The sequence below is a fragment of the Eretmochelys imbricata genome, chromosome 1 (assembly GCF_965152235.1).
Source record: "Eretmochelys imbricata isolate rEreImb1 chromosome 1, rEreImb1.hap1, whole genome shotgun sequence".
Lineage (NCBI taxonomy): Eukaryota > Metazoa > Chordata > Testudines > Cheloniidae > Eretmochelys > Eretmochelys imbricata.
The window spans coordinates 12,504,751-12,648,929 of NC_135572.1; the positions used below are offsets into that span (position 1 = coordinate 12,504,751).

General features: G+C 47.5%; 1 protein-coding gene across 1 annotated transcript; it reads right to left on the minus strand.

Annotated features, from left to right (window-relative positions):
* Nucleotides 1-70,689: 70,689 nt before the first annotated feature.
* On the minus strand, nucleotides 70,690-111,153 carry CHRDL2 (chordin like 2). Its single transcript, XM_077808013.1, has 11 exons — nucleotides 111,084-111,153; nucleotides 105,399-105,511; nucleotides 104,005-104,098; nucleotides 102,414-102,556; nucleotides 94,917-95,010; nucleotides 92,815-92,870; nucleotides 90,647-90,818; nucleotides 89,120-89,314; nucleotides 83,505-83,687; nucleotides 78,005-78,097; nucleotides 70,690-70,769 (listed from the first exon to the last, which is right to left on the minus strand). The coding sequence occupies exons 1-11, from the start codon at nucleotides 111,151-111,153 to the stop codon at nucleotides 70,690-70,692; spliced, it is 1,293 nt and encodes a 430-aa protein (XP_077664139.1).
* Nucleotides 111,154-144,179: the final 33,026 nt, after the last annotated feature.

The following is a 144,179-nucleotide window of genomic DNA, read 5'->3' on the forward strand; positions in this document are numbered from 1 at the left end:
TCTGTTAGAAAGAGGAGGGTTGATCATTTTAGGAAGATCTGTACAACCTGCTCAGAGTTCGTCCCATTTTGGCAAGTATCAGCAGGGTCTCTTCTACTTCAAATGCAAACCACTGTATGAACACAATGTTAAAACTACACAGGACAGAGTCCAGGTTGTTAGGAAGCGCAAAAGAAACAGGGCTCGATTCTCCAGTGTGTTTCCCCACTCTGTGTTACTGACATACTCTGGGTGATGAGGATCGAGCTGGGTTTTTCCCATGTCAAGAGGAATAAATATTCTCCAGGTCAAAGTTTGCCCACAGCGATGCCAGTGACACTGCATTGTCTTCAGATTCTGCCCCCAGTAGCACCTTCATGGGGTTTGCCCAGGGAATTGGAACTTAATAAATTGTTCTGTCACTGTGGACCAGGCTGGAGGAGCTGCCCCAGCTCCAGCCCCTGGGCTGGCTCTGCAGGACTGACAGGAGTGAAAACTTAGTCACCATCTCTGACTCTGACACACACACACGCACACCCCCAAAGAGTGGAAGAACATAAGAACATAAAAACGGCCATACTGGGTCAGACCAAGGGTCCATCTAGCCCAGTATCCTGTCTTCCGACAGTGGCCAGTGCCAGGTACCCCAGAGGGAATGAACAGAACAGGTCATCATCAAGTGATCCATCCCCTGTTGCCCATTCCCTGCTTCTGGCAAACGGAGGCTAGGACACCATTCCTGCCCATCCTGGTCAATATCCATTGATAGACCTATCCTCCATGAATTTATCTAGTTCTTTTTTGAACCTTGTTATAGTCTTGGCCTTCACAACATCCTCTGGGAAGGAGTTCCACAGGTTGACTGTGCCTTGTGTGAAGAAATACTTCCTTTTATTTGTTTTAAACCTGCTGGCTATTAATTTCATTTGGTGACCCCTGGTTCTTGTGTTACGAGAAGTAGTAAATAACACTTCCTTATCTACTTTCTCTATGCCAGTCATGACTTTATAGACCTCAATCATATCTCCCCTTAGCCGTCTCTTTTCCAAGCTGAAAAGTCCCAGTCTTATTAATCTCTCCTCATATGGAAGCCGTTCTATACCCCTAATCATTTTTGTTGCCCCTTTCTGAACCTTTTCCAATTCCAATATATCTTTTTTGAGATGAGACTACCACATCTGCACACAGTATTCAAGATGTGGGTATACCATGGATTTATATAGAGGCAATATGATATTTTCTGTCCTATTTCTATCCCTTTCTTAATTATTCCCAACATTCTGTTTGCTTTTTTGACTGCCACTGCACGCTGAGTGGATGTTTTCAGAGAACTGTCCACAATGACTCCAAGATCTCCTTCTTGAGTGGTAACAGCTAATTTAGACCCCATCATTTTATATGTATAGTTGGGATTATGCTTTTCCATGTGCATTACTTTGCATTTATCAACATTAAATTTCATCTGCCATTTTGTTGTCCAGTCACCCAGTTTTGAGAGATCCTTTTGTAGCTCTTCACAGTCTGCCTGGGTCTTAACTATCTTTAGTAATTTTGTATCATCTGCAAATTTTGCCACCTCACTGTTTACCCCTTTTTCCAGATCATTTATGAATATGTTGAATAGCACTGGTCCCAGAACAGATCCCTGGGGAGACACCACTATTTACTTCTCTCCACTCTGAAAACTGACCATTTATACCTACCCTTTGTTTCCTATCATTAAACCAGTTACTAATCCATGAGAGCACCTTCCCTCTTATCCCGTGGCTGCTTACTTTGTGTAAGAGCCTATGGTGAGGGACCTTGTCAAAGGCTTTCTGAAAATCTAAGTACACTATGTCCACTGGATCCCCCTTGTCCACATGCTTGTTGACCCCCTCAAAGAATTCTAGTAGATTGGTGAGGCATGATTTCCCTTTACAAAACCACGTTGACTCTTCCTCAACAAATTATGTTCATCTATGTGTCTGACAATATTGTTCTTTAGTATAGTTTCAACCAGTTTGCCTGGTACTGAAGTCAGTCTTACCGGCCTGTAATTGCCGGGATCACCTCTGGAGCCCTTTTTAAAAATCGGCGTCACATTAGCTATCCTCCAGTCATCAGGTACAGAAACTGATTTAAATGATAGGTTACAGATGACAGTTAGTAGTTCTGCAATTTCACATTTGTGTTCCTTCAGAACTCTTGGGGGAATCCCATCTGGTCCTGGTGACTTATTGCTGTTTAATTGATCAATTTGTTCCAAAACCTCCTCTAATGACCCCTCAATCTGGGACAGTTCCTCAGATCTGTCACCTAAACAGAATGGCTCAGGTTTGGGAATCTCCCTCACATCCTCAGCCATGAAGACCGATGCAAAGAATTCATTCCGTTTCTCCGCAGTGGCCTTTCTCCAAGTGCCCCTTTAGCATCGCGATCGTCTGGTTGTTTAGCTTAGGGTTGCTGCTCCGGATGTGTTTTAAAAAAGGGTGGATGGTCCCGTGGCTTGAGCCCCAGCCTAAGTTTCAGGAGACCAGCCTTCAATTCCCTTCCCTGCTAGCAGCAGCCTCATGCCCCTGTGCAAATCATTTAGGCCCAGTCCTCAGAGGTACTGAGGATCCTGACTTCCATTGAAGGATCTAGGCCCTAGCCTCTCTGTGACTCATTTTCCCCTCTGTAACATGGGGAGAACAGCACTGCCCTGCCTCCCAGGGGCATGAGATTAAATGCATTAAAGATTCAGAGACACTCAGATACTCTGGTGATGGGGCCAGATGAGTACCCTAGATAGATAAGGGGATTTGCTGGTTGCTTAGCTAGTACACATCATGCTAATGGCCTCCCTCAGATTAAGCCCGTGCAAGTGTGAGAAGAAGGAAGCTCCAGGAGTGGGTTTATTGAGTAGGAAGGTGATGTTTGTACACGGACACATTCAGAGGAGACGTGTGTTAACAGCTGGAGGCAGTGGGCATGTTCTCAGTCCCCCTTGACTGTGGACCTTGATGCAAGTGGTCATCTGACGGGGCCGGAGTTCAAGAGCAGGTTAAAGACCCACACTCTCTGTGCTCAGCCTCTGAGCTTTCCCTGGGCACTGCACCAAGACTGCTCCGCAGTGCGGAGGGCAGAGCAGCCGAGCCATTGCCAGGCTATTCGGGTGAGCCAACCTTGCCTGTTACAACTTCTTCCCCGTGCCACAGCATTGCTCGCACATTAATGGATCCCATCCCCGGTCAGACCACTGGCAGGCAGCCTGCCGTGCAGATGGCTCAGAAGCAAGAGCCTTCCAGCTGTGCATATCTGGCACACAGGTGTCCGGCTCTGTGTTTGCCAGCTAGCCAGCAGAGGAGAGATTGGTTGGAGGGGAGGGGGGCTAGTTGGCAGCCCCAGTCGCTGCACACAGACGGTCGTCCATGGGCACTAATCCACCTCCACAGCTGGCTTAGCACTAGATCCCAAGCCATTGCTCTCCCCCACCTCTGACTCATCATCAGATGCTTGGCCCGTCTCCTCGGCTGGCCAGGAGTTTGTTTGGGCTGGAATCAGGCAGGCCCAGGTGGCAGCTGAGTGTTTCATGCCGAACACCTGCTGCGCTTTTGTTTTGTTCGATCTCGGCAATCGCTCCTGGGTTTTGCTGATGCGTCAGTCCCCAGGGCTGGGCGAGGGGTCGGTGTAGGTGACTGGGAATCAGGAGAGCGGGGCTCTATTTCTCGCTTCACCATTCACCTCCTTGGGCCTCGCTGTCCCCGCCCCAGTCCTGGACTCACCTTATCGCCCGCCAGCAAAATGTCCTGCTCACTGCTGCCCCCTCTGCTCAAGTGGCAACGCACAGAAACGGGAGCGATTTGCCCTGGCCCAGTGGACAAGGTTTGCACAGGGACCCTGCAAGTGGTAATGGGGGGGTGACAAGTACATGAGACGGGATAACGCTTGGCTTCGAGAAGGGCGTCTGGGCAGGAGCAGGCCCTGAGAGGAAGGCTGGTGCAGGGGGCGGGTCTGGGACTTGGCAGACCTGTGTGACCCCGCGTTGGCTCCAAGGGTATCATAGACAGGCAGCATTCTCCCCTCGCCTCTCCTATGACTTGCACTGCAGCCTCGGCTAAGTTGCTTTCTCTGCCGCAGTGTCCCCATCTGACAAATGAGGCGAATAATACTCACCCCCGACCCCTGCAGGGGCCATGTGAAATCCGTTCATGTCTGCCAGGGGCTCTGAACACACAGGGCCAGGCCCTCCGCTGCCATCGGTGGACCTCCGTCAACTTACCCCAGCTGAGAATCCAAGCTACAGATGCTACCACTGATCCCTCCTGACAGTCGCACGTGTCACAGCTTTGTGGTAGGGAAGCTGCTCAGTCACTGTTCACACGGGTTCCAGTGAGGGTGAGGTATCGATCAAATACGTTCGGTTATCTGGGAAAGGTCACAATGTTCCCGCATAACCCAGCTGCCTACAAATCCAGCCTGAAGCAGCTCCCATTTCCCAGCTATCGATTTGTTTCCCAACGGATGGCGATTATCACAGAGCTCTTGGGTTTTTGGGGACATGCAATTTCCTCCCATCCTGCGTGTGAGTCATTATGATACACAACAAGTTCCTTTCAGTGCCGGGGGACTGCTACCAGCTCACTCGTTTGCGGGGCATTCCTTGTGCCCAGCTGGCAGTGGGCTGGCAAGGTGGTGATGGTCAAGACAGCTATGGTGGAAGGAACTGGCGCATTGTTTATGTTCCTCTGCAGCAGCATCTTCTTTGGTCCACAGGGGATGAATGTTGCTGTCAGGTTTTTTCTCCCATCTTTTTATCTGATGTAACTTCATAAGTGGGGGGGAAGGGGGGCGGACAGAAAGCAAAAGCAGAGTAATGTCTCCTTTGCCAGCCTGTATTTATATCGCACCTTTCAAATCTTGCCATCCATCTCTAACAGCAGAGTATTGTTATAGATAGATGGCAAGATATCACTGCAAAGCCCCCTAGGAAAATACTGAAAGCACGTGGGACGTGTTTACAATGGAGCATTTCCCATGCAGAAATGCATACACAGAGACACAAGAGGCAGAAGCTGGTCCTCGGGGCAGATCTGAGATATATTGCAAGCAGAGGGGAAAGCACAGAACTTCTTGACAGTGAGCTCACCTAGACCTTGGAAGAGTCTTCCAAGGAAAGTGATGGGAGCATCGTTGTTCGCGACCACTTGAAAATATCCAAGATGGAGTAGGGGTTAGATGGGATCTAATGGGCCTTCCCAGTCTCCTTCCAGGAGATAGTACGTGAAAGATTGTGGCACTTGCTACAAACAATCTGTCTACACCAGGGGTCTCAAACTCAAATGACCACGAGGGCCACATGAGGATTAGTACATTGGCCTGAGGGCCGCAACACTGGCACCCTGCCCCCCATTGCCCCGCCCCCACTCCACCCCTTCCATAAGGCCCTGCCCCTGCCCCGCCTCTTCCCACCCCTTCCCTGCCTCCATTCCCAGGAGGGGTTCGGGGTGTGGCAAGGGGCTCAGGGCAAGGGGTTGGGGTGCAAGAAGGGTGCAGGGGGCTCAGGGCAGGGGGTTCAGATGCAGGAGGGGTGCGGCAGGGGGCTCAGGACAGGGGGTTCGGGTGCAGGAGGGGTGCAGGGTGTGGCAGAGGGCTCAGGGCAGGGGGTTCAAGTGCAGGAGGGGCTTGGGTGCAGCAGGGGGTTCAGCTGCAGGAGGGGTTCGGGGGGCAGGCTCCGGCCCGGGGCGCACCAGGGGAGGGCAGGCGAACCGGGGAACTGCAGCCAATGGGAGCTTCGGGAGAGGTACCTGGAGGAGCAGCCAGGGCAACACAGACCCCTGGGCCCCCCCTTCCCCCAGGTCCCAGCCACTTCCTGGAGCAGCATGGGAGCAGGGCAGGCAGGCAGGGAGCAAGCCTGCCCTGCCTCCAGTGCACGCCGGGCCAGAGCCACTCTAGGTAAACGTAGGGGGCGGGGGGACCGCAGGGAGCTGGCGGGCTGCAGGAAATAGCCCCATGGGCCGCGTGTTTGAGACCCCTGGTCGACACAGTCATGAGTTCTACAACTCAGAGGTGCAAACATTGGGAGCACTGGACCAACTTTGGCAGGCAGCAAGTTACAGAGACAAAGAGTACATATGACAGACTTGTGTCATGTTGCCTTCCAGTGGCTTGGCCAAAGAGAGGGTAACAGCCTACTACTGTTGCCACCTAACAAAGTTATTCCTTTGTCTGAAGCAGCCAAGAGGAGTTCTTTGGTGTTGAAGATGTGGCATTAAAACCCTGATGATGATTTGTGGTACGGGTCATAACAATGGGAATTAGGTCAGTCCAGGCTCTGAGGCCTTGATCCAAAGCCCACTGATCTCAGTTAAATGATTCCCCCCAAATGTAGGACACAGGACTGGAAGGGGCCTCCTGGGTCATTGAATCCAGTCCCTGCTATCGCGAGCTAACCCCTCATAGAATCCCAGACATACATTTATCAAGCTCCATCTTAAAACCAGTTTGCTCATTTGCCCCCCACTGCTCCTATGGGGAGGCAGTTCCAGACCCTCACTCCTCTGATGGTGAGACACCATCCATGTCAGAGTGTTTTGGATCAAGCCCTTGGTGGACATATTCAGCATAGCAAAACCTGGCGTTACAATCGGCAGCTTGAACTGTTTGAAAATTTTCCATTGAAAGCAGGTTCTGATGGAAAAATGGCCTTTTTCATGGAAAATTGTTTCTTTCATTTTTGGGGCGGGGGGGTCTAAAAAAGCCCCATAAAACTGGAAATGTTTCTGATTTGGGTTCCCCGCACCCCCCATTTCTCTTCCTTTTTTCCACCCAGCCCATCTTCCCCTTCCCCAGTTGCAGAGTGGGAAAAGAATGGGGTGGGAAGAAAAAAATGGAGATAAAACGGGGATGGGACCCTGTAATTTTTTTAGGTATGGGTGTTTTTCATCAAAGAAACTTTCAATGGGAAATTTTGAAACAAATGAACAGTTTCAAAGTTTCCCCCGAAAAATGATTTTTGAGCAGCTGGTCCTGTAGCCCTGACCGAAAGGCCCCTGTGTAAACGGGGGCTCGGCCCAGCCTGTGGAGGAGGGGGCTGTGTGGGAAAAGGGCAGTGCTGCGGTACAGGCTCTCCGGGGCTTAGAGGTGGAAGCTGATTTCCGTGCCGATGAATGAAGGATTTCATCCTGTCGGGCTGTCGGTTCACCTCCATCCACTCCGGGGAGAGTCATGCTCCTGTAAGCGATTTCTGTAAAACGGCCACATGCCGGCAGGATGTTGGGTGCCAGCAAACCGACCACCTGACGACATGCCGCCACGTGGAGGAGCTGCTGGCTCAGCAGACCCAAGCACACAACAATTGATTGTCAGGAAGGACCCCTCGCCCTGTCTATGCCCTGTGTTGCACAATCTGCGGGTGCATTAGTATCTGTGTGAGGGTGGGGCATGCACATGTAGGAGGTCAGATTTCCGCAAGCTCCCAGGCTGAGAGCATTGCCAGGGGCAGGAGACCACTCCTGATGGACCCTTGGACCAAGGGCTGCAGTGGAGACACAACGTCACACTGCATTTACAACGTGAGCTCGTTTGGTGCCGTTTCTGCGATGGACCAAAGCAGATGAAAGCTGCGCTTGACCTCGAAGTGCAAAAGGAAGAAGCAGCCCAGCTCCTTTTTTCTCCCCAAAGAAAATCCAAGGTTCACTAAGCCCAGAGAAACAGAACATCAGATCAGGGCCAAACTGTTGCCAACTCTCACAATTTTATCAAGAGTCTTGTGACATTTGGTGTTTTCATTTAAAGCTCCAGCTCCAGGAGTCAGGTGATGAGGTGAGAATTTCAGCTCTTGTTTTAAAAACAGACTAAGGGCTTGTCTACACTTAAAACGCGGCAGCAGCACAGCTGTAGCACTTCAGTGATGACACAAGGGGTTTTCCTATCAGCGTAGGTCTCCTCCTCCCTGAGAGATGGTAGAAATCTCCCAAACCTAGCACTGTCTACACTAGGGCTAGGTTGGTTGAACTGCATCGCTAAGGGTGGAGCGTGTGAATTTTTCACACCCCTGAGTGACATAGTTATACCAACCTAATTTCCTAGTGTGGACCAGGCCTAAGCTTCTAGCCCTCCTGGTTGCAGGGAAAAACTTGAAAACATGACCTGAGAGCACCCTAAAGGTGCAACAACGAGAAAGCAAAGAACAAGAAACCAGAATTTATTTTTTTTTAAACCTACAGTTTTTTAGGGCAGACTCAAGATTTTTGGGGCCCTGGCTCATGATATTTTTAACCCTTGGGGTTGGCGATGCTGCTTACACTGCTGGTCAGCTCCACCTTTGGGCTAGACTGTGGTAGGCCCTTCTGCAGGGGCATAAGGGATGGCAGAGGAAGGGCCCAAGGCACCTTCCCCCAAGTCCTGTGTGCCCACGCGCCAGCCACCAACCATCACTACAGCCCTTGTGCTCCCCTCACTCAGAGCTGGGCCGTAGTGGGACAATGTGGCCCTCGCCCTTGAACGCTAAGGCTCCAAAGGCACGGCCTTGTCCCCTGCGTTGTACAGCGACAAGCTGGGGCGCCCAGGCCACGAGCCAGGCCCAGTCCGCCCAGATGAGGGGCTGCTGCCTTCCAGAAGGACCGTACCAGTGTTTACTAAAGAGGAGGGAAGAGAATCCAGCCCCTTTGCCACCAGTGCACGTACAGGCCATTCCTGCCAAGCCCTAGTGGGGCACTGTGCCAGAGCCAGGCCTGGCCTTCCCACTGCTCTGCCTCCCATGCTTCAGCTCCCTGGAGCAACCGCCCCCCTATGGGACGAGCTGTAGGGACGAGCCTCAAGGCTGCATGGTCCAGGGGTGGACAGGACTGGGACTAGGGAGAGCTGGGATGCAATCCCAGCCCCATTGATCTCACACCGATTTTACCCCAGAGTTTGACACCTCGCTCTGCCACTGTGTGAACAGGGCAATTCCCTTCACCGCCCCTTTGCTCCCTGCCCTGGATCTTTACACTGTAAGCTCCTTGGGTCAGAGATTAGCTCTCACCATGTGTATGTGTCATGGCGTGTAGGGGAGTCAGGGCCCTGCACTCCCCACTTCCTGCGATTCACTGTGACACTCAGCCAGCCGGTAAAACAGAAGGCTTATTAGACGACAGGAACACAGTCCAAAACAGAGCTTGTAGATACAGAAAACAGGACCCCTCAGTCAGGTCCACCTTGGGCGGTAGGGAGCCCAGACCCCGGTTCTGGGCCTCCCTCCGTTTCCCCAGCCAGCTCCCAACTGAAACCCCCTCCAGCTGTCTCCCCCCAGCCGCACACCCCGTTTCCTCCCCCAGCTTTTGTCCAGTTTCCCAGGCAGAAGGTGTCACTTGGCCCCAACCCCCTCCTGGGCTCAGGTTATGTGCTCAAGTATCATCCCTCAAGTGAAGTCACCCCCTGATACCCCACCACCATCTGGTATCAATGCAGACGTAAACTAGTAAAACTCCCATGCAACATTACCAGGGTAATACTCCCTACTCCATCACAGTATGTCCAGCACCTAGTACAAGGGGACCCCAGGCCCAGTTGGGGCATGCAGGTGCTACTGGGATCTGCCTGGCTCATTAGCAGGATTTGAAGCCATGATCTCCAGCACTGACAGCACAAGCCTCTGTCCCCATCGCCCGGAGCACCTCCACGCAGAATGCAGCCGCTCGAGGGGCAGCAGATGGGGAGGCGGGCTCAAGCTACATGCTCTCACCCATTCAGGAATCTGGCTCGCATGCTCTAGGTCCTCCTCTGAGCAGGACAGGGAGCTGAAGATGGGAGAAGGCCGCTCTGGCTGTCTGAGTACTCCAGCTAGAGCCGCACGCTCTGCAGCCCATGGCTCCTGGCTCCAAAGGAGAGTGAAAGCTGGGCTGAGCAACTGGTTCCCTGGTCGGGGCAGATGTCACTGGGCTCTGTCAGCAGAGAAGGAGGTTCCTTTACCTTGTTTCACAGGCACGACCTCTGTTTGCAGGAAAAGTGGACTCCTGCTGGGGCAGGCTCTTTGACCTGTGCTGTACAGGAGGTCAGACCAGATGATCACAACGGTCCCTTCTGGCCTCCGAATTGCTGACTGAATCTATGTAGGAAGCTCTTGTGCTGTTGGTGATCAGACTTGCGGGAGGCTTTTGCTCTGCCACCACCCTGGGTCTTCTGCCTTCATCTAAAATAGTGCCTGGCAGTGCCGAGCAGTGGGATCTGTGGGGGCTAGGCCGGATAGGGAGCATTTGGGGGCCAGAGCACTGACAGCAGAGGAAAGTAGAGGGCTGTCTTGTTCCACCATCTCGGTGCTGCTGGTTCTCCCTGTCACACCTCGATTCTCCCCCAGGGAGGGTCTCTACTTTCTGGATCAAACTGTCCTCTAGGTAACCTTAGACACGCTCTGGTGGTGCCTGGTTTGCTCTGGTTGTTACCCAGCTGAGATCTGGGTAGCTCGAGTCTCTCTGGTTTGTAATTCTCCGAGAACTGCTCCAGGAACATGTTTTTGCCTTGCTCCCTGCCAGTCTGGGGGGGTCTGTTACTGCTTTGTTTTTCAGGCTTTGTACCTTACCCAGAATTTCACCTTGACCCTCAGCAGTACCAAATCACATTTCACTGGCCCCGTAAAGCCTTTTGACACATGGGAGGCCAGAATGTTACTGTTAAAATGACTGTGCAAACTGAACACCATCTATACAAGGCCAAAACAGCATCAAAAACAACCACACACCTCGTGTGCTATGCCAAGGGCGAGAACAGCACATGGAAGGCCAATTAAACAGCTTCACTCCAGCATCATGAGCATATTCCTTTCCTCTCGCCTCCAGAATTCACATGGTCCATTCCTCTCAGTTACTATGCAATTACAGCAGGTGTCATGTGTGTCACTGCCTCATAGGGGGATTACGACTCTGCAGGGAGAGAAACCTTGAATTCCTGCAGAACGGACACATTCTCCATACAGGGCAGTATCACAGAGATTCACAGATTTTAAAGCTAGAAGGTACCATTAGGATCATCTGGTCTGACCTGGAAAACAGAGGCCAAAGAACCTCACCCAGTCAGTCCTGCATCAAGCCCGTATCTTCTGGATGAGCTAGAGTAGATCTTTTAGAAAGAGCCAGTCTTGACGTAGTGGCTTCAAGTGATGGAGAATCCACCTGTCCCTGGGTAAGTTGTTCCAATGGTTGACTACCTTCACTGCTAAAATATTGCTCCATATTTCTTGTCTGAATTTGTCTAGCTTCAGCGGCCAGCCAGTCGATCTTGTTCTGTCTTTTCCTGCTGCATTAAAGAGCTCTCTCAGAAATCTCCTCCCCATGTAGGTACATCTAGACCATGATCAACTCCCCTCTTACCTTGCAGGTGATCCCCCATTGCACCTTGTCATCATGCAACATTGATAGGCACCTATTGTGTCTAATACTAAGGCCAGGTCTACGCTGTAGGCCTATATCGGTCTAACTACCTCGCTCAGGGGTGTGAAAAATCCAGCCCCCCCTGGAGTGACATACTTATACCAACCTCACCCCCGGTGTAGACAGTGCTGTGTTGACGGGAGGGCACTACTGGAAGATGCTCAGATACTACAGAGATGAGCATGATATTAGAACTAGACAGAATGGAGGTTTGATTCAAGCTGCCCGGGTATTAGCAAGAACCACATGAGATCAGGGGTGTTTTATCTGCTGTCATCCCACTCCCATAACTCAGGGCAGGTTCAGAGTTCTCTATAAACCTGGCTTGTGTTTCAGGTATGGTAGCAAAGCCTGAAAGCCATTTCCCCCTCCTGTGGGGTTTTGGCACATAAACGCCTTACCAGGAAGCTCAGGAGAACTGCATCTGAACCAGCCTCCACTTTCAGTGGCTTCGGGGCTAGTAACTCAAAGCAGACGCACATCATGGTACCAACAGCATGGCAACGGCATGTTTCACTGACGAGAGGGCAAGATCCATGCCCCAGAGAGTTTACAGTCTGACCAGGCAGCACAAACGCTGCTAGAGCGAGACTCTCCTTGCTCAGCTGTGATTTGCTTTCCCGGATACGTGCAGGTGGCCCACGCTGCCCCTCCGCTCTGCCTGTTTTCTCCATGCCTGTGCAGGCAGAGTGTTGAAATTGACCAGAATCCAAGAATAATACCCTGGCTTCTGACACAGAGCAGAGCAGGCTGCCCGAGGGGAGACGTGATGGAATATGGCACCTGCGAGTGAAAACGCACACGGGTTTGTGGCTGGTGAGCCCGTGACGGGCTTGATCTCAGCGTCTGCTTCCAATGCATGGAGGCAAAAATGCCACTTCCTCTTTCTTCCTACAGGGGTTCCCCAAGTGATGCATCACCCCAAGTCTCAAATAGCCTCATTGGGATCCAGGTTCATTTCCAGAGCCAGAGCAAAATTGCCTTATTTGTAAGCCCTTCCATAGAGCTGCTCCTGGCTACAACAGGAACATTATCTCCAGGTGTTGGCTGCCCCCACCCTCTAGAGAGGCCAGCATTTGCTTGGAAACCATGAGTGGTGGATTCAATGCCCAGCCTGCAACACACTCCCTCAGAGACTGTGGGCAAGTTTCTCTGTGCCTTAGTTCATCACCTGTTTGAATCACAGAATATCCAGGCTGGCAGGGACCGCAGGAGGTCATCTAGTCCAACGCCCTCAATCCCCAATTTTTGCCCCAGATCCCAAATGGCCCCCTCAGGGATTGAACTCACAACCCTGGGTTTAGCAGGCCAATGCTCAAACCACTGAGCTATCCCTCCCCCCAGGATTCAATGGGATCATAATGCTCTATTTGTCTATTTAGACTGTAAACGCTTTGGAGCAGGGAGAATCTCTTAATCTGAGAAAATAAGAACATAAGAACAGCCAGACTGAGTCAGACCAATGGCCCATCTATCCTAGCATCTTGTCATCAACAGTGGCCAATGCCAGATGCTTCAGAGGGAATGAATAGAACAGAGCAATTTATCAAATGACCCATTCCCTGTCACGCAGTCTCAGCCGCTTGCAGTCGGAAGCTTAGGGACACCCAGAGCATGGGGTTGTGTCCCCGACCGTCTTGACTAATAGCCATTGATGGACCTGTCCTCCAGCAACTATCTAATTCTTTTTTGAACCCAGTTATACTTTTAGCCGTCACAAAATCCCCTGCCAACAAGTTCCACAGGTTGACTGTGCATTGTGTGAAGAAGTACTGCCTTGTTTGTTTTAAAGCTGCTACCTATTAATTTCATTGGGTGACCCCGGTTCTTGTGTGATGCGAAAGGGTAACTAACACTTCCCTATTCACTTTCTCCACATCATTCATGGTTTTATCATATCCCCCCTTACTCATCTCTTTTCCAAGCTGGACAGTCCCAGTCTTTTCAATCGCTCCTCATACGGAAGCTGTTCCCTACCCCTCATCATTTTTGTTGCCCTTTTCTGTATCTTTTCCAATTCCAATATATCTTTTTTGAGATGGGGCAACCAGATCTGCATGCAGTATTCAAGATGTGGGCGCACCATAGATATATATAGAGGCAATATGATATTTTCTGTCTTATTATTTATCCCTTTCTTAATGATTCCCAATATTCTGTTAATTTTTTTGACTGCTGCTGTGCATTGAGTGGATGTTTTCAGAGAACTCTCCACAATGATTCCAAGATCTCTTTCTGGAGTGGTAACAGCTAATTTAGACCCCATCATTTTGTACGTATAGTTGGGATTATGTTTTCCAATGTGCATTACTTTGCATTTATCAGCATTGAATTTCATCTGCCGCTTTGTTGGCTAGTCACCTAGTTTTGTGAGATCCCTTTGTAACCCTTCACAGTCAGCTTTGACTTAACTATCTTGAGTAACTTTGTATTGTCTGAAACCTTTGCCATATCACTGTCTACCCACTTTTCTACATCACTTATGAACGTGTTGAACAGCCATGGTCCTCGTACAGATCCCTGAGGGACACTGCTATTCACCTCTCTTCATTCTGAAAATTAACCTTTTGCCAGAAGCTAGGACTGGGTGACAGGACATGGGTCTCTTGCTGATAACCTGTCTGTTCATTCCCTTTGGGGCACCTGCCATTGGCCACTGTCAGAGGACAGGATACTGAGCTTGATGGACCTTTGGTCTGACCCAATATGATTGTTCTTACATTCTTATGTTTCCTGTCTTTAACCAGTCACTGAACCATAACAGGACGTTCCCTCTTATCCCGTGACTCCTTAATTTTCTTAAGAGACATTGATGTGGATCTTGTCAAAGACTTTATGAAAGTCCAAGTACACTATATCCATCGGATCACCCTTGTCCACATGTTTGTTAACCCACTCAAAGAATTTTAGTAGATTGGAGAGGCATGATTTCCCTTTACAAAGGCCATGTTGACTTTCCCCCCCAACATATTGTGTTCATCTATGTGTCTGACAATTCTGTTCTTTACTATAGTTTCAAACAGTTTGCCAGATACTGACATTAGGCTTACTGACCAGGATCTCCTCTAAAGCCTTTTTTCAATGTGGCATCACGTTAGCTATTCTCATCTGATACAGAAGCTGACTTAAGTAATAGGTTACATAAGACACTTAGCTGTTCTACAGTCTGATAGTTGAGTTTCTTCAGAACTGTTGGGTGAATACCATCTGGTCCTGGTGACTTACTGCTGTTTAATTTAACAATTTGTTCCAAAACCTCCTCTACTGACACTTCAGTCTGGGACAGTTCCTCAGATCTATCATCTATCACCTCAGGTGTGGGAATCTCCCTCACCTCCTCTGCAGTGAAGACCGATGCAAAGAATTCATTTAGCTTCTCCGCAATGGCCTTGTCTTTCTTGAGTGTTCCTTTAGCACCTTGATTGTCCAGTGGCCCCACTGATTGTTCAGCAGGCTTCCTGCTTCTGATGTACCTAAAAAATTTTTTGCTGTTAGTTTTTGTGTCTTTTGCTAGTTGCTCTTCAAATTCCTTTTTGGCCTGTCTAATTATACTTTTACACTTGACTTGCCAAAGTTCATGTGCCTTTCTCTTTTCCTTGGTAAGATCTGACTTCCAATTTTTAAAGGATGCCTTTTTACATCTAACTGTCTCTTTTACTCTGTTGTTTAGCCATTTTTTTAATTTGGGGTATACATTTAATTTGTTCCTCTATTATGGTGTTTTTAAAAAATTTCCATGCATTTCACTCTTGTGTATATCTGTGTATGTACAGTCCTAATGTCCCAATCTCAGCTAGATCCATTAGGTACTACACCAGGGGAGGGCAAACTACGGCCCGTGGGCCAGATCCAGCCCATCAGGGCTTTCAAGCCGGGCCACGGAATTGCCAGCCCAGTGGTGCTGCGGGGCTAAGGCAAGCTCTCTGCCTGCCCTGGCCCTGCGCCGCTCCCAGAAGCGGCTGGCACCACATCCCTGTGGCCCCTGGGGGAGAAGGGGGCAGAGGGCTCCATACACTGCCCTTGCCTGCAGGCACTGCCCACTGCTGCTCCCATTGGCCAGGAACGGGGAACCACAGCCATTGGGAGCTTCGGGGGTGGTACCCGCAGGCGAGGGCAGCGCACAGCAGAGCCGCCTGCCCCACCTCACTCACAGGAGTCACTGCTGAACATGCTGGCCACTTCCAGGAGTGGCGCAGGACCAGGGCAGGCAGAGAGCCTGCCTTAGCCCTGCTACATGCCACTGCCACCCCGGAGCCGCTCGAGGATCCTACACCCCAACCCCCTGCCCTGAGCCCCCTAACCCTCTGCCACACCCCTCCTGCACCCCAACCCCCTGCCCCAACCCCCTACCACACCCCGCACCCCTCCTGCCCCCCAACCCCTGCCCGTAGCCCCTTCCTGCACACCACACCCCCTCTCACATGGCCCTGCATACAATTTCCCCACCCAGATGTGGCCCTTGGGCCAAAAAGTTTGCCTACCCCTGTACTATGCTGTGTGTGTGTGTGTGTGTGTGTGTGTGTGTGCGTGTGGAGGTGTGTAAAGCAGCAACAAAAATAATGGTCAAAGAGTGGGAAAATAATCCACAAATATTACTGTAAATTTCAATCCCTGTTCAATTTGGCCTCGTTTGCAAACTTTTCATGAACATTTGCACCAGCCACGTTTGGCTCCTGTGAATTTTGGGCCTCTAGCTGAGATCTGTTTAAAGAAGAAACCAGATCTGTTTTGTGACAAAACTCAATTCATTCTGTGACTAAGAGAAATTCGTTTTAAGCAGAAGCGGTGGGAGGTAGTTCATTCAATCAGGATGCGGTGGTGCGACTTAGGTGACCAGCCAAACGATACAAATAATGAATTATGAATAGAAAATACCCACAGCGACCATTTTGTGAGTGATTCACAGGCTCCAATGAATTCACACAGATGATCTTTGAAATAACAACAAATTTAAAAAAAATCAAGCCGTGTTCGCAAATCACCTGCAACAGACCAGGGGCTAAATTCTTTGAATAATCCTTGCACAGTGACCTGCATGCCCAGTTCCAGGCCATACTAAAATGGTTAGTTTCATATGACCATCTTGGACGCATTTGCCAATGGAACCTTCTTCTGTCTCGTCATGGTCACTCGGAACTGGATGGTGACTACCAATGCTTTCCTTGTAGGCCCTCTGGATGAGGAGGATTTGCAGGGCCTACAAATCTGGGTTAGCAGCAAACTGGAAAACTAGAGGTGAAAGGCTCTGGTCTGTATTTTTACACGTGGTCTGTGGTTCTTTATCTATGGCTACTGGACAAGGTTTACTTTGTAACCTGCGTTTCACCCCTCCCCCCACGTTAACTCCCCCACCTCACCAGCCTCCCAAACAGCTCTCGTTGTCACCTGATAGCCCAGCTTTGCTATCCCTGCTGTCTTTCATCTGAGCACTGCATCATAGATGGCATCTCTCCAATCCGCCAAGTAATCAATTTGCCAGTGTCAGCCTTGCAGATTGCACCAGCATGATGTCATCTCCTTGGAACGCGGAATCCAAACACGCTTTAATCAATGACACGGGGGCGGCTCAGCGGAATATTTCAACTGTAATTTCAAGTATTTCAGCACCAGGAGCAAAAGACAGAGACGGGGTGGGGTGCGTATGTGCATAGACAGGCAGGCAGCCGGCTAGTCAGAACTTTCGAAAGTCACCCTTTGCCACAGATTTAGAGCAACTCCCATAGAGTAAATAACTAGAGTCCCCCCAGCTTAGTGCTTTGTCTTCTCCCTACTTCACTCAAAGCAGTGGGTATTCTTTTCCTCCAATATATTTCCTTGTTCTCCCTCTCCTACACGCCTTCTCCTCGGTGTCTCTTCTTTCTTGCCTTTGCTTCTTGTCCACCTCTCCTCTGCTCGCCTGCGTTTTAGTTGCATCTCTGGGAAAGCCAAGTTGAAGCAGTAAGTTCTGGGAGCTGCCAGGTGGGGCAGCCGTTCCGATCTCCTCCTTACCCCACCCCATGCTTTCCCCATGTTGCACTGAGAACCTGGACCTTGCTTTCATGAGCATGCCCTCGGGAGGTTGACAGCTTCGTAGTTCCTGAAGAAGGTAGAAGGCCGGTGGTAGTCCTGGCCACTCCTCCACGGTCCGCGTACGACTCTGGCAGCTCTGGCTAGTCCTCAGCTCCGCAGGGGCCTGCAGCGGTCTCCCAGCTCGGGAGCAAGCAGGAGGCGTCTGGCTTTTCCAGTAGCTTCAGCCCAACTGAGAGCTCCCAGACCCGCCTTTTATACTTCCTGTCCTGCCCACTGATTTCCGGCAGGAGGGGTGAGCCTGGCCTGGCTCCACCCACCAGGGCTCCATGAGGGGTTCCTCCCCGTCCAGGTCTGTTGGAGGCCACTCCACCTCCCCGTAAGCTCAAAGCACTTTACAGAGAAGGGAAGTATCATTGTTCCCATTTTACAGAGAGACAAAATGATTGAGTGGATTCAATGAAGGATTCGAAGTATGGGGCCAAATTCATCTCTGGTGTCACTCTGTAGGGCAGTGTGTCTGTAACCAGTGCTAACAGTGGGGGTCTTTGTCCCCCCTCTAGTGTCAAAGCCATGTGTAGATGTTTGTGAGTCTGCTACTGTGCCTAGGCCAGCGGTTTTCAACCTCTTTTCATTTGTGGATCCTTAAAAATTTTTGAAAGGCGGTGCGGACCCCTTTGGAAATCTCAGACATAGTCTGTGGACCCCCAGGGGTCTGTGGACCACAGATGGAAAACCACTGGCCTAGGCTGATGGAGCTGCTCCCTTTGCTGAAGCAGTAGAAGTTCCTACGTGCAGTGATCCTGAGTTCAGGTTCTACAGGTGGCATCATTACACAAAGGCCTTGGCCTGGCTTATTGGACAGGGTTGAATCTCACGCTGTGTAATTTTGGCACAGCCCACTGCATCAGCCCACAGTGCCATTGTTTATTTGGAAGGCGGTGGACTTGGAAGTGACAGCTTCATCGGCTGGCAAGGACGCAGGCGAGTTGCCTCTCAAGAGTGCATTAAAATAACGTGTCGCACAGCACACAAGGACTTCTCCAGTAGATTCCGTGTGCCAAGATCCAGAATTCCAAGAATTCAGTTTAAATGATGTTGTCTTAATTCAAGCAATAAAACAATTTCACAATATTCACGGCATCTCCTTTCCGTGGAACGCGTCCATGCTCATGCTAAAAATTCCTCCATTTGATGCTAGTTCCATCACGGGGCTTGGGTTTTAGCTTAAACCTATTCTCAGCTCTGAGGCAACTCACTGGGGAAGCTGTCGCTGTTGATTGACCAATTTCAACCTGGGTTCAAAACCCAGTGTATTTATTTGAATACTCAAATGCAAATGGGAGAGCCCACTGCAAAATGCCTTGTTCCATCAGCAATATCTCACTCTAATTCATTGTTAGAGGCAGTGGCTGGGTAACTCTATGTCCAATACCAGCAACTGTCATTATGGAAGATCCCATCAAATAATCAGGGCCGGATTAAGGCAGGGGCTTTAGGGACTGCAGCCCAGGACCCTGGCTCAAGGGGGGCCCTACAGAAATAAATCACAAGCAACAATCTCCAGGCTGCTAAAAGGGGCGCTCAGGCAGGCTGCCTGCATGCCGTGGCCCCAGGCCGCTCCCAGAAGCGGCCGGCTGCCGGCAGGTCACTATGGCCCCTGACGGGAGGAAGGGGGGTGGCTCCGTGCGCTGTCCCCACCCCCAGCATCGTCCCTGCAGCTCCCATTGGCTGGGAACCAGCCAATGGGAGCTACAGGGCGGTGCTTGCGGCCGTGGGTGGTGCACGGAGGCCCGCTGCTTTCCTCCCCCCAGGGGCCACAGTGATGTGCTAGGAGCCAGCTGCTTCCGGGAGCAGCGTGGGGCTGTGGCAGGCAGGCAGGCAGCCTGAGCCCTGCTGCACTGCCAGCCAGGAGCCACCAGTGGTAAGCGCTTCCCAGCCAGAGCCTGCATCTTGCACCCCCTCCCACACCCCAACACCCTGCCCCAGCCCAGAGTCCCCTCCTGCACACAAGCTTCCTCCCAGACCCCGCACCCCCTCCTGCACCCCAATCCCCTGCCCCAGATCCCTCCTGCACCAAACTCCCTCCCAGGCAAAAGACTTGTATACACAGGCCCCACAACATCTAATAGCCCTGGGCTCATAGGAGAGTTAATCTGGCCCTGCAGGTAATGAAAGTCCCTGTGGCTTGAACCCCTACAGAGTAGGGAGCTCGCTATTGACCCTTTTGGTGAACAGGGAGAAGAGCAGCCCAGAGCTGCCTGAGAGCTCTAGATGGACTGAAGTGCCATATCACTAGACCATCTAGTCTGATCTCCAGTGTATCCCAGGCCACCAGCACCAGCCAGCACCCACACACTAAACCCAGCAACCAGAAAGAGACCAAAGTATTCCAGCCCACAGGAGACCAGACTGTTCTGTGCCACAGGCAGAGAATAGGAGGCACCAGGGTGCCCCAGTTCCCGAGGCCCCTGCAGTGGCAGGGAACTGATTAAGTGAGATAATCCCAGCAAGTGACCCTCATTCCACACTGCAGAGGAAGGCAAAAAAACCTCCAATGACCCTGCCAATCTGACCTGGGGGGAAATTCCTTCCTGCCCTCACATACTGGAAGCAGTGAGACCCTGAGCATGTGAGCAAGAACCAGCCAGCCAAGCCCCTGAAAGAGAGAGAATGGTCAGTGCCGCCTCAGGGCCCTGGCCCATCCCGCCCAGTGTCCCATCTCCAGCCGGGGCCATCTCTGATGCCTCAGAAGAAGGAGGTTGGGTTTTTTACAGAATACACTGGCAGGGTGGGGGCAGGGGAGAATCCCTTCCTGACCTCTGTAGGTGACGGGCTGAAAACTTAAGGCATGATATTTAGGACCATAAGACATAAACCGGAAGGATCCCAAAGGTTGCCAGGACCTGCCCCCCACCATCATAAGCAACCCTGTTGTCCCCCTCAAACTTGTCCAGCTCTCTCATGACACTAATTAAGTTGTTTGCCCCCTATTGGGAGGCTGTTCTAGAAGAACCTCACTCCTCAGATGGTTAGCCACCTTCTTCTAATTTCCAACCTGAGCATATAGGCGACCACGTTATACCGATTTGTTCTTGTGCCAATGTTGTCCTTTGGCTCTTCCAGCTGTCAGGTGTCTCCCCCTTCCTCCCCCCCGCAATCAGATCCCCTCTCAGCTTCTTTTGGTCAGGCGGAACAAACCCAGCGCTTCCAGTCTCCTCTCACAAGCTAGGCCCTCCGTTCCCCTGATCATCCCAGTAGCTCTTCTCTGCATCTGCTCCAGCTTGAAGTCACCCACTTATGTGACAGCTTCGGACATGGTGGTCAAAATGCAGTGAAGTGTTGAGTCTGGGGGAGGGGAATAAAACGCTATTATCCCTGACTGGAAACAAAAAAGGGAAGAGAACTGGGCCAACTGTGGCTGGGGCAAGGGGTCACCCTGAGCGAATCCTCTGGGCCACGTGCCAGAAAGAAAGGGGACAAAGGGCTCTTCCTTTGCAGTGAGAGTGTATCCCCGGTGACCAGGACTCTGCTTAGGGTCTTACATGCACTGACTTTTCTCTGCAGCCTTTGCGAGGGGCAGCTTTAAGGCGGGAAACAGTTCACAGGTGGCTTTTGCTGATGACTCAAAGGCCAGCAGCCCAGCTGAGGCACCTCCGTGAGGGCCTCTCACCCAGCAATCAGTGAAGCTGCAATCCCTTGGCACAGTGAGGCGGGGGGCGGTGGGGGAAGAACTTGGCTTATCTGGACACTTGCACTGCGAGCCCAGGACGGAGTCTAGGACTACTGACAAGAGACCCTGGGTGGTGGGAGTCTTGCCCAATGCACATATACAGAGACTGGACTATCATTGTTGGTTTTCCCAGGTGTATTCTGTGTCTCCTTCTTCCCCGTCCTCGCCACTCCCCAGCTGTCCTTGCTTTGTACATGGTCTCAGTGCTGGGAGTGGGGAAGTGCAGCCTATTAAGCGCACCCAGAGGATGTATTTAGTTTTCCCAGGTTTCAGGACGGAGGACGCTTGAGCTGGCGTTGTTCACGTTTTCAGAAAGAATCACTAGAGAACTGAACCCAACCTTTTTGCTCCAGACAACATGAGGGTTACGAAGGGAAGCAAAGCTCCTGCTTCAAGGCATCTGCTGATGGCCTGCTGGAGTCAGGAAGAAACTACATTTCTCTCCCCGCTACGTCAGGAGGGCATCGCCTTTCTCAGAAGCATTAGGATCAGGGGGGTTTGTGGTATTTGTATCAGAGGAACACCAACTGGGCCCAGCTGAGACTGGGGTCTCACCGCAGTAGGTGCTGTGCAGACCGATAGACAGACCGGGCTTGCCCCAAGAGTTTATAATCTAAAAAGAGAGGACAAAGGAGAAGTTGCTGTCTGCTGTTGATTTAAGTGTGTGCCTCATAGCTGGCCCAGAAGCCGTGTTGTCTCAGAGACCAAGAGCGCTGAAGGACTTCGCGCGCCAGGCTCCTAGGCACAGAACGGACTCTCGGAGAGAATGCGATGACACGTTTGATAAATGGAACGTCGACCAAATAACGAGTCATCGCTCAAACAGACAAGCTGGGCCTTGGCAGGGGGAGTGCCTCTATTTTTAATCAAGTAATCCCTTAGGAGGCCTTATTTTGTAAATAATGACTCGAAAGGATAGTTCCCGCCCTCCACCCCTGGCACTGACCTCAGTGAAGAATAAACCCAGTTTAAAGCTAACGGGGACAGAGGCGTGTGCATAGATGAGTGTCCCAAAGCCCTTGAGGGGCAACGGAAAGACCCGCATTGACTTTAGCAGGTGCTGGGTTGGGGGAGAAAAGCTGCAGACTCTCTCAGTCAGATAAAGACAGCTTGGATCCTGCTCCAAGCTTGCCCAAAGTTGGCTGGGGGTTGGGCTCTTATGTTCTGCTCAGTCCTGTGGCAGACTTTGGATCACACCTGAACTTCCCCAAAGGGTGAGCCTGGTCAGACCTGGGGCCCTGCAATAGCCTCTTTGGGGGGGCTCTGTCTTCTCTCTTTTCCTGCGCGAGGGGAAGAGGGAGCATGGCAGGGAATCTGAGGGACACACTCCTCAACTCTCCTTAGCCAGCCAAGCATCGTAATGTTTGGCTTGAGCGGTGAGAGAGGGGCAGGTCCCTGGAAGTAGGGAAAAGGGGCTAAAAGCCAGGAGGCAAGAGCATTGGTGAGGAATCTCACACCACGTGACCCATCCAGTCGGGGAGGTGCCATGCAGCCAGCCAGCTGGGTGTTTGTTAGTTTAACTACTTCCTGCCACATGATTTGAGTCTGTGAATATATAAGAAATTGTACAGGAGCAGTCATAATTACACATCACATCAGAACAGACCTTGCACGGGACACACAGACAGTAATAGAGTTTACACATCAATCTCTTTAACACTTTCTGTAAATTATTCACATCTACAGTATTAAACTACATTTTTTCAAAAGACAACGCCTCTGGTCTCATGGATAAGGCAACAGACCTTGGTTCTGTTCCCAGTCTACCACTGGCCTGCTGTGTGACTTCAGACAATTGTCTGTCCTGTGTACTTAGAGTGTAAGCTCTTTGGGGCAGAGAGTCTCGCTTACTGTGTGTCTGTACATCACCTACCACAATGGGGCCCTGATTCTCCTTGAGGCCTCCAGTTGTTTCTGTCACATACATCGTTAATAATAACCATCTCTTTTAACTTGTGAATCACTTGAACTGGGGTTCTCAACACTGGGGGTACACACAGGTCTTCCAGGGGGTACGTCAACTCATCTAGATATTTACCTAGTTTTACAACAGGCTCCATAAACAGCCCCAGCAAAGTCAGTACAAACTAAAATTTCGTACAGACAATGACTTGTTTATACTGCTGTATCTGCTATAATCAGCGGTTTTCAAACTGTGGGTTGCGACTCACAACTCAGTGGGTCATGAGTTCATTTTAATGGGGACGCCAGGGCTGGCATTAGACTTGCTGAGGTCCGGGGCAGAAAGCTGAAGCCCAAGCCCCGCCATGAGGGACTGAAGCCAAAGCCTGAGCAACTTACCTTTGCAGGGCCCCTCGTGGTGTGGGGCCCCGGGCAATTGCCCTGCTTGCAACCCCCTACTGCTGGCCCTGAGAACAGAGAGAGTACACTGACTTCGGGAACCATGCTTGGACATTCTATTACCTTTTGATTCAACATATCTTTGTGAAGTCCCATTTTCTGCTGTGGCTGCCATCAAGACAAAGAGTAGGAATAGCCTCAATGTGGAGAAAACCTTAATAGTTGCGGTTGCTCCCAGAATGACAAGGCTTAAGTATCACCCTGAAATGTAGGTACACTATTTATATTCCAGTCCATTTAGTTTATCATGGTAAAAATGAGAAAGTTAGCAATTTTTCGGCAATAGCAAGCTGTGAGACTTCTGTATTTTCTATTGTACTTTCTATTGTTTGGTTACAGTAGGTTTTGCCATCTTTGACGCACCAAATGTACTCATGACTGAATAAATAAGTCTTGAGACTTATTCCAGTTTAACTGAGAGCAGAAGTTGGCTTGTAATTGGCAAAAGAAGAGTTGGTCTCTCCTGGGCCTGAATGGAAACAGGCCATTTAGAAAATAAATTGATTTCAAAAGACCTAACTGTTTCTGTGCCGGTTTCTAGTGAGCCAGGTTTCTGAAGAAGCCAGACCTCTAAGCAATTTCATAAGAGCTACTCCGGATTTCAACTGGTGCAGCAGAGCAGAATTTGTGTGTAATCTTCTCGTGGTGTTTTGCAATGAATCACATTAGGTCAACACATAAGGAGCAATGAATTGTCTTGCATTCAACAAGCCAATGTCAGCAGCCAATGGGGTCAACACATCCAGAATTTCTGTAAACTATGGAATATTTCATTCACATAAATGCAAAGGGTCAATTTCTGTCCTGAATTCCACACCATGCAACCCCATTGAGGACAACAGCAGCTAATATAGTTACCAAGCTATTGGCTTTTAGAAAGCCTACTAATCTACGAGCCCTCCACGACCTTTCTTAGGAAGACTTGAAAAGATTTAAAGACAAACTATCACACTCTGATTTTGAGGGGAAACGTAATATCCCCCGGGGTTTGCTGGAGAATGCTGACAGGATAGATACTAATCTGTGTCTATACCAGACGTAGCACAAGGGGTGCTACCATCATAAACATAATACATAATATTAGTCGATTGCATATAGAAATATTACGCTAGAAGAACATTGTTTAGGTTGCAAAGCCAAGCAGTCAAAAGTGAGGAAATGCCAGAATTAAAATTGCCTGAGCCATACTGATCCCCCTGCTAAATTTAAAATTCCTGCTTCAAACCAGCTCTGCAAAAAAATGGTCTGAATCATTTTTAGAATGGGAATTGTTAGAGAACCTACATAGAGGGGTTGGGCCTGTTCCCCAAAACATTGTGCCGGAGCCCACACCGATTTCAATGCAATGGTTTGTCGAGTAAGACCCTTGAGCAGTATGACAGAATTAGGCCCATAGCATGTACTTGAGTCATGAACCTCAAGATTAGATATATGAAACATCACACATAATGGGTGAAATCCGGCCCTAATGAAGTCAGTGGGAGTTTTTCCATCATCTGCAATGTGTATTTAGTGGATCACAGCTGCAGTAATTTGGATATTAAATATGAGCCAGCTTCAGTTATTGAAAACAGCTTGCAGGTGACTGGATATTTGCTTCCACCACGACTAGAAACCTGCCACGAGGGACAGAGAAGATGACACTTTGAGCACAACATTTGCTTCTATTCAGGAGAAAGGTTGGCAAACATGCAAACCGTGGTCCATCCAGGAGAATGAGTTGGATCTTTACAGGATCCCAGCCAGGCTCTGCCTCATAGACATCACACATGAATTTGGAATGAGAACGTCAGAGGTTATTTCCCCCATCACTAAACTCCATGCGCTGACATCAGGAATTGCATTCATAGACTTAGATGGGGCTCCGTGTTCTTATGGGGACTTGGTTCAAATGTGTTTGTTGAGGGTGTTTGAATTTGAACATTTCCAAGTTGATACATGGCTGCTTTTCCTCGTTACTCTCTCCCCTGACCCCCGTGTTCCCAATCCTAGCATTATCAGAGTAACTGTACTTGTAGAAATGTGTCACCTCGGAGTTAGCTGTATGGCTCACAGCACAGAGTAGTAATGGCAGGTTTATAAAAGGGACCGCTCAGTGCAACAAAAATAAATCTATTCCCAGGACTGCAGGCTGGGAACTTGCTGCTTTATTTAACAGCATTACGGCAGAGTAGGGGCGGGGGAAATCCCGCTGACGAAACAGGAAGAAAGGGTGGGATGGAGCATGGCTCCATCCCATAATACCCTGGCTAACCCAGTTGACCCTATCATGACTGTTTTACTACAAACAGTTTTCCTGTCTTTGTATAATCCATTCTTTTTCATTGTAGATCTGTAATTATTAGAGATGGCTCACCCAAATCGCCATCTTGTTGGTCTGAGCTGAAGATTTCATAGGCCTCGTGTCTACATTTTATTTTGTGGTCATAATTTTGTGGACTTTAAAAAAAAATTGCCCTTTTTTGTACTGGCTACTTTGCTTATAATCACATTTTACCCATATAATAATCTTAATCACTTATCTGTTATTCTTAATCACTTAATCACTTATCCGTTATTAGTTTTTAAATGATAATTAAACAGTTCTATTATAGCAGTGCTCAGAGGCCTCCAACGGGTGAGGTCCCCATTGTGCTAGGCATTATGGCCCAGATCCTCAAAGATAATGGAAGTTAGGCACCTGAATACCTTTGAGGACTTGGGCCTATATTATTAGCCTCCATTTATAAAATAATCAAATGTGCCTTGGGCTTCATCGGACAAATTAAAAAGACAAGAACCCTGCCCAGAAATGCCACAGTCTCATTTAGAGGTGGCCCAGTGGTTAAGCGTAGCAATGATGGTGAATGAGGAGAAGAATACAGGTTAGTGTGAAAGGATCATGTGGTTCCACTGATTTAGAACTGCCTTCCCGGCTTCACCCCTGCCAGCTTAACATACAACTTGCCTTGTCTCCATTAGGGTTAGTTACCCTGTTTTAAGGTTTATGTTGCAAGATAAAGCCACAGTGAGTCAGTGGGAGAGCTGAGACGGGAAATCAAAACACTGGAATGTGAGGCCTGTGTGGTAGCTACCAGTCTAGCCACTTTCTGTGACTTTCTTTAACTCTGACGACTACGTGATTCTTCACTTGGTGGTGGTAGCATGCCACTTGGCTCCCAAATGCCCAGTCACCAGGGTTACTGGGCCTCTGCCTGCATTTATGGAGGCTAACCAAGGTTCGAAAGCTCCAGTTCTTGCACAGCACTGTTCTGCGTTCCAAAGAATCTGCTCCCAGCAGGCCAGAGAGCTTGCAGTTAAACAGTACGAGTTTATTTAAACACATTGTTCAACCCACAAGGTGCCAAGCTGGAGAACTGGTGTCCGTGGGCAGTTATTACAATATGTTCCTTGGCTGGGGGTCGGCGTTACCTTGAGTGCTGAGTGACAAAAGACAGAACCAAACGGGTGAGCCAAAACCTCTTGGCTTTCTGCAAGTTCACACTCTTACTAGCAGAAGGTTCCGCAGCAGCCATCCAGAGACACTCATCAATCAGGCTGGGAATTTGGGTAATGACTTGGCTTGGCTGGTTTTGTTTCCTTGTACCTGTGCAGACACCTTCAGGCATTAGGAGCTTGAGCAGGTTAAAGCCCACAAATTGCTAATTAACTAAAGAAAATATCTTTGCACAGAGAAGGCAGCACAATATGCAACAGCAAAGTCAATGCTTACATTACTGCAGTGATGAGCAATTTGTAAATCCCTGTTGATAGGCTAGTAGTAGCAGGAGCTCTGGTAGAACTGTGGGTTAGGGACCGAGTCTGCAACTCAGGACACCTAGCTTTATTCCTAGCTCGGTTCCTGACCTGTTGTGTGGTTTGGGCGAGTCTGTGCATCTCTTTCCTTTCCCACCCTTGGAATTCTCTATTTAGATTGTAAGCTCTTTGGGGTAGGAACTGTCTCTTGCTCTTTAGAGACTATCAAATTTATTTTAGCATAAGCTTTCGTGAGCTACAGCTCACTTCAGCGCACAAAAGCTTATGCTCAAATAAATTGGTTAGTCTCTAAGGTGCCACCAGTCCTCCTTTTCTTTTTGCGGATACAGACTAACACGGCTGCTACTCTGAAGCCTCTCTTGCTCTGTGTCTGTACTGTGCCTAAGCACAATGGGTCCCTGATCTTGGTTGGTGCAGCTGTAATATAAATCACATGCAAAAAATACATGAAAAGAACATTAAAGTAACAAAACTGAAGCACTCAGAAGTTAGGAAATGCTAGACTGAAGGTTGCTGTGTGTTATGCCAGTCTTTCATTAACATGATCACTTCCTGTTTTTTCTCCATTCAGGAAATTCCACCCCATTGAATGCCACCCTACAGAACTGGATTCTATGCCTGCCTCTGCTACAGAATTCCTATGTGATGCTGAGAAAGTCACTTAAACGAACTCTCTCTCTCACAGATGGCCACTTGTTACGTGTTTCTTCTTTCCTGTGCTTCTGACCTGAGACATGGGGGGCCAGATTTACAAAAACGCTGCGCGCTCACAGTGGCAACGGAAGTAAATAGGAGCAGTGCTTGGAACAAAAGAAGTGCTACAAATTCCAGACCCTGGGCACCTCAAGTTGGGATGGAAATTAACAACTTTGGCTTTAATTTTTCCACAGCTCTGTTCCCCATTTTGGAAATGGGGAGAATAATACCTCCCTCCTTCGGAGGCTCATTAAGGTTTGTGAAACTCTCGTTTACTACAACCAGAGCTTGGGTTCCCAACCTTCTATTCTGAACACTCCCCAGGTGTCCCCACGCCACAGTCATGCAGCAGGGCCAAATTTGAGCATCACTGTGACCCCCTGCAACAGGTCGCAACCCCATTCAAAGTTAGCCCTGGGCACTCCTCTGTCAACAGATTGGGTAAGCCTATCGAGCGATGCTTATTTACACCAGCTGAGGATCCAGCCCTGGGATTTTTGTCCCAACAAGGCCACAGATCTACAGGGCCTAATTCTGATCTTATGTGTAAATGAGGAATAACTCCGCTGAAGCCAAAGGAGTTACTCTTGGTTTACACCACTGTAACAGATCAGAATCCTGCTCTAGATAACGCTTACCTGCCTGGTGCCTTAATTAGCTAGTGTTTAAAAAGCACTTCGAGCTGCTCAGATGAAACGTCCCTGAGACACACGCCTGTTTCCTTCCGTGGGAGTTCTGACTGAGTAAGGATGTCAGGATTTGGCCCCTTTTTATTCCACTGGATATTCAGGCTCAGTCCCAGGAGTAAGCGCTCTGCACAGTCGCGTAGGAGACCGGGTTCTTCTCTCTGGCCTGATCTCTGGCTTCCTCTGGCCAAGCTTGTGAGGCATACTTGGCTTTGGCAGAGATGCTGCAGACCTTTCGACAGAGACCCCTCTGGCAGATTGAGTGACTCTCACACATGGGTGGAGTGCAATGGAGGCTGGGGGAGGCTAAGCCTCCCTAAACCTCACGCCGCCATGGGGGGTTGGGAAAGGCGAATTTCGGCACGGGCACATGGGGCCCATGCCCAGGGGCTCTGGCCAATTTGGGACCCCCAGAAAAATCTCCCCCCACTACAGCCCTGAGAGCGTTTCCCTCAGAGGAAGAGGCAGAGTGGGGGTGGAATGGGGGTGGGGCCACGGGGGAAGGGAGAGAATGGGGTGGTGGCCATGGGGTGGCGCCACCGTGCTGGCCAGGACTGAGAGCTAGACCCCAGCCAGGGCCCCAGTTGAGCTCTCAGCTCCCGCACTCCACCCCAGCCAGGGCCAGAGGGGTGAGATTAAGAGCAGCGAGCGGGGCATGGCCTCAGCCGGAAGAGGCAGGGCAGGGGGCGAGCCTCCCCAAGCGGAAGCTTTACCCACTGCCCGTGTCTCATACAGTACTCCCAGCCAGAGAGAAGGTGGCTGGCTCACATGACCTCGGGGAGGGGCAGGCTGGTGGGTGTAACTGACCTGGGCTGTGGCAGGAGACGTGACGGGGCCATCTGCCCACACAGAAAATTATAACCCCGGGGGGAGAACCAGTGTTGATTTTTTTTATTCAATATTTACATTCCAGAAATGCCTGCAAGTGCAGGGAAGTTACACCTGGGGAAGCACCTGGGCGTCTAAGTCAGGGGGTCTGCCTGGTGACACGTTGGGAAGTGGGTGTGCGTCTCAGTGAGGAGGGCGCCGGGGTTAGAGAAACAGTCTCAGTGGGTGGAACGAACACACTGCCGGGAAGGCGCAGAAGAAAGTGCAAGGTATAGACGAGACTGATTTAGGTTACTGAGCCACCCTTCTGAATTTGCCCGTTTGAGTACGATGTGCACCTCGTCAAACCAAATTCTGCTCCAGTGTATGGAATAGCAGTTAACTAGCCAGTCTCCTCCCCACCCGTGGCCTGGAATGGCCTCAGCCATTTGAAACTCGGCTAAACATCTGAACGATGTTTATGTCTTTTTAAAATTCCTATTTGTTTCTTTTTCTTTCATGGAAAAAAATTGATGGGGGTTTGGTTACAATGGGGGCTGTCTCACTGCTTAATATTATATAAACTAAATAAAACTCTGGATTCTGTGTATATAAAATGGGATGAGAATCCACAAAGGGCCAACTCCAAGCTGAGAGACTTGGGTTCTGGCCCACAGAGTAACTTTTTGTTCTCTGACTTGTTCCTTTCCCCTTCCCATAGCTGCTTTTCTGCAGAGACGTCAAGCAAGGGTCCAGTCAGCTTGTACGACTGATGGCAAGTTTAATGCGTGTCAGAAGAGATGAAGATTGAGCTTGGATTGTGCAGACTCACCAGGATGTAGCAGGCCACCACAAGCCTGGGGGTGAACTATGAACTCCGGTGATGAGAGTTGGGGAGACAAAGATTGCTCAACCTATATATCTTTTGTCATTAAAGAAGACCCTAGGGAGGTTTCTTCAGCCCGTACAGGTTCCCAAGGCCAGAGAAAGGAGAGACACATGCCTCATTTGAAGTCACGCTTCTGCCGTTTGTAAGTGAGGTCATCATGCAAGGGTTCATTTGAGAGCCATGTTTAGTCATGTAATCATGCACCTCTTGCTTAGTGGGCCCCGTGGCAGCTCTGGAAACTAGTCTGGCAGGCAACTAGCCTGATACTTTTCTATTGATTCAGTAGGAATTGCGCCCCCGTCATTTCTTGGTGTGTCTTGTAGGTCTGCCATCCAACTACTACCAGCCCCAATGCTGCCTAGCTTGTGAAAGCTGGTAAAACTCCAGCTCAGGATGATCTGGCTATGACCCCACAACATGCTCTTGGAGAATCCTTGTCATAATAATGCAATAAGCTAAGAAAAGAATAGATATTTGTGAAAAGACAAAACCTATCTAAGTAATCCTTTTATACACTAAGGGTGAAATCCTGGGCCCATTAAGGTCAATGGCAAAATTCCCATTGACCTCAGTGGGGCAAGGATTTCACCTTTAGCTTGTGTATTCAACCCTTCAGTACAGTACAATGATGTACAATGTAAAAGGTTGTCAAAGGTTATTGTAAAGAGGAAGGTGATCGCTTGTTCTCCATGTCCACTGAGGGTAAGACAAAAAGGAATTGATCTAATTTTCAGCAAGGGAGATTTAGGTTAGATATTAGGAAAAGGTTTCTAAGTATAAAGATGGTTAGGCACTGGAACAGGTTACCTAGGGAGGCTGATGAATCCCCATCCTTGGTAGTTTTTAAGAGCAGGTTAGACAAACACCTGTGAGGGCTGGTCTAGGTATACTTGGTCCTGCCTTAGCACAAGGGGATGGACTAGATGGTGTGCTGCCTTCCTGGACCCAAGACATGAGATATCACTCTAAGACTGGATAGACTTTAGAAGTTGATGGGAAAGGATCCATTGGTGATGGTTCAGATAAGCACTAATGACACTGTGGTCACGGGATAGCTCACTAATTGTCGATGACTTCAGGGAACTCGGAAGCACACTGAAGAAGAAGAATGTTCAAGTGATCCTCTCTGAGATCCTTCCTGTTCCACAAGCAAAGGGGACAAAAGGCAGAAGATTCTTGAAGTGAACTGCTATGGGTACCCGCGCAGCCCCACAGTATGCGAACATTTTTATGGCTGACTTAGAACAACGCTTCCTCAGCTCTCGTCCCCTAACACCCCTACTCTACTTGCACTATATTGATGACATCTTCATCATGTGGACCCATGGAAAAGAAGCCCTTGAGGAATTCCACCATGATTTCAACAATTTCCATCCCACCATCAACCTCAGCCTGGACCAGTCCACACAAGCGGTCCATTTCCTGGACACTACTGTGCTAATAAGTGATGGTCACAAAAACACCACCCGTTACCGGAAACCTACTTACTGCTGTACTTACCTACGTGCCTCCAGCTTTCACGCAGCCCACACCACACGATCCATTGTCTACGGCCAAGCTCTAAGATACAACCGCATTTGCTCCAACCCCTCAGACAGAGACAAACACCTACAAGATCTCTATCAAGCATTCTTACAACTACAATACCCACCTGCTTAAGTGACAAAACAGATTGACAGAGCCGAAAGAGTACCCAGAAGTCACCTACTACAGGACAGGCCCAACAAAGAAAATAACAGAACGCCACTAGCTGTCACCTTCAGCCCCCAACTAAAACCTCTCCAGCGCATCATCAAAGATTTACAACCTATCCTGAAAAAATGATCCCTCACTCTCACAGATCTTGGGAGACAGACCAGTCCTCGCTTACAGACAGCCCCCCAACCTGAAGCAAATACTCACCAGCAACCACACACCACACAACAAAAACACTAACCCAGGAACCTGTCCTTGCAACAAAGCCCAATGCCAACTCTGTCCACATATTTATTCAAGTGACACCATCATGGGACCTAATTACATTAGCCACGACATCAGGGGCTCGTTCACCTGCACATCTACCAATGTGATATATGCCATCATGTGCCAGCAATGCCCCTCTGCCATGCACATTGGCCAAACCAGACAGTCTCTACGTAAAAGAATAAATGGACACAAATCTGACATCAGGAATCATAACGTTCAAAAACCGGCAGGAGAACACTTCAACCTCTCTGGCCACTCAGTAAAAGATTTATGGGTGGCAATTTTGCAACAGAAAAGCTTCAGAAACAGACTCCAACAAGAAACTGCTGAGCTTGAATTAATATGCAAACTAGATACCATTAACTTGGGTTTGAATAGAGACTGGGAGTGTCTGGGTCATTACACATACTGAATCTATTTCCCTAAGTTAAGTGTCCTCACACCTTCTTGTCAACTGTCTAAATGAGCCATCTTGATTATCACTACGAAAGTTTTTTTCTCCTGCTGATAATAGCTCATCTTAATTAGCCTCTAACAGTTTGTATGGCAACTTCCAACTTCTCTGTATGTATATATATATATATATATATATCTTACTATATGTTCCATTCTATGCATCCGATGAAGTGGGCTGTAGCCCACGAAAGTTTATGCTCTAATAAATTTGTTAGTCTCTAAGGTGCCACAAGTACTCCTGTTCTTTTTGCTGGCTAGATGATTGGTGGAGGGGTTTGGAACATTGGTTCACCTTCGGTGGGGGGAAGGGGCCGTACAGTTTGGATAGCCTCCACCTCGGCAGAAAGAGGATCAGTATTTTCAGGGACCAGAGTAGTCAGGAGGGCGTTAAAGTAATAACAAAAAGGGAGATTAATAAAAGGGAAGATATGAGCACTCCACTGTTGAAATGTTGAGAACAAAATGAATCAAGGCACCAAAGGACATGAAGAGAAGAAATTATTTAATTGCCTATACACCAATGCTAGGAGCCTGGGTAACAAACAAGAGGAATTGGAATTGCTCATTGATGAGCATACATTTGTTCTAGTTGGTATTACTGAAACCTGGTGGGTTGATTTCCATTATGAGAATGTTAAAAAGCAACCTATTTAGGAAGGATCATGTGGGCAAAAGGGAAGAAGAAAAGTGCTCCGGACTGCTTATGGATCAATGTCCTTACAGATAAAGCACAAGGTGGGGATATTAGTTGGTGTCTGCTACAGACCATCAGATCACACTAGGGATCAGGGTGACTGCCTCCTTATGCACCTATCTATAATTCACAGGAAAAAAAGCTGTGTGATCATTGGGTACTTCAGTTTGAGTGACATATGCTGGAGGTCTCATGCTGCCAGGACTGAAACATCCTTGGAATTTCTAAATATTATAGATGACAATTTCCTAACTCAAAAAGTGTTGAAATTCTATAGTTGACCTCATCTTGACAGATAAAGAGGAACTGATCACAGAACTAAAAATTAATGATAACTTAGGCACAAGGGCTCATGACTTGTTCACATTTAGAATGTGAAAACAGAATAAAGTCCATACCCATGATATATATGATACTTTAAAAGAGTCAGATTCACAAAGCTGAAAACAAATTATGATCCACATCATCTGGGAGGAAGAATTTAATTGGAAAAATGTGAACGTTAATTGGGAATTGTTTAAGAACACTTTACTAGAGGCCCACAATCAAGGTAGAAGGCTGTATTGGTTAAAAAACACCATCCGGTTTAGAGGGAAGTGAAAACAAAATAATATGTAATTAATGGAAGAAAGGGGCCATTGGTAGTAATGAATGTAAATCAGAAGCTAGGAATTGTTAAGAATTGATAAGGGAAGCAAAGGGAAACAAGGAGAAATCTATGGCCAACAGAGTTAAGGACAATAAGAAAGCGGGTTTTAAGTATATGAGGAATAAAAAGAATACTAACAATGGTATTGGTCCATTACTTGATAGAAATGTTAGAATTATCAATAATAATTCAGGCAAGGCAGAAGTATTCAATAAATATTTCTGTTCTGTTTGTGAAAAAAACAGAAGATGTAGTCATATCATATGATAACATTCTTTCCATTTCACTAGTATCTCAGGAGGATGTTAAACAGCAGCTACTAAAGTTAGACATTTTTAAATTAGGAGATCCAGAAAACATGCATCGAAGAGTTTTAAAACAGCTGGCTGGGGAGCTTGCTGGAGTATTAATGTTGATTTTCAATAAGTCTTGAAAACCAGGGAAATTCTAGAAGATTGGAAGAAAGCTAATGTTATACCAATATTTTAAAAGGAGGAGTAGAATGGCTATTTTACCTCTACATTTGGCACTGGTGTGACCACTGCTGGAATACTGTGTCCATTTCTGGTATCCCCCATTCAAGAAGGATGTTGATAAATTGGAGAGGGTTCAGAGAAGAGCCACTGTTTTCAGGGATTAGAAAACATGCCATATAATGACAGAATCAAGGAGCTGAATCTGTTTAGTTTAACAAAGAGAAAGTTAACAGGTGACTTGCTTACAGGCTATAGGTATCCACATGGGGAACAAATATTTAATAAAGGGCTCTTCCATCTACCGATCCAATGGCTGGAAGTTGAAGCTAGACAAATTCAGACTGGGAATCAGACATAATTTTTTAACAGTGAGAGTAATTAATCATTGGAACAACTTACCAAGGGCCATGGTGGATTCTCCATCACTGGCAATTTCTAAACCAGAATTGGATATTTTTCTAAAAGATCTACTCTAGGAATTATTTTGGAGACATTCTATGGCCCATGTTATACAGGAGGTCAAACTAGATGATCAAATGGTCCCTTCTGACCTGGGAATCTATAAACCTCTCAAGTTCCCTTCCAGCCTTACATTTCTATGACTCTATGATTTTGGGTGGTGTGTTGAATGGAATATATACCAGATTTACCTTTATCTGACGGTAGTACCAACTGACATCCAACTCCATGGTCTTTTGTTAGTTTGATGGTCTGGGCTCAGTTTCAGGGTACAAAGAAGTCAACACTAAGCTAAGTAAATAGTTTATTATGATTTTCCCCCAAAACAACAGCCTTTGCTCAGGCCATGACCACAGATAAGTGCCAGCCAATTGTATGGTTTGGGATCTTTTGCTGAAAGCGTTTATCCATTGTGTAACTTCACATTGCCCTGACAGGTCCATCTGAGTTATGGTGAAGGTCACCTGGAAGAATAAAGTGCAATTTTGGCTTGTGCCACATCTGGGCTATTGATTCATAAATTCCAGTTTTCTGACCTGACAGAACTATTTTCAGCTGCAGAAAACGAGAAAAGTCAATGCAGACCCTGTGTTTAACTTAGAATTTGTTAAAATCATCTGGAGCCAGATGAACAGCTCTGTCCGTGATTTACAGTTCTACTGCCATGGAACAGGAGCCAGGTGCCTGACCAGATTCACGGGAACCTCTGTGAGCTCCTCCGTAATCCTAAATTGAAATGCTACTTGGTAGATTTTTAAAGCATGCTAAGCAAAGCTCTGCCTGATACTGTGGCCTGGTGAGCATGGGATTATTTTACCACTTTCTCCAGCAGTGGAAGCAGATCTCTGTCACTAAGGGCTGTGCCATGATACTGATCCAATGCCTGCTGAAGTCAATGGAAAGGCTCCCATCGATGGAGACTGGATCAGGTCCTGTGGCTGCTATCCTGCAAAGCGCTGAGTTCCATCCACTCCTACCCAAGTGACTGGAATTGAGAGTGCACAGCCCCTCACAAAAGCTGGTCCTGTGTGAGGAAAATACTAAGATCCTGACCCAGCAAAGTGCATGAGTGCCTGCATAATTTTAAGCAAGTGAGTTGTCCCATTGCACGGGGTGGGTATTTCGCTAGATCAGGGCCCAAGCCAGTCTCTGTTAATACTGTGAGGTCCTAGTCTTTGTTACCAGGGAGTTTCATCCTCCTCTAAACCAGACAATCAGACTTATTCAGGAGGACAGGGCCAAATTCCACTTGCACAGCCAGGTTATACATTCAAGGCTACATATTCCCCACAATGCACAGTATATGGTTACTGATTTTTAAGGACACAAATATCAGAAGAAGGTCAGGGCTACTAATAATGGTAGGCCCCAGATATTCCTGGATATGGTAGCTGAAAGATATCTAATAGTCACCGAACTAACAAGAGGTGATGTCATTTTTAGATTTAGTATTGGTAAGTAGTGAGGACTTTACAGAAGAACCGATTGTAGAGGACAACCTTGGTTCAAGTGATCATGAGCTAGTTAAGTTTAAATTAAATGGAAGGATAAACAAAAATAGGTCTGCAATTAGGGGCCTTGATTTCAAAAGGGCACACTTTAAAAAATTAAGGGAACTAATAAGGGAAGTGGACCAGACTGAAGAACTCACAAATCTGAATGTGGAGGAGGCTTGGAATTACTTTAAATCAAAGTTGCAGAAGCTATCTGAAGCCAGCATCCCAAACAAGGGGGAAAAAACAAAGGGAAGTGTTGCGGACCAAACTGGATGAACAAGTATCTCAATCAGGTTATTTAGAGAAAGCAGAAAGCCTACAAGGAATGAAAGGAGGGATGGATCAGCAAGGAAAGCTACCTCCTGGAGGCCAGAAAGTGTCGGGAAAAAGTGAGAACTGCCAAAAGCCAAGTGCAGTTGGACCTTGCAAAGGAAATTAAAACCAACAGTAAAAGGTTCTTTAGCCATATTAAAAAAACACACAAAGAAAGAAGAAGTGGGAGCACTGAGGATGGGGTGGAGATTAAAGACAATCTAGGCTTGGCCAAACACCAAAACGAATACTTTGCCTCAGTTTTTAATACGGGTAATGAGGAGCTTAGGGCTAGTGGCAGGGTAGCTAATGGAATGAAGATATGGAAGCAGAAATGACCACATCTGAGGTGAAAGTCAAACTCAAACAGCTTAATGGAACCAAATCGGGGATCCAGATAATCTCCATCCAAGAATATTAAAGGAACTGGCACATGAAATTACAAGACCAATAGCAAAGATTTTTAATAAATCCATAAACTTGCGGGTCATACGTTATGACTGGAGAATTGCTAATCTAATACCTATTTTTAAGAAAGGAAAAAAAACATGATCCAGGCCCATTAATTTGACCTCAGTTGTATGCAAGGTCTTGGAACAAATTCTGAAAAAGAAAGTAGTTAAGGACATAGAGGTAAATGGTAATTGGGATGAAATAAAACATGGTTTTACAAAAGGTAGATCATGCCAGACCAACCTGATCTCCTTCTTTGAGAAGAATACCAATTTTCTAGACAAAGGAAATGCAGTAGATTGAATCTACCTGGATTTCAGTAAGGCATTTGATACAGTTCCACATGGGAAATTATTAGTTAAATTTGAGAAGATGGGGATTAATATAAGATCTGAAAGGTGGATGAGAAACAGGTTAAACGGGAGATTACAACAGGTCACGCTGGAGTAATAGAAATGGAATGAAATTTAGTAGTGCAAAGTGCAAAGTGACTCACTTAGGGACTAACAACAAGAATTTGTGCCATAAACTGGGGACATATCAGTTGGAAGTGACAGAGGAGGAGAAAGTCTTGGGTGTATTGGTCGATCACAGGATGACTATGAGCCACCAATGTGATGCAGCCATGAAAAAGGCTAACGTAGTCCTAGAATGCCTCAGGCAAGGTATATCCAGTAGAGACAGGGAAGTGTTAGCACCATTATACAATGCAGTGGTGAGATCTCATCTGGAACACTGTGTGCAATTCTGGTTTCCACTGTTTAAAAAAGATTAATTCATATTGGAACAGGTGCAAAGAAGGGCTACTAGGACAATCAGAGGAACGTGACCCTTATGAGAGGAGACTTAAGGAACTTGGCTTGTTTAACATGACCAAACAAAGGTGGAGGGGAGATATAATCCCTCTTTATAAATACATCAGAGGGATAAACAAGGAGGAGAGAGAAGTTATTTAGGTTAAGGGCCAATGTTGGCACAAGAACAAATGGATATAACTAGCCATCAATAAATGTAGGCTTGAAATTAGATGGTGGCTTCTAAACATCAGAGGAGGTGAAGTTATGGAACAGCCTTCTAAGGGGAGCAGTGCAGGCAAAAAACCTAACTTGGTTTAAGGCTGAGGGCTGGTCTTCACTACCAGGAGATCAATGCAGCAGGGATCAATTTAGCGGATCTAGCGAAGACCTGCTAAATCGACAGCAGAGCGCTCTCCGGTCGACCCTGGTAGTCCAGTTCTCCGAGAGGAGTAAGGGAAGTCGACCAGAGAGCGTCTCCCACCGATGGAGCACAGTGAAGACACCAGGGTAAGTCGACCTAAGCTATATCGACTCCAGCTATGTTATTCACGTAGCTGGAGTAGCGTAACTTAGGTCAACTTACCCCCATAGTGAAGACAAGCCCTGAGCTTGGTAAATGTATGGAGGGAATGGTATGATGAGATTACTTTCAACAGCATGTGGCCCATCTGTGACCCCTAGTACCAGATATCTCCAATGGCCGGAGATGAGATACAAGAGGGGGAGGGCTCTGAGTTACTACAGAGAATTCTTTCCCATGTGTCTGGCTGGTGGGTCTCTCTGACCTGCTCAGGCTTTAATTGATCACCATATTTGGGGACGGGAAGGAATTTTCCCCCAAGGTCAGATTGGTAGCAACTTTGAGCGTTTTTCACAGCACGGGGCCTGGGTCACTTCCAGGTTTGAACGAGAGTAAACGGCGGATTCTCTGTAACTTGAAGCCTTTAAATCATGATTTGAGGATTTCAGTAACTCAGCCAGAGATTATGGATCTATTACAGGGGTGGGTGGGTGAGGTTCTGTGGCCTGCGATGTGCAGGAGGTCAGACTAGATGATCACGATGGGCCGTTCTGGTCTTAAAGTCTACAAGTCTATGAGAAGAAGTCTAAATACCTCCAGTGCAAAGAGATATTTAACTACTACTATTTGCATTAAGAATTCATTGTGGGCACAAGGTACAGGTGAAACTATTTGTGCCTATAAAAATGGAGGCCACATCTGGAGAAAAAAAATCTGGCATATGAAAAAGCACTTCCCATAAGCCCCTTCCAGCATCAAAACCCATTGGCCCCTTGGCATGGCTGGCAGGGTGTGGTGAGTTCCACACCCATAGTTGCAAAGTGGAAGCATTTGGAACACTTGCTATCATGGGTGTTGACTTGACCAAACCTGGCCTCCCCAGTGGCACAAGCATTCTTGACAGTGTTTTAGTGCAGGAATCAGGGGTAGCCATTCCTAACAGCCGGTGTCAAGAGCATCTCTACCTAATTCAGAGATGGCCACAGTGACTGTTTCGAAACAGATCCACCCACATCATGAACCATGCAAACCGCACCTGCATAAACTGATCATACACATATTTTCCTAGCATGGGCTATTTTTTGTAATGTAGGCTTTTTAAATCTTCCCCTTCTCCTCGATGAACACAAAATATGCAGCCTCCATGCTGTGCAGGCCCCGATCTCTGCTCCAGCTGGCAGAATGAGAGCTAAAGTAGTGGAGTTGGTGCAAAGAAACTTTGCTGAACTCTGTCCTCCCTGGCAAATCTCTAGGAGAGCCAGTAAGGTGTGAAGCACAAGATGTTTTTGCCAGTTCTCCCATTGTTGCCAGACAAAATACTTCAGCTTATAAAAGGAATAATAGCTTTCAAACACCTGATGTTTCATCCAGGACTTTTTTTTCCCTAGGGCTGGAGAAGAATTGTTTTATTTCCCACATTTTCTCAGTGGCAAAAGAAAAGTCCATTTCAATGTGCTTCATCTCTGTTCTGCAGGGACCAGCTCTGGAAGATGAGGTGAGGTCAGGTTCCATGTTCTTTCAGGGACTGATCCAAACACCACTGAAATCAATGCTTTGGAGCAGGCTGTTAATTGTTGGCCTCTCTGCTGGAACTGTAATTAATGCCAATGACCATAGAGGTGAGTATTTTTTTTATGTTGCCGCTTAGCCATTAAGAAATGGCCATCAAAGTCACTCCACTTCAGCCATTGGATAACAGCTGGGGTAGTTGGCTATGGCTTTGTTTTGTTGTTGAGTAGCTTTGTTTTCCCATCAATTTCTGTGCCCCATTGCAAGTTACATTATTACTATTTCAGAGTAGCAGCCGTGTTCGTCTGTATTCGCAAAAAGAAAAGGAGGACTTGTGGCACCTGAGAGACGAACAAATTTATTTGAGCATAAGCTTTCGTGAGCTACAGTTCACTTCATCAGATGCGTTCAGTGGAAAATACAGTGGGGAGATTTATATACACAGAGAACATGAAACAATGGGTGTTACGATACACACTGTAAGGAGAGTGATCACTTAAGGTGAGCTATTACCAGCAGGAGAGCTGGGGGGGGGGGGGGACCTTTTGTAGTGATAATCAAGGTGGGCCATTTCCAGCAGTTGACAAGAACGTCTGAGGAACAGTGGGGGGTGTGAGGGGGAATAAACATGGGGAAATACTTTTACTTTGTGTAATGACCCATCTACCCCCAGTCTTTATTCAGGTCTTGCAACAAAGCCCGTTGCCAACTGTGCCCACATATCTATTCAGGGGACACCATCATAGGGCCTAATCACATCAGCCACACTATCAGAGGCTCGTTCACCTGCACATCCACCAATGTGATATATGCCATCATGTGCCAGCAATGCCCCTCTGCCATGTACATTGGTCAAACTGGACAGTCTCTACATAAAAGAATAAATGGACACAAATCAGACATCAAGAATTATAACATTCATAAACCAGTCAGAGAACACTTCAGTCTCTTTGGTCACTCGATTACAGACCTAAAAGTGGCAATTCTTCAACAAAAAAACTTCAAAAACAGACTCCAAAGAGAGACTGCTGAATTGGAATTAATTTGCAAAGTGGATACAATTAACTTAGGCTTGAATAAAGACTGGGAGTGGATGGGTCATGGGGAAATAGTTTTACTTTGGGTAAAAGTAGAGGAGCAGGGAGCTCCAGGGTACCCTGGCTGCCTCTGGTGGCCCCTGGAGCTCCAAGCTGCCACGGGCAGTTGCGGGACTGCCGAGCTCCCGGCTGCCACTGGGGAACCCCTGAGCTCCCGGCTGCTGCGGGCCCCAAGCTGCAGGCAGCAGGGGTACCCCGCAGTTCCCAGCTGACACGGGCAGCCAGGGGACCCCCAGAGCTGCAGATAGCAGGGGGACCCCGCAGCCCCCAGCTGCTGCAGGCAGCTCCCAGCCCCTACACAGCTGCCCCGCTTCAGGCGGCGTGGGGACCTGCAGCTCCCCATTTTGTCCTGGATATTTTTAGTAAAAGTCAAGGACAGGTCATGGCTTCCGTGAATTTTGGGTCTTTGCCCGTGATCTGTCCGTGACTTTTACTGAAAACATCCAAGACAAAATCTGAGCCTTAACAATTACTTATTGCTCTGCCCCGCCCCGGGGTTGGAGCCCCAGACTGTTAACTGCTGTTTTCCCAGCGAGGAGGGTGTGAGCCATAGATTGCTGATCACTCAGCCCCGACCAGCAGGGCACGAGTCCCACTACCATTGCTTGACGCAGTGGCCTCCCTCCCCACTGGATAGTGAGCGACCACTACAATGACCTTGGGCAAGTCACTTAACCTCCAAGTCTCATTTCCCTGTATGCAGATCAGGGACAATAATGTTCCTTTCCTCTCACCCTTTGTTTGTCTTGTCTATTTATCTGGGATCAGGGCCTGTCTCTTGCTATGTGAGTATTCAGTGCCTGACACAATGGGGCCTGTGGATGGGGCCTCAAGGATCCATCCTCGTATAGGCACACACTGCCAGTCCATTCTCAAAGCTCATGTACTTGGCCCCCAGTGAGCTCCTATCCTGACTCCATTCCCCTGGGTAACCTCAACTTCCATTACGCAGGCAGCTTTGTTTTAAAAATGTTTTAAAATGTCCTTCTGACGACACTGACCAGTTGTGCTTTTGGGGCTGTACGCATGTGGCAGCCACCGCTTGTTATGGGGCAGCTCTGGGGTGGTTGTTGTGGTCTGACTTGTCTTGGTGTGACAAAGAATTATTTTGACTTTTATAAAACAGCATCCAAAGCGCTCACAGCTCTTTAAAAACAGAGTTATACCAGGGTAACCCCTGCTGGCTGGGCGTGGCACTCTGTCTCCCTCTAGTGGTGGCTTGGCCCCCTACAGAGCCATGAGCCTGCTGCAGTTTTGGTGAAGCGAGAGGTGTCTCTTTGCTCATTCACTAGCAGCTCATGCATTTAGCTCCAGAGGTCCCAGGTTTGATCCCTGCTGCCAACACCCCTGTGTGGGCTGGCGTTACACCAGGGCGGAATTTGGGCCGGCACTTTCAAGCTTGGATGTCTCAGTTTAGGGCCTGATGACAGGTTATTCTGCAGTACCAGGGCTAAATGTAGCGGTGCTGCTCCCAGGTTTCCCAGTTATAACTACTAGTGGAAATTCCCCTTCTTCACCACCTCCAGCCCAGTCCTCAAAGAGCTGAAAGTAAGACATGCCTGAGTTTGGGAACTTAGCAGGAAGAGGCCTTTGCTGCTTCTCTGCCTCCCTCTTCATTCCCAGACCATCCCATTGCCCTCCTGACACTGCTCCTCAGGGGTTTGTCTACACTGCAGTGACATGGTGTGACTACCGCTTCGGCCGATGCACTCCAGCCAGCTTTAATCTAGCTAGCTCACGTCCCAGAACAGTGCGGCCATGGCCGCAGGTGCGTCAGCTCAATTTGCCTGGCACCCTGGGTAATTACTTGCGGGGCTAGCCCCGGCTGACACTTGACTGCTGCGGCGTGCTCCAGAACCCCAGGTAGCTAGATTAAAGCAATCACACCCTCGCTTGCCATTCCCTCAGAGGCACAAGTTTATCCCTTCCTGCTCTGCCCTGCCTGGGCTTGGCATTAGGATTCTGAAGAGGTTCCCAACCTAAAGCTCTGGGGCGGGGTGGGGCGTGGCGGGGTGGGGGGTGGTGTAGAAGACGCCCTGAAATTTTGCACAAATAAATAATTCTCAGGGTTCTTTTTGGTTCCTTTGTTTTGTTGTTTTGTTTGGGGGAGGGGGAAACTATTGTCTCAGTTTTTATGAAATTTTCATGTAAAGCTGACCAAGATCTTTTCATCTAAACATTGTGACTGAAATGAAAGTTTGTTTGGCTGAAAACTCTCCAGGGTTTGATGATTTGAAATTCGGTGGTTTAATGCTTGCAACCTGAAGTCAGGGGACACTCTGTGGTTTTGGCTGAATAGCGCTTTGGGGGTTCACTGGCAGAGCTCAGGGAAGTGGCTGATGTGAAGCCAAAGCTAAAATAAAAAAAAGAAATTTGCACATGCTCCTGCAAACTGAAACGGATGGGTCACGTCCCGTCATCCCCGCTCCTAAAGGCTTGCAAGACGCAGAGCCCTCTCAGCAAATCCCACGGAAAGCTTAAGGACATGCTGAACTTTAAGCCTGTGAGTCATCCCATTGACTTCAGGACTGCACACAGCTCCGCCAAAGCAGTCCTGATCCCCTCAAGGGAAAGAAGAGAAGAAGAACGAAGACATTTCTGTTGCAGTTGTTCTGCAAGTTGGGCCCGAGGGGATCACTGGCCTGAATTGTATTACCTTACGAAAACATTAGAAGGTTTAAGGCTGATAAAATCCTCGGGAAGTAGAGAGATTGACATCAGTTGCTGATTTAATGGAAGCAAAGTCCAGTGATTAAAGCACAAGCATAAACGCCCAGATTATCTTTCCTACCAAAAAAAAATCTTCCTTAGTAATGCAGAGGCTAGTGTACATGTTCAGCACCTGCCTTTCACTGGATGGAATATGTCCGACCAACTCACGGGACACAGTTGTCCTCCACTGGGTGAAGCTGGAAGAGACCTATTAAGATCTGCCCCTCTCAAGGCAGGACTGTTTCCACTTCATTGCCAAGTTAACTTGAATTATAACTTGAGATTTGCTGCTAACTTGAGTCCTATCCACACACAGACCCGTAACTCGAGTGCAGAGGTGCTTTGAACTCAAGCTGGCTGGCCCAAGAGGGGGATCTAGGCTACAGTTCAAATGAGCCTAACTCATCTAACACAACCAATCTGTAGCGTGGACACTGGCTAGTGCCACTCGAGTTCTGCTAATCCCCCAATTCCTTCCCGCAGACAGACAAGGTCTCCCACAGTGCACACACAGTGTCTCAGCTAAGAACCGTGGGATGGGCCCCCAGAATTCTTAGCGTAACAGACGAGTGAATGAAGTGCCAGCATGGACCTCACACCTGCAGTGCTATTTTGCAGTGTCTGCTCTCATCTGAGAGGAGTAACTCAAGCATTGATAACGCGAGTGAACTCTGCAGGGCAGGCTGACCCTGAGTCCCAAATGCTTTGTCCAGGTTAAGTTTAAGTGACTCAAGCAACTGCTTCTCTGGGGAAACTATTCCGCCTCTCAGCACGGTAGCTCTCACTGTCTGGAAATCACTTCCGAGACCCAGGGCTTGTCTACATGGCACCTCACTGCGGACTACAAGAGTGTGATCTGCAGCGCACACCAGAATGTGGCACTGTACTATGTGGACCCTGCTGGCAAGGAACAAAGAGGTACCTAGTTCACATGAATGTCGTCCTATTTCAAACAGGATGACGTTCACATGAATTAAGTGCCTCGTAGCTCCCGCCAGCAGTGTCCACACGGGGCAGTTACAGTGCACCACTGTGGTGCGCTCATTAATTCACACCCTCACAGTCACAGTGCAGAGCAGTGTAGACATTGCCCCAGGCCTAAAACTTTCCTTTGCCTGATTCACAGACCGTTGTTCAGTGCTTTGGATCAAAGCTGCTATTCAGAGAAATACAAGGCCAATATGAAAGCAGCTCTATCCCCTGAGCTCCCTTCTAACTTACGCCCTTTGGATGTGTGCAGAGAGGCTTAGCACTCTGAGGCTTTGTCTAGCCAGGCTTACTGGGCTGGATCCTTAGATCCAAATGAGTTACACTGGTTTACACTAGCTGAGGATCTAGTGCATTTAAGTATTAAATGTTTCCACATCCAGTCAGTCCCTCTGACCCCCTTCAGTATTGCTCTGTCCTGAAGCTCCTGCAGGCTGTCAACTCCTCTCTGGCTATTGTGGTGTCTAGAGCTGACTACAATAATCACTCACCAAATCACTCTTTTTAAAAAACGTTGTTCTCTCCTCCCTCGTTTTCCTAGTCGTTCCATTACCCTCACGTTCCAGGTTAGGCTATTTTAATTGGGAAGCTTTTCAGGGCAACACTTTCAAACCCAGGTGCCAGAAGTTAGACTCTACGATCTACATTTAGGCACGTAAATAGAAAGGGCCGGTTTCCAAAGGAGCTGAGGCCCAGATCCACAAAGATATTTAGGCACCTAACTTCCACTGTAATAAATGGTAGTTAGGAGCCTAAATACCTCTGTGGATCTGGGCCTAAGCATCTCCAGGTCATGTAACTTCAATGGAAGCATGCACGCTGCTCAGTGCCTCTGAGATAACAGGCCACTTTTAACAAGAGCCTAACTTTAGGCATCCAAGTTATGTTGACCTAAGTCATTTTTTTCATCTCTGTAAAGCACGAGGCCAAGTGATGGGACTAGAAAAAATGTTTAATACAAACAATAAGAACGTTAGGTCTTGCTTATACCACACAGTGGTCTGCCCCATGTATCTGCAGCTCTTTCCGCAGCCATGACTGCACTTCAGTGTGTCCCTTAGAAAGCAGTAACACTGAGAAACCCCTCAGTATCATTCTCCTGTTGAACATCGGTTTGGGTTCACACCAGGCTATGATTAGTGCGACGGTGTTTGCATTTGGGGTCAGAACACTGGGCTGTCTGCAATCTGGACCTGAAGTTTTCTGCTTGAGCCCACCTCTAGTTCTGATTATTTTTTCTATCATTCAGCCAAAGCTGTTCCCTACCCCTGTGAGGTTTGCTTTGAAAGGTGTGCTTGCTCCGAGGCAGTGTGAGCCCAACAACTTTTCATTGCAACTCGACGCATTGCCTATGGAGTCGTGAGCTCTTCCAAGCATTTCAGTCCATTTTCACAAGGGGTCACCTGTCGTCTTTGATCAGCCCCTGGCTCCGGATTTAGTGTGACCAAAGGGAAGAGGGGAAAGCAACTGGGAAAATTTACTCAGCTGGTTTCCTAATTAAAGCAAAATGCTTTGTAATAAAAAAATAAGCATGGAGGGAGGTAGCTTCAGCTACCAAACAGACCATTCCCTGGAAAGGGTTATACCTTGTTCTGGAAAAAATGTAGCATATACTGATGGTTATTTATTGGTCGTATTGTACTTAACTGTCCCGATCAAGAATCAGAGCCCCTTTATACTAGGTGCTGTAACAAAGAGAGAGTCCATGTCCCAATGAGCTTACAATCTAAGTGTAACCCACACACCACCTGGGTGTGGTGTTCTGTCCCATGTAGTGGCCCCGAGACCCCTTAGAGAGAGAGATTAATGAGTCTGCTCTCCAGCCTTAGCTCACAGCCAGCTGGCTTTTAGCTCATGCAATAGAGGCTCATGCACTTAGCTCCAGAGGTCCCCGGTTTGATCCTGCCTGCCAGTGACTGGGCTCTGTCGGCGTTACAAATGTGGGCTCATCCAGGATTTCAAGTGGGAAGTCTCTGAAGCTCAGGATGCACTTCCTCAGCTTGGGGAAGCATGTAACCCACACACCTCCTGGGTGTGGGGTTCTGTCCCATCTAGTGGCCCCAAGACCCCTTAGAGAGTGAGAGAAAATGAGTCTGCTCTACAGCCTTAGCTAAGAGGGAGTTGGCTTTTAGCTCATGTGGTAGAGGCTCATGCACTAAGCTCCAGAGGTCCCTGGTTCGATGCTGCCCGCCGACGAGCATTACATAAGTATAAGATGGGGCAACAGATGGATACAACTGACAGATGGTGCACAAGGAAAGAGTAAGAGCGTTATGATGCGTATGCTAAGAAATGGTTGCAGCCCATCAACTGCCTGATCAGTGTCAAGTGGTAATCTAAACACAACCATCAGCATACACAGAGTGCCTAGCACAAAGAGACCCAGAGCTTGATGGAGCCCCCTAGGCACTATTCTATATGAAAAGAAATCGCTTTCTCTCTGGCTGGCCTATTTCATCTTCAGAGGACGTGAGCTACACTTTTAGCCTGCACAGCACTCATCTAGAATCATAAAATCAGAGGGCTAGAAGGGATTGCAAGGGTCAGCTAGTCTAACCCCCTGTCCAGATGCAGGATTTGTTGTGTCTAAACCCTACAAGACAGGTGGCTCCAACCTCCTTTTGAAAACCTCCAGTGAAGAAGCTTTCACAACCTCCCAGGGCATCTGTTCCATTGTCCTGCTGTTCTTACAGCTAGAAAGTTTTCCCTGAGATTTAATCTAAAACTGCTCTGCTGTAGTTGGACCCTATGGCCTCTTGTCCCGCCCTCTGTGGCAAAAGAGAACAACTTTTCTCCATCTTTTTTGTAGCAGCCTCTCAAGTATTTGAAGACCACTATCATGTCCCCCCTTAATCTCCTCTTTTCCAAACTAAACATACCCAGTTCCTTCCGCCTTTGCTCCTATGGGCTTGCATTCCATCCCTTTGATCATCTTTGTCGCTCACCTCTGGATCCGTTCCAGTTTCTCTACATCCTTGGTGACCAAAACTGGACATGGAACTCCAGCTGAGGCCTAACCAGTGCCAAGTAGAGCAGTAACTGTGCCTCTGTTCATGCAACCTAAAATTGCATTTTCTTCTTTTGCAACAGCATTGCGTTGCTGACTCAGGTTGAGAGTGTGATCCACGACAACTCTCAGACCCTTCTCAGCAGTGCTGCTGCCAAGCCAGTTCTCCCCCATTCTGTATTTGTGCATTTGGTTTTTCTCTCCTAAATGCAGCACGTCACCTTTGTCTTTGTTGAATTTCATTTTGGTGTCTACAGCCCAGTTCTCCATTTTATCAATTCTCTGAATTTTAGCTCTAACCTCCGAAGTGTGGGCAATGGCCCCTAGCTTTGTGTCACCAGCAGGCTGGATCAGTGTGTGCTCTATGCCTACATCCCGGTCGTAAATAAAGATGTTAAACAACACTGGATCCAGAACAGATTCCCTGTGGAACCTCACTTGAGACCCCCCTCCAAGCTGACATGACATCATTCCATTAATAGGTACTCTTCGTTGGCGGTTATTTAAACAATTAATGGTAGTTCTCTCCAGTCCACATTTCTCCAGCTGACTTATCAGAACGTCATGGGGGACAGGTATATTATATCCACCACATTCCCCCTAGCCACCAAACCAGTTACCTTGTCAGGCTGGCTAGGCAGGATTTGTTCTTGGTAAATCCATGCTGGCTGCTAGTGATCACCCCGTCGTCCTCCAGGTATTCACACATGGAATGTTTTATACTTTGCTCTAGTAGCTTCCCAGGTATTGAAGTCAGGCTGACAGGTCTACAATTTCCCGGCTCCTCCTTTCCCCCCTTTTTAAAGATGGGCCCCATGTTAGCCCTTCCCCAGTTTTCTAGAACCTCTCTTTTCATCCATTAATTTGCAAATATTATTGCCCGGGGCTCCGAAATTTCGTCAGCTAATTCCTTCAGTACCCTCAGCTGAATAGCATCCAGCCCCGGTGATTGAATTCATTCAAATTGGTCAGAAGATCTCCGCCGTGATCTTTACTTATCCCAATCAGCATCCCTTCCCCTTTATTGTCTATGGTAACTGCGCTCGTCATCTAGTCACATGTTATTTTTTGTGAGAAGACTGAAGCAAAGTAGGCATTGAGCATCTCTGCCTCCCTACCATCTTCTATTACCAGCTCATGTCATCAAGAAATGATCACAAAAGGTTCCCCAAGATCGGGGTGTCACTGCAGAAAAATTTGGGGGGGGAGGGGCAAAGTTGTGTCAACATACTGCTTCCACCTCTCTGCTACTTGTGAGGGGTTAGCAGGCTGGGTCCCATCCTAGATGGGGCAGGGAGGTGGCAGGACAGCCTTATCCCAGGGAGTGGTGCGGGGAGCGGGGGGGCAGTGAAGAGGGCGTATGTGTCACCGATGGCCACCCTGGGGCAGGGACTGGAGCCCAGCTGATTCCATGCTCAGTTTCAACCCCTGCCACCTCTACTGCTTCCCATCCAGACGGCGGAGAAGGGGACAGTGCTGACAACATAGTAATTACAAGCTCCGGCCTGGCACACCTCACAGCAGTGCCAGCGGACAAGGAGCTTTGAAAAGTCTGGGGGTGGGGATGAGGGGGAACTGCCCGCACCCCATGCCGAGCATTTTGGTGTTGGGACTGTTCTTAGTGCCAACATTTTGCCCAGAGTCCAGCTTGGGTAACATACAACTTGTCACATGGAACAGGATGATGGTCCATCTAGTCTGGTGTCTGACAGTACCTGGTGACGGATGCTCTAGAGGAAGAGGGATGCTCCTCAAAATATTCAGTGCTAGTTCCTTGGGAGGAATTCCTCAGGACCTCACTTTAGGCCCCCGATAGCCTTTATCGGAGTAGCTGAACCTGTCCTCCTGCACGTAAGTGTCACCCACACAGCTAGGATTTAGTTGCAAGTCAGATTGGATGGGTCCAGTTCTGCAACGTGTCTCTCATTTTCAGCTTCCAGTGGGAGTTGGGCATATTCAGCAGCGTAGGCCTCTTTGCCTCCTGCAGAACATATTCCTCCTCTCTGTGTCTAATGTGCCTATTCGAATGACTTCTGGTATCTGTGCAGCTGGGAGGTAGGAAGGGGAGTACAGGCCAAACAATCTCTATTGCTTCATTTTCAAATGTTTCAAAGCCACTGATCAGATGACCCAGATGGCACTAAATGACCATGAACGACTATTAAACAGTGGGCTATTGTTGTGCTCATTGAGTTAGATAATTGTGATGGCCCTGAACTAATTCATTTCTGCAAAAAGCACTGAATCGTGTTCTTTTGGCAAGGCCGGTGAGAAGGACTTGCATACAGCCTCTTTTGGATTTATCCAGGGCGCGCACACAGCGTTCTCGTCACTGGGGCAGTCTTATTTTGTACCAGCTCCCAGGCCTGCAAGGTGACCGACCCAAAAGCACAAGAACAAGAGGGAAACCTGTTGTGTGCCACTCTTAACAATTCCGGAGCGTTTCATCCTCTGAGGCCGCCTCATCCAAAAAATACCCCAAGCTTGTTCTAAAACCCTTCACTTGTATAGAATACACACGTGGGTTGGGTCACATCCTCAGCTGGTGCAAATCTACATAGCTGCATTGATTCCATTAATGTAAAGCCACAGAGGAGCTGACCTCACATGTATAATACCATGCTGTATGTATAAAAATATACAGAGCAAATTCAAAGGAAGAGGCATCCATATGGGTAATATCCAAGCTACAGTACCACGTGATGCTTTTCTAATTATTTTTTATATAATCTATTTATGGTATATACAGGGCACCAGTCTCCATTCTGTCATGAAACAGACCCGCATCGAATCTCAGCTGGCCCATGATTCACCCCACAGAAACAATAACCCAGTTTCAAGCCCACTGAGACTAGCAGATGTGCAGTGGCAGTAGGTCAAGAGTAGCATATCCAGGGCTTTTAAAGAGTTTTTGGGGGTTAGATATGATCACACAGTGCAGCAGAACCACCCCCTACCCTCTGCAACTCCCTTTTAACAGCGGGAGATGCCATTAGCTGACATGGTGCAGCCCATATTATGTTTTGATATTAAGGCTGGTGAGAAGTTTTCCATCAAACCTTTTTTCAAATAGAAAATTAGGTTTTCAAATAAAAGAGTTTTTTTCCTGGAAAGTATCTGCTATCTTTCAATTAATTTTTTTTAAAGCTGAAAACCAAAATTATTTTGTTTTTTGACAGTTTTTCAGCTGACATGATTTGGGGTTTTCAGGGTTTTTGTGGGGGGGGGAAGGTGGGGGAAGGTTTGGCAAAAAGTTGAAATTTTCGCCAGGAAAAAATAAAATCAAAAATTCCAAAACAGATCTACTAGATAGTATGATGATGAGCACACTAGATTAGATACAATTTGCAACTCATCTAAAGATATGGGAGAAACAGAAAAGGTCCAGCAACAGGTAACAGAGATGATTAAAGATATAGAAAGTTTTCCATATGAGGAGAAGCTGAAAAAGATTAGAACTGTTTCGTTTAGAGAGGAGGCAAATAACAGGAGACATGGGCAAAGACTCCCCGGGATATACTGCGAGTGGCAATCCCAGCAGCTCCTCAGCGTCGGCCAGGTCTGGCAACTCTGGTAGCTCAGGAGAGTCCTCAGGGCAGCAGAAGTCTTCTGCAGGCTCCTGTGCCAGCAGTGGGGAGAACACATCCATCTACCTTGACAGCTCCAGCCCAACTGAGCTACAGGGTCTGCCTTTTATACTCCCCGTTCCTGTCCCGCCCCTCTGTTTCCAGCATAGTGAGCGTGTCCTTCCCGGTTCCACCCACCAGGGGGTGTCTAGACATCCCTCACTGTCAATCTCCAAGGGCGGCCACGCCTCTCTGCTACAGGACTCCAGAGCTCAGGGGAGAGTGGCTTTTTCTTTGTCTCTTTCTCTCCTTTTCACTTGACCCTTGATTAGTGGGGGGAAGGCAGGGAGCGGACTACGCCCTGCCCCGCTGAGTACGGCCAGTGCATCCACCTGCTTGGGAGGTGGGTCTTCTTCATTCACTAAAGTTCACTGGGGAACAACATCTAGTGACTTTTCGAACAAGGGTCTCTGCTGTAGGTGGAGATTTGGGGCTTGCACAAAAATGAAAAAGGGGTGATCTGGACACTGCTGTGATAATTTGTGTGGAACTGAAAGTGAAGCCATCACCTGCTGGGTGGGTCATTACCCTCATCACACACCTCTTCCAGAACTATCAAACCAACGTGCCAAGTTCATGATCCCACTGTGATGCTCTGTACCTTGGGGGAACACCCAGCACCCCCATATTCATCCTTGTAAAATGATTACGTGGTATCCAATGCAAAGTTTGTCATGTCAGGTGTCTTTGGAAGGTTCATGATGCACTGAGCATTGTTGTCATAGTGATATTATAGTAATGTTATAGGTTATAATTTCATGTATGTAGTTATGAGGATGAAAAGATATCCTCATGGCTTAAAATAAGCCCAGGCAAAAGCTCTCCAAAAGCAGAGAGGCAGTTCACACCTCATCAGGGCAGGCATGCAATAAACCCAGCCCAGTCTCACAGAAACAAAAGATACTGGCCTAGGCAGCAACAAAAGGATCTGTTGGACTCTTGAGTGAGTCACCCCCCCCTTCCTTTGGCCAGTTTGGGACTGCAATGAGGTAATGCTCACCTGACTCTGAAGGGCGGGGGAGAAAGCCAAGAGGGAAGAAAGAACATGATAAAAGGGAGAGACATTTGCCATGTTCTCCCTCTCTCTTCCACCCACATCTACAGACACCACACCAAGTGACTGAAGCACTGATCAAAGGGGAGAGCCTGGCTGAAGGGCAACCAGCCAGCCTGTGGTGAGAAGCATCTAAGTTTGTAAGGCCAAGTTTGTAAGTGTTAAGATCAGCTTAGAATGCATTTTGCTTTTATTTCATTTGACCAAATCTGACTTGTTATGCTTTGACTTAAAATCACTTAAAATTTATCTTTGTAGTTAATAAATCTGTTTGTTTATTCTACCTAAAGCAGTTTGAAGTGTGTCAGAGGCTCCCCTTGGGATAATAAGCCTGGTGCATATCTATTTCTTTGTTAAATTGATGAACTCATATAAGCTTGTAGTGTCCAGTGGGCATAACTGGGCACTGCAAGATGGAGGTTCCTAGGGTTGTGTCTGGGACTGGAGATATTGGCTAGTGTCATGCGGTTGCACAACCCAAGGAGAAGCTTACATGCCAGAGGCTGTGCGTGAACAGCCCAGGAGTGGGGGGTTCTCACAGCACAGCAGGGTAAGGCTGGCTTCCAGAATCAAGGATTGGAGTGACCTAGCAGATCACTGGTCCAGATAACACCAGAGGGGAACATCACACCCACAGAAGAGACTGTTGCTGTTGCAAGTGGTTTTTATATGTACACATAGAGAGTAAATAGTCTAGCATGTCTTTTCATTTGGGCGTAGGAAGTGCTGCTGTAGTATATTTTAAAACTTTTCAACTGCTTAGAGTATTTTGAAACCTGCTTAAAAGCTTTTTCCTATTTTCAGGCTGTTCCTGAGACAGAGAAATCAGTTTTATTGGATTTGGAGGTTTGTGTGTGTGTGCCCTTTTTAACAGTTTAGTTCCACCTAAAGCTACTTCCCTGTTTGAGGTATGTTACTTATTGGGAATCTACCTAGTAGTCAGGTGGGAGCACTTCACCTCACAGACAGAACTGATGCAGGTAAGAGGAGCAACTGGGCAGGAGGTACCGTGGTGAGAGGGCAAGATGATTTGGAAGCTCCCTTGCCATGATCTCCAGTGTTCAGGCTCAGTCCTGGCCGCTCACCAGCAATTGTGATGTCCCTCAAGAGGGAGGGTAATTGGGTTGCAGCCTTAAACCCAATCCCAAGGTGTTCTGGGGAGCCAGTAGACAAGGCCCTGCTGGTGAAATCTCATTAGGTAGACGGGGTGAAAGGAAGTGCTCTGGAGTTACTGATGTCCCAACCCTTCTCACAGGTGGGGAACCAGGCCCAGCCTGTCCCTCTGGTAACACTGGGGGTGGTGAGAGACAGGTTGCTTCTCCTCCCACCAAGATAATTTAGGGTGACATAAGATCCCATTTTCCCAAACCCTTCCCCATAATCCTGTTTTACTTGCTTCTTTAGTTTGCAAAATGCTTTGGGACCTTTGGGAATGAAAGGTACGAGAGTAAGGCACTAATAGAATCACTGTTGCAGAACCACTGGACAGGCAGGGCTGATTTTTCAGGAGCAAGAACTAGCCCTGACAGACAGAAAACACCAACTTGTACAAGTTACACAGATATGTTTCACTTTGCTGCAAATTTCAAATAAATATTCTAATTAGCTGGCTAGCGTGTACCCTCTGCTGGATGGAATTAGAATTGTACAAATACACATGCTGGGCCCCACACTACTGACAGAGAGATTTCCCCTTCAGCTAAAGCAGTAGGGTGACATGCCCATAAATGGGATGAGCCAGGTAATTATAGGCCTTTCAGTCTGACATTGATCCCAGGCAAGATAATAGAGAGGCTAATGTGTGATTTGATTAATAAAAAAATTAAAGGTGGGTAATATAATTAATGCCAATCAACATGGGTTTGTGGAAAATATAGGCAACCATGGATCTACTGGATCATGGTGTACACACGAAAGGTCTACTCAGGTGCCTGATGAGTCCACTTATGGCTGACAAGACCAATTTGGGAGCGACACAGCTTGTTACAAATTTCACAGATCCATGTGTTGTCTGAGTTGGAGTCCAAGATTACAGCATGCTGCTTTCTTCTTTATCGCTTTGCTTCCATCCTCTGGATCAAAGCCTTCATGCTGAGCTGCAACCTGTGCCAGATATTCCCTCCAGATTGGACGGGATACTGCGCACTCCTCCCAGCTTTCTACATTGATGCTGAACGAGTTCATATCATTTTTGCACACATCTTGGTACCGCCATGAAGGCCAACCCTGCTTTCTAGAGCCAGGTCTAATCTCTGTGTACAAAATATTCTTGGGGATATGGTCTCCACCCATTCTCCTGACATGACCGAGTCATCGCAACCTCCTCTTCTTGATAGTAGTTTCTAAGTGTGTCAGTCCTGCATGCTCCAGCACCTCTGTGTTTAGTATTTTGTCTTCCTACTTTATTTGCAGGATCTTGGGCAGGCATCTCATGTGGAAGCTGTTCAGTCTCCTGATGTACCTAGCATATGTAGTCCACGTTTCTGAACCATAAAGCAGGGCTGACAGCACACAAGTCACGTAGATTCGCATCTTCAGCTTAGTCAATCATTTGCTGTTATTCCATATTAGTTTTTGTAATAGCTCAGAATTCTTAGCTGCTTTTCCGATTCTGTTCGTCAGTTCAGTCTGAAGGGTCAAGACTCCTGCTGATCGTAGAACCCAAGTAACAAAAGCTGTCGACAGTGCCAAGAGATTTACTCTCCAGAGTGACATCAAGGATTGGTTCTTCCACCCCTTGGTACATGATCACAGTCTTCTTGAAACTAATTGTCAACCTGAAGCACTTGCATGACACAGGAAATCTACCCAAGAGATTTTGCAGGCAAGTTTCACTGTGGGCAACCAAGGCTGCCTCATCCACAAACAGGAAATCTCTCAGAACCAATCAATCTAAGAACTGTTTCCCCTTGGTTTTCACTCTAAACCTTGAGATGTTGAACAAACCTCCATTTCAACTAGTTTGAAGATAAACACCATCACTACTGTCCTTAAATGCATGAAAAAGCAGGAATTAAATGTAGATATTAAAGAGCACTGGGGCTAAGACACCCCCCCGGGCCCTGTTTCACCCTGTTGTTGATGTCAAAGGCATTTGATTCCATGTTTTCATAGGCTACAGTTGCCCTCATACCTTCATATAATGAACAAATGATTTTCAACAATTTGTGGGGACACCCCAGTTTCTTCAGAACAATGAAAAGGCCCAGTCTGTGGACTGTATCAAATGCCTTCATCAGATCAATGAAAGCTATGCATAGGTATTTGTTTTTCTCTATGGAAAATAGAACCTATCAAACTAACTTGATATCTTTTTTTGATGAGATTACAAGTTTCATTAATCATAGAATCATAGAACTGGAAGGGACCTAGAGAGGTCATCTAGTCCAGTTTTCTGGACTCAAGGCAGGACTAAGTATTATCTAGATCATCCCTGACAGGTGTTTGTCCAACCTGCTCTTAAAAATCCCCAATGATGGAGATTCCACACCTCCCTAAGCAATTTATTCCAGTGCTTAACCACTCTGACAGTTAGGAAGTTTTTCCTAATGTGCAACCTAAACCGCCCTTGCTGCAATTTAAACCCATTGTTTCTTGTCCTATCCTAAGAGGTTAACAATTTTTCTCCCTCCTCCTTGTAACAACCTTTTATGTACTTGAAAACTGTTATCATGTCCCCCCTCAGTCTTCTCTTCTCCAGAGTAAACAAACCCAATTTTTTCAATCTTCCCTCATAGGTCATGTTTTCTAGACCTTTAATCATTTCTGACAGGTTTCAGAGTAGCAGCCATGTTAGTCTGTATCCGAAAAAGAACAGGAGTACTTGTGGCACCTTAGAGACTAACAAATTTATTAGAGCATAAGCTTTCGTGAGCTAGAGCTCACTTCATTGGATGCATAAAATGGAACGTATAGTAAGATATATAGATATATATATATACACACATACAGATAAGTTGGAAGTTGCCATACAAACTGTGAGAGGCTAATTAGTTAAGATGAGCTATTATCAGCAGGAGAAAAAAAAGTTTTGTAGTGATGATCAAGATGGCCTAGTTAGACAGTTGACAAGAAGGTGTGAGGACACTTAACTTAGGGAAATAGATTCAGTATGTGTAATGACCCAGACACTCCCAGTCTCTATTCAAACCCAAGTTAATGGTATCTAGTTTGCATATTAATTCAAGCTCAGCAGTTTCTCATTGGAGTCTGTTTCTGAAGCTTTTCTGTTGCAAAATTGCCACCCATAAATCTTTTACTGAGTGGCCAGAGAGGTTGAAGTGTTCTCCCACCGGTTTTTGAATGTTATGATTCCTGATGTCAGATTTGTGTCCATTTATTCTTTGGCGTTGAGACCATCCGGTTTGGCCAATGTACATGGCAGAGGGGCATTGCTGGCACATGATGGCATATATCACATTGGTAGATGAGCAGGTGAACGAGCCCCTGATGTCGTGGCTAATGTGATTAGGTCCCATGATGGTGTCACTTGAATAAATATGTGGACAGAGTTGGCATTGGGCTTTGTTGCAAGGACAGGTTCCTGGGTTAGTGTTTTTTTTGTTGTGTGGTGTGTGGTTGCTGGTGAGTATTTGCTTCAGGTTGGAGGGCTGTCTGTAAGCAAGGACTGGTCTGTCTCCCAAGATCTGTGAGAGTGAGCGATCATTTTTCAGGATAGGTTGTAAATCTTTGATGATGCGCAGGAGAGGTTTTAGTTGGGGGCTGAAGGTGATGGCTAGTGGCGTTCTGTTATTTTCTTTGTTGGGCCTGTCCTGTAGTAGGTAACTTCTTGGTTCTCTTCTGGCTCTGTCAATCTGTTTGTTCACTTCAGCAGATGGGTATTGTAGTTGGAACCTGAGGTTGCTAAAGTCTGCCTTCTTGAAATCCATTGTCTTTATGGTGCTGTTCTCCCTCTTACCATTCCTTAGAATCATGAACTCTATCATTTCATGATCACTTTCACCCAAGCTGCCTTCCACTTTCAAATTCTCAGCCAGTTCCTCCCTATTTGTCAAAATCAAATCTAGAACAAAGAATGTAGGTAATCCTTACAGGTTGGGGGACTCTATCCTCAGAAGCAGTGACTCTGGAAATGATTTGGCAGTCATGGTGGATTATCAGCTGAACGTGGTTTTGGGTCCCAAAGGGCTAATGTGATCCTTAGCTGCATAAACAGGACTCTCAAGTAGGAGTAGAGAGGTTATTTTAACTCTATATTTGGTGCTGGTGCAACTGCGGCCGGCACAATTCAAAAAGGATGTTGATGAATTGGAGAGGGTTCAGAGAAGAGCCACGAGAATGATTAAAAGATTAGAAAACCTGCCTTACAGTGAATGACTTCCTTATCTATTTAGTTCAAAAAAGAGAAAGTTAAGGGGTGACTTGATCAAAATCTATAAGTATTTACGTGGGGAACACGTATTTGCTAATGTGCTCTTCAGTCTAGAAGACAAAGGTATAACAAGAGCCAATGGCTAGAAGTTGAAGCTAGACAAATTCAGACTGGAAATAAGGTGAATTTTTTTAACAGTGAGGGGAATTCATTAACCACTGAAACACCTTCGCAAGAGTTGTGATGGATTCTCTATGACTGCCAAATTTTAAATCAAGATTGGATGGATTTTGTTTTTGTTTTTAAGATATGTTCTAGTTCAACCAGGGATTATTTTGGGGAAGTTCTGTGGTCTATGTTCTACGTGGGGGGGCGGGGGGGTGTCAGACTAGAGGATCACAATAGCTTTGGAATCTATGAACACAAGAAGAGATAAGTTTGATCACTGCTGTTGCCTGAAAGTTTTAACTGGCAGTGATGTGCAGCATAATAACATGACTTTAGAGCTCCTACAGGCTAATGGATTTATTTCAGTATTTTATACTAGCTAAAAATGAAATACTTGTATTATGATAGTGTAACCCCCCTCTGGTGAGCATGTTATAGGACCTGTACCAATGTGCAGTGGATATGAATTATTACAACCCCTAGCTACAAAGCCTTGGCTCAAGCTAGAGTAGCTCATGCTTTTAGTTCTGGAGGTACCCAAGGTTCAATCCCTGTGTGTCTGCCAAGAGGGCAGCTGTCACAGTGTTACAGGCACCAATGAACCTGGTTCTGTATGTAAAGCACAATAAGAATGGCCCTTGCGCCAGGGACCCGACTGTCTCAAGAAACAAGACATCAGACTGGAGAAAGGAAGTGGCTTTATTTCCATTTTGTGGAGGGGAAACATAGGCCCAAAGCAATCATGGGGCTTCTCCACAGTCAAGGAAGTGGAAGCCAAGAATGGAACCCAAGGTTTTCCAGCCCTAGGTTAATGCTCTAACCACAAGACCGCTTCTGTTCCCTAAGCAGCCCCCTCCATGAACTTTGACAGGCTTTGAAGTGTCATTTTCGTCACACTGACAGACAGACGAGAGATGGGCCTGACTCAAAAGCCGAAATGTGAAGCGCTGGAATGCTGGGTTGCTGGAAATCCAGATCTAGGTTTGAATTTTGTAGCAAGAAAAGATAAGGAATTAGTTCAAAGCAAAGCAGCAAATCCCTTCCATGCAGTGCGACAGATCCAGGGTTGGCTATTCTTTTTCCATATTAATTGAAGTCAATGGGAGCAGCAGGTGCTCCGCAGTGCTGAAGATCGGACCCCAGGTGTCTTAAGTTGGGCACCCAAAAATGGAGACAGTCAGTGGCCATTTGAGGAAACAACTGGCCTTACGCTCTGTGTGCTACAGTTAACCCACCGGTGTAAGAAAGAAAAGGGAGTTGATCATGATGCTTACTCACGTCTGGAACATGGTTTGGGATCTAGAAGTGCTATCAAAGTGTAACTGTTTATTACTCAAGATGCACACGCCTACCCTGTATTCTCACTGTGCCCCCTCCCCATAGTAACAAGAGCTGGCTGAAACAGAGCCACAAAAAGGTTTTTAAAGACAAAATTTGCTTCAAAATTTGTACACAAGACACACAGCGGCCAAGACCTGAATGAGATGGGATGGTAGGGTGGGCAGAGCAAGATTTTTCCTTCCATTTTTCTCTACTCTAAATAAAACAATAATCAATACATGAGGAATGTAGGATGGCTTTGTGGGAGGTGGGGGCAGGTTCAGAGGACAGGTTGCTCATTTTGAAAATGCTGCTTTAGGTCCTTTTTGATAAGGTGATCATTATTAATAATCACTTGCACTGCAGTAACAAGCTCCACTCTCGGATTAGCCCCCCCATTGTGTCAGGTGCTGTACAAACACAGAACAAAGAGACAATACCTGCCTCAGAGAATTTATAATCTCAGTTGACCAAAGGCCTGTTAATATTGAGTGTTAACTGTATTTAACGATAAATGAATTAATTGCTAAGCATTGTATGTGCCAGTTCTTGTTGGAACAAGAAATGGAAAATATAACGGGGACATAACAAAAGTACTGACCAGCTAGAAGGGAGGGATATACAGCAGGCTGCAAAATGGCTACTTTAAAACTACAGATGCTGATATGTGCCAGATTTAAAGGGCTAGTCCCTAGAAAAGCATGCTGGGAAAAAAATCCTATAAGACAGCAACCCTACCCATGAGGAGGGAGAGCTATGGGGGAAACTTGCTGTTCTATTGATCTTGTGTACGAGCTAAGTAGCACTGAATTCACTTTTGTAGTCAATAGAGAAATGGAGGGTCTCCAGTAACAGTCGGTGTCCAAGGTGACATTGCATGTTAGCTTCAAGATAGTGTCAAACCTGTGACCCCTTTGCGACTTGGAGCATCATGGTGGCAATGGAGATAAAACCCACGTCCTCTGGCTGTAAAAGCATTGACTCCCTAACACTTGAGCTCCTGTAGAATTGTCATTAACTGCTAGCACTGTGTGGTCTACAACTGGGATTCTTGCCCGGGGGATCTTGAAAAGGTGTCAGAGGATCACAACCAGCATACCCATCCCATATTGCTACGAGACTGTGGAGTCCCAGTACGGAAGAGGGGTTGCACATGGAGAAGATTGAGAACCCACTAGCCTATGACATACACATACAGTTGTACAGTTCTGACTCCATCCACTAGAGGGCAAAGCTATGCATATTCTCTAGCCCGTTCCTGAGACTATTTATTTACTAAGATAGTATCAATGAGCTAGTGAAACACCTAGTTGTTAAGGAACCTAAAGGCCTTTACCGGCCTGTACGTGGTGATCGTCTTCAGTTTAATTTAGTACATTCCCTGTTTAAGAAGAGAAGTTTACTCACTTTGTGCAGGAACTGAGGTCCTTCGAGATGTGTGTCCCTGGGGGTGCCCCACTTCAGGAATTTTTCATCCAAATAACTCTAGCCCGTTAACGGTGCTCTGATGACAGATGAACACCAGTCTGCTGTCTCTGTATGTCTGCGTGGCCTGATTATTATTATAACAGGGACAGCCCCAGCTCCAATGAAGTAGGGCAGTGCAAAGGGGCCAAGTGGGGAGAAACAGAGCTCATCTGTGTACTCTTCCAGGGGCAGTCCGTAACCCTACTGGTGCAGCAAGATGATTCCCTGCATTGAATTTCCATTTTATAGCTGCCTGGTGCCAAGTGATTAGCTGTCAGGATTGCTCCTAAAAAAAACCCCAGAGATGTCTTGGGTTTTTTTCCATTGTGCAAGTGCAGCGTGAGTCGAGGCACAAGATAACCTGCCAGCTGTTAAGTAGCAAAACTATAGCACTTTACGGGGGCGAGCACAGGTCCATGATTAATGTGTGCACCACAGCGCAAGCTCATTGGCCTGCCTTACCATGTCAGAACGGTGGGAACGGCCGCCAAAAGGAAAGTGTTTTACTGTTCAATATAAAATTTATGGGGTGGCTTTTATGACAGCATCCCAAGGTATGGCTGCAATAAAAGGATAAATAAAACACATCACAGCAGCTGAGGTCAAGGCAATAGAGATCTGGCGGCAGCGTTGCAAGGGTCCCAAGGCAGGTTTCTGTTAGCAGGGGACACAGAAAGCACTATGCAATTTTGGGGTAGTCAGCAAATGGCCGTGCAATGAAGCTAGAAAATAAAGAAAGCTCCACCCGTGAGGGAATATGGGCTAGTTACAGCATCAGTTACATAGTGCAAAAGTCATGATTAGAGTCTTCACAGACCGACTTTTTGTTCTGCATTTGTGCAATGCCTTGCACAATGGGGTCCTGGTCCAGGGCTGGGGCTGCAATAATAATAATTAATAATAATAACTAATAATTAATAATAGATAAATCTATTTCCATAGCATATACCATGCAGGGGCATTGTATTTCCATGGAATGTACCATGGAGTGACACTGAATTTCTGTGCAATGTTCCATGCAGGGTGTATGGTACATGAAGAGAGACTGAAAAGACTGGGACTTGTGACAGGGGGCTTGGAGGACCGGGCGGCCTAGTGGTTAGAGTGCTTGGCTTTCAGCTCCCTGCTTGGTCAAGGAGCTCAGTCTTTAAGGCCGGGGAGGATATGTGGACTCGGGCCCCCCTTTCCACCGGGTCTCAGCTCAGGGCTCTGTGTGCGTCAACCTCTGACCAGGGAGTGGCAGGGAGTCTAAATCCACGGACCTGGGCTACTTCCTACCAGTGTCTGTTCAGTTTGGAGCATGGCCCCTCTAGTCCCGTTCACTGAGTGGCTTGCATCCCACAGCGCCCTCTCGTGGATCTTGGGCAGCGCCCTGCCACGGTCCCGGACTCCTTTGAGTGGGGCAGCCGCAAGCTGGTGAGGCCAAGCCCCCCAGTGTCTCTGTCTTCACTGTCAGAGGCTGCTCCGTCTCCTCCATAGTCTCCCTCGGTTGGGGAGACAGGGCTTACGCCCAGGGCCTGCCTTGGCCGGCAGGCTAGTGATCCTTCCCCTCAGGCAGGGAGGCAGCTAGCTCCTGCCTCTTTGCCAGTCAGCCCCGAACTGAGCCCGGCTCTTTCCTTTTCTCCCCCTCCAGACTTGGCATTGGTTCCAGTTAGAACTGGGACGGGGCTAGCTGGGGCCAAAGGCTCTCTTTAACCCCTGCTGTGCTGGCAAGCAGTTTCTCTGCTTCATCACAGGACTGTTTAGTTAAGAGAGGAGCTAAATAAGAGAAAATAATGAATGGGACAAGAAGGTAAATCATGCTCTCCTATTTACCCTAGAATAAGGGGGCACCAAACAAAATTGAAAGGCAGGACATTTAAAATGGATAGCAGGCAATATTTTGCTGCACAATACATAATTAACCTGGGGAACTCACTGCCACATGCTAATGAAGACAAAAGCTTAGCAGGTTTCTGAGAAGGATTTGTCATTTATACAGATAATGAGACTCCACAGGTATACCAGACAGGATACAATATTTTTGTTTAGAAGGGATATAAAGCCACACGCTTGGTGGAATAAACTAGCCACTAACTGATGGAGGTTATGAAGAAATTTCCTCTATGGATGTGTTATTTTATAATTTTTCACTGCAGGGTTTCTTACAAACTTCCTGTGGATTACCAGTCACTGTCAGAGATACAAGCCCCGATGGACAACCCGTTTGGTCTGGTCTGGCCATTCCTACGCTCCTGTTGTATCTCCAATTGAATACATCAGACGGTGGCATTGTAGTTCCATGGAATGGAGCATGTGTTTAGACATTAAATAGCATTATCTGAAACTACTGGCTTCTGGAGCAAAGGGCAGTTAGTTTTGGATCTGCTGAGTGGATTAGAATACATGATGACCTGGAGTTTGCAAGGCCCGTACAGCGTGTTTTGCTCTGTACCCTGCAAGGCTACCTCAGAAGCCATGAGTAAAATGTCACACTGTACTGAGCGAAGGAAGGGCTACCCCAGTAAAGAAAGAGCACCCTGCTTCTCAGGTACAGAATGTCGTTAGGTGCTGTGTGGCAGCCCTGGACATCTCATTTAGATCAAACAGCTAAATGTTTGTGCTGGCTCTCCACTGGCTACAAGACTACACCTGGGAGTCAAACGGGAAACCCAGTTTTCAAATGTCAGCTACGACGTTTTTTAAACTGGCATTTACTTCGGTGTCAATTACTGAAGTGTCCAATCTGAGAGTTAGACTAGATTTACTTGCGAGGAGCTGTCTTCGCACAGAGAGTTGGCTGGGTCCCTGTCCTGGGACCTCAGCCTCACACGCAGCTCCCAGCAAACTAGATCTTGACTTAGCCCTGGTCTACACTACAGACTTATGTTGGTACAACTCCATTGCTCAGGCGTGTGGAGAAACCCCGAGAGACACTTATATCGACCAAACTCTCGGTGTCGACAGTGCTGTGTCTACTGCAGGGCTTCTCCCGTCGACACAGCTCCCACCTCGCAGGGAGGTAAGCGCCTACACCAATGGGAGAAGCTCTCCCGTCAGCACAGGTTGCATTTTACCCAGCGACGCAGCTGCACTGGTGCAGCGCTTTAAGTGTAGACGAGCCCTCAGCCTGCTTGGTGCAGCCCCAAAGCTCACAGGTTTAGCACCAAGGGAAATGAACCACTGAGACAGGTTTCCTAGGAATTGGGGTGGCTTCTCTGCCACTTGGAATCCTTTACATCAAGCTTAGGTGACTCTAGTTTAACACACGTTAATGAGCTGGAGGCAGAATCACTGGGTGAAATGGCCTAGGTTATGTGGGAGGTTAGTCTAGATCATCACCATGCTCCCTTCTGGACTTGGAATCTGTGGGTCTCAGCTGTTCTCCCTGAGGGTCTGTCTTCACTGCAGAGTTAGCCTGGGCTCTGATTCGGGGATTGCCCGCAATCCCCCTCTTGTCCCCACACAAAACCTTCTCACCTGAGTTTGGGACTTTCAACCCAGACTAGCTGCCCTGACTGGGGGGATGGGTCACAGCTGGGGTGCTGCTTTCACTCAGACTGGTAACCCACCCACGTTGGAGTGAGGACATAGCTAAGCCACTCGAGGGCTGATAGTCCTCCTATTCCTTCCCACAATTCCCCCCAGGTGCCCCAAAAGACACGTACATTCTCCTGCCATTCACTGAGAGAGAATCATAGAGTGGCTCAGCGGACTGGGGCGCGAGGACCAATGGCACATGCCCCCAGAAGGCCTACGTACACTCATGGATGAGTGCAGCAACGGTGCCGTCCACTGTCACAGCTCACTAGGAGCAGGCTGGGTCATGGGGTTGAGCCCTGGGCTGAGGCCAGGTGGCGGGTGGGCATGCTCGATGCATGTGGGTAGGGAGCAGCTGGGGCTCATCAAGAGATCAGTGAGATGTTGCTGTTTGAAAGGCGAATGGGGTTGCACAGTCCGGGGTGCAGACAGGTTCAGCCGCTGGGTGTCAGTCCAGGAGCGAAAGGCAGTGGGTGAGCAGGCAAGGCGCAGGGACAGGCTGGCCAACATGGGGAACGGGCAGACCCCGGGACAGGCTTGGCAGGCTGGGCTTCTGGCAGGTCAGAAGACTGGCTTTGATGAGCAGGAGTTTGGTCTCGGGAGATGAGGGATGGGTGGGCAGCAACAGGCCTACGAGACAAGTTGTTCAGACAAGGGGTGGGGCAAGTACAGGAAGCTTTATACTAAGAGGTGTCCAATCAGCAGTCTGCTGCTAGTCAGCTGATCCCACTGAGTCAAGGGCTGTAGCCCCTGGGTGTGGGGTGCCTGCTGCAGCTTCCTCATCTGAGCGTATAAGGCGGCGATGCCGACGGTAAGGCTCTTACTTTACAACTCCCACAGGCCTGAGTTTGAGATCCGTGGCCAAGGCAATGGCTAATGCAGCAGACCCTGGAGCAATTTTCTCTTCAAAGCATACGCTGTCTTTTCTTTGTTATTATTACTAGTTCATTTCCATTATTATCCAGTAGTATCTCAACAAACTAGATACTCAGGTGACGGGCGCTGTAGAAGCCCCTCATACGGATGGTCACAGTGAGAGCCCCGAGGGGGAGGAGTTCTGGCTGGCCCTGGAGTGAAGAGGACCTCCTTGGTGCATAGAACTGACAAGGGACACACGTCACTCTTGATGCTGCTGGGAGGTTAAGAAGTGGTGGAAGGTTCAGACCGTAAGTCTGGCTATGCCCCACTTCTTTCATCTGTAGAATGGGCTAAGCAAATCTTCCTCCCCTTGCCAGCATGCTGGGAGGCGACACTGAGGAGTGGATCATGTGTCCTTTGCACTGCAGCTTGCTCCTGCCATTCCTCACATCAGACTGTATGCCCAGTACTGCATCCTCCTAGCCTAGCACGCAGAAGACTGGGGTCCTAGTCTTGGGCTTGGCCAATAACGTCCTGTGTAATCTTGGCCAAGCCACTTCCTCTCTGAGACTCTTTTCCCCTTCCCAGCCTTTGTCTGTCATGGCTTTGTAGAGTGTAAGCTTTTGGGGGCGCGGCCTGTCTCCTGCATATGTACAGTGCCTAGCACAATGGGGTCCTGAATCTGGGGTGGGGCCGCTTGCAGCGCCTCTAATACTAATTATAATTAATTGTAATCCTGAGCCAGATTTCCCTTGCTAGCAATGGATGTTCCATGCACCGTGCTCGTTTTCTGCACACTTTATAAAGTTCTCCTGTTCTTTATTCAAAATACTGCAGCAAAGCCCTGCAGCCCTTAGAGCTTCACTGATCTTGCTGTGTTACATGTAGGCCACTCTGAACTCCAAAGCAGAGGCAGGGAAAGAATTTAACCACCCACCCCACCCAGGACCAAGCCCTCACCACATGCGGCAAAGGAGAGTCTCTGTTATCTACATTTTATAAAGAGGAAGGATGGTTGAGTGAGCAGGGCACTAGCTTGGAATACAGATGACCTGGGTTCAGTTGTCGACTCTGCCATAGACATCCTGTGTGACCTTGGGCAAGTCATTTAGGCTCTGAACTGCCACTGATTTCAATGATAGTTAGGCACCTAAATATCTTTGAGGATCTGGGCTTTAGACTCTGTCTGCCTCAGTTCCCCATCTGTACAATGGGGATACTATAGCAATAGTGTCATATAGGTGCTCAGGTACCATGGCAACGGGAGCCTTGGCTAAATAGAGGCAGTGTGGGGTCTATGATGCATAGGTATGAAAAATACCGTAGCAACCCTAGAAAACAAAAGAAGGTGCCAGGAATGTGGATTTAGAAACACTTTAATCAGATTCATCAGACAGATATGGATCTCCAAATAAATAGATTTAACAAAATCAAACCCAGGGATAAATACCTATACCAAACCATCTGACAATCCCCCAAAGCTATTGCCGGTCAGTGTACACGTCAGTGCTACCGAGCACCATCCTTGTATGGACAGAGAAGAAATGGCTCCGCTTTCCCTTTGGGAGATGCTCCCTCCTGTGAATATAGTCAGTAGATATTATGTAAGATATATATAGAGAGATAGATTATATATATATGCCGGCATAATAATGTGTTTAAGAGCTACCTTAGTGCATTGTTTAGATCTCAGCCCCAGAGCTCTGAGAACTCCAGAGGTTACATCTTTGCAGGCTATGTTAGCAAGGAAATGTTTTTCATTGACGTGTAAGTATAAGCCAAGAGAGGATGTCCAATCTGTGTGGCATCAAGGGCTGTGGCATTTTACCAGGCTCCCTGGGGCCACGCCTAGGGCTCAGTGCCTCTGCCACTGGGAGCTTTGCCATTGATTTCGGTGGGAGCAGGATCAGCCCCCTAATTTGCCTATAAATTAACATAAAGTTTCAATAGAAAATAAGTACAACCATAGCGTTTGCCCCGATCAGCCTGGATCAAGGACCAGCAATTGCTTGTTGCTTGGAGTCGTCAGCAGTGCAAACCTGCTTGCTGATCGGCTTAGTCCTCACCCAGCCGCCACAGGGAGAGCACGGCTGGGTGCCACTTTATATGACACCATGGGCTGCATCAGCCCCCTGCACATACTGCGGGCACCCCTGCCAGGAAGGATTTCCCTGGCCCCACCCTCAATGTTTCCTGGCAGTTCCTAAGCAACAAGATAGAGCAGCAGGGACCTCCAGGCCATTTTGACTGGGATGGGCGATGGGGGTGGGAAGCAGCATTTTCTTCCACGGGGCCTGATCCCGTGAAGCGCTGAGCACCCTCAGCTCCGACTGACTCTGAGCACCTGGGATGACTATGCTCCTTGTGTGCGAGGTCGTCAGTATGGGGCTGCGGTTACCGTCAGAGGCAGCTCCTGAGGCTGGGGACAAGGGGAAAGCGCTTCACGCTCAGCTACTGTGTGTCAGGCAAAGCGCCATCTCCTTCCACCTGCAAGCTGACAGGGCTCAGGTGTGAGCCTGGCTGCAAGCCCACGCAGGGGAGGAAAGGGATGTAAGGCTCCCCCCTCACACCCCTGTCTACATGTCTCCTGACCCTGCAAGAGGGGAGGGCAGCTACTGATGGTCCTCAATTCCCCATCTCTCCCGAGTAGGCAGAGCCTTAGCTGCCCCTGCCCAGGGCAATGGCCAGCACTGCCCGGAGTGGGAGTAACCTGCACTAGGAGAAAGGCTGGTCGAGTTTACTGCTCCCCTGGAGCCAGGGGAAAGCGGGGACTGGAACTCCCAGAGACCCTTACTATAAGGGGGTGAAATATGGGGCTGGTTCAGGGTGGTGCTGTTCATCTCATTTGCAAACATGTGCCAGCAAGAACCTGCGAAGGTGTCTAAATTGCTGTCATGCATTCAGGTGGGTATTGTGGTTCCCAGTAAGAAGCCACCAGTGACCACCCAGCGGTATCAGACATGCCTCAGGATTTAGCCTAATGCGGTAGATAGTAGCAGGAAGCACTATCGTTGGCAAACGCTGAATTTTTCAGGGAATCGCTGGCAGGTGCTGAGGCATTTATTGCTCATTTTGGTGCCTTTAACTGCCTTTGGTTCCCCAGAATTTGAAGTCGGGATTAGAACTGCAGTGAGATGGATCTGGTGATTTAAGACAACCCCAGTAACCTAGGAGCCTGCCTGATACGACTAATGCAGTGCTAACTCCTCTGGCCCGCACATGGATGCAATAGCAAGCAGAGGTGCTGTGCACTCCTGAACACCCGGAGTTGGGTGCTTGGCTTTAGGCACTCAAGTTTGAACATTTTTGGCTGACACCGCATCCATGCAAGAGGCTTTGGTAATGTACACGCTACAGTCAATGGGCCAGACTCACTGCCAATGTCATTGCCCTGGCTTTATACTGGCATTATTAATATCCAAGTCTGGCTACCACGTGGAAGGCTGTGCTAATTGATTAAGTCCCATTCTACCACGTGTAACTCCCAGCCGATGGATACAAGGAACTGTTTCTGCTGCCCTCTCACGGTCTGGACTTAACAACCGCAGAGGAACTTCAGCGACATTCATTTTGTCAAGTGCCTTCACCTACTACCCTAGGAGCCATATAGGCACTGCACAGGTGATGGCCCTGCTTCTCCTCCAAGCCACGCCGGTGTAAATCTGCAGTGGCTCCATTGATTTCAGTAGGTTTGTTCTGTATTTACACAAGTGTCATTGACAGCAGAGTATGGTTTGCACTGTATCACCTGTGTGCTCGGGGGGAGTAGGGGGGTGAGAAAGGTGCATAAAGGAACCTACTGACAATAAAGGAGTGACAATGGTGTCTGGTTAGCCTGGCCACACCCCAGCGGTGGGGGAACATTCTTGTCGGATTACCAGAGCAAAAGCTGTGTGAAGGATCAGGGGCCCATCCTTGTGTTAGCCGGTGCTTTGCCTAGATAATGTCTATCTGGGAGGGCAGCTATGCAGGGAACTCCCTATAGTTCATAAAACCAAACAAAAGCGCTAGGCCAGTGGCAATTCTCAATGGGGAGAGTAAAAAAATGAGCACAGGGAAACCATAGGGGGTTGGAAATTCACCTTGGCCCATATTCAACCCTGGGGTAACCCTGTTGAAGGTTTCAGAGTAGCAGCCATGTTAGTCTGTATTCGCAAAAAGAAAAGGAGTATTTGTGGCACCTTAGAGACTAACCAATTTATCCATTGAAGGTGGTGCAGTTACACTAGGGATGAATTGGGCCCTTGGATATCATGGGGCTTTCTAAGCACTATAATGAATGGGTTTTAATTTTTAGAGCCTGGAGCTGCCCATCACCGTATGGCCTTGAAAAGTAAATGTATGTGGCCTGCAAAGAGAAAAAATAATCTGTTTGTTCTGCATTTTTTTCTATGCAGAAAGGAGGCCTAGCCACTTCCACCCGTAGTGTTTTCCAGAAAAATATGCCCCTTTCCCACCTTAGAAACATCAGGACTGTCAACTCTTGTCATCTCTATTTTGTCGCTGGAGGTCTCCTTCGAGGACGAGAGAACTGGAGTGGGAGCTTCTTTGTCTCTCAGTTGAAGACAGAGGGTGAAGGATGTTCGAATCCTTCACAAAGAGGGTTTTCCCTCCTTCCTCTTTGTCAGGAGTTTGAGTGAAATAGGTGGTAAGTAAATCAAAGGAAATATAAAGCTCTGTAAACAATTGAACTAAAAATCCTCTTCCCTCTCTGTTGTCCCTATTTAGGACCCTGATTCAGCCAGGACCCTAAGCATGTCACCTAACTTTAAGAACATGAATAGTTCCACTGAAGGAAGTGGGACTACTCACGGGATTAATGTTTTGTACTTGAACTCCTGGCTGAATTAGGGCCTAGGTCAGTCTGCAAAGAGGCTACATCCCTGGGAAATTTGCCATGATGGGTTTATAACATCACTAGTTCTCCAGTCCTCCAAGGAGTCTTCCAGCTAAAACAGATTCAAGAGCTGATATTTCTAAAGTAATATAGCTGGTTTGTATTTTAAACAAAACAAATGCTTTGTACATCACAACGATGCTTAAAAAGGAAACAAAGGCGATTTTGTCTCTTTGCAGGTCTCCTTTAAGATGATAACGGTAGAAGGAATAAGACTCCTGTACTGTTTCACTGGTAGCCCATGATACTGGCTAGAGATACAAAGCAGGTGGGAACCAGAGCCCGTACTTTCTCTCTTCACAGTGCACCACTCCTGTCTTCTCCTCCTTTTTTGGCACACCTGAAATCGTTGACGAGCAGGAGACAAGGGGTTGAGTCCCCCAACCCATCTCTGGGAACATTCCAAAGGGTGTCACATCCATGGTTGTAGCCGTGTTTCAGACTCAGATCTGTTGTCGTCGTTGGTTTGATTGCTTGAGTTTTTAGTTTACATCCGTCTTTTTTTCCTTTTATTGCTGTGCGAGTTTATTTAATAATGCAACTTTTTCATATATATATATTTGTTTGTGTTTTTTTTTTACAAGTTCTTTGTTTCTTTCTCTGGACTCTCTGTCATCTTAAGCCCTGATGTTTGGGCTCTGAAGTTGTTCCAGTGACCTATATGAGAAGAGAAGACAGATGGATATTCACTACAGATGACTCTCTGAAACTTGCCCTATTGGGAATGTAATACTAATAAATAATTATTATTTGTATTATCATGGCACCAGGATCCCTAGATATGGACCAGGACCCCATGTGCTAGGTGCTGTACAAACCCAGAACAAAAAGAGAGTATTATCTTATACTTACAGTCTAAGTATAAGACAAGAGACAGATGGGGGAGTACAATGAATAGGGCCCTACCAAATTCACAGCCATGAAAAACGCATCACAGACTGTGAAGTCTCATCTCCTCCCCATGAAATCTAGTCTTTTACCCTATACTATACAGATTTCACAGGGGAGGCCAGAGTTTCTCAAATTGGGGGTCCTGACCCAAAAGGGAGTTGCAGGGGGGTCACAAGGTTTATTTTGGGGGGATTGTGTTATTGCCACCCTTACTTCTGCTCTGCCTTCAGAGCTGGGTGGCTGGAGAGCAGCAGCTGTTGGGCGGGAGCCCAGCTCTGAAGGCAGCACCGCCTCCAGCAGCAGTGTAGAAGTAAAGGCTAGCAGGGCCGCAACCCCCTACAATAATCTTGTGACCCCCCCCCAACTCCTTTTTGGGTCAGGACCCCTACAATTACAACACCACGAAATTTCAGATTTAAATAGCTGAAATCATGAAATGTAGTATTTTTTAAATCCTATGATCATGAAATTGACCAAAATGGACTGTGAATTTGGTAGGGCCCTAGCAATGAAACAATGAGACCATTAATGTCGCACCTTCCATCCTCAAAGATCCTAAAGGAGAGGACTTTTCAAAGGATTCAGTTATAGAAGAATAGTTCCTTCCACTGCAGAGTGAAATTCTGTTGCCTGTTTTGAGCAGGAGGTCAGACTAGAGTGATCCCTGCTGGCCTTAAAATCGATGAAGTTATGGACTTGATCCTGCAGTTTGTGCTCAGGGACAAGGGGAGTGGTGTCTGAGTAAAGACAAATATCTCCATGGATCACATCACCTCTGAAACTCAGCCGTCCACAGGGCAGAGGGTAGCATTCAGAAAACTACGTTGGGAGAAAGATGGCTAAGGAAGATGAGAGCTAAACTCCTAATCTGTGCTCTGGGGTCTTTACAATCCATGCTACATCGAGGATGTTTATGTCTGTAAGATCTCACCAGAGAGACCTGCCAACAGTGAACTTACATTATCGTTAGTTTTTATTTATTCGCATTAGCGTAGTGCCCCATCAACCCTGACTCCATTTTGGGATTCCACAGAGCATGGGGATTTCAAACGCAGGGGGGAGATGCTGAAACCATCCCTGCTGGGGTGATTTTAGGGGCTTTCCACATCAGTTTTCCATTATGATTTTCAGTTGGAACCACAAACCCAAAATAGAAAAAGACCTTAGCCCCCCTGCCCAAAAGCTACAGTGAAAGGTTTAGGATTAGGGTTAGTGTTGGGGTTAGATAAGGAAGGAAATCGAGAGAAAACCAGCACCCCAGGGGTCCTTATGTCGTTACCGTTTTCTTCCTGTTTGCAACCTGAATAGCGATGGAGGTGATGCATGATTGTCATGGAAATAAACTGCTATGCACAGATTCCTCCCACTCTGGGCCCCCTAGATCCCCACTCTCTAGAATCAAGCATATATAGCAAGCTGCTTCCCAGAAATACACCCACAATACGAAACAATCACATCCCCCCCATACCCATACTCCAGCGGCTCCCGGTCATTCCAATTTAAAATCGTCCACCTTCCTCCAACCTATTCCATGATCCTTGGGAGGAAGGGCAGATTTGAAGCAGTGTGGCGCTAGGGCACTGTTCTGGAACTCAGAAGACTTGAATGCTATTCTTGGCTCTGCCACTGATTTGCTGTGTGACCTTGGTCAAGTCAGTTCACATGTCAGTGCCTCTTTCTCCTCGCCCTCTTAGTTCTGGTTTGTCTATCTAGACTATAAACTCTTAGGGGCAGGGACTGTCTCTTACCATGCATGTATAATGGAGTAATGATGTCAGTGGGGGCCTCTAAGCACTACTATAATACAGCTACACAAAATAGCGTGTGGGTGTCAGGAGATGTGGTTTCAATCTGCCCAAGATTTCTGGTGTAATCTCTGGCAAATCGCCCAATTTACAAGGTTTCTCAATCTGTGAAATGGGGATTGAATAATCCTCATCTACCTCCGAAAAGTACTGGGCAGTTTAATTAGTTAGGGCCAGATCCTCAGCTGGTGAAGGCAGTTTACACCAGCTCAAGATCTGGCCCTTTACCTTCGTACAGCACTTTCAATATGGTAAGTGATAGAAGTGTTAAGTATTAATCGTATTAGTTAAGTACTAATCATTCGTATTGTGTGGGTTTTGGAAGAATTGCACTTCTTTTTGTGTTCATGGAGCATCCAAGAAAGTATCACAGTTTTCTCAGATGTATTCATTGTTAAAACCGATTCAACACATTTTGGGGGTGAAATTTGTTAATTCTCCAGCTCATCATTGGAAATCTGAAATTCACATTCTGTTACCTCGTTGTGATTGGTCACAAACCACAACCTTGTTGTGATTGGTCATAACCCCCCTGTGATGGGTTTTTTCCCTGGCCTCTTATTGGCTAAGTGTAATTCCTTTTCTTCTAGATTTCTGGATTACAAATTTAAAATTCTTTTTCGGCAAACACTCTTGCTAGTAAAACCTTGGCATGTGGCTGTACAAAGGGCTGGGAAGGACCTTAGATTAAATATTCAAGTGGAAAATATTTTTAAGTATTTGCCTAGCTCTTATTGTCATTAAACTCATACAGAGTGTCAGCTGAGTCAGAGAGTAAGGATGGTCCAGTGGGTAGGACAGTAGGCCGACATCCGAAATCGCTGGGTTCAACTTCCAGTACTGCCATAGACTTTCGGTATAACCTAGGGTAAGTCATTTAGTCTCTGTGTGCCTTACTCCTTCATCTGTAAAATGGGGATAATAAAACATCCCTACCTCACAAGTGTGCTAAGGGAATAAATACATTACAAATTGTGAGGTGCTCAGAGGCTATGGTAAAGGGGCCTTATATATATATTTCAGATGGCTAGGGGACACACTATAACAAATAAGTGCTGTTGTATATTGATTCAGATTTATTTTACTGTTAAATATCACAATAATTGTTGGTTTCAGAGTAACAGCCGTGTTAGTCTGTATTCGCAAAAAGAAAAGGAGTACTTGTGGCACCTTAGAGACTAACCAATTTATTTGAGCATGAGCTTTCGTGAGCTACAGCTCACTTCATCGGATGCATACTGTGGAAAGTACAGATCTTTTTATATACACTCAAAGCATGAAAAAATACCTCCTCCCACCCCACTCTCCTGCTGGTAATAGCTTATCTAAAGTGATCACTCTCCTTACAATGTGTATGATAATCAAGTTGGGCCATTTCCAGCACAAATCCAGGTTTTCTCACCCCCCCACCCACCACACACACAAACCCACTCTACTGCTGGTAATAGCTTATCTAAAGTGACCACTCTCCTTATAATGTGTATGATAATCAAGGTGGGCTATTTCCAGCACAAATCCTGAGGAGGAGGGCGGGTAGGAAAAAACAAGGGGAAATAGGTTACCTTGTATAATGACTTAGCCACTCCCAGTCTCTATTCAAGCCTAAGTTAATTGTATCCAATTTGCAAATGAATTCCAATTCAACAGTTTCTCACTGGAGTCTGGATTTGAAGTTTTTTTGTTGTAATATCACAACTTTCATGTCTGTAATCGCATGACCAGAGAGATTGAAGTGTTCTCCGACTGGTTTATGAATGTTATAATTCTTGACATCTGATCTGTGTCCATTTATTCTTTTACGCAGAGACTGTCCAGTTTGACCAAGGTACATGGCAGAGGGACATTGCTGGCACATGATGGCATATATCACATTGGTGGATGTGCAGGTGAACAAGCCTCTGATAGTGTGGCTGATGTTATTAGGCCCTGTGATGGTGTCCCCTGAATAAATATGTGGGCACAGTTGGCAACCGGCTTTGTTGCAAGGATAGGTTCCTGGGTTAGTGGTTCTGTTGTGTGGTGTGTGGTTGCTGGTGAGTATTTGCTTCAGGCTGGGGGGCTGTCTGTAGGCAAGGACTGGCCTGTCTCCCAAGATTTGTGAGAGTGATGGGTCATCCTTCAGGATAGGTTGTAGATCCTTAATAATGCGTTAGAGGGGTTTTAGTTGGGGGCTGAAGGTGACGGCTAGTGGCGTTCTGTTATTTTCTTTGTTAGGCCTGTCCTGTAGTAGGTAACTTCTGGGAACTCTTCTGGCTCTATCAATCTGTTTCTTTACTTCCGCAGGGGGTATTGTAGTTGTAAGAATGCTTGATAGAGATCTTGTAGGTGTTTGTCTCTGTCTGAGGGGTTGGAGCAAATGCGGTTGTATCGCAGAGCTTGGCTGTAGACGATGGATCGTGTGGGGTGGTCAGGGTGAAAGCTGGAGGCATGTAGGTAGGAATAGCGGTCAGTAGGTTTCCGGTATAAGGTGGTGTTTATGTGACCATTGTTTATTAGCACTGTAGTGTTCAGGAAGTGGATCTCTTGTGTGGACTGGACCAGGCTGAGGTTGATGGTGGGATGGAAATTGTTGAAATCATGGTGGAATTTCTCAAGGGCTTCTTTTCCATGGGTCCAGATGATGAAGATGTCATCAATATAGCACAAGGTAACCTATTTCCCCTTGTTTTTTCCTACCCTCACCCCACCCCCCCCCCGACGTTCTTGTTAAACCCTGGATTTGTGCTGGAAATGGCCCACCTTGATTATCATACACATTGTAAGGAGGGTGGTCACTTTAGATAAACTATTTCCAGCAGGAGAGTGGGGTGGGAGGAGGTATTTTTTCATGCTTTGTGTGTATATAAAAAGATCTTCTACACTTTCCACAGTATGCATCCGATGAAGTGAGCTGTAGCTCACGAAAGATTATGCTCAAATAAATTGGTTAGTCTCTAAGGTGCCACAAGTACTCCTTTTCTTTTTACAATAATTGTTGTACACCCATCTGAAAATCAGCCACTGAAGATGCTGGGGAAGCTGTCTTTTGTATTGCTAGTAAGTTTCTGATTCCAATGTTCTATACAGTACTTTGCACCCTTCCTTATTCTCCCAGTAGCTGATCTCAGCACCTTTAATCCCAGGAAGGATTGTGTATCCCTAATGCTGTCATCTCCGGGAGGAATATTTTCTAGCTGAATTAGTCTCCTGTCACTGGACAATTGCTGGCCAAGGCTTTCCTAGAAACCTCGGTAACTGTAATTGGTGATTTCACAACATTGCTATTTTTTCACACCACAGTCCCTTTCGAAGCAGTGCACTTGTGAAATTGCAGAGAGCAGGGTGTTTAGGTCATCGGAAGCTTCATCGGGAAAAACAGGATTACAATGACATGGTGTTAATCCTTGTGTGGGCGAAATAAGGATGAACAAAAGGAATTTTAAACAGTTATTTTAGGCATGTCTGCCTTGGACATTTTGCAGCCCAATTAATTTTTGTTCTTGAAATCTACACTGTGCATGACTTTAAACAATGGTGCATTATGCATGACTCAAGAATGTGAGTGCTCACAAAAGGTGCCAGTCTATTTAAATCCAGAGACTGTGAGCAGAGGTCACCAGAGCAACAAAAGACCCTGTCTCCTCAGGTGAGGGATGGGCCAGATAACCCAGGATTTAAGCGCGCACAGGAGACAAAGAATAAAAATCAGGGATAGGAGCAAGAATCAAAGGTTTAAAACGAGCTCTCCCGACAGCACCACTGCTCTGCAATGGAGTTCATGGAGTCAGTCGACGCTGCCTAGGGGAACTCTACCTGGATACATGAAATGACCAGGAGGGAACCATGGACTGATGGCCTCAGAGACTAAAGTCCTCTAGTTAGCCACCAAACAGATGGCAAGTAATCCCACACAACCCTGCTTCAAAACCCTCTGAAGTCTGGAGGTTTTTAAGATCAGATTGGTGTGACAGGGTGCTGGGCACAAAGCGCTTAATCAGCCCCCTGCCACGCCAGCCCCAATCAAGGGGAATGGATCGGGACTGGCTGAATAGCCCTGCCTGCTTGGCAACTAGAAACACCTGCCAACCTAAGTAGCTGGGGGTTATAAAGGCTGGGAGGGAGGGAGGCAGAGGCTGAGAGGGACTGGTGGCTCTGGTCTGCTGCTTGTGAACCTTGGCTGTAAAATCCTGCATATAGATAGTAAGGTGGTGGTGGGAAATAGATATAAATAAAATACACTGGCGACTGCATCAACCCGAGGCGTCCCTGACTGGTTTGTGAGGGCAGCGGGGCAGAAGCTAGAGGGGCCCAGCTGCGCCTCGCTACAGTTGGACAAACAGCTGTCAGGGACTGTCTAGGTTTACTAGGTCCTGCCACAAAGCAAGGCACTGGAACGGGGGGACCAGGGGGCCACAGCCCCACCACTTTTCACTGGCCGTAAGGGCGAGCAACAGGGGGCCAGAGATGAGAAAGCAGGGGGTGGGGTCTTGGGGGGAAGGGATGGTGTGAGGGCAGAGCCTTAGGGGGCAGGGCCATGGTTCGGGTGCCGGTGGCCACTTTTAGGAAGTTCCCTCCACTCCTGGCTGGACTCACGTCCCTTCCAGCCCTACGTTTCTATGATTCTCTGCCATGGCTCCACTGAGCTGAGACCCTCACTTTCATGTTACACAGGCTGCTGAGCAGCTATCAGACGATCAGTCTTGGCATGGGCCAAGCAGTGAATGACTACGCAGCTCAAGCCTGCCACAACCACTCTCTGTCAGTATGTGGCCTGGTGATGCCAAATTATTACAACATTTACACACTTCCAGGAACACGAAGGAGAGTTTCAATATTTTGGGGAGATTTTTTTCAAAGCCATTGCATCACTTTTTCCGGTAATGCCAGATGGATTAGATATAAAAATCAAACAGTTTTACGGACTTTGGAGAGATGTGACCTTTGGGTTGCGTAATCGCGTGTCCACTTTAAGGAATTTGGCTGGTCTTTCCAAACGTCATAAAGTGAAAGAGTGACTGGTAACAGAGCAGACTGGGCATGTTTAAAGACATTTAGTCTGTGCCCCTTGTTAAGCGTAGACAAGTCAGGTTGCTCGCACCACATTTCATTCCCCCTCTTTGCTCAGGGGGGTACAAAAGGTCTTTATGGGATGGCTAATGAACCCAGTCTGCTCTTGCCAGGAGGTTACAGAAGTAAAGATTTACCCTTTATTTGTACCTTCATTTGTTCTGGTGACCAGCCTAAAGTTCTGAGCTTCTGGGTTGAACTCCTCTTTCCTGATCTTCTTGACCTGTATCAAATGAAATATTCCTGGGGACAGAGATGATCGGCATGAACATTTTACAGCTAATTCGATCTTAGCTCCGTTTTAAAACAGAACAACCCCACCACCACCAAGGAAAAAAACCTTCTCTTTCGTTAGCTAATGAGAAAGGTAAAAGCATAGGAACAGTGGAAGCACCAGACTGGATCAGACCTGTGGTCCATCTAATAAAAAGCCAAGAGTTGCCATACGGGGTCAGACCATGGTCCATCTCGCCCAGTATTCTGTCTCCAACAGTGGCCTTTACCAGAGCTTCAAGGGGAATGTACAGAACAGAGCAGTTATGGAAAGATCTACTGCTGTCTTCTACCCCTGACTTCTGGTAGTCAGAGGTTTAGGGTTACCGCAACCATGGGGTTGCATATCTGACCATCTTGGCTAGCAGCCATTGTCCCCATGAACTTATCCAGTTCTTTTTTGAACCCAGGTATACATCTGGCCTTCACAACATCCCATGGCAATGAGTTCCACAGGTTAGTTGTGCATTGTATGAAAAAGTACTTCCTCTTGTTTGTATTAAATCTGCAGCCTATTAATTTCATCAAGTGGTCCCTGGTTTTTATATTGTGGGAAAAAGTAAATAAACCTTTCCTATTGACTTTTTCCACACCAGTCTTGATTTTATCGACCTCTATCAGATCCCCCCCTTAGTCCTCTCTTGTCTAAGCCGAACACCCCTAATGTTTTTTGTCTCTCCTCATATGGAATCCGTTCCATACTCTTGATCATCTCTCTTGCCCTTCTCTGAACCTTTTCCAGTTCCACTATCTCCTTTTTGAGATGGGGCGACCAGAACTGCAGCAGTATTCAAGATGTGGGCGCACCATGGATTTATATCACGGCATTACAGTATTTACTGGTTTATTATCTATCCCTTTCCCAGTAGTCCCTAACAGTCTGTTCGCCTTTTTGACTGCTGCTGCGCACTGAGCAGAAGTTTTTAGAGAACTATCTACAGTGACTCCAAGATCTCTTTCTGCGATGGTAACAGCTGGTTTAGAACCCATTGTTGTATACGTATAGTTGGCATTATTTGTTCCAATGTGCCTAACTTTGCACGTATGAACATTGCCTTTCATCTGCCACTTTGTTGCCCAGTCACCCGGTTTGGAGAGATCCCTCTATAACGCCTCGCACCCCATTATCTAGTCCTGTCTCCGAGAATCGCAACACCAGTTACTTCAGAGGAAGGTACAAAAACCCTTCCATTGAGTTATCATGATTTCAAAATATCTCTGTAATAATAGGAATAACTAATAACAGTAGCACTTGGAGACCGCAGCCAAGGCCAAGGTCCAGGCCCCATTGTGCTGTACAGCACCTAGCGCCTGATCTCAGCTGGGGCCTCTAGCTACTACCATAACACAGACAATAACAATATGACAACAGGACCCTCTCTCTCATGGCCCTCATGACAAACACTTCCAGCCTCATCTCCGCACCCCTCCTTTCAGAGCCCCTCATTCCCGTGTCCATGGCATTGGCTGGTGCTGATCCATATTTCATTTTTCTAGGCATTTAGCAGTCAACACTTCTTTTAATCCCCCAGTTTAGCAATGTAGCTTGACTAGGAAATATAAAAATATTTCTACATAGAGTTATGCTTCTTTTGTGCCAGAGTCAGACTGTGAGCGGGGGCGTTTGAGTCAATTGTTTAATTCAAGAAAACCAGAACATGTATTTAGCAATGGAAATGACCTTTAAGATGGATTAGGTATTATAACATTCATCTTAAGTAGTGAACTACTGACAAACATGCCAGGTATGCCTGGAACATCCTTCTTCACCCTCTCACTTAGCCTCTCTTCGGCCAAGGGCAACCTCTGTGTCCACTGGTCTGGGATGTGAGAGGAAGTGTCAGCTAGTGGTTGAAGCAGAAGACTCAAAGGCATGACTAGAACTGAGGGAATCATGTTTGATTTTTCGATTTAGTGGCCAAATTGAAAAATCGAAGAAAAAAACGGTTAATTTCAAATCCAAATTGAGGTCTTGGGGTTTTTTTTCAGTTCTTCTCAATGAAATAAAAAACCTGAAAACATTTCCTTCTGGTCGAATGAAACATTTTAAAAATGTCATTTCAGATCACCGTTTTGGACATTTCCAAAATTCTTGTTTTCAGTTTTTTTCAGTCGAAGCTACTTGCCGAATTTGATCTAAATTCACAAATAGTTTCAGCGCCCAGAGAAATGCATTTTCTGGTGAGTTTACTATTAGCCAAAATAAAAAGTCACCCGGCCTTAGCCCTGACTCTTGGGCTCCATTTCTGGTTCTGGCTCTGGCTCTGGCTCTGCCTCTGAATTGATCTGTGGCTTTGGGCAGCCTCAGTGCGTTCTCTGTAAAATGGATATACTTCCCTCACCGGAGTGCTTAGAGGCTTAATTAATGACTTGATGAAGTATGGTCCAGTGAATAGGGTGCTCACCTGGACTGTGGGACACCTGTGTTTGATTCCTCTTCTGACACAAACATCCCATATGACCCTGGACAAGTCACCTAGCCACTCTGGGCCTCAGGTCCCCAACTGGAGAATGGGGATAACAGTCCTGCCCTACCTCACAGTTGGGAGTTTGAAGCTGCTCGGATACTCTGGTGATGGGGGCCATGTAAGTACCTTAGTTAGATGACTAGAAAACATTGAACTTCCTTAGCTATAAAAGATCAGAGCAGATTATGGATCACACTGGAGCATCCATTTCAGTAGGACTCAGAGGGGCTTCACAGAGAAGAAGTCTTCTGTCTGAGGGGCTAAGAGGATCCAGCGGGGTTAGCAGATAGGTGGAGAGAGACAGATGTCCTGTCCTCTTAAGGAGCTCAGCTTCCTGAGGGGATCCTTGCTGCTGCTGCTTTTCTCCTTCATTCACCTTTCCTAATGGGCAAAGGCAACAGCCCTAGCCATGTGAGAAAACCATGTGCGTGTCTGTTTGTGAACTGACACAGCTCCGAGTGTGTGTCTATAGAGAGTGCTACACAGTCCTGACAGCAGCATACATGCGTGAAAGAGAGAGAGCGAACGGCAGCTGACACCAACAAGCTACGTGTGTCTTTTTCTCTGAGACAGTGAGAATTGCTACTTTTCACAGAATCATAGATTTTTAAAGCCAAAATGTATCATTTTGATCAGCTAATCTGGCCTGCATAAAGGCCAGAGAACCTCACCCAGTAATTCCAGGGGAGGGGGGAGACAGAGAGAAATCTGCTAAAATGCTCCATAAAACTGTCTTATCAACAGCCTGAATAAAAAGAGACAGGGACAGAAAAAGCCCGTATGTGCGTGCCCTGTGACGTGACTACGGGGCTCAGCTCATCTATCTGCTCCCCAGGAGTCCGGCTACGGAGTGACAGCAATGGCGGCAGAGGGCTAAGAGAAGGTCTCCTCAAAGCCCACTTCTTCCTGCTCTCTGCCCCCAGCTCTAAGCCCCACCCCAGTGCATAGAAACAGATTTAAAAAGCAATGTCAGTGCTTTATAATGCCTTAGGAAATAACAGCACTTGCCTGCTTCACAAGGGTGTTGCCACGCTTACTAAATTAAGGTGTAATTTAGATGTTAGGTCTAGGTGTACTTAATTCTCAGCACCGGGGGCCGGACTAGATGACCTCTGGAGTTCCCTTCCAGCCCCACAGTTCTATGATTCTATATTTACAGAGTGCTTTGAGATCCTCAGATGAAACACATGAAGAGTGTCCTCTTGCGCCCTCTGAAATCAATGGCAAAGTTTGCACTGATTTCCACAGGCCCAGAATCAGGCCCTGTACTATTATCATTGAAGTGATGTGTAGACACAGCCTGTACCAAAGCAGGAATAGATAATGCCGCTTAGAGGTGAGAAATACTATAGGTCACACACAATAGCGAGGTGGATGAACTCCAATGGTCTGCTCCCAGCCTCCCTCCACCCACAAGTCTTCTTCTGCTACTCGAGTGAAATACAGTGCCGTGGTGGAATCCATACGTGACTGTGCTCACACAGTCTCCCAGCAGTAACACTCTGTGCTGCCAAGCAAAAGAGCAGAGCTGGGCTCTTGGATGAGGGCTTTCCCTGTCTTGGCTGGCAGGGCTGGAAGCTCCCTGGAGGCATTAAGCATTTGGCCTTGGTAGGTGGGAAGACCACACCATGCACTGTTTTGGTAATGACCCCTGCCAACCAATGATGAGCAGCCAGTGTCTGCTAATGAACTTGGCCCGATATCCTGAGTCAATGTCTCAGACTGTGACAGTCCTTCAGTGCCTGTGAATCTCAGCAGCCCTGGGTGGAGACAGAGCCAGGCCTAGGAAGGATGGGTACTCCAGTGAAGGAGCTCAGATACCATGGTGATGGGTGTCCTTATTAAAATCTAGATAGGTACAGCCTTCATATTATATTATATATTATAGAGGTCACCTGAGGAAGAAGAACCTGGCCAGTGAAAGAAAGAAGGCGTTTATGGGTATGGATAGAATATGGGCTTAGTGAACCATAAGGAACAACTGAAATGGAGATCTTCTGATATAATAATACCCTCTATTTTCAAGCACCCAGAGCCTTCTAGCCCACTCCAGTTTATTATGGGTGACCCACAGAGCAATCATCTACTAAATCAAGAATCTGAATTACAATGGACAGTGGATAGTGGCTAGCAGATCCAGTGTCAATAGGAACATAGGATGTAGGACTGAAAAGGGGACTTTGAGTCCTCTTCTATTGTAAATTGGTGTAGATCATTTGAAGTCAGTGGAGTGACGCTGACTTACACCAGCTGAGGAAACTGCATGGTACCATACTATATGTATAGTGTTTAATCTGAGGTCTCCTCTCATTTTACTGCTTATTAGCTATACTTCAACCTCAAAAATTGAGAGTTTTGGGTCAGATCAGTATTCAAAAGTTTGGATCCAAATCCATCGAGTCTGGAGAACTGGACATGTTGTGTGATGTTGATTTCCAGTGTTTGCTGTTTCCTGTTGAGTCAGTATACCATGAGAAGTGTTTTATTGCAGTATTGCAATCTTTGCTCTTTCAGTTTGGGGTGGAAGATGGAGAGGACACGGATCAGGCAAAAATGAAAAGGAATGAATGGAACTCTTCTGAATGTCAGAAAGAGTTCACCTTGGGTTTGGTGTGAATTCAAGGGCAGGGTTGAAGGAGGGTCAGATTTTATCCAGACTGGTTTACTCAACTACTGTGCATCAGGTCTGTCTTACAATGGGGTTACTAGACACATCTACCTACAATCAATGTTAACCATGGAGATGTCTCCAAATCAGCAGACTGAGATTACCTAGGTAGGAGCATTGCTGAAAGAAGCCAAAAACATGATTCTCCTGCCAAAGCTGGAGAGGAGACTAAACAGGTATAGCCAATGACCCTTCAAATAACCCTTAAAAATTATTTGCTGGTTTCATTCACCAGATTCACCTTTTACCAGTTTCCAGCTGTAAATTTCCACCTCTTCAGAAGAGTCTTTCTCGATTGCAATTTTTCTCAGGTTTTCCTGTGGGCTCTCGGAACCGGGTGGCACAAACATGTAGACCAATACCCTGTTCAGATTCTGGGCACATCTGGGGGTATTTATTTCATCAGTCGGCTTGACTTTGGCATCTAAACACAAACAAAGTCAGCATTAGTTGTTTCACAGCTCTGTAGCCAATAAGAGTGGCGCAAAGAATGTAGACCAGGACTCAGAGCAAGTCCACACTGCAATCAGCGGTGTGATTACAGCTCAGGTAGACATACCTGAGCTAGCTTTGATCTAGTTAGCATGCATACCGATAGCCGTGAAGATGCAACACCACAGGCTTCAGTGTGGGCTGTCCAAGCCCACCCAGAACCCTGAGTATGTCCTCGCATGCCTAGTCCATGCCAGGATCCATGCCTGTGTCTTCACTGCTAATTTTAGCCACGCTAGCTAGAGCAAAACTAGCATGGGTATGCCTACCCAAGCTCCAATCACACCTCTGACTGTAGTATAATTGAGTCTTAAGACACTTATCTGAAAATAAGGAGCACCGAATATTATGATGAGTTTTAAAAGGAGACCTTTGAGTTTTCTGTAAGTGGACGGAGACCATGACCGTATTGCTATTGAATGCTGAGATAGTGACGTACCCTAGCGTTAGCAATGGTGAAGGTAGATTTTTTTTAAGTTCTCTGTTATTTGCCATGTGGATTGTTAAAAACCATTATTTTTCCAATTTACAGCCTCTGTGTTGTACACAGAAAGTGGTAGGGATCAAATAGCAGCAAACTGAAAACCTGCCCAAAACAAAACGGAGCAAAATTCTTATCTCAGATCCTGTCGATGGAGCTCAACTTGATTCGCTCTCCCTACCCATAAGGGTCTCTTAGGGTATATCCGGGGGGTGTGTGCTTCAGAACCCGAGCTGCAACTTCCAGGTGCTGTCTACACAGTTTGTCTACACCGCTGTTTTTAGCACATGAGCACAAGCCCCACTCGCCCAAGTCTGTCAACCCAAGCTGGGAGGCTTGCTCTAAAATGCTGCATCGACCTACCCTCATTGACTTCAGCGGGGATAAAGCAGGGCTCAAACCCAATCCCTGGATCTGAACACTCTTGAATTTGGGGGATGATTTACCAATCTTTGGGTCAGATCCTCAGCTGCTGTAGATCTGCACAGCTCTGTTGAAACCAGCAAAGCTATGTTGGTCTACGCTAGCTGGGGCTCTGGCCCTTTCATTTGGAGGTGTATGTAACACATTGGCCTACCACGTGGGATTGATCAGTCCCCATCTGCAGGTCATCTGCTGGCCCTCCCTGCCAGGGCACTGAGACTCTAGAAGACAAAGCTTTTGACACCGTCTCCCACAGTATTCTTGTCAGCAAGTTAAAGAAGTATGGGCTGGATGGATGCACGATAAGGTGGGTAGAAAGTTGGCTAGATTGTCGGGCTCAACGGGTAGTGATCAATGACTCCATGTCTAGTTGGCAGCCGGTGTCAAGTGGAGTGCCCCAGGGGTCGGTCCTGGGGCCGGTTTTGTTCAATATCTTCATCAATGATCTGGAGGATGGTGTGGATTGCACTCTCAGCAAATTTGCAGATGATACTAAACTGGGAGGAGTGGTAGATACGCTGGAGGGCAGGGATAGGATACAGAGGGACCTAGACAAATTGGAGGATTGGGCCAAAAGAAATCTGATGAGGTTCAATAAGGATAAGTGCGGGGTCCTGCACTTAGGACGGAAGAATCCAATGCACAGCTACAGACTAGGGACTGAATGGCTAGGCAGCAGTTCTGCGGAAAAGGACCTAGGGGTGACAGTGGACGAGAAGCTGGATATGAGCCAGCAGTGTGCCCTTGTTGCCAAGAAGGCCAATGGCATTTTGGGATGTATAAGTAGGGGCATAGCGAGCAGATCGAGGGACGTGATTGTCCCCCTCTATTCGACATTGGTGAGGCCTCATCTGGAGTTCTGTGTCCAGTTTTGGGCCCCACACTACAAGAAGGATATGGATAAATTGGAGAGAGTCCAGCGAAGGGCAACAAAAATGATTAGGGGTCTGGAACACATGACTTATGAGGAGAGGCTGAGGAAACTGGGATTGTTTAGTCTGCAGAAGAGAAGAATGAGGGGGGATTTGATAGCTGCTTTCAACTACCTGAGAGGTAGTTCCAGAGAGGATGGTTCTAGACTATTCTCAGTGGTGGAAGAGGACAGGACAAGGAGTAATGGTCTCAAGTTGCAGTGGGGGAGGTTTAGGTTGGATATTAGGAAAAACTTTTTCACTAGGAGGGTGGTGAAACACTGGAATGCATTGCCTAGGGAGGTGGTGGAATCTCCTTCCTTAGAAGTTTTTAAGGTCAGGCTTGACAAAGCCTTGGCTGGGATGATTTAATTGGGGATGGGTCCTGCTTTTGAGCAGGGGGTTGGACTAGATGACCTCCTGAGGTCCCTTCCAACCCTGATATTCTATGATTCTATGATTCTAAGTGCTCTGTACAGTGTTATTATTGGGGCAACTCATGCTTTTTGGGCATGGGCTCCAGGAAAACAAAGCAAATCTTCCTGTCCTGAGCAGTGAATGAGAGGAAGGTGTCAGAAGATGTATATTAAAGTAGATCCTCCCCTGGGCTTCTTACACTGGCTTTACATGGGTAACTCCATTGACTTTAGTGGGGTGACTCCTGATTTAAATAGTTGTATCTGAGAGGGGAATCTAGCCTGGGCATAGCTATTCTGAATTGGCACCTCCTGACACCTGCCTGGTAGGGACTTTTCCAGCTGCACCCCTCTCTTCTGGCCCATTGGCAGGTCATTTACACTAGTTCAGACTCACTGGACCGGTTTGTGAGCTCACTTTCCCCAGCCAATCAGGAATAGTTTCAATTAAACCAATGGGATGGCCCCAAAGTAAAGCAGGGGCTAGACCTTTGGCTGGTGCGTATCTGTCAAGGTTCCTCCCCCACTCTGAACGCTAGGGTACAGATGTGGGGACCTGCATGAAAAACCTCCTAAGCTTATCTTTACCAGCTTAGGTCAAAACTCCCCCAAGGTACAAAATATTCCACCCTTTGTCCTTGGATTGGCCGCTACCACCACCAAACTAATGCTGGTTACTGGGGAAGAGCTGTTTGGACACGTCTTTCCCCCCAAAATACTTCCCAAAACCTTGCACCCCACTTCCTGGACAAGGTTTGGTAAAAAGCCTCACCAATTTGCCTAGGTGACTACAGACCTAGACCCTTGGATCTTAAGAACAATGAACAATCCTCCCAACATTTGCACCCCCCCTTTCCTGGGAAATGTTGGATAAAAAGCCTCACCAATTTGCATAGGTGACCACAGACCCAAACCCTTGGATCTGAGAACAATGAAAAAGCATTCAGTTTTCTTACAAGAAGACTTTTAATAAAAATAGAAGTAAATAGAAATAAAGAAATCCCCCCTGTAAAATCAGGATGGTAGATACCTTACAGGGTAATTAGATTCAAAACATAGAGAACCCCTCTAGGCAAAACCTTAAGTTACAAAAAAGATACACAGACAGAAATAGTTATTCTATTCAGCACAGTTCTTTTCTCAGCCATTTAAAGAAATCATAATCTAACACGTACCTAGGTAGATTACTTACTAAAAGTTCTAAGACTCCATTCCTGGTCTATCCCCGGCAAAGACAGAATATAGACAGACACGCAGACCCTTTGTTTCTCTCCCTCCTCCCAGCTTTTGAAAGTATCTTGTCTCCTCATTGGTCATTTTGGTCAGGTGCCAGCGAGGTTACCTTTTAGCTTCTTAACCCTTTACAGGTGAGAGGAGCTTTCCACTGGCCAGGAGGGATTTCAAAGGGGTTTACCCTTCCCTTTATATTTATGACAGTATCAGTGTAGCTCCAGGATCAGGCCCCAGGTATAAGTGAGATCAGAATCAGCCCCCTTTATATTCACTCACACCTACTTATTGAGGTGTCACCCACTCTCCCTTACACGTCACCTCTGAATTTGGTCTGCCTTGTCAGTTGGGAGGGTGGTGGCTGGAGGGATATTTACAACCTTGGGCAATTTTTAACACTCCCAAGCGAACGTGCGTCGTCAATTTTTGGCTTCTGCAGTAATTAAGAATTCGCTTTCATATTTGGAAGCCAGTTTGTTGCATTTGGTTGAGGTTCCTGGAACTCAGAGGAGCTCCCTCCCACCACTGAATTTAGCCTTGTTCTCTCGCCCTTTTGGCTGGTAAGCTTTTCACACTACTCCAGAGAAAGTCTGGTTATAAATAAACACAGGGAGTTTATTTTAGGAGTGAGAATATGGGGTCTGATTCTGCTCTCACACCAGTCCTACACTGGTGTATCTCCCTCCATGGCAGTGGAGTTCCTCCTGATTTACACTGATGTAAATGACATCGTCATCCTGACAGAGAGAGAAAAGCGGAGGGGTGTTTTGCAATGACCATACCATAAGCATTCAGCTAGCTGTCTGGATTTAGCATGATGCTAACAGGGGTGTATCCAGCCTGCCCTCCTCCACCACCATTGCCAACACTGGCCTCCATAGTCCTAAAGCAGGCAAAACCCCCACTAAAGTCAGTGTATGTCTCACCAAGATGGCCCAATAGAGGAGGCATAGCATCACCATCTGTACTGCACTGATTCCAATGATAGCAAATTGCACCCCTGTTGTGCCGTTCAGAGCTTTTGCCCAACAAGTAAGCAAGCCTCCCAACCAGTCCTTTGAGGCACAGCGTGGTTTTACAAATGGGAGCGCCTAGGGCACAGAATAATTATGTGACTTGCCCCCAGACAACACAATGAATCAGTGGCGGAGCTGGGACTAGAACCCACGAACCCTAGCTCCCAACCTCTCCTCACCGAAGTCAATACCAAAATCATATGACATGGCTAACCAGTGATAAAGTGGGAGGGATGTGATAATAGCCTACGAGTAATGGAAGGGCCTTGGAGGAATCATTTAGGCTGCGGCAAAGTATTTAAGTTGCGGTAAACGTTCACTGGGGAAAAGCTCCTAGCAGTGAGATTCATAGATTTCAAGGTCCGAAGGGACCACTGTGATCATCTAATCTGACTTCCTGTAGAACACAGCGCATACAACTTCACTCAGCAATTCCTGCTCCTTGGTTCCAAGTCGACTCCTACAGAAGTGGGAGAAGTTCCCTTGCTTAAACTTGTAAAGCTAAATGAAGTACAGAGGGACATAACTTAGGAAACTCTCCTTCATTCGAAGGGGGGGAGGGCAGATCAGGTGGCCTCAGTTCTTTTTCATCTCTAATCCCTATGATTCAAGCCAGAAAGCTTTCACAAAAAGACCAGAAGCCAATCAGGAGACACAAAAGTCCATGTGTTCATGTACATAGTAAGGCCCTAATTTTGTTAACACATACGTGTGCTTATTCCACTGAAGTCACATGATTACTCTTGTTTAAAGTTCGGCAAGTGCATAGGTAGGATCGGGGCATTAAAACTAGCCAAAGGAAAGAGAAGCCAGTAATAAATGAAGTCAAAACACCAGGAGAGAGCAGCAAATGCTGGGGAGGATAGTCTATCTGTTCTCCCACGTACCTGGACATACTTTACAACATTTCCCTTCTACTTTCTCAGGATATTCACAAGGATATTCCTTGGGACATGTAACCTTCTGGCAGTCCTGGATCCCATCCGTGCAGGTACATAGGATGCATGGTAGGACTCCATACAGTCGGAAGACAGGATGCCACACTTCTCCATGGGAGTAGGTCTTCCCATTGTAAACGCAAGCTGAAAGAGAAAGAGAGAAGGGGAACAATAAATAATAATAATCATATTGTACCTCTGTACGGTGCCTTTCGTCCTAATGGATATCAAAGCACTTTGCAAAACTACCAAACTAACAGGCAAACTATGTCAAAGGGATTGCAACACCCACCACTGCAATGCATCCCCCTCTGGGGCACAACACGGCAGCAGCAATATCACAGAATACTTCAGGACAGAAGGTGAGTATGAAAATGAGAGCCCATTGAAACTGCAAGGGGGATTTAAGCAGCAGAATGTAGCTACAAGAGTTGGAATTTGGCCAGGTGCATTGAGATCTTTAATGAGCATGAGTTGTCAGGACTGTATCTGAAAGAAGAATGCTGGGCTCCTTAATAACATGCATCTGTTCAGCACTACTCCGAGGGAAGAGCGCCACCTACTGAATTCACAGTAACAGCCGTGTCAGTCTGTATTCGCAAAAAGGAAAGGAGTACTTGTGGCACCTTAGAGACTAACCAATGAAGTGAGCTGTAGCTCACAAAAGCTTATGCTCAAATAAATTGGTTAGTCTCTAAGGTGCCACAAGTCCTCCTTTTCTTTTTACCTACTGAATTGCCACACAAGTTGCTGTGGACTCTGACTCTTCCTTGGCGGTCTCCCATCCAAGGGCCAGAATGTCCCCTCCTAGAGACAAATACCCAGGAGGGAGCTGGAGAAGGAAAACACCCCCAAGTTACCCGTGTTTTCCCACACAGTTCCAGGAGGCCGCAAGGGTTGTCTCACTCCCTCACCCCACTTTCTAGTATCCCCAGAGATTCCCCTGGAGAAGGATGCCCAAGCAGGGCTGTGCTGACAGGAACTAGCCCACTTCTGCCACTAACGCGAGGGGCAGTTCCACAGAAAAGTTACTACAGTCCCAGCCCAGGCTGTGTAAATGTTTCTGCAGGTTTTCCAGGGAGACTGTGGAGGGACCTTGTGCCCCATACCGGTTCGTCCCCACTGAAAGGATCCCTGTCCCAGGAGGCCACAGAAGCTAACCCTCCCCCGAAACTCTCCTTTTGCCTGGAAAGAGGTAGTTCCCTGAATGGAAGATGCATCTGGGAGGCACAAGCTGGCCACCAGTAATGAGCTGACCCGTTAAGAGAGATGTGATGGGCTCACCACCCAGGCATGGCATTTAATCTGACTCGTCCTGGGCAGACGTGACACCCTCACCCTACACCACCCAGTCTGCCATTTATGTGGCTGCCAATTAACTGGATTCTGCTGCGCTCCGGAAGCCAGCTGAGGTCACATGCCCTCTTCCCAGGGAACACACAGAAACCTCGCCCCCAGGAACGAACAGCCCGTCACCTTTCTTGTGCTTTTCTTTCAAGATGAATTTGACAGTGGTGCCACCTCCACCTCCTTTTGGCTTGAAGCCCCTGGGAATGAACTCCAGCGAGGAACTGATCACAGCGGAAGCAGTCTCGCCAAGCAATCTCTTGCTCACCGGATCCCCCAAGCACTGGTCTTGAGAATGTCTCTGTGAAAGGCCGGAAACAAGGATACTACTGAGGACCAGGCAGTTCGGCTGCTCTGTCTGCGGCGCTTGATGGGAAAGTTTAGCTCCAAGTCACGCGCACATTGGCTGTGAAGGGGAAATGCTTAGCCTCTACAGAGTCTAGTGGAGAGTGCATTGAGATGGATAGAAATCAGGGGACCTGGGTGCTATTCCTGGCTCTGCCACTGGGTGGCCATGGGCAAATCATTTCACTTCTCCGTGCCTCTGTTTCCCCTTCTGTCTTATCTGTTTTGATTGCAGGCTTTCTGGCGCAGGGACTCTCTCTTACTATGTGCGTGCAGCGCCCAGGACAATAAGGCCCTGATCTTCGGTGGGGCCTCTAAGTGCGACCGTAACACTCTCAATAATGGTAGAGTTGAAATTTGCTACCCTTCCTCGATTCCTGCCACTCAGTCCCACTCCCACAGGACGTGTCAAGTCAAATACCATGTCTGACATTAGCAAAGCTACTCTTGGCTTCTAAACCTAGACAATGGGTCATATTCTGTGTTTATCCCGGAACACACACACACACACCCAGCCCCGAGGTCAATATAGGCCGTAGGCCAGCAGAAAAGTCAATGTTCTCTCAAGACTGGTAATCCTGCACTGCATGGGAATACCTTGCTCCTGGCTTTGGGATTCCAGAGAAAAATGGGACAAGACACATAGCACAAAGGATTTCCTTGTGGCTATTTCTGGAGTTTTATAGATTGGAGAGGTGTGGTCCTGGCATTTCATCCACAGGGCTTTGGAAAGAGTAAGGACAAGAAGCTATAAGTGACCGAATGCCGCAAACCTGGCATTGGTCATCCAACTCGAAACGTAGTCATGAATCAACCTAAAGGAGCCAGGAGCTCACTTTTTCCTCCCTAGTAGTGTGGCTACAAAGACTAGCCAGTGAGGCAGCAGGAAAACATGCTCCCATCCCGCTCAGGCTCTGGCTGCCATGCTGCTGGGGAATGGGCTACATGTGTACGAGGGAAAGGGGAGACACCAGTATTCTGAGCAAAAGCAATTGCTGCCACTGCCCGGGAACTAGATTGTGTTTGCCCCTGGCTGTTTTCTGCAGCTAACCCTGGTGCCACTCAAAACAGGGGCAGCACCAAGGTAGACAAGGCTCCGACTGCCTCTGGCATTTAAACCACCGTATCATTTAAACCTGCTCAGAGCTACGGTGACTATGCCAGTGGCCAGCAGCGCTTTAAAGTGAGTAAGGCACTTAACTGGGAGTCAGGAGACCTGGCTTCTATTCCCAGCCCTACCAGTAACCAAGTGTGCAACTACTTACACCTCTCTGCTCCCACGTTACATTGAAAGTATAACTGGGTTAAAAAAAGAATTTGACAAGTTACTGGAGGATGGGTCCATTGATAGCTATTAGCCAAGATGGGCAGGGACACAACCCCATGCTCTGGGTGGCCCTACACCTTTGGTAGCCTAAACCTTTGACAGCCAAAAGTTGGGAATGGACGATAGAGGATGGATCACTCGATAATTGCCCTGTTCTGTTCATTCCCTCTAAAGCATCTGGCACTGGCCACGGTCAGAAGACAGGATACAGAGCTAGATGGACCATTGGTCTGGAGTGGTGAGCAGAGCTAAAACTGGGCCATCATCTCTATGCTCCTTTGCATTCAGAAAGGGCTTCCAGACATTTCTGATGAGTGAAGGTCACTGTTGGTTCCAGGATTGTATCCTGCCACCCATCTTCACAGTATCCGAGCAACTTCCATGTAAAATAAATAGCATCATGGAGTCTCTAGTGGATTTCATGGAGTCTCTGACACGTCTCGCTTTTTGGGATAAAGTCTCTGCCTGGGGTGAATGTTGTTGTTACTGTTGGGGGTTTGGTTTGGGTTTTGGTAGAAGAACAGCTTAAAGGGCAAGTGTTGCAGAAACATGGATTTCCATGAATTGGCGATGTGGTTTATTTTAGAAGGGACACTTGGATTGTTAAAATGTAAACATCACGTACAACACCTCTGTTTAACTGCAGGGGCTCCTCTTCCATTGACTTCTCATAGGAACCGTCTGTAAAACACAAAGGTACAACAGGAAACACAGAAGGTTAAGATGGGAATTACTCTCAGCAAGTACCTGGCTTCTGGTGTAGGAGACTCCCAAAACGAGAACGACACTCTAGTCACTAAAGGAGGCCACAGGGCACAGATACAATGTGAGCATCAATGGGATGGCATATTAGTTTCCACTAAAGTCTCCATATATCCTGGTTTGGGGGACAGTCCTTGTGTCACCACATCCCAGGAACTCCTGAAATGTCCTGGTTCTTTCATTTCATCAGTCCAAACTTTTGAAGTTTTTTTTCTTTCTAGCTATGAAAGTCGGTTCCAAATGTATTGCTATAGCGAGCATTCCACCACCTTAGAAAATGTTGCCCCTAAAGTGTCCCAGAGGTTTTTGATTCTGTAAATACAGTCACCTTAGTCAAAACCTCACTGGAGTGCAGTAAAGCACTTGTGATGGATCTGCAAAGCAGGGGACTGCAGCTCCCTCCCCACTGTACATCCCCTTCCTCCTGGCTAAGAAGGGACTATGTTCCCATTAGCCCCATCCCCATAGCACTTGCCTGCCCTTGGCCAGGGACGGGAAAGGTCCTGAAGCAGGAAGTGGCCAGGCTGTCTGGGGGTGGGAGCTGCGTGGCAGCAGGGAGCTGGAGAGAGACCCCAGGAACTGTGGACAGGGCCACATACGGAACAGGCTGTGACTGCTAGACATCACAGCTGGGTACAGGTCTGGGTGAGACTTATGGGGGAGCAGCAGCAGATGGGCGTGGAACCACTGCAAAGGGGCCCCAGTGAGAGACTAACAGAGCCTGGCTTGGAAACCCACAATACTTATTGGCTTGAATAGAGACTGGATGGGAAGGGGCTCCCTGAGCACTAGGCCTGAAAAGCCCTGACCCTCACTCAATTGGACTGCCCCAGGGATGCAAACAGGAGCCATTATTGCTCACTTTGAACAGTACCTTTAAACCTCTGCACCTAGGGTATTTACAGCCTTCTCCCTGCCAGCCCCATCTATCAGAAACCTTTCCCTGAGCCGTGTGGCTGAGTGGTTATGGAGACCCCCAGGGCTAATGCCTACACAGCCTAGCTGAAGCACCTATAGTGCTTGCCGCCAGGACATGGTACACTGGGAACGCTACTGGCTCCTTAAGAGTTTGGGGTACAGAGTAACCCCAATAATTACACATGAAAAGGGGACGGTGGCACTCTGTCTAAAACCCTGTTTGTCTCACACCATTTCTGGTGGCTGCTGGCAACACGTCTGCCAATTTCAGCTCTCAGTTAGACTGCTCTAAATATGGAGGAACTCCACGGACTTCTGTGGAGTTACTCCAGATTTACCCTGGTGTAACAGAGCAAAATTTGGGCCTCTAACTGTTTATCATTTCAGTAGACAGCAACAGCGTGATGTGAAACTGCTGGTCTGACTCCCTGCTCTGAATTTTACATATAAACACGGGGCTTGATTGTCTTCCCACTCACCCTGGTGTAAATCTCGATGAACGACAGTAAAGTCACTAGAGCTAGAGAATCAAGCATAAAATGCCACTGAGGTTCTTAATAACCTCGGGGTGTCTTTATCCCCTGAGAATGACTATGCCACTGTGGCATTTTCACCAGTTTATCCGAGCGATGACAATAATAGTGATACCCAGTCTGATTTCCGCCAGCAAAGCAGCCTCTCCCGAGCCTCACAAATGAACTTCCGTGAGGGTTTCATGTCACTAACATAATTTAACAGCGCCAGTTGAACAAGGAGTTCGACTCAGGCCATGACACTGATCCTACTTACACTCCACACAAAGACACAGAGGAGGGGCACTGCTGGAACAGAGAAGAATTTGGCCCAAGAGGCTTTGCATGTGTCAGACTCTCTTACCATTGCTGGTGACCCGGAGGCAGAGATTTGTGCAATTTACAGCATGGATCTTCAAAGTCATATTTAATAAGTGTGACATTCCCCCTCCTGGCTAACAGCCAGGGCTGTGATTCCCATCCACTGACCTGACAGCAGACCTCACTTAGTAGTAGGGACTGGTTCCTATGTTACCTTGGCAGACTTGGCAGCAGGAGTCTGGCACAGTTAGAGGAGAGGAGCACAACAGATCAGGGCAGGTCACCAAGCCGCAGTAAATCTGGCCTTCCTAGAAAGCACAAAAAACAACCTGATGCATCATCTGCATTAACAATGTCTGGACAAGTACAGTGACCCTTAGTGTTTAGTAGCCAGGAGCCAAATTGTGCCATTGATTTTTAAGCAGATTTCACTATTTGATTTCAGTGGGAAGTTCTTAAAAATGGTTGGATTGATAGGGCCCTCAATTTGTTATAGCAATAAGGGCAGCTGTTGTATAATTTGCAATTACTCCATTCCAGCTTCAATCTACATAGCCTAGTAGACCAGCATTCTATTCCCAGCTCTGCCACTGGCCTGCTGGATGACCTTGGGCAAGTTGCTTGCCACTCTGTGCCTCAGTTTCCCCATCTGTAAAATGGGGCTAATGATACTGACCTCCTTTGTGAAGCATTTTGAGATCTAGTGGTTAAAAGTGCTATAGAAGAGCTAAGTATCTGAAACTGTCATATTGGAGCACCCTTCCCCAGCTTTGTCTCTAAGTGTACAGTCCTTGGGCCAGATCAGGCCCAGTGTAACCACTAGGCGAACTAGGCGGCCGCCTAGGGCGCCAAGATTTGGGGGTACCAAAAAGCGGTGCCCCCCAATGTTTTTTTACGCTCTTGCTGGAAAACGAATGAATGAAGAAAAGAGAAACGTCGCTGAACTTGCATTTTAACCTGTCGTTCTCTCGTACATTACAGCTATAGCCTATGCCAGCGCTGTGTCACGGGCACAAGCATACTGCTTCACCAGGGTACAAAGTGGCAAGGACGTCCCCCGTTCTGACAGGCTGTTTATAGTGCTAAGCTGACTCGTTTTCGGCGATTGTTGACTGAGGTTAACTAGTTTTGTTGAGTTGTTTCAGATCTAAGACTCTGGCAAGTGCTGCTGCGTCATTTCGCTGATACTGTGTGTCCGTTGTGTGGGTATGTTCAGTACTTGAGTGTACATGTTTATCGCGTGCGAATACACGTGTGTAGCTATGTTGTGCAAAGCAAAAACGATAACAATGTCAACACTGTCCGGTTATTCATTTATTTTCGTTAAATATGAAGACTAAATAATGAAATGAATAACTTTTCAAGCCAAACGTGTATTAATTCTAATGAACAATGCCCCATTATGCGGTATTCATTTTTGAAAGTTTATAATAAGCGATGCTCCAGAGGGAGGGGAAAGGGAGGGGGGGCGCAAGGTGGACGTTTCGCCTAGGGCGCAAAATATCCTTGCACCGGCCCTGGGCCAGATCCTCAGCTGGTGTAAACTGATAGCACACTATTGACTTCAATGGAGCTTCATTGATTGACACCACCTAAGGATCAGGCTCTGCAGTCTTTGTCCACTAGGGAAAGAAATCATGACCAGTCCCCAGCCACCAGACAGGACCAGAATCAAGCAGTGTTGCATTGTATTATATAGCACATGCTCAAATGAGTGTGCGTGGTAGGGCCCAGCCCACACTGAGATGGTAAACTCTTTGGGGCAGGGACAGTGTTGATCTTCCACAGTGTGTGAACAGTGCCAAACAACAATTGCCACCGTGCGACTGTATAAACAGATTTCACTAGCAGGGTCCCAGCATATTTTTGATGAGTGTGGTCAGATCTTGGGCTTGAGCACTATGCTATGAAAACTACATTATGGATTAAGAAGGGAATTGATTATAGCCTGGTTTGATTAGCATGATTCTCAGGGGAAAACTGAGTCTCATATTTATGAGTCTGTGCCCAAATCAGTCTGTGCCCAGTTGACTAGGGAAACCAGGCTAGACTCCTGCTAGTGACAGCCATGTTTAACCAGCATCATAGCAGGCCAAGTTCTCATTCCATATCCATTCACCCCCAGATTTGTGGGGAAGCCAGATGGGAAATGGAGTTTGGAATCTGAGCCCACATCCGGATCCAAATTTTACAGCTCTGCTCTATCTCTGTATTGGGTCAATCCAAACCCCCAGAACCAAGCGCTCCCAACAATCTGTAATCTGGATCCAGAGATGGACTTTGTGGTTTAGACTCACTAATATTTATTATTGGTAGGGAGGTGCCTGGAAAAGATCCGCGCTCTATGGATAAGTCTGAATAATGGGCTAACTTCAGCCTGGGTGTAAGCAAGCACAATTCCACTGCAGACAATGGAGTTTCATTCATTTGCCCCATGGCTGAATTTGGTCCATTATGCAGAACGCAAGTTAGAAATCAGAGAGAGCTGGTATGAGGCTTTTATACCATCCAGACCCCATAGATATCAGGGCCCTCTCCCCCTTGCATTGGGTCAGGGATATTTTTCATTGTACCTATAGTATCCCAACTGAGGATAATTAAACTAACTGTGAACGTCTCTAGATCCTTTGACAGCTTCTTCCACTGCCAGGTGAGAAAAGACAAGGGTGTTGTGTGTAGGTGAATGGAAATAAGAAGGAAGCAAGTCTTGTGAATCAATGGATCCAAACTGAACCACTCGGCACATCTATACTACAAAACTAAGTTGACTTTGTTACGTTGATATACGGCCCCCGCAGTAATTAAATTGGTTTTGCATGTCCACACTAGCTCCTTCTGTCGGCGGTGCACGACCCACATGCCCCGGATGTCAGTGTGGAGCATGGCGGGGCACTGACAGCCAAAGCCCCACCGCCCAGGGCTGACAGCTGGAGCCCCGCCGGGCTGATACCCTGGAGCTGGAGCCCCACTGCCCAGCTCCGACTGTCAGCCCCAGATGGCGGGGCTCTGGCTGTCAAGTGCCAGGGACTGACAGCCAGAACAGTCAACACAGCGTCTACACTGACACTGCATCGACCTAACTACACCAACCTAAAACAGAAGTTGGTCCAATAAAAGATATTACCTTATCTCTCTAATATCCTGGGACTCCACTCAACAAAGACAGGCTTGAGCCAAATGCTGCTCTTGGGTCAGGGGTGTAAATCCAGACTATCTCCACTGACTTCAGTGCTGCTGGAATTTGGCCCTTGCTTGTTTTTAGGTCACGGATGACTGTTTCCTTATTTACCCTTGAGAATGTCAGGTCGCTGCTTAGAGCTGCGTATGTATGGGCCAAGTGGAAGAGAGGCAAATGCCATAAATAAAAGAATTTATGCCAAAGACCATGCACTTGGTGCAGTTTTCAAAGAGGTTAGTTAGACCAGCTGTTCGTGCAGCTGTTTCAGCAACTGGCAAAATTAGACACGACCAATCACAATCCTACTGGTGGCTGGCTTCATTGTGATCATTTTATTTTCCCCTTAGTGTCCAAGACACTGAATAAACAGAGAACCAGAGCAAAGCAATCCAACGCATCCAGCAAGTACATACAAACCTGGGAGTTCTTGATCAGCGGTGTCACATAAAGCAGATGAGACAGTAAAACCAAACGCTGCAGTGATATATAATTGTTGACGGAAGCATCCCTCTCCATCTGTTTATATTTCACACATACAAATATATACAAAACTTTTGGGTCTGGTTCTCCTCTCTTCAGCAAGGGCATCAAACAGGAGTTATGTTGGTATACAATTGGTGTAAATATGAGAAGAACCAGCCCCATCAATTATATAATTTGTATAACTCGTGTCTATCTGTCTATCTCTATGTGCCAGATTTGGCCATCCTTATTCATGTTGAGTATGTCAGCTGAAGTGTAAAGCACCTTAGTGAGGACCGAGGACTTGGCCCTGTTGGCGCAGGGGTAAATGACTACACATGATGCAAGACGACAACAAATCAAGCCCTCCTATTTTTTCAAATGAATTTTTGCATGACTTCACTGCAGTTGATCGATGTGAAATTGTCAGTCCTGAAGACTAAGCCCCGGGCCGTACTAGCACTAGTTTACCATCCCCACTGTCCAGGGCTCATTCAATCCTTGGCTCCTCCACAGAGACTTCCAACAAGGGAGCCAGTGTCCATTGTGATGAGGAGACCCATCCATTAGGAATTGGTCTGAGACCAATAACTCATTCCACGTAGTCTTCCCAAGAACCTTCAGGTGGTAACGACTTCTGGACGCTCTCATGCTGAACTTGATCTGGAGTTGAAAGGCTCCACACCCAATTACAACCCCATAAGCCATCTGGCCCCCTTTAATATCTTTATATAATAAATGGAATGAAAGCAATCTCTGTACAGAACTCTCCTTTTTATGGCTTTGGGACATGCAGAGAGAGGTTATTGATGCTTGGAATGTTACCACACGCCTTCCAAGTTTAGAGTGGTCGTTGCTCGGCAGTTTTATGTTCTACTCCTGGAGAAACGGGAAAGATGAGAAGAAGCCACTCAATCTATCCTCAGACACTCAGCTTACTGGCATCTTGAGCCCTGGAATCATCACACATTAGACATCCATCTTTGGGCCTTACAATGGACAAACTGTGCGTTCGCCAGTCTAGTAGAGTTCAAAAAGCAAACAGGAGTTGGGACACGGTTTTCAACAGGCCATTAACACTATCTGTTGCAAAGACAGGGTAAGACACTGTGGCAGAAGGCTACCAGAGTCGAGCCAAGTCCCTGTCTGAGTCTGCTCCCAGGCTTTCAGGCTTTCTGGGAAGAAAAATATTCATCAAATGCCCATTGGCAATGTTTGCAAACTGAAAAACAAGATGATCCACTACCAATGATTTGCTCTTCAGCAGCTAAACAGAGATTACACAAAGTAGCTAAGACTATCTCTGATGACAGGAGTCTGCTCACAGCCAATGTCTCATAATGACAGTGGGTCATAACACCCACAACACTGGGGTCACCAGTTGAGGAGAATCACAGTAGTTCACTACAGAATCTGCCTTGAAAGCACAAGATACAGCCTCTTGCAGGGTTTTCTGCTACAAATGGTCCCAACCTCACGGCTGTAAGGCAAACCCTGGGTAGCAATGTAACTTACTAAGGCATGCAGTGCTGCTCTGGGCTTCAGTAACGTGCTCCTGGATGAAATCTGCTCTTTAGCTTGGTAATGTAATGGCTTCAGTGGATTTCTAAGCACACAGGAGCTTGGTGTACGGCCAAGCCTCCTCTTCCAAGTGCTTCCATCTCCACAGTAATGCTTCTAGCCCAGCAAGGTCTCTGTGGTGAACTCCAATGGATGATTCCAAGCCATCCCCTCTGCTGGTCTTCACTTTGGATGTTTACAATTAGATGGACGAGGCACTAGAAAACGGACAGTAGGGAGCAATCTTGCACTGGTAGCAGGGTGGATCTTTTGTATCTTTTAGGAAGGAATTATTTAGTCAGGGTGTGGTCAGAAGTTTTTGGAGGGCCCTTCATCTTCCCAGGTGAAAAGTCCTGCCATCCAAGACCTGCCATCCTTACTCACGCTGAGTGGCACCTTACTTCACGAGTAGTCCCATAGAAATCAATGGTGACTGCTTGTGGAAGGAAAATACTAAGCATAAGCAGGCTAGCTAAAATCTGGTCCTAATACAGTCTTCATATCTTCACACTCAGTGGGCAGATTCTGATCTTGGTTACTATTCGATTTCTATTCTGTTCTATCTAGATGCATATCCCTCCCTGATCTCTGTAGTGTCTGAGCGCCTTCCAGTCGTGCATTAAGTGATGTGACCGACATGTGTCACGTGTGACTCGTTCTCTCTCTCTCTCTCAACCTCTCCCCATTGGGAGAATTGTGAGTGCAGTGCAGTGTTTTGTTTGGGGGTGTTATGGGAGCATTTTCTGCGATGTCCATGCTGCTCTGTGTTCATGTCAGAGAAGGCAAGTGGAAGAAGTGCATCTTGCACTGGGAGCAGAAGGTGGTGAGGTTTGCGATCATGCTTAGATCCTGGGGGAGTTCATCTCACAGTCCCGGACCAACGCCTGAGAAAGTTCTGTCTCCTGAATAGATGAGCTTTAAATTCTATCGAGCCAGAGTGAAGTTTTCAACCATGGTCTTCATCTTGGAACTTTAGGCTCTTTTAGATATCCTGGGTTGTGACGGGGTGTACCAGACCCACACTGGTTCAGCAGGGGTTCACCATACTCTGTGTGCCAAGGAGGCCATGCCCCCGCATGTCTGCTGGGCATGCTCCAGCTGGAATCTAGATATTAAAGGGAGCAACTCAGCTCAGTCAGGGCTCACTAACTAAGAGAACAGAGGTGCACTGCATGCTCCTGCAGAGGGACCTCCAACACTCCAGTTCACGGTGGCCAGCCAGCCAGCGATGACCAGTGACGCTTAGGCATCCAACGCTGCAGAGGGAGGAGAGGCCGTGGGACTCCCAAGACAACTAACTGTGGAGAAACGGGTAGGAAATAGCCCGGGGACTTAACTTAACAGGGAAACAGTCAAAGAACCAGGGCTTGGCTCAGCATGTTTCAGGAGGCTCCCCGCTGAGCAGGTGGTGGGCAACCCCACCACCACCAGGGCCCTGAGTTGGGACCCAGTGGAGTAGGGAGGGCCCGGATCCCCCTACCCTTACTGCCACCCACCCCAAGCAACAGCCCACCTCTCCAACCACTCCTGCCACCAGGCCACACTGCCCTGCTGGTCCAGGGTAGCCCTATTGACTCTGACCACTAGGCCACGTAGCCTGATGAAGCCTGATGAAGAGGGCAGCCATATTGACTCTGGCCATTAGGCCACACATCTCTGTGAGAAGGTGCAGCCTTATGGACTCTGACCATTGGGTCACAGAGCTCTGATGAGGAGGGCTGCCATATTGACCCTGGCCACTAGGCCATGCAGCCCTGCAAGGGAGGGCACCCTATTGACCCCGACCATTAGACTGTACGGCTCAGAAGCCAAGGGCGGACATCCAGACTCAACTGCAGGCTGTACCAGCCGCATAACATGGGCCCAGGCCATTGAGTGAGCACCTTGAAGACAAGGACTAAGACCTTGAACTTGATTCAACACAGTATTGTAAACCCAGAGAGACTCAACTGAAGTCAATGGGATTACTCTGTATTGACACCAGTGTAAGAGATCAGAATCCAGCCCTAGGTGTCGGTTGGCCAGAGAACTCCTGTCTCTCATCAAGTCTGATCGTTCTCATGTAATGGGGAAGGATCCAAATCTCCTCTCACTTATGCAGGTTTTACTCCATTGTGACTCCATTGACTACAATGGAAGATCTTCCAGATTACACCAGGGTAAGAGCAGAATCCTATCCAAAGGGACAGGCTCTGATACACTACCTGACGCCACTGAATAGTCCTACGGAAGCCAATGGGACTCCTCATTGAGTGAGGTACTATTCAACATGAGGATGGCTGCCAGAATCAGCTCATGGGGAATAACATTGCCATGCCAGCCGTGCCCAGTGGGAGCACCCCTTACGGAGCTGAGCTGAAATAGCTGGTCAGATTATTGTGATGCTATTGTAGAGACATAAAGATTAAAACACAAAGATTTGGCACTCCCTGACCACGTCCTCCCCCTTCAAACCCATGCCCACCTGACAGATAAAGCATTGCGACTCCCTTTGATTCAAAAATAGCTTACGGAGCAGCTGCACTGTACACACTGATTTGGCTGCCGAGAAGGGAAGAGTTCGCTCGTGGTAAACATCTCCCCTGGTTGGTAGGTTGTCCCGTTGTACTGGCAAGACTTCACAGGCGCCCGGAGACCAGACGGCGTGTGCGGCTCTACAGGGAGAGAGGAGGAACAGCAACAGCTCCGCTGAGTCTCGTCGCTTCCCAGGCCCGGCATGCAGGACCTGAAACCCTGACACTAAACAGATCCTCTCCGCTGACGCTGCTCTGAATAATGGGAAGCTGGGACCATCTTCCAGGGGAGATGTAAACACGGAACACTTTTATCAGCCCCCCGCCCAGCCCCGGATCCAGCCTGGCCTGGGCCATCTCTGGCTGGAAGGAAGCCCATAAAGACAGTTTGCTCTGGCTCTCTGTCAGATTATTGCTAATCTTAAAATTAGAGTTAGATTGCCAAAGACGCCATAGTAAAAGGGAAGGACTTGTGGATAAGGAAGCCACACTTCTTCCCTTTCTCCCCTTGGCTTCAGAGGGTGGTGAGAGGCTACTTCCCTGCCCCAACAGCACGTTCTTCCCCACAATGCAGGGAAGGGGGCAGGGAGTGAGGAGAGCCTGGATTCTGCTCCCTACCCCGACCAATGCACCAGATGTGGCCCACCTGCCCCGGGTAGCCTGCACAAGGGTGTAAGGGAGGATTCTGAACACCTCATATCCATCCCTATGTGAGCACGTTGTCTAAGCCACAATGCAGTGCTATACGTTTGGAGCGGGGGGGGGGGGGGTGACAAAAACCACTAGGGTTTGATGGATTTAGTTCAGATTTCCATGTTTTCCTGTCCTGTCATGCAGCGGCCCGGACGGCGCGTCTGTTTCCAGTAGTGAGGTGGAATAATAATAGTTTGTACATCTACAGCAACGTTCCTCTGAGGCCACGAAAGCTCGTTACACACAGTAATCCTAGCGCCCCCGTGAGATGGTCTCCACTTTGCAGAGGGATACACTGGAACAGAGAGACTAAGGGTGTGTCTTCGCCGCAGAGTTAATGCGGGAGACCGGCACCTGGGTCTGTGCACCCAGTTCAGCCTCGCCTGGGTGGGCATGTCCCCACGGCCTCCTCGCAAAATATCATGTGATCCAGGAGCTATTTCCAGCCCTGCCACGCTGTGAGGCACTGAGCCGGTCTGAGGGCCACCCTGTGCTGCTGTGAAATGGGGACAACCATTTTTGCCCTCTTTCACCAAGTGTTTTGACATCGCTGGGGGCAAAGGGGGTTCTGTGAGCCAGCTCCTCAGCTGGTGAAATTGGCACAGCTCCCTTAATGTCCGTGCTGACACCAGTCGGTGATCTGGCTCTATTGGGCATTGTCTCCTCTGGGTTTGTACAGATCCCGGCACACGGGGGCCCCGTTCCCAATTGGGCTTTTGGACCCTCTCCTAGTATAAATATTTAGAGCTAAGAACAATGTTATAAGTGCAGAGCGTTGTTATGATTACTGTTTCCCTCACGCCCTGACTGTCCAGAAGCAGAAGCCTCGACAGAAACTGAGCTCCCAGAGAAACAGAAATGTGGAACAAAGAAATCTGCTCCAGAAATCCACTTACCTGCACAGCGAGGGCAGCACTGCTGTGGGTCAGTGACAGGCTTTACACAATGCAGGGCTGGGCACTGGATTTGGTAACAGCTCACATTCACATTCTGTTTGCAGGGAGAGAGAACAGGGCTGCTCAGGGACAAAAATCCTTCCCCCACAGGCCTTTATGAAGATGCTGCCTTATTTGGCCTTTTGGACTGAGCCAGAAGTGGAAGGCACTAGGCTGAGTTACCCCAGCTTAGGGTCTGGGCAGTTGTATTTAAATTGTTGGGTACCACCGCGAGCTGCTAACCAGCGTATGATCCTTGACAAGTACAATGATTATGAGGCTGTCTGACCGGTTACTAGAGGGGCCAGCTGGCCTGTAAACATTCTGCCCCGTGCCCCGATCCTGTCAGAGCTCCCTGTTCATCCAAACAGTGCAAAGCCTCAGCATTGCTTGACTCTTCACTAAGTTGATCTGATCCAATAGGCTCCATGGTTTTGTACCTGGGGCACTGCTGTGGGACTCAGGAGACCTGAGATCTACTCCTCGCTCTCCCTGTGACCTTAGGCAAGGCACTTCCCATCTCTGTGCCACTGCTTCCCCTCCCACCCTTTGCCAGAAGCTGGGAATGGGCAACAGGGGATAATTAACTTGATGATTTTTTGTTCATTCCCTCTGAAGCACCTGGCATTGGCCACTGTCGGAAGACAGGACACCGGGCTAGATGAACTTTTGGTCTGACCCATCATGGCCGTTCTTATGCCTATTTGGACTGTCAGGTTTATGGGACTCTCTCTTATTATGTGTTTGTGCAGGGCCTAGCACAATGCAGCCTCAGTCTTCTTTGGGGAATGTCATCCTTTGCTCCTGGCCCTGGCCCCAGGGACCCGTGTGTTTGTCACTCCAGACAGGCTCTCCCTGTGTCTAGGAGGACTGAACATAGCAGAAGATGCAGAAGCTCCAGCTCCAGCAAGTCTCCTCAGCAGGATGGGCTACTGCAAGGCCATCACCCCCTGTTCTCCAGTCCCTCCATTAGCTCCCAGTCCACTTCCATTGCTAGTCCAGGGCCCTGTCCCTGAACATCAAAGCCCTCAATGGGTCAGGACCCCACCACAACTCCACCCATAATCCACCAGCATGGCTTCCCGGGAGAATGCAGTTTACGAAGCTGTGAGAGCCAGTGATAAAGCTTCGCCATCCGGGGGATTCAGTTGTGAAATGAGTTTCCAGAAAGGATGAGGCTAATCCAGCAGCTGGTTACCCTTAAGCCAACTGCAGTTTGCCATCATAACTGGGCTGATTAAAGGCCGCCAAAGCAAGGTTAACGCCCAGCAGCCCACTATAAACAAGTCTGGTAACCAGTGACACCTGTTCTCATATTGTAGATCAGCACGACAGATTAGACTGTGACGATATACCTCCAAACAGGTGCATCGGATGCAGTACGTCAGCCCCTGGGGTTCCAAGTAGGGATGCCAGCTCTCTCCTGGACCGTACTTCTTGCCATTAAAATCACAGAACATATCCGGACCTGAAAATCAAATAGGCCGACGTTATGCACGAGAAGGGAGCGCTCTTAGAAACACATTATCCTTCCCCAGTCGATCAGCAAGGTTGAGCCAATACTTTCTAGTGTCCGTGTTAAGATGCAAACCCAAGCTTTTCGATTCAGAGTGTGTATCCTGGCAGTCCGGGCACTGACCCGTGGGACACCAACATTCAAGTCCCTGCTCTGCCTGCTTCAGAACAGAGTTTTCCATCCCAAATTGCTCTAAATCAGGCACACCAGGGACTTAGGTCTCCCACATCCCAGGTCAGGGCCTTAACCCCTCAACCATGCGACATCAGTCTTTTTTACCAGAAACTGTTGAAACCGATATATCTCTGGACGTATGCCGTGATGTAGCCATGTTGGTCCCAGGATATTAGCGAGACAAGGTGGGGGAGGTCATATCTTTTACCTCACCAACAGAAGTTGGTCCAATAGAAGATATTATCTCACCCACCTTGTCACTCTAACATCTCTGGACGTTTAGGTTTCAATGAAACAAGATCTTGTGGTGAAATTCCATTTCATTGGCAATGTTCCGACCAGCTCTGTTTGTCACGCTCTCTCATCCTAGATGCCCCATGCTGTGTTGCCAGCAGCACTGCCAGGATAAGGTGTCAGGCAGAGAGATCTGAGACGGCTTTAGTGTTACAGTCTGGGAAACACGTGGCCAGAACAGAGTCAACTTCAGAGGGTCACAGCTTGCAGGACATGCAAGGGTTAATCCAGACAGTGAGTGAGACGCAGTGTTCCCAACTCTCATGATTTTGTCATGAGACTCAGGATAATTATTGTTTTCCTTAAAGCCCCAGCTCCTGGAGTCAAGTGATAAGTGATGATTTCAGCCTTCATTCTTAAAGAAAAAGTAAGTTTCTAGCCCTCACAGCTGTGGAGAAAGCTTCAAAATGTGACCCCAGTGCACCCTGAAGTGTCAAAAAGCAGAAGGCAAATAAAAAGAACCCAAATCAATTATTTTCACATAATCTCATGATTTCAAAGCCAATGTCATGATATTTGATGAGCCTGACTCATGATTTTTGAACATTTGGGGTTGGCAATCCTGTGAGAGAAAGAAAGGGACGGAGGGCAGATGAAGAAGCAAGACAGGAACGGACGAGCCAGCTGAAAAAAAAATTGAGGGTTTTTTTTGCAAGAAATGTAGACAAAAATGAAAATGGTTTTGTTTTCATTGAAATTTTTCCTCCAAAAAATTCAGGTTTTCCTTGAAGGAAAAAAAAATCAAAAACTGAACATTTTTCAGGTTTTTTTGGTTCTGAACATTTTGGGGGTTGGGGGGATTTTTTTTATTCTTTATTTTTGTGGTTTCCTTTTTAGGGTTTTTTGGTCAAAAATCGGAAAATGTCGAGGACACGATGTTTTTCAGAACGTTTTTCACTTTTTAAAAAAAGCCACTTTTTGAAAGAAAAACTTCAGCTGCCCCAGCCTCCACTAAGAACGGGTGCTGTGCCGCTACGAAGCGCTGGACAAGCAGTTAAGGTCTCCAAACACCCGCTCTGAGGTAGGTGGATATAATCGCTGACACACTGGGAACAAAAGAGTCCTGACTTGTAGCCCCCTGCTCTAAACTCAAGAGAATTCTCCCAGCCCCTTTTCAGTAGCAGTCGCAAACCACTGGGACCGTCTCAGTGCGGTGTACAGTGCAGACCTTTGTCTGATCCTTTCCACCATACGTGCCCCCAGCAGAGACAGGCTTTACCAGGGATCAGACTGGCTCTTCAGTCAGGAGAGATTTGTTCCATCCCCCCAAGCATTCCTAAACAGAGCCAGCCAGTCTCTGCCACTGTGGACGTCTGTGGGAGCGTGAGCTGCTGAGATTGGGAAACTGCTCTCTCGCTCCATCCCATAACACGCTGTGAAGTCGCTGTAGATTTAAATGTAGTGAGCCAGACCCATCCCTGGCATCACTCTAATGACTTCACTGGAGTTGGACCAAATTCATCCCTGACGTCACTGAGTGCAGGTGAATCTGGCCCAGCACTTGTCTCCGTGTAAAGAGAATTCCGTGTTGTGGGATGGTAAAAGGAGCCTTGCAGCTCGTGGGACCGTTACTCAGCATAGCCTTCTAGCTCGTGACTGTTTCACATCAGTAGGGCTATCTGAAACCATTTTTAGCTGAAGGTTGTTACGTTTCAGCTGTGTCTTGTCTCTTTCGATGGGCTCTGCCTGGGAGGTCATACAGTAGCGAGCACAATGGGGCCCTGATCTTAGCGAGGGCATCTAGCCGCTGCTGTGACGCAAATAATAATCATCGTAGTAATGCACAAGGCTAAACGGTGTTAGCGCTCCAGGATACCACAAGCGGCAATGGTTCATTTACTGTCCCCTGACATTTTCAGGGAAGCATTTTCCCTCATCAGTGTCTTTTTAGAAAGGGGCTATATTCCGACCCCCTTGTGCGTGTGGATTTCCTTGGGACTAGTAAGGTTTAATGTCAGCAACAAACGGGCGTCACTTTCGAGTAGCTGCAGTGACTCAAACTGGGCTCCTGCAAATTGAGACACTCACAAGTAAAGGCCCCTTTTGAACAAGTGGGCCTGAGTCTCTGTGTTCCTCGGTTTCCATGGGCCTGGTTTTCAGAGGCGCGGAGCCCAGACCGCTGCCACAGACCTCAAGCAAAGTCACGACTCCCCCAGTACGAGGGGAAATCAGGGAAAGCTGGCCTAAGAGATAGTGAGTCAGTGGCAGAGCTGGGACCCCAGGACAGGCTGCCCAAGGGCCACGCTGTCGTTGCCTTTTTCACATGCTAAGGACTCTACTGAGGCTTTTCCTGCTAGCCATGCTGCAAGGGGCTCCGGGGAGAGGGGGGACCACAGCAGCAGCTGCTCCCAGAGTCCCGGTGCGCTTTGGAGGGCCAGCAAGCGTTTCCTCCTTCCCAGCCCTGACCCCCGAGCCTGGGTGGAAGGGGCATAGCCATGGTCCGACATCCCCCATGTCCGTTGGCTGCGCAGCCCCACTCGCAGTGCTGATCCCTGCTGCTTGGGCGCAAGGCGCTGGGCCTCTTCCCTGCAGGCGCACAGGAAGGGGGAGGTGGCGTCCTTTCTGCTCAGGAGCATCCCGAATCTGGGTTTAACCCCTTAACAGCTGCCGTAGGGAACCAGCCAATGGATAAGGGAAAAGAGCTGCACTCACCACCTGGCACAGTCAGACCTTGGACTGAGGCGCCCTCTGGATTCACTCCAGACTTCTAGGCCCAGCACTGCAGCCTCCCTCGTGCAGGGGGAGCACACTGGAGGGGGCTCCCCATATTGCACCTCAGCCTCGCTCCAGCGTTGGCTAGCGGGATGACCATTGAACAGCGCAGCACACTGAGACCCACTCCCACAGCGCTCCTGAGCTCTGCCAGCTTGGGAAGGGAGGAGGCCAAGGCCAAGGGATCAGACACTCGACTGAGCTCAGTGCTGCCACTAAGTCACAGGCCGGGAGCCTCGTCCCCTCATCTTTACGGTGCCACCAAGGACGCTTTGTCAGCAGCTACATTTGGGACAGGATAACCTGAAGGATACGTGCAATGGGCCTGATTCACTGACTTGTGATGGCACCTCCTTGCACCACATGGCTCCCCGCACCCTTTCCACTATTACCCTCGGTTCCCACTGCGGAGGGGCCTTTCTAACTCCATAGGACTTCTTCAGCGGGACGCCGAGTCCTGAATAAGCACATCCACAGACTTCTTTCCCTGTTTGATGTTCTGCCACCAGGGCCCTCTGCCATGACCGAGGCTGATGGGGTGTTTTCCTGGATGGATCCACCCAGCCCGGAACTGTCTGGCCTCTAGGAAAGCAGCACTGAAGATTCCATTTTGATAGATCCCAGCGACTTGAATGGGATTCTCTTTCTTGTACCCTGAGCCGCTGCCCTGTTTGAGCCCAGCGGACAACAGACATGAACAGTTGCTCGCAGAAGAATTCAGCAGGGCTGATAAGACTGTGCGGGCCAATTGCAAGCAAGGCTGGCCATGATCCTGGAGAAGAACTTGGCTACAGAACAAGCTGAGTTCGGACACACATGTAAGATGGAGACTAACCTCAGGAGGAGAAGACAGCTAAACAGGCTAAGAGACAGTGCCAGCAAAGAGTGACCTTTGGTCCATCTTGGCCCAATCCTGCAAGGTGCTTAGCTGACTTCAACTGAGGCTGAGGAGGCTCGGCCCTTTGCAGGAATCACTCTGCATCGAGCCCTACGGGACAAAGCTGGATTATAAAAGACATATGTGGAAGTGATGAGTGAAACTGAATGAGATAAAGCAAAGGATGGAAAGGACATGGAAGGGAAAACAGAAAGGACCTAAACTAGGAGTAAGTCCACTGAAGTCAAGGGAGCTAGATTGATATAAATGGGATCAGAATCAGGCCCAAAATGTACACAGGTAAAATTACTGTATTCCAAAAGAGTTGGGTGTGCTACAGTCATAGAACCATAGACATGTAGGGCTGCAAGGGACCTCGAGAGGTCATCTAATCCATCCCTCTACAGTGAGTCAGGACCCAGTATACCCAGACCATCCCTGGCAGCTGTTTGTCCAACCTGTTCTTAAAAACCTCCAGTGAAGGGGATTCCACAACCTTCCAGGGAAGCCTGGTCCAGAACTTAATTATCCTCATAGTTAGAAAGTTTTTCCTAATATCTAACCTAAATCTCCCTGGCTGCAGATTAAGCCCATTACGTCTTGTCTTCCCTTCCGTGCACATGGAGAACAATCCATCACCATCCTTTTTAGAACAGCCCTTAACAGATTTGAAGACTGTTATGAAGTCCCCCTCTCAGTCTTCTTTTCTCAATACTAAATATGCCCAGTTTTTTCAACCTTTCTTCATAGATCAGGTTTTCTAAACCTTTTATTATTTGTTGCTCTCCTCTGGACTCTCTCCAGTTTATCCACGTCTTTCCTAAAGCCTGGCACCTAAAACGGGACACAGTATTCCAGCTGAGGCCTCAACAATGCCAAGTAGAGTGGGACAATTACTTCCTGTATCTTATATATGTAACCCTTCTGCCAGGTGGAGCCGGCAGCAACCAGGGTCGGGTTCAATACCTAGGGGTTCCTTTTCAACATTACAACACAGAACCGGCTCAAGCCCCACGCCGTAACCTGGGAAAATTACACACCATTCCAGGGCGCCTCTGAGAGGCAATACTTCCCCACTCGCAAGCACAGAGACTGAGTGTAGAAAAGAAACTTTTAATGAAAGGAGGGAAGTCACCCTACGTTAATTAGGGGAAATGCCACAAGCAGGATTCATAAACATAGAACTGTGAGCAGGACACCCACCTCAGAGTGCGTGGGGCAGAGCCTTACGCCTCATGTTCTTGAGTTCTACAACCAAAAGTTCCTTTTCAGTGCCCCTCTCTGCTCCATCACCATACCCCACTCACAGTGGTTGTCCGTGGTCAATGAGGATTCAGGGTTCAGAGGTGCATTTGTGTGAGTTCACCTCTCGCCTGGGAAGAAGGCACCTTGCTCACTCCACTATCTTAGCACTTGCTCTGGCTGGCTGCCCTGTCAGCTGAAGTTCCTCTCCACTAGCTGCCCCACCAGCCACTTGTTCCACTCCCACCGGCCGCTTGTTAACCACTACGGTTAGCTGCTCCTGCCTGCTGCTCATGCCGGCTGATTGTCAGTTACCTTCTGCTACTACCTGCCTCTCTGCTGCGACCTCTGCAGGTCAGTCTCTTAGTGGTTGTCAGCTCCTAGTAATTTTCAGCTTTTAGCCAGCTGGGCAAAAATGCTGTCCCACCGCAAGTGATTTCAGCTCTCATTTGAGCACTTAAAATAACAAAGGCTCCTAATGGAGCCTATTTAGCTCTATCTTTGAACAGTGAGGAATAAGAAACTGGTTAAACCAGACTTAGGGAGATTCCACACCTCCTGGCTGGGACACCTGTCCCCACCCCTCTTACTTTCACAGGGCTCTGGCATTTGAGCCCCTGGCTTAACAAGGTCCTTTCAGCTGAGGGTGACCCCCTCATTTGGGACCGGTTAAGCACAGTTCTGCTCCCGTTTATTCATACAATAAAGATAACAACACTGATAACAGCATTTCACTACCCCTGCATTCAGTACTAAAGTGATTTGTAATCCAACACCAGCCAAAGTCGATCACTTTGAGCAACACCACTCTATCTGCTGGATATCTTGGCACAGTAGGTGTGTTCATTTTACTGTACACACAGTAGGTGTGTACAGTTTACTCCTGAAGTCTCTCCCCACTCCCAGCTAGCTGGCAGGGGAGAACTCATTCAGACCCTGCTTACAGATACAACACAATAAACCAAAGTTAAGGGTGTTCTTGGGGTTAGGCATTGGAGTAGGACATAGGTGGGCCCACATGCAATTCCCAGCTCTGCCAAAGAGTTCCTGAGTGACCTTGGCTGAGTCACATATAAGCATCTGCACTTCAGTTCCCTGTCTGTAGGGCCAGCAATTCTGTCTTGCGTACTTAGATTGTAAAATGATTCTCAAGTACAGGGGGGAATCATCAGCAGTTCTCTCATACCAGGTTTGCAGCCTGTCTGCACTGCTAGAGTGTGGCTTAGAATCTCATCTACTTTTTTCCACCCAGTGTTTCTTCTTAGATTTCAATACAGGAAACAGAGCACAGGAACATCACACTTTTGTGCCAGTGTCTGAAATGCCCACTTTCATACACCCTGAAATAATAATATTCACAGCAGGGCTGGCCAAAAATGTGCTGACAGAAAATTGGGTTTTTGACAAAATTAATTTGGGTGGAAAGTGTCTGTTTTCCTGGAAACTTTTCCTTTTTTAAAAAAAAAAAACTGAAAATCAAAAATGTTCCAGTTTTGGGCCAAACATTTTTCTGTTTTGGGCAATTTCTGGCTGTAAAATGTAAGCCAAAACCCCCTGAAAAATCAAACATTTTTTGACGGAGAATTGCTGAAAACCAAAAACATTTTCAGGTTTTTGACCGAAAGTTGAAATTGTCCTCAGGAAAAAAGCCATTGTCCAACCAGCATTAAAATCACAGGTCTATATATTGCAGAAACCTAAAAGCTAGGGCCCAGATCCTGCTTCCGTTGAAGTCTATGGCAAAACTCTTATTGACTTGAACGGGAATTTTCCCCAAAGACAGACATATTGGTTGGATAATAGTATGTATGAATGACTGAAAACTGACTCTTGCATATAGTATAGTAAAAGACACTACACATGTGTGTGTGTATGTGTTGTTTGATATGGTCACTTAATCCGAGCCAGACTGATCTCAGTTACACCTGTCACAGAGTAACAGCCGTGTTAGTCTGTATTCGCAAAAAGAAAAGGAGGACTTCTGGCACCTTAGAGACTAACCAATTTATTTGAGCATGAGCTTTCGTGAGCTACAGCTCACTTCATCAGATGCATCTGATGAAGTGAGCTGTAGCTCACGAAAGCTCATGCTCAAATAAATTGGTTAGTCTCTAAGGTGCCAGAAGTACTCCTTTTCTAGTTACACCTGTGTAAATCTGGAGTTTCTCCACCAGAACCAGTGCAGGTGCTCCGGATTCACATTGGCGTAACTGAGATCAGAATCTGGCTGGAAGCATGCCCACTTCAATGCATGCCAACAGGCAGCTAGCAGTCCTAGAGACTGAGTGGCTTATGCTCTGTCATCAATAAGTACACACTTGTCACTGTACGTTATTAGCTGTTTAAAAGTGCTTAAGCCACCCTAAATATTTCAGGTGATTAAACAGATTATGTCATCAGGAGGATTTAAGGTCGCTCAGGTGATGATGTTGCCATAAGGCAGCTGAAATTCTTATGCCACCTTAAGGATTTACAGTGCTTTAAAATCTTACCCCAGTCTGGGGCTGTCCCGTGGTTCCAGGCGGTACTGACTGGTGTCTTCACTTTCAAAGCCGCAGTGCCCAACCCCCATTGACTGTCAGTGGGAGCAAGGTGCCTTTGAGCACTTGGGGTGAAATCCTAGCCCACTGAAGTCAATGGCATTGACTTTGCCAGGATCTCACCCTTATGCTGCAGCAGGGACCTTTGGAGGATAGAAATGGCTCAGCTCTGGTCCCAAAGCCCAGCTGCTCAGAAGCCAGCCTCCCTTTTTGCGAACAGAGGTGAGCTGCCTGGCTGCTTCTTCTTCTAAAACATCCTAGCGGCTGTTCCGCCATGAGGTGCCCTATCGTCTGCTGGAAGCTCCTCTGCTCCACAGCGCACGACACACATGCTGATGTAACACCCCAACCGCTTCTCTAACCTCCCTGTGGAACAAACATCCGTGCAGTCCGGAGAGCTGAGCCAGGGTAGCTGCCTTGTACATGGAGGGATGTGTCACATCTTGTAGGCACATTCCCCTACCAGCTGAAAGCAAGATGAGCTCAAATCTTGCCACTTTCAGCATAAAGTGTATAATCATTTCCCTGCTTAGCCATCCCCCTCAAGACCAGTATCTAGAGAAAGGTACCTGCCCGGAAGCTGCTGCCATAGACGCCGACTCAGTGGGTGCTCCGGGGCTGGAGCACTCACGGGGAAAAATTGGTAGGTGCTCTGTACCCACCAGCAGCTCCCTGCCCCACCCCACCCTAGCTCACCTCCACCTCCTCCCCTGAGCGCACCGCGTCCCCACTTCTCCTCCCAGGGCTTGCTGCCACGAAACAGCTGTCTGGGCCCCCCCGCCCCATTACTGCACAGTTGGCTCAGCATGGGAGCATGAGCTGAAGGCGGAGCTTGGGGCAGAACTGGGGAGGGCGAGGGAACTGGAGCAAGAGGCAGAGCTGACCTGGGGGTGGAGAGGGAATGAGGGCAGAGCTGGGCTGTGAGCAGAGTAGAGGACAGAGTGGGACTGGGTAGAGCTCCTACCCTGCCCCCTGTGGGGCTGGCTCAGGCCCCACTACACGCCCTCCCCCCCCGAAACATTCCTCCATGCCCCCCTGGGGGGCATGCCCCACAGTTTGAGGACCACTGGTCTAGATGATACTTAGTCCTGCCATGAGTGCAGGGCACTGGATTAGATGACCTCTCAAGGTCCTTTCCAGTCCTATGATTCTGTCAGTCTATGAATTTCACTTTGGCAGTGGAAGGCCAGGTAATGTGGTGGAGAGGCTGCTGGTCTGGTACTTGGAAGGACTTGGTTCATGTGCCAGCTCTGCCCATGACCTTGGCCAACTCACTTTACCTCTGCTTCTCTTCTAACCCTTTGTCTGGTGGTCTATTTGGAGCGTAAGCTCTTCAGGCCAGGACAGTCTCTCATCATATCTTTGGCAACTGCATCATAATGGGGGCTCCAGACACTTCTGTGACACGTAATAACAACCAGTTAGTAAAGCAGTCGAAGTCCATTCTGACTGAATCTTGCTGTTCTAGATATAGCATTTGGCATCTTGGTACCGATGAGTAAAAGTGGATGACATCTATCCGTTGCACTGAACCTTAAAAATAGAGGCAGATATTGAGCCACAGTTGCCCTTAATTCCTTGAACTGAACAGGGCCGTGGAGATACCTGGTCTATACAGCACTGTAATTACACAGGCAGGAGTAGAACCAAACAGAGTTGCAATTCAGTGTGGTGAAAGAGGGTTACACTGTGCTTGTAGCTCCATTTTAAAACCCCACTTCTGTCTCTATTTCCATCTGAATGCGTCTCCGCAGGAGCCATAGATTTTAGAGCTTCCTGAGGATTAAACCCACCTCTGTGTTAAGACCACCTTTTGTTAGTCCCTTAAGTGACTGCACAAAAAACAGGCTTTACGTTCCATGTTTAATGTGATACAATGGCTGCATTGTCAATTAGAGCAGAAAATTCCATTACAAACAGAATGGCGTTCAGTGTTGATGTAGACGTTTGCATTGCATTCTGGGTGGATCCATGGGGGTCTCTATTCTCTCCAAGTCTGTGGTCATTCAGTTCCCAAAACCACTCACGTAACTCACGCCAAACCAGATAAATCAACAAACTCATCTTTCCCACCCTGATGGTTCGGAGCGACGAGGTCTTAGAGCAAACGACCAACGGCACAAGGACTGTGTTTATCTACGCAATTGCAGGAAACTAGTAAAAAAATAATAATTTTCAAAAGGGTGAATAATGACTTCATTTTTCCCTGCTTGCAGCATCTTAATGAATTATGCCGAAGATGAAGAAATATAGTTACCTTAATATGACATAGCTTTGCTAAGCTAGCAGACTCCCCATGCCAGTTGGCTGGATGGTTTAAATGTTTAATCACTCGTCTTTCACAAGTGGAACTCTGGTTTGAATCCAGCCCTAGAAAGCAAGCCTGATTAATGTCTGCAAAGGTCCTGCCATTAAAATTACAAAGAACTGGTAGTTTCAGGCACCCGTAGACACTTGTCCGCATCTCAGCAGCACTCCAGTGCATAGTTGGCACCAAGCGTATGGTTGTTTGGTTAAAGGTGATCCAGAGATGTAATGAAGGAGGAGGCTTAGAAGCTTCAGGGTTCAGATCATTTTTTCCCATGCCAGTATAATAATTTCATTTTCATAGGTCAAATGTTGGACATCTTCCCAATTTGCTCTGAGCGAAAAGCCATTTGGGGCTGTAAATTGCCACTTGGGCTCCAGTCTCCTTATTTATTGCCGTCTTCAGCAATAACATGCTCACAAACGTCATGTTGTTTTATAAAAAGAGGATTTTCACGGTGAAGACTTTCAAATATTAAGTACCAAATGAAAAACCATACCCTGGCTTCCCATTCCAATGGCTTTCACTGGTTTTCCTTACGGCGGCCCACATGTCCCCCTCTGAAGGAGGAGAAAACAAGACAGCCTTCACCCCTTAAATCTGCACAACTGGGAGCGCCACTATGGGCCTCCCTCTGATGATCTGTGGAGCTGCAGAGGTTTGGAGGTGGCACTTCAGGGTCTGGAGCTGGAGAGCAATGGTTGAATGGGCAAGCTCCCCTTTGCAGATGAGGACGTCTCCCCTCTATGCTCACAGCCCAGCTGGGAGAGAGGGTAGAATGATAAGGTCCTGGCAGCTAAAGCCAATAGGACTGTGCAGCAAGGGGAACAAGAATAATACTTAGCAATTGTCCTCCACAGATCTCAAAGCACTTTGCAAAGGAACGTCATTAGTCCCATTTTACAGATGAGGAAACTGAGACTCAGAAGAGTTAAATGACTTGCCCAAGCTCACACACTGAGCTCTCACGATTCCCAGTCTCCCTAATCCCAAGACCTCACGGTGAAGTGAGGGTCAGAGACCCATCAGGGGTACACCAGGGTCCACATTGTTCTGTGTGGATTTCTCAGCAGATTCACTGGTGTAACTGGCACAAAATCCTCCCTCCTCACAAGCAAGGAGAACCTGTGTCTTTATGTGATACCTGCTACCTTACTGCATTTGGGGTGCTTGTTTTATGCTTCCGCGGGAGGGTAGCATGTGGTTGAAGGGATGCTAATTCCCAGTGTGGCTAATGTTTAAACAAGGTCTTACTCCAGCATCCTCCTGCAAGGAAGTCCCAATGCTAAATCTGCGATGTGCCCAGATCAGTGTCCATTTGCTGACACTAGAAGGCAGGATTATGATAACAGGGCAGGATCCAGCAGAAAGAGAGCTTGAGTTGGGAGGATGACAACTCTTCATGAAAAACAAATAGTTTGGGCCAGATTTTCATCCCCGTGCTCATGTCAAGTAGCACCATGGATAGCCACAGAGTAGCCACATTATGTGAGGGAGCATTTTACTCCTACTTTGTGCCAGTGTAAACAACTCCACAAGGTTTAAAGCAATGGCCGTTCAAGCCCCTTCGTCTTTGCAGGCAGTGATAACAGCAACGGTGACTCTCCTCCTTCCATTTTCATCAGCTTTACTGGGTGTTGTTCAGTGGAGTTACTCCAGATTTACACCAGTGTAAGAGACAGCAGAATCAGGCCTTTAGCATTTACAGATCACCTTACGAGCAACAGGTCCCTTCCCTACCGCTGCTCCCATTGGCTCCAATGGACATGCCTTGCATAGACTAGCAAGACTCAGCCAGTGATTCCCCACCAAGCCCCTCAGTCCATCAGAGATGAGATTTGTTAATCTTACAGAATCATAGAATTGCAGGCCTAGAAGGAACCTCAAGAGGTCATCGAGTCCAGTCCCCTGCACTCATGGCAGGACTAAGTATTATCTAGTCCAGTGGTTCTCAAACTGTGGGTTGGGACCCCAAAGTGGGTCGTCACCTCATTTTAATGGGGTCGCCAGGGCTGACTTGGACTTGCTGGGGCACAGGGCCAAAGCCCAAGCCCAAGCCCCATCACCTGAGGATGAAGCCTGAGGGTTTCAGCCCTGCCTGTTGGGACTCAAGTTACAGGCCCCTCTGCCCGGAGCTGAAGCCCTTGGGCTTCAGCTTTGTTCCCCACCCAGCATCAGATCAATAAAGCTCAGGCTTTGGTCCCCCCTCCTGGGATCATGTAGTAATATTTATTGTCAGAAGGGGGTTGCAGTGCAATGAAGTTTGAGAACCCCTGATCTAGACCATGCCTGACAGGTGTTTGTCTAACCTGTTCTTAAAAATCTCCAAGAATCTCCAATCTTCCACTCGTCTTACAAACCCCGGGCATTTTGGGCATGGAGGGGGGTTTGTTCACTGTTGGATCCTGAGGGGAGGTGGTGGTAGCTATTTATTTACTATGGATGGAGCGGCCTGCTATTCGTGCCATGGGACAATGATTCCAGGTGGTTCGCTTTACCTATTGTCCGGATGCCCAGTAGAGGGTGTGCTAGCTAGAATACATTCTTCAGTCCATGTTGAAAGGATAATGTAATAAATAAGCAATGTCACAGCCCTGCAAGGCAGATAAGTACTGGCAGCCCCCCCTTACTGCTGGGAAGACCAGAGGCAGGAGGAAGCCAAGGCACCTGTGGAAGCCAACACAGAAAGGGGCTATGTCTGCTCCAGGTAACACACTCAAGGAGCTGAGAAGCTTCAAGAAGAGCTGTAGTGGTCAGGTTACCTCCCAGAGCCTCACACGAGGCTTCCTTGTTGCAGATGATAGAAATGAAACAAAAGAATTAAAGTGGCACTCGCACCTGTTCCCCATCATAGAGGCCTGGACTCGATGACCCAGGAGGCCACTTCCAGTCCTATGTCCTTCAACCATCTTCTTAATCAGATCATGTGGTTTTTTGAGAATGATCCTTTGGGACCGCATAAAGGCCTGTACCATCCCTGCATGCCACCTTGATTTACCCAGATTGGGCAGCAATGGGTTCACTTTAACAGCCTGTGGGAAGGAGAAGCCACCACACACTAACAAAACGGCATGGCCCCTTTTAATGGAGGCTCAGGACAAGAGCAATCACAATACACAGTCATGAGGGCTTCACCTAAGGGCCATGGTTCAGAGCTCTCACAGTAAACGTCCACCAAACAAAGTCTCTGAGTTGGATCAGGCTGGTCTCTGGGAGCCGGAGAGAGAACCCACCACCCACTTCTACTGCCCTCTCTCTCTCGCTCAGCTGCCTCTTTAAATAGCCCAGCCGTAGGGCAGGGCGGGGCCTCCTTCGTTCCACACCAGGCTATCGTGGTGGTAAGCTCCAGCCTGTCCCTAAAGGGGCAGTGCGCTCCTTCACCAGCCCATTGATGATCCCAGTGAAGTCAATGGCAGTTTTGTTACTGATTTCCCTGGGAGCAGGTTAGAGCTCCTTGTGCTGGGAACAGCACACAGAAGTTGGACCTTTTTAGTCATCCTGTGGTAGCTTGTGAGATGAGTGTCTGACTCCATCAAAGGCCTTTGCCGCTCTCTCAAGATGAAAGTCCATCCGCTACAAGACGGAAAAAGTTCTTCAAAACACAGTGGTCACTGACTGCATCATAGAATCATAGAATCATAGAATATCAGGGTTGGAAGGGACCTCAGGAGGTCATCTAGTCCAACCCCCTGCTCAAAGCAGGACCAATCCCCAATTAAATCATCCCAGCCAGGGCTTTGTCAAGCCTGACCTTAAAAACTTCTAAGGAAGGAGATTCTACCACCTCCCTAGGTAACGCATTCCAGTGTTTCACCACCCTCCTAGTGAAAAAGTTTTTCCTAATATCCAACCTAAACCTCCCCCACTGCAACTTGAGACCATTACTCCTTGTCCTGTCCTCATCTACCACTGAGAATAGTCTAGAACCATCCTCTCTGGAACTACCTCTCAGGTAGTTGAAAGCAGCTATCAAATCCCCCCTCATTCTTCTCTTCTGCAGACTAAACAATCCCAGTTCCCTCAGCCTCTCCTCATAAGTCATGTGTTCCAGACCCCTAATCATTTTTGTTGCCCTTCGCTGGACTCTCTCCAGTTTATCCACATCCTTCTTGTAGTGTGAGGCCCAAAACTGGACACAGTACTCCAGATGAGGCCTCACCAATGTCGAATAGAGGGGGACGATCACGTCCCTCAATCTGCTCGCTATGCCCCTACTTATACATCCCAAAATGCCATTGGCCTTCTTGGCAACAAGGGCACACTGCTGACTCATATCCAGCTTCTCGTCCACTGTCACCCCTAGGTCCTTTTCCGCAGAACTGCTGCCTAGCCATTCAGTCCCTAGTCTGTAGCTGTGCATTTGGTTCTTCCGTCCTAAGTGCAGGACCCTGCACTTATCCTTATTGAACCTCATCAGATTTCTTTTGGCCCAATCCTCCAATTTGTCTAGGTCCCTCTGTATCCTATCCCTGCCCTCCAGTGTATCTACCACTCCTCCCAGTTTAGTATCATCCGCAAATTTGCTGAGAGTGCAATCCACACCATCCTCCAGATCATATATGAAGATATTGAACAAAACCGGCCCCAGGACCGACCCCTGGGGCACTCCACTTGACACCGGCTGCCAACTAGACATGGAGTCATTGATCACTACCCGTTGAGCCCGACAATCTAGCCAACTTTCTACCCACCTTATAGTGCATTCATCCAACCCATACTTCTTTAACTTGCTGACAAGAATACGGTGGGAGACTGTGTCAAAAGCTTTGCTAAAGTCAAGAAACAATACATCCACTGCTTTCCCTTCATCCACAGAACCAGTAATCTCATCATAGAAGGTGATTAGATTAGTCAGGCATGACCTTCCCTTGGTGAATCCATGCTGACTGTTCCTGATCACTTTCCTCTCATGTAAGTGCTTCAGGATTGATTCTTTGAGGACCTGAATGGCAAGCCTGGGGAGAGCACTGCTTTCTGATTCTGACCAATGCACTGTGCTGGATGGAAACCTCTTTCAGACCTTGAGAACTGCCACCAATGTGATCCCATGTATCCCCATGTTTTAGACGTCCTACGTACACACAGGCCATCCCAGATCTCAGTCATGCCCGTGCTTGTCCCTGTGCCCTTCAATGAATAATAATTAACCATAGGGGAAAAACAAAGACAGCATAACCACTGTCTATTTCAGACCCTGGCTTCCTGGATAGATCTCTGATTAGAAACCAATTCTGGAGTTAGACTGTAGGCAATGGCTAATCAAAGTCATTTAGACATTGTTGCTGCTTTCTAGGGGAGGAAGGCTGATCTTGTGGTTCAAGCCCAGCCCTACAAGTGAAGAGCCCTGTGTTCTAATCCCAGTTCTACCAGAGGCTTTCTGCGTGACCTCACACAAATAACAGCCTTGGTCCCCCATCTCTAAATTAGGGGAGTTACAAATCCTAATTCCTTAGCGTTGGTAAAGTGGTTTTGATCTTCAAATAGAAGGCACTAGAGAACTGCAGAGTAAACAATGGCCTCCCTAGACCCAGATAAAGCTGTCAGGAAAATACCTCTACATATTCAGTGCTGACTAGCCCCTGCAAGGTACATAACAATAGCCTATGAAGTCTGAAATGGAAATATCAAAAGAGGGGAAGCTCTCCCTGCTGTTTCCCATGTCCATGACAGACAATACAGCAAGCAGAAATCAGCACTGACATTGAAGACGATCCTGTACTATGTGAATGTTCAGATCAACGTGTCTGGTCAATACTTGCTATTCTAGCCATTCAGGGTGCGTCTACACAGCAAGCGGCTGCGAGTCTCAGAGCTTGGGTCAACAGACTTAGGCTACGGTGTTAAAAATAGCTGTGTGGACATTTGGGCTGGGGCTGGAGATCAGACTCTAAAGCCCACGCCTCTCCCTAGGCTTCCAAGCCAAAACATCTACAGCTGGTTTTAGCACCATAGAGCAAATCTGTCCACCCAGGCTCTGAGACTCACTCGCTGAGTGGGTGCTTCTGTCGGCATAGCTAACGTCATTCAGGGACATGATGTTATGACACCGGTTGAGCTATTGCTGTTGGCATACATTGTATCTACCCCCGGCAGATCTGTCTCTAGAACTATACCCATAAAGCTGGATCCGCAGAGCCCATGTAGCTTAATCACGGCCTGTGTTGGGAAAGACTGCCTAATTCAGTAAGGGATGTTCTCAGTGACAAACCATTCAAATACGGGGGTGGAAAAGAGCCTTCCCTAAGCTTAACCTGTTCGTCAGTCACAGATATGATGCTCATATTTCTAATAAGGAAAGAATCTGATTTGCTTTTTTCCTCTCTGTCTAGTGCAGACCTGAGTTCTACGTGCTGCTTTCTTAGGTTGCTGGAGGTCATACATTCATCAGGTCTACAGCTGATGCAATTTGGCATGATTCATTGACTTCACCAGAGCTGAAGATCTGGCCCTCAGTATTGCCTCTCTTTCAGGGGCAACAATCTCTTGATCTAAGCTGAACCTACAAAGCAAATAAGCCTCTTCATTTCATCCCCTAAATCGTCATCTGCAGTTGAATGTGAACCTAGCTTTCGCCTGTGAAATATGAGCAGATTCCAAAAAGCTCAGTGTTGCTGACCGAGCTGTGGTGGGCAGGCCTAGTGGTTGAAGTGAGAGTTCGGCCTCTCAGTTAGTGTTCAGGAAACAAGCCAAGGGTCAGTACCAGAGCAACAGGAGCCAAATGCCACAGCTGGGGGTTAAACCAGTCATAAGGCAAAGGTGGAGCCAGGGATCACTACTGGCGTGACAGAAGCCAAATGCCAGAAGCAGAGGGTCAAGTAGAGTCATAAGCCAGAGGCAGAGACAGGGATCAAAGCTAGCAGTCTGAGGCTGGAGGGGAGCAGGGGCTGGAGGGACTGGAACAAGGGCAATCACAGGTAAAGGCATGGTACGCATCAAGCAGCCACTGATCTGGTGTGGACGCCCGGCTTATAAGCAGGGCTGCTAAACCAGCAGCCAGTCAGGGGCTGGGCCATTCTGTCAATTCCAAGGCAGTGCAGCAAGCAGGGGAGTTAGTGGGAACAGGCCAGCAGCTGGTCCTGGCTGGTCTGGTCCCTGACACTAGGTAAATCTGTAGTAAAGCTTTTGATACTATCTCACATGACCGTCTCATAAACAAACTAGGGAAATATAACCTAGATGAACCTACTATAAGATGAGTGCATAACTGGTTGAAAAAGCATTCCCACAGAGTAGTTATCAACGGTTCACAGTCAAGCTGGAAGGGCATATTGAGTGGGGTCCTGCAGGTATTGCTCCTGGGCCCAGTTCTATTCAGTATCTTCATAAATGATTTGGATAATGGCACAGGGAATACACTTATAAAGTTTGCGGATGATACCAAGATAGGAGGGGTTGCAAGCATTTTAAAGGATAGGATTATAATTCAAAATGAACTGGACAAACTGGACAAACAGTCTGAAATAAACAGGATGAAATTCAGGAAGGACAAATGCAAAGTACTCCACTTAGGAAGGAACAATCAATTGCGCAAATACAAAATGGGAAACAACTGCCTAGGAAGGAGCACTGCAGAGAAGGATCTGGGGATGATAGTGGATCACAAACTAAATATGAGTCAACAATATAACACTGTTGCAAAAAAAAGTGAACGTTCTGGGATGTATTAGCTGGAGAGTTGTAAGCAAGGCACAAGAAGCAATTCTTTAATTCTACTCAGCACTGATAAGGCCTCAACTGGAGTATTGTGCTCAGTTCTGGGCACCACATTTCAGGAAAGATGGGGACAAATCGGAGAAAGTCCAGAGAAGAACAGCAAAAATGATTAAAGGTCTAGAAAACATGACCTACGAGGAAAGACTGAATAATTGGGTTTGTTTAGGCTGGAGAAGAGAAGACTGAGGTGGCACATGATAACAGTCTTCAAGTAGGTAAAAGATTGTTATGAAGAGGAGGGAGATAAATTGTTCTCCTTAACCACTGAGGACAGGATAAGAAGCAATGGGCTTAAATTGCAGTAAGGGAGACTTAGGTTAGGCAATACAAAAATCTTCCTAACTGTCAGGGTGGTTAAGCACCGGGACAAATTGCCTAGGGAGGTTGTGGAATCTCCATCACTGGATGTTTTTAAGAACAGGTTAGACAAATGCCTGTCAGGGAGGGTCTAGATAATACTTAGTTTTGCCTCAGTACAGGGGACTGAGTTTATGACCTATCGAAGTCCCTTCCAGTCCTACATTTCTGCGAGTCAGACCCTAAACATTTTGTAGTGTCAGGATCCAGCTAATGCTGGGGCAGCAATCCAACAATCCTACATAATGGACCAGATCTTCAGCTAGTGTAAATGGCATTGCTCCATTGATTTCAATGGATCTTCATCAGTTTACATCAGCTCAGGCTATGACCCAAAGCATGTACAATGCAGTGCATCCATTTCCAATGCTGCTTCTGTATTCAGCGAGTTCTGGACTGGGCCAGCCAAATGAAAGAGACTGTCTAAGAATGTGCATTTATTGGTCAGCTTGTCAGTCACTGTAGCAAGTGCTGAGTTGACAGTGGCATTGTTGGACTGAAAGTCCTTAGACACGGCCAGGCAGTTAGGGGAGAGGCCTGTTGGGCAGGTTCCCAAGCCCACATGTGTGTGTAGCTGTTATTGAAACATAATGTTATGGCTATAAAAAGAGTCAACCTACTCAGGGTGAGCTATGTTTTCATTTTACTTCTGTCGGGGCATATTAAATGATCAAGGATAAAATTTACTGAAGGTCCACATCACCCACACATACACGCACAACCCCTTGATTCTGGTTCCTCCAAACACGAGCAAGGGGATTGGCTGGGACACGTGAAATTCTATATTACACTCCCAGCCCCTCCTGTATCAGATTGCGGAGAAGTCTCGTGGTCACTCGCAGGTAAGTAGGCCTGAGTCTCCTCTCACGCCGGGGTCACGTTGGTGTGACCCTGTGGGGTTACCCCAGGGTGAGGGAGAGGATAACTGGGCTCATTAAACCCATCATCCACACAAAGGGCACCAAAAGAACAGACTTTTTTCTTGCTCTTGCAAAGGGATTAGACCTATCAGAATACAAGGGAGCTCCTGACTTGGGCGGGGGAGCCCTTCTTAGCCAACAGGTCCATAAATTCTACATGGAGATCAGCTCTTCCCTCTTCCATTCATGTGGCTGAAAATGTTTCACTGGGCAGCTGTTCCCCCCCTCACCCATGTCCAAAATATCCCACGGGATTACCCCACCTCCACCCCCAACTTCTGAAATAGAATGTAGTAATAATCTCTTGCATTTTTCTTGTCCCTGTTCATCCTGAAGTGCTTTACAATCTATTGTAGCTACAAGGTTCATTTTCCCCACCACATGCAGCCACTTCTGGGGAGAATCACAGCAGCCTTTAAACAGTGGGCAGCTACCCCACACTAATGTGTAGCTGAGGGACTGAAGAAAAATACTGTATCCAGTGGAAAAGAGATGGGGAATTTTAGGTAAGCAGGCTATTAGAATTTAGCTGGGGTTCATACTCTTGTGAAAAGTGCTATGGAATCTCTAAGGACCATAAAATTAATATTTCATCTGAAATCAATGGAGTTCAGCGGCAATATGCTGGGGCAAACCCAGAGTAACTGTGAACCAGATCCTGCTCCCGTTAAAATCAATGGACACATTTCAACTGACTGCACTGGATCGGGCCTTATATTCATGTATATTTCAATATTCACAAAGAATCCATCCTCCTCTGGGCCTTTTCAGGCTTTTGTGTCAATCCTTGTTATGCCCATAGATTGTAGATTCATGTAGATTTCAGATTAGGGTACAAATGAGCAGGGGTTTAGTTGCCATAGGCTTTGATCAGGGTCATGCCCCTCACCAGCTAACCTTGTTCTGCATGTGTGTTAATCAGCATCAGTGTTTCAAGCACAGTTGTAAATAAAAAGTAAAAAACGACACCTGGTATAGAAAATCCAGGAGCTGATCTGGCAGCCCTGTGTTTATGAAGGGCTTTGAAGGAAGAGTATAGAAAAAGCTTGAAGGGGACTTGTTAAAACAGGCGGGGTTCTTGGCCTGTTGCATCTTAGCCACTCTTGTATCAGTGCTGACTTCTACACGTGCACCAAGTCCTGGTGCTAAACAGCACCATCGGGCTTCTAGGGGGTTGTAGCTACTGCACCTACATGGAAATAATTTCCCTTTGCACTTGTACACAGCACGTCTCATTTGAGGATCTCAAAGCACGTTAATGAGGCCTCATGACCTGCTCCCCACCAGACATGGAGGCGTTAGTGTAAAGTGAAATCTTCTTAACTGGAGCACTCCTTGGACAGCCCCATTAAAGGGTCATTCCCAGCTGATGGCCTAACCTGGTATCCAAGGCAGTCATTGGGAGTTTTGTTGTTGACTTTAATGGAAGCTGGATCAGGTCTAATGGAAAGGGGTCTCTAAAAAAACATGTCAAGATGACTTCAAGGCTCACTGGTCAAATAATTGTTCCTGGATTCTCCAGTGACACTGATGTTTCCCTCTACATTAGCAAAGTGCATGCGACCACAGTCACATTCTTGTTGAGTTCATGGTCTCAATGATATCCCAGGGCAGTGGGTTCCACAGGTTAATTGTGCATTGTGTCAAACAATACATCCTTTTATCAGATTTATCATCCTTTTATCATCCTTTTATCAAAAAACTGGGTGCCTCCTTGTTTTTGTGGATTGAGGAAGGATAAATCCATGTTCCTCATTGACATCAGCTAGACCAGACATCAGGAGCAGCGGAAGCACCCTAAAAGGGGGGAGGCACAGGCATCCGAACCGTGGCCCCGCCCCGCTGTGCCATGCCCCCAAGGCCCCGCCCCCACACCACCCCTTCCCCGCAAGCACCTGCCCTCCCGCTACCCATTCCCCCAAGACCCTGCCCTTGCACTGCCCATTTTCCCCAAGCCCCCGCCCTCACACCACTCCTTCATGCAAGACCCCACCCCTGCAATACCTCTTCCTCCCAAGACCCTGTCCCCCACTCACCACCCCCTCCCCCTGTCGCTCGCCCTTACGGCGGGTAAAAAGTGACAGAGCCATGGCCCCTGACTCCCCCTGGTCTGGTGCCCCTGCCAGCATTACAGTAGCGTTTAGAAGCCCCAGCTCTAGGCGTGCTGTACAAACACACCGTACCGGACAGTCCCTGCCCGGCAGACCTTACAATGTAACTAGACCAGACAAAGGGAAACAGAGGGGAAGTAACTTACTCAGGGTCACCCTGCAGGTCTGTGACAGAGTCGACAATACAACCTGCTAACTCCCAACCTAGTTGTCACTGGACCACTCTGCCTCTCTGATTTCATACACCTCTTTCACATCAGCTTTTATTTCTCTCCTTAGTATTCTGAACTGCCCTAACCATTACTGCCTCTCCCCCCCGGGGGGACTCTTTCCATGTCTTTTATTGCTTTTCACTGGACCATATCTAGGTTTGCTACGCGTTCCATTAAAGACTTGTGCCAGCACAGATTAACATTCTTGCGCCAGGCCATAGTTAACTACAGTGGTGTGAGCAATACTTCGATGACAATGCGCGTGGACATGTGATCTTGTCAGTTCTGATAGTTTGGCCTGGATCTGGACCAACCGGAAGATGACTAAAGAAACCCAGAGCACTGCAGGAAGCAACGCTAGAGTTTCATTAGTTGGTCCGATCCTCCTTGAGTCAACACTGAAGCAATATCCTGGCAGGGTGTTAGGGGGCACTGTGTTTCTGGGGAGGTGTCACCCTTCAAAGGAGGACTAAAACTGTGATCATGACCACATGAGGTCATTATAAATCTCGTGGCACTTTCTGTAACAACACGGATACAAATCCTGGTGGCCTGCGCTAACTTCATAGAATCACAGAAGATCAGGGTTGGAAGGGACCTCAGGAGGTCATCTAGCCCAACCCCCTGCTCAAAGCAGGACCAATCCCCAACTAAAACTTCTCTGCAGGTAACTGCATTCTGCTCAGCTGCCGGTCCTCATTTCTAATGAATAAGTTACTCTGCACCTCTTGCCTTAAACGGCTGTGCACTGTTTGTGATGTATTGATAAATAATTACCAGGCTTGAACCCCGTTTCAGTAATGAGTGCTCACCATCTGGAATGCCTTCCATCAACCTGCAGTGTCTATCATGGGGCTTTGGTTGGCTTAATTAGTCTCTAGGGATTTTTCACACCCTGAGCCACATAGCTAGGTCAACCTACATTTGAGGTGTAGCCCAGGCTAAGGGCACGTCTACACTTAGAGCCAGAGGTGTAAATTCCAGCTTTGAAGCTAGTTCTGACTGATTTATGACCTCAGAGGCAGGCTACCCCAAGTAGGTACCCCTCTGAAATCCTAGCTACATCCGCAGGGCAGCCAGCCCCTCCCACCTCTGCAGTGACACTCTGCAGTGCATAGGAAATTGCACCCACTTGGCCTGAGTCCCAGGCCAGCACCCTAACGCCTGGCCCATCCCTCCCATTCTGTACACATCCCCAGGCTATTTGTGCAAACTCTGAGGGGTCTCATTTCCCACTACAAACCTCCATTCCAGTCAATCTAATATTTCCCAGTTTGGAGAAATCTACAAATGCCAGCGCAAGGAGCCACAGACATGCTCCCTCTGATTGAGCACGCGCACTAAAAACGGGTCTCTGCAAGACCAGTTTCCACCAGGATCTTTATAGAGTCGCTAGCTAATAACCGTATGTATTTGACTGATTTTGTTATTATTGGGTTTGTGCTAGCGTGGAGTTTACATTATATAAGGGGGTGCAATGCTTTGGGCTGGGCTCTTGAGTCATCACACTAACAGCCAGACCCACCACCCTTACACTGAGTAATACCTCACTTTTCATGCCATCCCATTGTTCTAGATCATCCCAGCTAGATCCATGCACTGATCCTCCTTCCTTCACGAGGAATCGATCTAGCTAAGGTGCTTATATGGCCCCCAACACTGCAGTATCTGAGCCCGTCTCAATCTTCAGTGTATTTATCCTCCCACCAGCACCCCTGTGAGGCAGGGCAATGTTGTTCTCTACATTGTACAGATAAGGAACTGAGAGGCTAAGTGACACAATCTGTGGCAGGTCAGGGACTTGATGCCTGGTCACCTGGATCCCAGACTAGTGCCTTAACCACTGGACCATCCCTCCTCTCAGAAGAGGGGCTCAGGGACTCCAATGCACTGTACCCACACTCAGAGACCTCTCTGTGCTGTCTGCGATCCTTACTGGAGAGAAGATGGAGTCAGGGTGGGCCTGGGAGCAGGGGGTGGGCCAGGGACAGGATTCGCAGAGGATGTGCTCTGTCCACATTCCAACCCCACGGATCTACACTCTGAAGTTAATAAACTGCCAGGTTTGCTCTGGATCTCACTGCGGATCCTGGAGAGCTGCTGCAGCCAGAGGGATAATCACCGGTAGCAAAGCTCCAGTAGTGCCGAATTGGTGGGGTGGGGGTCAGGAGGGGACAAAGCTGCTGCAGAGGTGCAAGGCTTCATGCAGATCCCAGGGACAGCTTCTCTGCAGGGGAACAAATCTCTACTACCCCATAAGAGGATGATTCAGGGAAATCTCAGCTAGGAAATTCCCATGTAGGCTTCCTCCCAAGCAATCCCCTCCGACTGCTTTTCCCCCGGGAAGGAACAATCTAAGCCACCGATTTCACTGGGATAAGGGTGGCAGAATCCGGACCTACACAAGTGAATCCACAGCACACATAGCCACAGTAAGGTCTGGCACACACAGGGTGTCTATACGCTCAGACTAAAATCTACCAGCCTCTGCTGCCACTGAATCACTTTTGAAGCCCTTGGCTAGAACAACATCTAACCCTTTGGAACTTGCTCGCTGCCCGACAGCTGAAAGCAGACAAGTTAACAGGTGCAGGAGCTGGAGTAGCCGCTGTCTAGCTGTGTATAAGAGAGACCTCTTCTGGTCGAAGAGGGGAGAGTTATGTCTACAGTCAGCCCTGCTTTCTTTTAGCTCACCAGCTAAAGGCTCCTACTTCTACCTTTTAAGATCCCCAGCTAGCATCACCCCTCCATCTTCCCAGCCCTGTTAAATCATTGCTCCCTGGGACAGCCCTCAGCTGAGTTAGCACTGATCTCAGAGATGTAGTTTTGAATTGCCATGTGCCTTGCAAAATCAGCTGTAAAGCATGTGTGAAGTGGCTCAGCTGATTTGAGCAACATCTACTCACACAACTCAGATCAGGATTAAGCCCTAACACTTTTATGTGCTGGGGAATAGGAAGACGAAGAAGCAGATGACGCCATAAACTTTGGCCACAACACTCTATTGTTTCAATATGATAAACTGCATTACCAGCAGTTTACCAGTTTCCAAATCGCATGTTGGGAGGTTATTGCATCTGGTGAATAAAAACCAGTTAATGAAATAATCTCCTGACTCCCTAGCCAGAAACATCCCCTACCAGCAATATAGCCTGTCTCACTGAAACTCAGAGGTAAAGCGAGGAGCTGCTGGGGTTGGAGGATAGGGCTTTCCCATGTCAATGAACCAGATGCCAAAGAAGGAACTCCTGCATCATGGCCAGCAGAAAGATGTCCATGCTTATGTCCCACTGCAAAACAACCTCCCTGATGGTTTATGAAGGCACAAAATAGGCTTGCTGTATAGCATGAGCAGAGAGGAAAGGTGAAGAGAGCAGACTAGAAAAAGAAGCCAACCATGCCCTTGTTCTTAAATCAGGTTGTTAGTAGTGAAGGACAACCAGGCAATTGACCAGGCTGAGATATATACTTCCAGTCAGAACTATTGCTCTGAAAAAATATCTTCCTTGGGGGAGTTGGTGGGAACAGGAAGTTCTGCAAGGTAAGTGACAGAATCGTATATGTGCCTGGTACCATTGTTTCTAAAGGATATTCCCCAGTCAGTGGAAATCTGCAGCTCCTACCTGCCACTGAGAAGCAAGAACAAGGTAGGGATTGCCAGACTGGATCAGTTCCGAGTTCTAGCTAGACCAGATCCTGCCTCTGACAATGGCCAGCACCTGATGCGTCGGAGGAAGGTGCAAGAAAGCCCACAGTAAGCAGATGTGGGAGAACCTGCCTCCCGTGAAAATCTCATCCTAATCCCTAACAGGTAGGGAATGTCTTAAACCCTGAAGCAGGGGGCTTCAAATCCCTTCCCAAGCCCTTTGGTTAGTATCAACTATCACAATACTAGGAATCGGTTCTGTTAGTGATACTTTTGCCTTCTGATTAGCTCTCTCAGAAAGTGGAACGATTCTCAGTTATCTGGGCTTGCCTTGGAAAACTTTTCTTACAGCCGTGTCTGCCATGAGAGGAAGACCCAGGCATGGAGGATATTCAGCACAAGCAGCGAGGGCGAGCATGAGGCTATTGCTAGGGGAGATATCAGAAACGCTTGCAGGTGGACCAGAAGCATGTGGGTTCTCAAAACAAGACTGTCTAGAAAAGGAGCATCCATAGCTCGCTGCACTGTACTCACTTCGGACGGGAGGGAGAGAGAAGAAATTATAAACAAAAGCTTTACTGGTAACAACTCCCTTAGAAGCTAGGCAGAAGAGCATTCATCCACACTAGTTTTCAATGCAAATATTTCTATCTGTTTATTAACAAACCTTTCAACTTTGTTAGCACTTCTGTTATAATCACTGATGCCTGCATGCAAGGCACTTTATGGACAAGTATGAAGCCAATACCCTAAAGACAGGATCTCTAAGCATTTTAGAGACTGTAATGACTTATACCTCAAACACTGAACACCACAGTGTTATTGGCCCCATTTTACATATGGGGAAACAGAGGGGTTAGGAGACTTGCCCAAGGCCACATACAGCAAGCCTGTGGCAGTGCTGGGAATAGAGGTCAGATCTCCTGCATTCTAGGAATGCAATCTAATCAGAAGAGCATCTTTTTTTCTCTGTAGCTGTAAGGACAAGCCTCCCAGCGTCAATCCATTGGAACACCGGGCTCTGAGTTCCTTACTACAGACTTGCCACAAGCAGGGCTGCTGTGGCATTGCTCGTTTCTCTTTGGAACACCACTGGTGCAAAAAGCAGATTGCTCAAAAATCATAACTCCCCGCACCTGAGAGTCTCTTCTGGGGCAAGAGGTTCACTGACATGTTACTGACACTGCATTCTGTCACCTGAGTACGGATGTCTGGTTAGTACAATCCGGAGCATCAATCAGTAGCTTGCGCTCTTTAAGGCAAAGCTGTCTCTAGCAACTGAGCTGTTCACAACCTCGTGACTCAGGTTCAGTTCTCGGCTACACCAGTGGAAAGCAGTAATAGAGCCAGTGAAGAGAATTTACACAGGTGGGACCCAGGTTAGAATCTGACCCTATGTTTTCATACCTGGTACCCACTGCTGTCAGCATAAGGGAGACCACATGCTAGCGATACATGCATCTCTGCACTTATTCCTGCCAAATGCAGCCTTTCCTAATTATCATTAATTATCCATTATGATTGTTCCTTCCAGACACAGAATCTCTTGAGGAAAAATTCCCCAGCAGACAACTGCACAGTCCTGGTCCCCATCATTCAATTCCTTCCCTCCCCTACTTCTCATCCTTAATCATTCCTTTATATCTTATTTTTTAATCGCTCTTTACTTACGAGCTCTGGCTTCAATCTCAGAGGCAATAAAAAGCAGCAAAAATCCCAGGAAAAAGGAAAGCTCTCTGATTTCAGGAATCATTCTTCCTTTCAAGGGGAGGAGGGGGGGAAAAACCAAAACCCCAAACACTTTCTTTGCAGAGTGCTTAAAAAGGACTCAATATCCAAAAAGCTACTTAAGAGAAGGCAGCAAGCAGCCACAGAGTCAGCATATGAGACACACGCACGACACAGCTAATTCCTTCTTTACACAGAGCTCCCGCCAGCAGTTTGTTTTAGTCTCATCAAAGGCGCCTCCTTTGGGGGAAAGCGAGGAACTCTGTTAGTTGTTATTTAAAAAGAAAAAAAAAACAGCACTTTTTATTTTTTTTATTCCCCCCCCTTTTTTTTTAAGTTTTGTAAAATTCCTCTGCTTCTTGGCTGCACTAGGGGAGGGGCTTCAGTGAGGAGGATTTGGAAAGAGTGGAAACATATTAACCCCTCCCTGTCTGCAGCCTTCCCAGGAATATTCTCTCCCCCCGCCCCCCCCCCAACCCCGTCACGGTGAATAACATTCCTTGGATTTTTTCCCCCACCCTGCAGTTTTCTCCCTTCCCCCCAAATACCTTATCCCTTCTGTAGAAAAAAAAACCATACTGAGGGATTCTTACAACACATCAAAGGCTGTATCGTCAGTTTCACATCTGATATGTCCCCAGTCGGGGAAACATATCCTGCTCCCAGGGTATGTCTTCACTGCACTTTACCCAAGTCCAGGCAGCCAGGTGAGCCAAACCTGGGTGTGAATGTCCACCCTGCTAAGCCAAGCTCAGGTCATACCCATGTAGCTGCGTCCAAGCTGGCGCTGCATTAACCTGGGTCAGGTGCTAGGATTTCTGAGGCGTAGCCCATGGTTCTTAGTGCTGTATAGAGCTGTGCCGTGTTTTGTGGGAGAACTTGTCTGTCTTTCCCAGGCCCTTGTGCGGAAGTGTTCTTAGCCTGCCAACACAGGAAACTAAAGTACTTGTGGCTCAAAGATTCAAAGCCAGAAGGGACCATTAACACTATCTAGTCTGATGTTCAAAGCCAGACAGGACCATTCTGGCTATCTAGTCTATCATAGGCCATAATTTTACCCACTAGCTCCTGTATCGAGCCCAAAGATTCAGGTTGAGCTAGAGCATATTGTTATGATGGAGGTTGGGCAATCACAATAAGCGCTGACTTCCCCTCTGCCCGGTGGGTGCTCGACCCGCCCTGCCCCTGGCCCCGCCCCTGCACCGCCTCTTCTCCACCTCCTCCCCTGAGCATGTCGCATCCCTGCTCCTCCCCCTCCCTCCCAGAGAGTCCTAAGCACCGCCAAACAGCTGTTAGGCGGCGGGGGGCGGGAAGGGCTGGGAGGAGCAGGGATGTAGCACATTTGGGGGGGGGGAAGGAGGCAAGGAGAGGGGAGCTTGGCTGCTGGTGGGTGCGGAGCACCTGCTAATTTTTCCCAGTGGGTGCTCCAGCCCTGGAGCGCCCACGGTGTTGGCACCTATGGCAATCACACCACCACCTTGTTGGAACTGCTGAGCAGGATAGCTGCCTTCCATTCATGCTAAATGCGGGAGCAATTAAATGCCTGTGTGTTTAGTGATAGATGAAACACTGCAAAACCACTGCCCATGGACTAGACCACATGTAAACCAGGGCAATGGCTGAGCCATGCAGTCCAAGTGTTTTTCTGGGAGTCTGTTAACAATGATAGGATGGAGGATTGATTTAATTACAACTGTGTGATTGTGCATGTGAGAGAGAAGCAGCAGAAATCCAAGAGGACAGCCAGAACAAGCATAGGAAATGGGGTCTAAGAAAAAGCCTAGAGACAGAGAGAACTTTTTGGGTGGAGTGCTGGCTGAAAGAGGCTTGGAACTGTGAGCAAAAAAACTGTCTCCTGCTGTTTGATTCCTATTGTGCTCAGGGAAACAAAACTTTGTGCATTCTTTGTAAATATTCAGGATTTCATCAAAGAAACACCTGACTCCATCATCAGTTTCTCCACTTCACTGAAATAACCTGCAAGACTCCTAATATTGGCTAAACACTCAGGTCAAAAGAGGTAATATCTTTTAGAAAGACATCCAGTCATGCTTTAAACACTTCAGGTGATGGAAGTGATTGTATGAAAATACACCATATCTCTAGGTAAGTTGTTCCAATGGTTAATTAACTTTGCTTAAAATAATGCTCCTTATTTCTAGTCTGATTTTGTCTAGCTTCAGCTTATAGAATCATAGAATCATAGAATATCAGGGTTGGAAGGGACCTCAGGAGATCATCTAGTCCAGTGGTTCTCAAAGCCGGTCCGCCGCTTGTTCAGGGAAAGCCCCTGGCGCACCAGACCGGTTTGTTTACCTGCCGCGTCCGCAGGTTCGGCCGATCGTGGCTCCCACTGGCCACGGTTTGCTGCTTCAGGCCAATGGGGGCTGTGGGAAGGGCGGCCAGCACGTCCCTTGACCTTTGCCGCTTCCCGCAGCCCCCACTGGCCTGGAGCGGTGAACTGCGGCCAGTGGGAGCCGCGATCGGCAGAACCTGCCGACGTGGCAGGTAAAGAAACGGGTCTGGCGCGCCAGGGGCTTTCCCTGAACAAGCGGCAGACCAGCTTTGAGAACCACTGATATAGTCCAACCCCCTGCTCAAAGCAGGACCAATCCCCAACTAAATCATCCCTGCCAGGGCTTTGTCAAGCCTGATCTTAAAAACTTCAAAGGAAGGGGATTCCACCACCTCCCTAGGTAATGCATTGGATCTTCTTATGCGTTTGTCTGCTAGATTAAGGAGCCCTTAAAGCATTTTTGTAGGTCTTTTCTGAACCCTCTCCAATTTTTCAATAGCCTTTCTGAAGTACAGACACCAGAAATCCAGTATTACATTAATAATCTTATTAATGCCATATACCAAGGTAATACCACCTCCTTAACCTTATTCGATATTCTCTTGCTTATATATCCAAAGATAGCAAGATAGCATTCGCCATCTTCAAAACACCATTGCACTGGGAGTTCATGTTCAGTTGGTTATTCACCATGAACCCTATGTCTTTTTCAGAGTCCCTCATCCTGTAAGAGTGACCTACATTCTTTGTTCATATATATAGGTTTTGCAATTGACTGTATAAAAACATATATTGTTCAAGTGAGCCTAGCTTACCAATGATCCAGATCGCTCTGTATAACTGAACTGTCATTATTATTTACCGCTCCACCAATTTTTGTGTCATCTGCAAGCTTTCCCAGAAATGATTTGATATTTCTTCCAGATCGTTGACAAAGCTATTGAATAGCTTTGGGTCAAGAAAAGATCCACTAGAGACACCCTCTGCCTTATCCTCTGAACTGTTTTCCTGAAGACGGCAGCACTGACGTTTGAAAACATCTCTAATGTGTGTCTGCTGACAAGGTTATGAAAATACGTATCTTAGAGAGAAGAGAACTGATCATATACAAAGTCTGAGACAATGCAGTTATTCTGGTTCTCCACTGCAACAGTAGCCCCTGATGTCAAGGGATACTGACCCTGGCCATGTGACAAAGGTATAACCTGATGTCAGGTGACAGAGGCAGGAAATAAAAGTCAGTCTGGCATCAAGCACAGGTGTTATTCCAGGGTGTGGAGACGGTTGGGTGCTGAACTGAATTAAAGTTAGTTTATGTAAGGGGTTGTGGGAAGTAAAACCTGCAGCTGGATGTGAGATGCTGATGTGACTTCTGAGGACTCTGAAGTCCATTGGGCTGCAAAGAGTAACCATGGCAGGGGCGACGGACTCTTCCTACACGTGGGGAGGCTACGAGGTCCCACCCCCTCCGTGGCTCCATCCCTGTCCCTCCGCTTCCCCCCGAGGCCCCACCCCCTAGCCAAGCCAGAGCCAGTCTGGGGAGCTCGGGCCCCTCCACCTGCTCAGGGTGCAGGGACCCGAGAGCAGCCCCCAGCCTGTGTCCCCGCCCCCTGGACCTCCCGCCCAGGCAAGTTAGAGGGTCTGCAGCTCCCCACAGCTGCCCAGGCTCCCCGGGCTGCTTTTACCGAGGCCAGGCTCCAGCTTCCCCTGGCCCCTGACAAAAAATGGATGGGAGAATCATGGCCCTTTCAAAAGTGGGAGAGCCATGGCCCTCGGCCGCCCCCCTCTCCCCGTTCCAGTGCCCCTACACCATGGGATGCTCATTCAAATGCTGGCAGTTGGGCAACGACTGTTAGAAGAGAGAGCTGAGACTTGCCGGATAGAGATGGGTTGTTCCAGGACCTGGCTGAAGGTGCCAGGAATGGACTCTCAAGACACCAGAGACTAGTCTCATTGGGGACTGTGTGGGTCCAGGTTACTGAGAAGGAGGCAGAAAGACCAAGTCTGGAGGATGTAGGACCCAGCAGCTTTTGAGAACGATGTCTGAACTGGGATCTGTAATAAGACTTCACTGTGCTTGGGAGGATAAAGAGAGCACCTCTAGAGGAACATTCATGGGTTTACTTGTAATTAATAAAGACAGAATTTGTTAACTAAATCTGGATTGAAGCTAGGGTTGCCGAACCTCCAGGATTGTCCTGGAGTCCCCAGAATTAAAGTTTATGTCACGTGACGAAACCTCCAGGAATAAGTCCAACCAAAACTGACAACCCTAAGTGGAGCTGTGGTGACTGGGATTTCCTGCAGTGGCCTTTGAAAAGCACTCACCATATTTATCAGTGACCACCTGGTTCCTGTGACGAGCCGGGCAGAGTGAGGGGTGACATGACAGAAATTTTATAAGCGCAAAGCTCAGAGATGGCAGCAATTATCCACGCTCAGGGCGTAGGATGAGTTTTCTACGTGCTGCTCCTTTACCAAAATAAATAAATAAATCCTGCTTTTCTCTCCATTCAGCAAGGCAGGGAGGTGTGTCACTATCGCAACTTGACACAAATACTGAACTGGAAAAATTCTTATGGAGGCTGCCTGAAAACTCATTAAAATAACATGACAATGACAGGAATGCACCTCAGGATTTAAAAGCTCCCTCATTCTGCTTCCACAAAGAGATGCAGGCTAGGAAGGGATCTACTCCCAAGACCATTTTAAATGCAAGGCAGTTTATTCCGTTTCTAAAGCCTACAAACTGCTAAACCCACATCACTGGCAGGCTACCAGCATCATTCACTGTAATGAAGACGTGCTATTTCATGGGGGAAAACATTGAATCAGGGCACCACTGAGACCCCTTTTTTCCCCCGGGGGGCTCATTTCAGCCATGTACTGTCTTCCATGACCTGATCTCTTGCACCAATACTGGAGAAATTCCTCCGACTCCATTTTGTGTCCCTGGCTTCGATTTTGAACAAGCAAAAGTCACTCCACCATTGGAAGCTGCAGGTCACATGATATTTCTGAGCATGTGCAGTACAAAAATAGGCTAAAGGTCACATAGCCACTGAATGCAGGTAAAAGGTCACAGAGTGCTGTGTGCAAAGGTCACAGAAAGTAGTAAACAACGATGATTGACCGACAACGGCCCTCGAGGGCTGACGGTTAGTCAATAGGATGTGAACAAGTAGGATGATGTAACAATTAGCCAATGGAATGCTTGGAATGTTGGAATACGAATATGTATAGAAAGATCTGATAGCTGACAGGACAGTATAAAAGTCAGACTCTTGGAGAGAAAGAGAGTGATTGGGAGAGGAACGGACAGGGAGGTTAAGAGCTGCCGAGAAGGAAGAGAGCAGAGAGGAGAGGAACAGCTGGAGAAGCAGGAGCTGAGGAAAACAGAAAAGACGCAGACCTGGAAAAGCAGCAGCAACAGAAATCAGTGGACAGAGTAAATCTGCGAGATTTAATTATAGCATAGCACAGTATGTCTGTGTATAGGTTAATAAAGATGCATGAGTGGGTGTTAATCGTAACTTATATATGTTAAACTTAAAGTACAATTTAAGAACTGCTGTCAGTGATCTGTAACAGACTGGCCACCTGTTCCAGAGTGCATCCACTTAGAATCATTTGAACTGTACGTTATTACAGCTTGAAAATGCTCTTTAACTGGCAATAAGGGATTTGTGTTCTCTTTAGATTTTTCAGGTATTACCATATTAGGGATTATTAGTTACATTCATAAAAAGGTGTCTTGTTTTTGGAAAGAATCCTGACTGTGTCAATCATTTATCCGTGTCCTTCAAGTATATCCTTAACTACCCTGGAGACCCATATCTTAGGAAGACAGATTAAGGGGGCAATAGGTAGGTTATTCTAGGAGCACTCTGAAACCTGTTTTTTGGGCTAATCGTTTGACCTGCATTCATGGACCCAGCTCTGCTTTAGGCCTCATTAGAGCAGTCTGATTGTAAAAGACACGTCACTGAGCTATGAGATTCCCCCAGAAAACCACCCCCAAAGTGCATCAGCAACAAGCTTCTTTGGAAGCTGAGCATGGAGCTGAAGGAGACTCCTTGTCTCAAGGCAATCAGCACCTGTATGTGGATCAGCAACACAGAAGCTCGAGGGAGGGCACCCCAGGCTGTAAGTTTTAGTACACATTGCTCTGCCACCTTCTTTCCTGTTTCCAGTTCCATTTTGATGAGTGGCCAAATGCAGGTAAGAGCAGAGCAGTCCATTGAGGGTGACTCTCTACGGAATACTGGATGAAAATCAGTGTCTGAGCATCGCATCGCACATGTTCACAGGGAAACGATCACTGAGGACATTCCCTCTCTATTGTGATAGATCACACCCAATGGAAGATCCCAATAGCTGTGTGAAGGCATGTACCTTAGTCTCAGAGGAGAACCTCAGTAGGGTCTTCCAGCCAGACACCCAACCTGAAAAATTACTCTATCCCATTGCTCCCAACTGATATGTTTCACTGACATCAGAGACTCGGGAAGGATGGTGTGTCAGTCACACTTACTCTAGTACAGTGCTAGATCACTGAGAAACAGGGAATGATGTACTGTGTGTAACATTATTTATAACAACTTCTTTAATGCAAAGTGTATGCCAAAGTGCTTTATAAAGTTACACATGGTACATCATTCCCTCTTTCACAGTAAATTAAAGCCAAAGTTGGGGAATGTCTGTTCCTCGTAAAAACAGCCATAATCTCTTGCAATCAAAAGTATCTATGTGTGAACATGAATCTTAGAGAGGATTTCTTTTTAACTAAAAAGGGCTATAAACCCTCACTTTTCAGATCATGAGGCAGCCATTAGCTGATGAGGGTTAAACAGAAACTTTTCCTATGGGAAGGTTATTTCATAATTGTCCATTATCAGGTTTTTGGCATGTTCTTCTGATGAATCTGGTGCTAGCCACTGTCAGACATAGGACTGCGGACTGGATGGACTACAGGTCTGATCCAGTCTGGGAATTCCTGTTATTTGTCAATGTCCTGTTTCAGAATTTCATCCATTCCAACCAGGAAGCAGAAACAAATCTATTAACATTATTTTTTGTATTGTGGTAGCACCTAGGAGCCCCAGTCATGGACCATGGCTCCGTTGTGCTAGGCACTGCACAAACAGATCATAAAAAGACAGTCCCTGTTCCAAAGAGCTTACAATCTAAGTATAAGATTTAAGTGGATCCAGACAAACAGATGGAGGAGCACAAGGAAACAATGAGATGATAGTGGTTAACACAACAGGCAGAGATCACAGCACAACAGCTGTTGAGCTTTCTGTAGGCATCACAGCAAAGGAGAGTTTGAAGGAGGAATTTCAAAGGGGACAACGAGGTGGTTTTTGGGATGTTTACAAGCGGGAGAGGCAGCATGGGAGAAAGTGCAAAGATGCTTGTTTGACAATGTAACAAGCGAGCAATGAAATCTAAGTGGGCTAGGTGGCCAGTCACAATAGTTAGGAGGATCTAATACTTTTTCAGAAATCAGGATCAGTTTGCTAAGGATTCATGAGCAGAAAAAGGGCTAAGTTCCCAACCAATATAATTCACCACAAATAATTTAACCACCTCTAGTTACAGTGTTGAAGTCAAATAATCTGTGGGAGATGGAGGTAAGGCAGGAACACTGTGTTTCAGATGATCCACCAAAATAAATGGGGAGTCTGAATGATTTAATCTGCGTCTGATTTAGAAGTGAAGACCTTGAAGAAGGGACTCTTATCTTCCTATGCCTGAATATGTTGCCAAGCACAATGTCAATACTCAAATAATCTATAATCACAATGAGTCAGTGGCATGGAGAGGCACAGGTGGGATGTTCCAGACGACAGGAGCTTCAAGAAGAGAGATGAGGTTCTCTGAAGGGAAAGAGGAGGACAGCATTGGATGAGCAGGGAGGGAAGGAGAGAAAAAGGCCTGTTAAATCACGTAGAACAAGTCTATGGAGGACTTTAAAACCAAAATGAGCAGTCTTCTAATGGATCCTGAAATAAGATGAGAATCCAGTGGCGTGGGCTAAGCGTGGGAATGACATGGTTGTGTTTATTTGTGCAAAGGTGGGCAGCAGCATTACACACATGCAGGAAATTGGAGAGGTGGGAATTGCAATGCAAGATGAAGGTATGGATAGGCTTTCAGCTGGAGTCCAGGCAGTGGCATTACACAGAAAATGATAGGGAGGTGGTGATAGGCAGACGGCAGACATGGGAGGTCCGGGGGAGGAAAAGTCAGGGACAAGGAGGACACCAGCATTATGGACAGAGGAAACAAATTGAGTATATTACAGTACAATGCCTGCATAGTGACCAGGGTGGGGTTGATGCCTGATGCAGTGCAATGTTCATGTCAAACATCCAAGCCGTACTGTGGATCATCTACACAAGCCCCCTGAGTGGGACTATTGTGATCCAGTAACCCATCTCTTGATCTGAATTTAGGTCTGCAGATGTTGCTGTGAAGGTTGAAGAGCTATAGAAGTGAAATAATGTTACCTTCTATAGAGAGGGGAAGAGGTAAGGGCTTCTCACATGCTGGAAGTGTTCTTCTACTGATTCAGTAAGTAAACAAGTTCAGTACATTTGGCTGCACAGGGCAGCATGAGTTCAGTAGAGAGCTCTCCAGTCTTAGGATGTCATCTGTAGCCTAGTGCTGTGCTATATAACTTCCTTTATCTCAGGTAACCGGGTATCTCTAAATATGATTATATAGACATAGTGCTCGTGACACTGAAATAAAGTCCAATCCAGGTTCAGTGTGGGCAGTATATGTTGGAGAGGCCCACAAAATCCTGTTCTCAATTTATTGGAATGATACGGGTTAAATGACTGTATGTAAGTTTCCCTCATATGTGCACACTTGGTGGGTAGCAATTGCTGACACCCCCCCCCGCCCAGCATGCCCTCCAATGCAATGCAATGCACCACCACTACCAGCCTTCTCTCTCTGCTCCAGGGGCAAGGTTTAAAAAGCAGAATCAGTGAATGAAAGACAAGAGGAGAGAGTGCAAGCTATCAAACTGCAGCAAACAGAAGCTCTGAGCCACAGCAATGGAAATATCCTAGTAACTCTACTTGGAATAGAGACCAGGTTTTGATCACAGTGACTTTGGTGGATTTCTCCAGATTCCCACTAGTGTAGCAGATCCAGATCTGGCCCACCACGGCTTTGTAAATGTGAAATGTTTTGCTTTTTGGGAAAATGTTACCATCTGCAGTAATAACTAGAGCAAAGCCTGGCTCTGTATAACAGAGACATCTACTGGAGACTTTTTTTGAATGCATGTACTGCAGCTCTGGCTTTTGGATTGAGTACATACCAAGTATTAATCCTAAAATTTCTTCTAATTTAATTTTACCATTGTGCATAGTAAAAGTCATAATTATGGTCCTTTTTTTTTTAGCAAGTTCTATTTTTTTAACCTGAGTGGCATTCTGTGAAACAACAGAGGCTAAAACAAACTCAAAGTAACAGTATAAAATTACAAAAACAACAAGGAGTCCAGTGGCACCTGAAAGACTAAAAGATTTGGGCATAAGCTTTCGTGCATAAAAAACCCTCTTCTTTGAAGCTTATGCCCAAATAAATCTGTTAGTCTTTAAGGTGCCACTGGACTCTTTGTTGTTTTTGTGGATACAGACTAACACGGTTACCCCCTGATATAAAATTACAATCACTCAGATCACACAATTAGGATGCAAAGAGGACAACTGGGGGACGGGGAATGTGAATAAGCCAGTGGGCAGTGCACACTGAGCAAGGCTTCAGACCACAGAAATGGACATAGACTTCTCTATCCACACCCTTCTGAGGGAGCTGCACTCCATGGGGACACCAGGGGGTGAAACCAATGACATCCCTTGCAGGGACTGACATGGAGCATTCACAGAAAAGGGCCCTTCTTGGCTATGGAATTTCCATTTCCTTCAACATTCCAATATCCAGATTGCCAAGCATGGTCTTTCAGGTGACACGGATGTCATGGCAACTTCCATAAGAGCAGGGATTTACTTGCAAGGCTTGAACGCTAAGCACTGAACAGGAGGAGCTGCCCCCTTCCCTTTCTTTTCCATCCTCTCAATCTAGTATCTTATTTTAACCTCTCTAGTGCTAGTGTTTAGCTAAGCGCCTGGTAATCACCGCTGGGGGCTTGTGTGTACACAAGCTGTACTGCTTGACCTATACCAATATAGCTAATGCAGTACAACCCTCCCCCCATGTGGTTAGGTTTTGTACAGGCATAACTGTATCGGTAAATAGTCACACCCCTAACTGGCGCAGCTGTTGGAGTACAAAAACTGTGTGTGCTCCTCCTCTTTTCTAAGGACCTTCTCTTGGTGGGGGATGGAATAAGCACAGCTTTGGCAGTAGAAGTTGCGTCCACACTAGGAATGCTTTGCCGGTATAATTTATCTATGCCGGCAAAGTGCTCCTAATGTAGACGCGGCCTCAGCTGGAACACTGAGGCCATGTCTCTGCTAGAGAGCTTACAACAGCACAGCTGTACGAATGCAGCTGCGCCGCTGTAAGATTTCCCATGGAGCCACTCTATTCTGACGGGAGAGACCTCTCTCATCGATATAATTAAATCACCCGCAATGAGTGGCGGTAGCTATGTTGGCGGGAGAGCGTCTTCCGCTGACAGAGCACTGTGCACACCAGCGCTTCTGTCAGTGTAACTTGCGTTGCTCAAGGGGGTGTTCTTTCACACCCCTGAGCGACATCAGTTATGCCAACAAAAGTGCTCGTGTAGACACAGCCTGAGTAACTCTTTGCCTGTTTCAAAGCATTATTATAGGCTCGTATAGGCTTTTTAGAGCAATTTCATCGGTGTGTTGAACCATGCCAATGATGAGCTTGTCCTGGCACTGATCTTCAATCAGATAAATTCAGGGGATTGTTTAAGCTTAAAAAACAAACAAACAGGCTGTATCATAAAGGATGCAAATGCTTCGCTATTTCTCCACTGGACCTGTACTAAGGATCTAAGCTACATTTTGACTTTCTTTGTTCGAGTTGGGGGGCGGGGATTTAAGCCATTTCAGGATGTGGATGGAACAAACCCTTCGCTAGTGAATAGAAAACATGAGGGTTAGAGTGAATTCAGTGACCAGATCACCTACTTTTCCTCTGTTTCTCTCGAACCACCCTGAACTTGCAAACCAGTAGGTGCCCCTTTAATCAGGTTCTCCAGAGCTGAGGTCATACCTCATACATAAGGTATGTGATGACAGAAGCTGAATTGACCAAGACATTGGTGAGAAAATATTAAAACTCCTTCGACTCTGTAAACTGACTTCTGGCACTCTTGGACCGACAGTTCGAATTCTAGCTTAATTTTGCCTGTTAATGTTTCTGAAGATTGTTTGATACTTTTTTATTATTCTGCAAGAAACCCTTTTTTTACTTGTGGTACTACAGTATCTTTGGCCAGAATTTCCCCTCACTTGTGTCCGGTGCACTGGTGTTG

Coding starts and splice junctions, on each gene's coding strand:
- CHRDL2 (XM_077808013.1), bottom strand. CDS start 111,153: ATGAGCAGCAGGCAGGAGCAGCTAACCGTAGTGGTTAACAAGCGGCCG. Junction 90,819..92,814: donor TGCAGTTAAACAGAGGTGTT/GTACGTGATGTT, acceptor GGCCTTTCACAG/AGACATTCTCAAGACCAGTG. Junction 70,770..78,004: donor GGTCACCAGAACAAATGAAG/GTACAAATAAAG, acceptor CTTCTCATATAG/GTCACTGGAACAACTTCAGA.